Source organism: Anolis sagrei, chromosome 1, assembly GCF_037176765.1.
Source record: "Anolis sagrei isolate rAnoSag1 chromosome 1, rAnoSag1.mat, whole genome shotgun sequence".
In the NCBI taxonomy this organism is placed as follows: domain Eukaryota; kingdom Metazoa; phylum Chordata; class Lepidosauria; order Squamata; family Dactyloidae; genus Anolis; species Anolis sagrei.
In genome coordinates, this window is record NC_090021.1 from 50,846,415 (window position 1) to 50,981,981 (window position 135,567).

Below are 135,567 nucleotides of genomic sequence, written 5' to 3' on the forward strand. Positions count from 1 at the left end.
CAATGCCATCATCCATTATAAGGTATTGGAAAATTCATAGAATCACAGAGTTAGAAGGGACCACAAGGGCTATCCAGTCCAACCCCCTGCCATGTGCAAAAACACAATCAAAGCACTCCCAACAGATGGCCATGAAGCCTCTGTTTTAAAACTCTCAGAGAAGGTGGCCCTTACACCCTCTGAGGCCCCTTCCACACAGCTGAATAAAATCCCACATTATTTGCTTTGAACCGGGATATATGGCAGTGTGGACTCAGATAACCCAATTCAAAGCAGATATTGTGGGATTTTTTACCTTGATATTCTGGGTTATATGGCTGTGTGGAAGAGCCCTGGGGCAGCATATTCCATTGCTAAGCAGAGCTTACCATCAGGACGTTCTTCCTAAAGTTTAAGTGGAATCCCCTTTCCTGCAAATTGAATTCCTTTAAAAGTGTATGGATTTCAGACGCAAAGTATGTGCGTCTATTTGCCTACTTACCTACCTGTCTGCTCATCTGTCTCCCTTTTGTTAAAACTCTGAGGTCCAACAGTGAGAAAGACATAACACTTTCAACTCAAGAATTTGGAAACCACGATTTTGATTTGGGTGTCAGAAAGAAATAGAACTCGCACTCCTTCCACATGGAAATCACAGTCATGGTCACCACAACATGTCCTTGTTAAAAAGGAATTGGGGAGGTAGAGTCATTCTGTAGCAGGCATGGGTAAACTTGGGCCTTCCCTCCAGGTGTTTTGAACTCCAACTCCCACCATTCCTAACAGCCTCAGGTCCCTCCGTTTTCACTTTAGTGGCTGAGGGGGAAAAGGAAAGGGCCTGAGGCTGTTAGGAATGGTGGGAGTTGCAGTCCCAAACACTTGGAAGGCTCAAGTTTACCCATGCCTTGTTGTATGTCAGCCTGTTCAGCTTGTGACAGTGTCTCATGTTCATGCTGAGGTTCATGATGGGAATGATGCTTATGTTGATGTTCATGATGGGGATGATTTTCCCAGTGGTGGGCCTGGGGATGATGGTTTTCTTGGGCCTGAGTTAAGCTCAGGCAAAAGGCCCAAGCTGTCTCAAGAAGATTCACAAGGCCTCATTCTTGGGAGAGGCCTTCACAACTTTTCTCAGAACAACTGTCAGAAGATGGGAGGGGGGAGGGGGGGGAGGAAAGGGCCTGAGGCCAGGAATTGTGGGAGTTGAAGTCCAAAACACCTGGAGGGCCCAAGTTTGACCATGCCTATTCTATAGGTTCTTTGCTTTTTTTTAAAGTGCTGATATACTGAAGATCACACAAAGATGTACCATGAGATCCCAACACACCTTCTGCTCATGCTGCTCCACATTGTCAGCAAGATGATGGAAAGCAGGATCATCAATGTTGCCTAGTAATCGCTTAATGAAAACCATGCACACAGTCCAACCTCTGTGAGTCAGCTATAATTCATTTAGCTGCATATTCTATGAGTCTGTGTAGCACAACTGTCGCTTTGTTATTCTTCCAGTGGGATTGTTATACTTTCGATACTTTTCTAGTGGGATTGTTCATGTGATACACCAAGGGACTGCTTCCTATCTGGGTGATTTTCTGCTAAAAAGTAATCAAAATGCAAATTTCATTATAGATGTGCACAAGATGATGTACATGCTAAATACCAGCAAAGGCCCTTTCTAAATACACTTTAAATTAGCTTGATATCAGCTGGAAGTTTGTGCTTCAATCAGTGCTGTGTTTCCAGTAATCATCAACATCATGATTCATTGCTTACACAGAAACTATTTATTTGTTTATTTATGAATGTAACTTTTACTGCTTTAGCTATTGATCAATTTATGGATTCTAGTCTTAAGAAAATGCATTTTTAGAAATGTGGTCAACTGATACTGATATACATGTCTAGCTCATGTGCATATCCTTTATACTTCCCCTTCCTTTCTCTCGTTCTTTATTTTCCTTTCTACCTTCCTTTGCAATCCTGTTTGAAAAATTGAACAAGAAATTATTTTTGAAATAGTACCAACTTCTAATATAAAATAGTATGTGAAGACTTGTATTTAGTACTAACTGAACTTCAAGACATTGTTTTAATTGATTGTAAAATAATTTGACCGCAATCACATCTTGACATAGAAACGTATGAAATTTGGTACTTAATACAGTTCCCTGACATTAGAAACTCTGGACAATGCTGGTAATATCATAAGGAGGACTCATAGTAGTCCAGTAGTGAATTAAACATTACATTCAAAGAGATCCCAACTTCAGTGAAAAGGCCCTGTTCATGAATGTTATACAGTGCAGAACTAGAAGTATCTTCATTACTGTGTTCTTTCTTATTTTTCTTTTTACTATTTTTGTTTTATGTTAATAGGGAACAGGGGGCAGAATTGTGGGGTGGGTCACCATGATTTTTGTTTGTTTGGAATTTTATGATTTTTTTGTTTCAGCAATGGAGGAGGGAGGGAGGAGGAGGAACAACAGAAGAAGAAGAGGAGGAGAAGGTAGAGGAAGAGGAGGAGCAATGATTGGGGCCCAAACTCGTCATTCTGTTACTCTGCTTCCCATCTACTTCCCAGAAATGACCACAAGTTCTTTTCAATGCAATTGTTAGAGATGCTAAAATTTGCATTGGCTGCATTTATTTATTCATTTACAGTATTTATATTCCTCCCTTCTCACCTTGAAGGGGACTCAGAGTTGATCACAGAAAACATATACAGCAAACATTCAATGCTGTTATACAATGACAAGAAAGACAACTGTACATAGATGTATATATCGGCGTTTCCCATATTCACTATCTTGGAGGCTGTGCTTGGTTCTGGTCACGGCGGGTGGGGGGGGGGGGAGTGCTGTCACTCCATCTTCCCTGCTGAAGAGCTTTTTTTTGTTCATAAACTTCCTCCTTTGATTGAATTGCTGGCATTTTTCTGGCATTTCCTTATAGGTGTTTACCTCCCTGCTTTTAAAGCAATACCTATTTATCTACTCACAATTTCTGTTTTTGATCTGCTAAGTTGGCAGGAGCTGGACTGAAGGCTACAAGCTCACCCTAACCTGGGCTTTGAACTGACAACCTTCCGATCAGCAAGATTTACTGCAGCTGGCCGTTAACCTGCTGTGCTAAAGCCCGGCTCTTGGATATGGTTGCCTCCTGCGAAGGTCTGGAATTATGGTAGATACCTTACTCACAGGGGAGGGTTGAATTCAATGCATCAAGTTCATAAATTCAACTCCTGTAAAGCTGATTGGAATTTATTTATTTATTTATTTATTTATTTTACTGTATTTGTACACTGCCTTTCTCAGCCAATTGGCGACTCAAGGCGGTTTCCAACAAATCAGTACATATAAAAATTTAATACAGATTAAAACATTAAACAATATAAAACATCTCAAAACCACAAGCAATAAAAATTACATCATTAGCATCTCATTATTATCAAGCATTGTCCAGTTCCATTGTCAAATCGTTCGATTTCCTGTATTAGCTACTCTGCATTGGTAAACGCTTGCTCGAACAGCCATGTTTTAACTTGTCTCCAAAATGTTAAGAGGGAGGGAGCAGATCTAATCTCTCTAGGGAGGGTGTTCCATAGCAGAGGGGCCACCATATACCACCTTTCCTTTAATCAGGTGAAGGCAATACATATGACTCAATTGCTCCTCACTTTATCATCACAGCAACTGTTGTCATGTAGGTTGGCATGGCAGAATGACTGATCAAAGGTCACTCAGTGGATTTTGTGGCTGTGTAGGGATGAAAAATGGCATTTTGCAAAATCCCAGTTCAATGCTAAATAAAGGTAGTATTCTATTCTGGTTTCTGGATTTTGTTTTTTAATGGTTACTTTCTACTGATATTATTTGGTCATGTATATTAACATTTTGAAATATAAGGTTCAGTGGAATGTGTTGGAAATTTAGATTTGAACATCAAAAATGGTAAATTCTTTGCAACTAGACAAAAGGCACAATCTAATCAAACTGAAATACTTTTACATTCTCTTGAGTCCAAAAGGAGGTTCAAGAATGTTTTTCCTGAAACCACGAGTTCTCAATTCAGGCTGGATCATGCTCCATATTAGATGCCAGGGAGCTTTGAGAGAGCTATTTATATTAACTGCTAAGCTTTATCGGTCATTCTGTTTTCATCATCCCGTTTCAGAATAGCATTATCTGTGGCTAATTTCCCCTGGAGTAGTGTACTGCTGTGAAAGTGGCCAGGTTCTCATAAAGTCAGCATTCCCATTTGATGAGCTCAAGTAGAAGAGATTGCTCTTGAAACAAAAGCCGTTGCTATCCAGCAAAGTGGCAAGGGGAATAATCAAAGGATGCAAAACACAGAAGGATATTATCTTAATTGTAAGATTAGCTGATATATTTCCCTAGTGGGAGATCCCTTTCCAAAGAATAGCATTTTCTTAAAGGTAACATAAGAGACGGTTGAAGCTTTCGAACTTGGAAAGCTTTGACCAGCCAAAAATATCAGACTTCTGGTCAATGCAGGTCCTGGAAAACTGCACATTCCGATTCTTCTAAAGCTATGCTTCCTAAAGAGTGAGTAATCCTGCCAAAGACAAAACCATTCTCCCATAGCCCCCAACACCTTCCAAACATATATTTGCTGAATTGACAGAAAGGTGGAAAGTTCATGCTTATTAAATTCATCTGTGCTTATGGAATGCTGTCTCCTTGCTTTCTGCTCCGCTCAAATCAGACCTACTGCTGCCAAACAGCAAAGAAGGGAAAAGAAGAACATCTTCCCTCAACCTTGGGAATGCTTTCTCAGAAACAGGGACATTATCAATCATGTATCAGGCTGCAGTATGCTTTCTTCATGCTGGAAAAGATATATGTGTCAGCCCAACCTCAGTGTTTGTTCTGAGACAGAATGGGAAGGAAATGGCCATCTCAATGTTACCTAAGCAAACACCAAGAAGTCAAACAAAAGTTGATAGCTGAGATCCTGCTTTGGGAGATGCATGCCTGAGTGGAAGCTACAAATTCCATAGATACATCTCCTAGAGCCACCATCTGAAGGTCACTGTTTTTAACTTTTTATTTTGTGTTAAAAGCATTGCATAAATAAGTATAAAACTGATAAAAATAGAGGGGAAACAAGTGGTTAAATAATTTTTGAACAGAACCAGGCAACAGTGAGGATACTCTCTGTAGCTTTAAGCAATTCTTCCTCTGTGCATGAGGCAGGGCATTGTGGACAAGCACATGGGTGCAGAGTTGTTTGTTCTGCTCCACAGTCACATAAGGTGGAGGATTCTTCTAGGTGGTACCATTTTGCCAGATTGTCTTTTGATCTGCCCACTCCGCTTCTGAGTCTGTTCAGGGACTTCCAAGTTGCCCATTCTTGGTTTGGCTCTGGAGGAAGACCCTCATGGGAGGGGTCATCTATTTGGAATTGCCTGATTTTGCAGGACACGGGGATATTCTTGCTGGGTTGTTGTAGGTTTTTTGGGCTGTATGGCCATGTTCTAGAACAGGGGTCCCCAAACTAAGGCCAAGGGGCCGGATACGGCCCTCCAAGGTCATTTACCTGGCCTTCACTCAGGGTCGACCTTAGTCTGAAACGACTGGACACTACTACAACAACAATCCTATCTCATCAGCCAAAAGCAGACCCACACTTTCCATTGAAATACTAATAAGTTTATATTTGTTAAAATTGTTCTTCATTTTAATTATTGTATTGTTTTAAGTGGGTTTTTTTGCATTACAAATAAGATATGTGCAGTGTGCATAGGAATTCATTCATTTTTTTTTTCAAATTATTATCTGGCCCTCCAACAGCTTAAGGGACCCTGGCCCTCTGTTTAAAAAGTTTGAGAACCCCTATTCTAGAAGCATTCTCTCCTGATGTTTTGCCTGCAACTATGGCAGGCATCCTCAGAGGTTGTGATGACCTCACAACTTCTGAGGATGCCTGCCATAGATGCAGGTGAAACATTAGGAGAGAATGCTTCTAGAACATGGCCATACACCCTCAAAAACCTACAACAACCCAGTGATTTCGGCCATGAAAGCCTTCAATGATATTCTTGCTGTTGCTGGGAGAACATTAAAAGCAGTGGTGGTTCTCATGAAGCTCTTCCTTGATTTGAATCTATTGGAAGGAGGCTGATAGCCATGCAGAGGATGGCTTTCACAGTAAGTAAAGGTAAAGGTTTCTCCTGACATTAAGTCTAGTCATGCGCGACTGGGGGATGGTGCTCATCTCCATTTCTAAGCCGCACAACCGGCATTGTCCATAGACACCTCCAAGGTCATGTCACTGGCATGACTGCATGAAGTACTGTTACCTTCTCATAGAAGAAGTACTTATTGATCTATTCACATTTGCAAGTTTTCAAACTGCTAAGTTGGCAGAAGCTGGGTCTAACAGTGGGAGCTCACCCTGCTTTCCAGATTCGAACCACCAACTTTTCATTCAGCAAGTTCAGCAGCTCAGTGGTTTAACCTGCCATGCCACCAGCAGGCCAATAGTGTTCAACCTTATTTCTCTCAATTAGCAGCAACTTCCCGTTGCACACCAGGGGAGACAATGCCAGCTAGCTTGTAGAGTTTATCAACAGGTGTAGGTTTACGACATCCTGTGATCATTCTGCATGTTTTGTTCCGTGCTATGTTCACCTGCTTCGCATGGACACACTTGTGCCAAACAGGGCAGGCATACTCAGAAGTTGAGTAAGACAGGGCCAGGGCTGATGTTCTTATTAATTTTGGGTCTGCACCCAATGCACTGCCAGTAAGTTTCCGCAGGATGTTATTGCGTGAAGCTACTTTGTGCTTGGTGAGTTTTAAAACTTAAATACACACAGTACCGTTTATTTAATTTTTAAAAAATATATATTTGCTTTATTTTAAACGGTGACCAGTTTGTGTGGCTGTTAGCTGCCTTTGGTCCCCAAGAAGAGAAAGGCGGGGTATAAATAAAGTAAGTAAATAAATAATATTGTAACCCATTTTCAAATAATTGGATGCCAACCATTACCTTAACATTATTTTGTCATTGTACCCTTTGAAGTGAAAGTGGGAACAGCTCTCTAACTACAGGAGCTGCAAGTCTGACTTACAGCTCCTCTTCTCAAGTGTTTCACATCATTTGTTCCTCTTAGGCTCAAATCCTATTACAGTAGTTTGTTCTAACTAGCGTAAGACCTACTAAATCAATTGTTGATTGGTATGTGCAAGTACATTCTATTGATTTAGAGGGTGTAATTTAGTTAATAGTCTTCAGGCCTTAGTCAATAAACCAGGGCTAGAAAGCCTGTGCTTCTCCAGATATTGTTGAACCCCCCAATTCACATCTGCTCTTCCCAGCCTGACCAGTGTGAGGATTGATGGAAGTAGTTCATAAGCATCTCATAAATCAAAAGCTACTGAATTCTGCAATAAATTGATTGCTATAGGCTTTCTGTAAAGAAATGATCACTAGCATGTTATTTACCTTTATTGAAAAAGCAGTAGTATCCCATGCTATAATCCATTTCAGTTATATTTCTTTTAGTTTATCTTACTCCAGAAAAAAATACAATAGACACTCTTTCCCTATAAAGGCAGTAATGAAATCAGTACAGCCACTGCTTCATAAAGTAACAAGTGTGATTTTATGCCCCTATACATTCAGTTTGTTTTCAGAGGAATACTAGCAAAGTTCGGGATCTGCAATTTCTATTGACTGTGGCTCATCAGGGCCTATACATAAAATGTTGATAATGTAAATGTGGACTCACTTAGGCATACGCTCATATATTGATGTAATTCAGTATTACGGAACATGCTCATTCTCATTTTTTTGGCATCCACACAATTGCAGATCTGGAGGGACTACTGACAGCAAGGATCTGATCCATTCATGCTGCAGAGGAGCTGTATAGACAGATATATAGAAGGACTGAGCAGGTTCTCTCTTTTTTAATATCATGAAAGAATCTTACACCAATATGGTTTCATCAGACTATGTGTTTTAATGTCCAATGGGTGGCAGCCAGATTTCCCACTGGAGCGACATACAGGGAGCATACAACCCTGCTGTTACGTCAGCTCCACTGGCTGCCAGTCTGCTACCGAGCACAATTCAAAGTGCTGGCTTTAGCCTATTAAGCCCTAAACGGTTCCAGCCCAGCTTACCTATCCGAATGCATCTCCCTCTATGAACCATCTCGGGGCGGATCCAGACAGGTCTTTATCCCAGGAGAATCCGCATTTTAAAAACACGGGTCTTCCTGGGTGCCTGTTCACACACACCCAAAAGAGAGTGCACTTTCTGGGGTGGCTGTCCAGATGCTCTCGCGGTACTGGCCCGGGACAACATCTGGAGCCCCTCACCCCTCCCCCATAGCCCTCAGACCCCTTTGAAAAGTAAAGAAAAGTTACCTGGCCTCCAGTACACTCTTGAAGCAGCTCTCCCAGCATGGAGAAATGACACGCCAGGAGTGTGTGTGTGTGTGCGTGCAATTTTCCTCCCCCCCCCCCCACCGTTCTCCAAGTGCGTCATTTCTATGCTCCAAGTGTGTACTGGAGGCCTGGTAAGTTTTCTTCACTTTTCAAAGGGATTTGGGGGCTTTTGAGAGGGGGCCTGTATTCCCAGTCCAGAAAACTGTGGGAATGGTGTTTGGACTGCAGTCCAGATACTGGAAATAGTGGGTTTATCCCGCACCTTCCACTATCAAATTATTTTGCTACAAACCAGGGTTTTCCTGGTTTGTAGCAAATTAATTTGGGACTGCCCAGAAAATTGTCTAGACAGCCCCTTCTTTATTGCAGGAGTTACTGTAATAAAGGTACTGCCTGGACGGGCCCTCGGAGATTAAGACCTTGGGACCTTCAATCCCGCCTCCTTTGCAGGTGTGGTTGATGGGGATGAGAGACAGGCCTTCTTAGTGGTGGCCCCTCAGCTGTGGAACTATCTCCCTAGTGACATCAGATTAGCCCCCTCCCTCCTGATCTTTAGGGAGAAAAAAATGAAAACTTGGATATGGGACCAAGCGTTTGGATACAGTAATTGATTAGTGAAATTTGTGAACATGGAATGGTGCAATGATAACTGGATTTGTGAGTTTAATTTTAATGTTGATATTTTTTAGCTGATGTTTTAATGTATATGTTTTATTTTCTGGATATGTAATGTATGGCGTCGAACTGTGCCTGTATGTGCACCACTCTGAGTTTAAAAGGGTGGGATATGAATGTGGCAAATAAATAATAAATAAGATAATATGTAATAGAAATGCTATATTAATTTCATTAGATTTATATGTTTGTATGTATGGGTATGCAGGTCCTCTTACTCCGCTGATACAAACACTGGCAACCTACATTACAAGGGAACAGCCATCTCATGCAACCACCTAATGTTTTCATGGCAATGCATGTCAGACTCTGAATGAAGGAATTTTGCAGTCTGTTTTGTTTTAAGCACAACTCTAGTGTGTGCAGTTTGTGGCACTGAGCAATAATCTTAATTAAAGTGTGGTGGTTATATTCCTCTTGGCACCACTGAAGCATAAATGCAAGCAAAATGAAAAAGTATGCAGCCTTTAACTTTTTGAACTAGATATCACTTTACAAAGTGTAGCTCAAATCATCACATCAACACAATTTTCCACATTTCTTTCTTTATTGTATTGCACAAAGTATCTACGCAATGCGGGAACATCTTTCTGTTCCCTGGAATACCAACTGCAGCAGCACAACCTCCTAGGCGCATCCACAACGGCTGGTGCTTTCTCTTAAACCAAAAAGTAATCCATTGCAAAATGTTAAGCATTTGTGTGTCAATGTCTGAAGGAACAATGCTAAAAGAGCAAATACATATTTTCTGCAAACACGCACAAATATACAGTTTATACAAAGGCGTTGCAAGAAATTGTCAAACAATAGTTTTCTGGTAAAATCCTCTCTCTCACACTTTCTGTATTTAATGAGCATAAAAACAAATTCCATCCCATAGAATAAAGCAACAACTTTAAAGTTTGCCTTTTCATTTTTTTAGACTGGATTGTCCAAGAAAGAACACATGTAGAGAATAGGGCTTGAAATTTATTTATTTTTTAACTATGAGTCCCAGAATCCCACTGGTCAGGTTGACTGGAAGCATGCTGGGACATATAGTACAAGAAAGTAGTATTTCTAAACTTGAGGCAAAACTTCATACAGGAAAACAAAGTACTTCGGTGGCATCAGTTTATACCAGATATGTATATTTCCCATAGCAGACCCAAAAAAAAATCCCCGTTCCCATTGGAGCACTGAACTATGCATTAACACTCAACAATAACAGTGCAGCCCGAATGTAAAACGGCTTATATTAGAAGAAAAACCCATCCCACTACCACTCTGGGAAGAAGAGCATTTACAGATTAAGTAATATTGGACTAATTAACATTTAACCTTCACTTCATAAATCTTCTGTGTGGCACATACGAGGTCCTTGAGAACCAAAACGTTTTTTAAAAAATGACTAAATGATCCCGACTTGCAGAATCCACCCAAATATTACAGTGACGACATCGTCTTGGCTCTTAGAAAACATTTTAATGCAATTCAAAATCATGATGTTAAAACATGTTCCTATTATGAGACATTAGCCATGTTTAAAAGCCATGGAAATCGTGTAAAAAAATAGTTTTTAAGTTATTTGTTTTTAGAAAACCTGTCAACTGCAAAGAGAGTTGATTATACATATATATATATATACATATACATATACACATAAGGCCGAATTCACCCGAAGTTAAGCATACTTCAATTCCATTTGTTTTTAATGGGTGATAATTAAACATTTCCTAGCTCTCTCATTGAAATCACATTGGGTGTGCACAAATATATATTAAGAATAAGGCTTACTGAGTTTACTGAGCCTTAGGGTGTACCTACATTGTAGAATTAATGCAGTTTGATGCCACTTTATCTGCCTTGGCTCATTGCTATGGAATTATGGACAATGTTATTCTATAAGGTCCTCAATAGTGCTGGTGCCTCACCAAACTACAAATCCCACGGTTCCATAGGACTGAGACCTAGCAGTAAAAATTGCATCGACCTGCCTTAACCCTATAGTGAGGATGCATCCTTATTTTCTATGAAGTGTGTGCATAAGATTACAGCTGCAATTGTTGTGCCTCGGGATGGAGGATACCCATATATTTTTAAGTTGTGTCTATATTAATGACCAGGCTGAAAGGAGCAGCAGGTTCTATGATTTGTTTTTATCCATTACACTGAGCACTTCATCCAAAAGTGAAGGTCCAAGGTCAAGCTGCAAAGAAAGAAGCGGCTCTGCCAGATCCGAAAGGGCATCATCTGGCTTAGGCTGGGACCACTGAGTCTTGGTGAAATCACAGGAGAGATGACTGTGGTCAAAAAATTCCTCTGTTCCCCATTCAGTGTATTGTCCTGAAAGGCTGGATGAATGACTGTCTCTTCCGTTAGAATAATGAGATGACGGGGCCTTCCGCTCCCATGTGATGTCATCTTTGTACATTTTCCCATTCTCCAAGTGTTTGCTTTTCTCCTGTAACTTTTCTTCCATTACGGGCTCGCAGCTATGCCTGGGGTTTCTCAATGGCCCCAAGGAGTCCTGCTTTGAATTAAATGTCACCGGTGACAACAAGGGCAGAGTAAGGGCTTGAGAACCACCAATAGCAGGAAGGGATATGGCATTTTTGAGTACTGGAGAAGGCGTTTCGGTAAACACAGAGTCAGAGGTGCTGTTTGCCCGCAGAAATTCACTGTGGCCGTCACGTTGGCTGGCCGTTTCTCCCTCGTTCCCAGGTAAGAGCTCGTAATTTCCTTGCAAAAAGGAGATGTCTCCAAAGACATCGTGCTGTCCTTCCTTCCCGATATGGATCGTGTGGCGAAAATCCCCCAGAGGCGGGCTGATCATATCCGGAGACAAAATGTCCCTCAGCTTGAACTTCTTCCCTTTCTTATTGTTGTCGGCTTTCAGGTAGATGGGGGTTTTGGCTGGCATACTTTGGCAGAGTTTGTTGGAAAGAGACAAAGAATAAGAAAATACTAAAAAAAAATAGTTCAGAAGTCTGGGCCGTTCTTCTCTCACAAATTCTTAGGTGTTAGTCACGTCAGCGCTGCCGGCATCACTTACAAATTCAAACCACTGCAGATGCCTTCTGGGAAACCAAATTTTTCAAGGCGGCGAACTTTAATGTGCGTTTTCTCCTTGAGGTAAAGCAGCTGACACTGTGCCAAGGCTGTGAGAGTTGCTCACTTGCTTCCAAGACCTCAGAAACCTGCACGACAAATAAAAATGGGTTATTATTAACTGGCTCTTCATGGTTCATTCAATCTCATATTTGCAAAAACAATTAACGGTGCTCTTGACAGTTCCAGCATGGAGATTAGCTCTATGATGTTGCTTCCCTTCATTAAGCAGGATAAAAGGATCCGTCCAACAAGAGCTAACTAACCTTTTCCCTGACTTTGTACATTTTTGAAGCTAGAGCTCCTTAGACACGGTTGCCAAACACAACTCACTTAATAAGCTTCCTATCTTGGTTTCTTGCTTTCCTTAGCGAGCCAGTCATTTTCTATCTCAGTGCCAGGCAAGGCCCACACCTCTTGGACATTCCAGACGCAGTGCTAAACATCTGTACCAAAAAGTCCCTCCAATATTTAAAAGCAGAGGTTTATAAACATATCTTTTGTATCCCTTTGAAACCTAAAACTGTAATATCTTTGTATGTGTAGTTGGAAAGATCAAAGCTGGAATTGTTTTAACAGATGCCTACAAATTTGGGGGCTTATCTGGGCAATTGCTTCAAACAATGCCCTTACTTGCCCCTCCATCTTGGTTGCATAATTTGGCAAGCCCAGACAGGCTGGCTGAATAGCATGATATCCGGTCCATGTCGAAGGAACTAGGGTGAGAACTATTTCACTGCAAGATGAAAATAATCAAGCTACTGCCTCTTTATGTTAATTAATTACTCAGGTGGATTGTGTCTACCATACTGTCCCCATTCTGGTGCCCGCCATATGTGCTGGGAGTAAGGACCCATTCCCATTACAGATTTATAGCACTATGATTCCACTTTAACTGCCATGGTTGCATCCTACAGAATCCTGGAATAGCCAGATTTGGTAGCTGTGTTTAAAATCCTCAGCCAAAGAAAATAATGCATTCCTATATTCAAAAGGGTCGCCGCCTTGTTGTGGCGCTGGAGCTTGAGCACCTCAATGATGTCATGAGCGAAACCGTGAAGGGCCACCCAAGACGGGACGGTCGTGGCAGAGAGGTCAGACCAAGCGTGATCCCTGGGGAAGGCAACGGCAAACCACCCCAGTATCCTTGCCAAGAAAACTAAATGGACCAGTACAACCAGAGATATGTCGGTATGCCATTGGAAGATGGGACTCCCAGGTCGGAAGATGGCCAAAATGCTACTGGGGAGGAGCAGAGGATAAGTTCAACTAGCCCCAGATGTGATGACGCAGCTAGCTCAAAGCCGAAAGGAAGGCTAGCGGCCGACGGTACTGGAGGTGAACGACGAATCCGATGCTCTAAAGATCAACACACCATAGGAACCTGGAATGTAAGATCTATGAGCCAGGGCAAATTGGATGTTGTTATTGGTGAGATGTCAAGACTAAAGATAGACATTCTGGGGGTCAGTGAACTGAAATGGACTGGAATGGGCCACTTCACATCAGATGACCACCAGATCTACTACTGTGGACAAGAGGAACATAGAAGAAATGGAGTAGCCTTCATAATTAATAAGAAATTCGCTAAAGCAGTGCTTGGATACAACCCAAAAAATGACAGAATGATCTCAATTCGAGTGCGAGGAAAGCCTTTCAACATTACAGTGATCCAAATATACGCCCCAACCACAGCTGCTGAAGAAGCAGAAGTAGATCTGCTATGAGGATCTGCAGGACCTACTGGATAATACACCAAAAAGAGACATTATTTTCATTACAGGAGACTGGAATGCCAAGGTGGGAAGTCAAATGACAACTGGGATCACAGGCAAGCATGGTCTGGGAGAACAAAATGAAGCGGGACGCAGGCTGATAGAATTCTGCCAGGAAAACTCGCTGTGTATAACGAATACTCTCTTCCAACAACCTAAAAGACGGCTTTATACATGGACTTCACCAGATGGTCAGCACCGAAATCAGATTGACTACATTCTTTGCAGCCAAAGGTGGCGGACATCCATCCAGTTGGTGAAAACAAGACCTGGGGCTGACTGTAGCTCAGATCACGAACTTCTTATTGCCCAATTTAGAATAAAACTAAAGAGATCAGGAAAAATACACAGACCAGTTAGATATGATCTCACTAAGATTCCTAGCAAATACACAGTGGAAGTGAAGAACAGATTTGAAGGGCTAGATTTAGTAAACAGAGTCCCAGAAGAACTATGGACAGAAGTCCGCGACATTGTTCAGGAGGCGGCAACAAAGTACGTCCCAAAGAAAAAGAAAACCAAGAAGGCAAAATGGTTGTCTGCTGAGACACTGGAAGTAGCCCAAGAAAGGAGGAAAGCAAAAGGAAACAGGGATAAGGGGAGATATGCCCAGTTAAATGCGCAATTCCAGAGGTTAGCCAGAAGAGACAAGGAACTATTTTTAAACAAGCAATGCATGGAAGTGGAAGAAGACAACAGAATAGGAAGGACAAGAGACCTCTTCCAGAAAATTAGAAACATTGGAGGTAAATTTCAGGCAAAAATTGGTATGATAAGAAACAAAGATGGCAGGGACCTAACAGAAGCTGAAGAGATCAAGAGAAGGTGGCGAGATTATACAGAAGATCTGTATAGGAAGGATAACAATATCGAGGATAGCTTTGACGGTGCGGTGAATGAATTAGAACCAGACACCCTGAGGAGTGAGGTTGAATGGGCCTTAAGAAGCATTGCTAACAACAAGGCAGCAGGAGACGACGGGATCCCAGCTGAACTGTTTAAAATCTTAAAAGATGATGCTGTCAAGGTGATGCATGCCATATGCCAGCAAATATGGAAAACACAAGAATGGCCATCAGACTGGAAAAAATCAACTTACATCCCCATACCAAAAAAGGGAAATGCGAAAGACTGCTCCAACTTCCGTACAGTGGCCCTTATTTCTCATGCCAGTAAGGTAATGCTCAAGATCCTGCAAGGAAGACTCCAGCAATACATGGAGCAAGAGCTGCCAGACGTTCAAGCTGGGTTTAGAAAAGGCAGAGGAACGAGAGACCAGATTGCCAATATCCGCTGGATAATGGAGAAAGGCAGGGAGTTTCAGAAAAACATCTACTTCTGCTTCATTGACTATTCTAAAGCCTTTGACTGTGTGGATCATAATAAATTGTGGCAAGTTCTTGGTGGGATGGGCATCCCAAGCCACCTTGTCTCTCTCCTGAGGAATCTGTACAAGGACCAAGTAGCAACAGTAAGAACTGACCACGGAACAACAGACTGGTTCAAGATTGGGAAAGGCGTACGGCAAGGCTGCATACTCTCACCCAACCTTTTTAACTTGTATGCAGAACACATCATGCGATGTGCGGGGCTTGATGAATGCAAAGCTGGGATGAAAATTGCTGGAAGAAACATTAACAACCTCAGATATGCAGATGACACCACTCTGATGGCCGAAAGCGAGGAGGAGCTGAGGAGCCTTCTAATCAAGGTGAAAGAAGAAAGCGCAAAAGCCGGGTTGCAGCTGAACGTCAAAAAAACCAAGATTATGGCAACAAGAATGATTGACAACTGGAAAATAGAGGGAGAAAATGTGGAGGCCGTGACAGACTTTGTATTTCTAGGCGCAAAGATTACTGCAGATGCAGACTGTGGCCAGGAAATCAGAAGACGCTTACTTCTTGGGAGGAGAGCAATGTCCAGTCTCGATAAAATAGTAAAGAGTAGAGACATCAGACTGGCAAAAAAGATCCGCCTAGTCCAAGCCATGGTATTCCCTGTAGTAACCTACGGATGTGAGAGCTGGACCTTAGGGAAGGCTGAGCGAAGGAAGATCGATGCTTTTGAGCTGTGGTGCTGGAGGAAAGTGCTGAGAGTGCCTTGGACTGCGAGAAGATCCAACCAGTCCATCCTCCAGGAAATAAAGCCCGGCTGCTCACTGGAAGGAAGGATACTAGAGACAAAGTTGAAGTACTTTGGCCACATCATGAGGAGACAGGAAAGCCTAGAGAAGACAATTATGCTGGGGAAAGTGGAAGGCAAAAGGAAGAGGGGCCGACCTAGGGCAAGATGGATGGATGGCATCCTTGAAGTGACTGGACTGACCTTGAAGGAGCTGGGGGTGGTGACGGCCGACAGGGAGCTCTGGCGTGGGCTGGTCCATGAGGTCACGAAGAGTCGGAGACGACTGAACGAATGAACAACAACAACATATTCAAATATTAGGATTCTTTAGGATGCTGCCATGGCAGTTAAAGTGGGATCATAATACTGTAACTGTGTAGTGTGCAAAGGCACTTAAACTCCCTTCAGGCTAAGTGGAGTTGTTTTGGCTCATCCTAGGACTCATGCTAGGGTATTTTTATAGCCTAAATGGCACCACATCCAGAATTCACTTGAAAGTCATAGTCTCTCATAGTCTCTCAGAGCAAGGTGCAGGAATATAAGGACACACACATCACTTCCAAAATATAAATCTTCATTAAATTCCTAACTTCCTCATGGGGTAGATGTCCCAACTGTGGTCTTCACAGTTGTGTTTTTTGCCTCATTTGAAGCCTCATGGTGTATTTTTAAAAATGCCTGCCAGTAGCTAATTCCTTCTATCTATATACTCCCCTCTTGTTGTTGTATCTGAGTGATGCATTTTCTAATGGTTTTTGGATTCTTGCCCCCAAACAGGATTTTTTTTAAAAGATCAAAGCCATTGTTACTTTAGATTGTATAATGAAGGGTATGTGTGCCAAGTTTGGTCCAGATCCATCACAGTATGTAGGTGTCTATGTGGATCAGCCACCAAATATACAGTACTTTGGACCTCATTGCAATGAGGTCTTTAAGCCAGAGGACAATGGGGGGAGCCATTAAGCAGTGGGGCAGATCCTTCTGGCAGCAGGGGGAAACCAGTGTTAAGTACCCCACATCGCTCCCTTCCCATCACATGGGGGAAACTATAACTGCCCAGCTTCCTCCCCACACTGTTTCTGGCTTAGCTAATGTGAACACAGGTAGCCACTTGTGTTCTCAAGCTCTGTCCTAGGATGCTTCCAAAATGGAGCCCAAGCCCCATGTGATGAGGTCCTTTGACTTTTTTTTATATAAATAGTAAAATCAAGGTTTGTTTATGGGAATAAACAAAACAAAACAAACAACAGATGGTTGAATATAAACATGCAATAAACATGCACACAAAATTAAAATAAATCTAAAATAACATCATACAAATGCCCCAAATCAGTGGTTCTCAACCTGTGGGTCCCCAGATGTTTTGGCCTTCAACTCCCAGAAATCCCAACAGCTGGTAAACTGGCTGGGATTTCTGGGAGTTGTAGGTCAAAACTCCTGAGAAGAATCACTACCCTAAATGAAAATGGGAAAAGTTAGGTCTTTCTGATGTTGCTAAATTCCATCTTCCCTCAGCCTTAGCCAGTACAGTCAATGGTGAAGGATGATGAGAATGGCAGTTCAGCCAGATCAAAAAGGACACACACGACCCATTTCTACTTTGAGCCAATAAAATTGATAAAAATTTTCAATGTCAGTTTTTGCATCAATGTTTTACTAAGAACTTTGCTGGAAAATATTCAACAAACAACAAATTTTAAATTGTAATAATTTATAAAAACATTTAGAGAAAGTTTGCATATGCATTTTATATTAAATTTCAATATATAGGTCATACTATGCCTCCCTATATATTTTACTTGGACCCAAAGGGGCATAATAAACTCACTGTGGGTAAGATAAGCCAACCGGGGGTAAAAGAAACTTAAGCTAGTTGTGATTGCAAGGTCTCAAGGCAAAATTATTTTCATGCCAGCTTAGTGAAACATTTCATTTAAACTTTTTGAAAGATCATGAATTATCCAATATACTTTTAACAATTCAGACTTGTCTTTAGCTTGTCTTTTATGAAACAATTAAAACACAAATACGCAAACCTTTGAGCACATGGTCTAAATACCAGGATGATTTTTTTTAAGTTCCTGGATACAGTACTTTACAAATAGTACTGAAAACTGGAAAGAGTGTCTGTACTTTTAAAAAGCAGGCATAAGATTTTAGCAGATGATGCTTGTCACCCAAGATGGTAACAAACAACATCTGCTGAAACTCTTTCTGCCACAAAACCACTGAAGGTATATTAGCTGCTTCACATTTTCACTCTGGCAATCCTAAATACACAGGCCACCATCATAAAACATAATACAAGATTTATAGTGTCTCATAAGCCAACATTTCCTATTCCTTACTAAAATATATATACACATTGTAATTTACTAAATGTTAGAAGACTAATGTTTTTTTAAAAAAAATTAAAATAAACGATGTTGCAGGCATGATGTATGAAGTTTCATTTCTCAAGTAGCAAAGAAGAATTGAGGCAAAAACTTACCTTCTGTATGTTTGGGATCCAGTAGAAAATTCTGCAGCAAAGCACTGCTTTCTGGAAGAGACGAGAAGAGTTAGTGAAATATTACCTGAAAACCCTCTCTTTTATGCACTGCCTTTTCACCCATTGGATAATGTGAAATAATTCCATATTAATCCTCAAACAATGGTTCTGAAGACAAGCTACTGAATTTAATTTGACTTAAAAGACTTTTTCCTTTTTCAGTATCTTTTTTACTCTATTAATTTAATTTGTTGTTCTGTTGAGCATCATTGTTATTCTACCGAATGGATTTGGTACTCTTTTGACTGGATTATTGAAGAAAGACCAATTCATCATTTCACTATTCATACTTCACTTTAATTAATCCTGCTATTAGCCAAAATTCAACAGATATCACAAATTCTTGGCTTATCTAAAATCACATGATATGAATCCTAAAGCAATGAACTCAACAAAGCTGGTTTATCAATTGAACTAGATTTAAAAAGTTCCCCTGACTCCAAGTATCTTTGTTTCTGTAAGGTTGAAACTCTTGTAGAGATCATGAGTTGATATCTCAGTTCAAATGAATTTATATCAGAAAGTTGTTTGATATAGCCGATCATCCCGGGGAATATATCCCACTTGACTGGTTTAAGCCCGTGGTTGCCAACCTATAGTCTGTGGACCATCAGTGGTCCGCAAGGACTAAAATATGATCCGTAGCCTCACCCTTACTACACAATTGCAACAAGAGCAACTGGTCCCTCTTATAGTGCTGAGGCCTATTAAACATGGTTTTCTGTGAGTGAGCAGATAGGAACTACTGGATGGCCTATGTTCTGCATCAGAGACTAGAGCTGATGTGGTCTATCCAATGCAATTTTCTGAATCAGCACCCCAAATAAAACCAAAACTAAAGTTGACCAAAAACTGATTCGTAGCACTTTTGGTACTAAAGTTGGAGAATGGTCCCTGGTCAAAGTGGTCCCTGATCAAAAAAAAGTTGGGAACCACTGGTATAAGCCAAATTTGGTGTGGTGGGCCACTGATGTTTGTTTACTTGCACTGATCTGATGTATGCATTCCATCCAACTGGAGGCTTGTAATTATTATTACAATTTGTAAAAACTATTGTAAAATATTGGATTTTGCCAATTACAGACTAATCTGTCTTTTAAGCATTATCAGCGAGTTACACATTCCTCATCTGCCAGAGAATTTATCAAGTTGGACAAAGGAGAAAAACATTTTGGGAGGAGAAGCAAGCAGGTTTCAAGTGAGGGTCTTCTTCAGTTTGCCAGCATGATTTGAGAGCTGAGTTATACCAGGCATGGGCAAATTTTGGCCCTCCAGGTGTTTCGGACTTCAACTCCCACAATTCCTAACAGCCTCAGAACCTTTCCTTTTCCCCCTCTGCCACGGAAAGGGCCTGGGACTGTTAGGAATTGTGGGAGTTGAAGTCCAAAACACCTGGACAGTCAAAGTTTGTTCATGTCTCAGTTATACACTAAGAGAAATCCAGTGACAAACTTCTTCTGAACCAACCTTGCTAAGAAAACCCTGTGAAAGATTCCCATTAGGGTTGCCACAGCCTGAAAACAACTTGAAGACATACAACAACAACAATTCTACACTTTGGGCAAAAGCAAACCCCTCTGAACAAATCTTGACAAAACAGCAGCCCCATCATCATTTTGTCTTAGGTTGCTGTAAGGTGGAAACAACTAGAAGGTATGCAACAATAAACGCTTTAGCTGATCAAACATTAATATTACAATTACATCTAGTGGAAATACATGCTTCCTCTGCTTGGGTGGGGGAGGCTTTACACAACTTTTATAGACAAGACCAGTTTATGGCAAAAATGTGAAGCCATCAGCGGATTGATTCTTATTCTTATGACAGAGCCTACCTACTAGTGAGATGGAATCGTAAGGGAAATTGGACTAGATCGGGGTGGTCCAGTGGCTGCCATGTTGCTCTCAGTATCCCTAAACGAGACCAATGGGGTTTCCTTAAAAGCTGCTCAAAGGCACCATTGATTTTGTTTTCCAGGCTAGCTTTAGGATGATTTTTTGGCCCCTACCACCACATATTTCTCAAAAGTGCAGAAAAAGACAACACTTTGCTCCCCTAATTGCCTGCCCCTGCCCCAACTCCAAAACAGAGGGTTAAAGTTGGTTTAGAATACTGACTGGATGTGATATCTAGTTACTTGGGGATACTGAAAGGTGATGCTGCATCATGCTGTCTGGACCAAAAAAGAAAAATGGCCTGTTTGAAGTTGCCCACTTATGAACTAGATCTATACTTATCCATAACAGAATCAAACAAGGCTGAGTTCTTGTCCCAACATTGCTCAACATTTATATTGTCTTTGCTTAAAATGCTGTCAGATTTTTTTCATATCCCTGAACTAGCAGGTTGACCTTCTGCCTTTGTTATGTATTGGTCTGGGGCATCTATTAAGAGCTTGAATATTTATTGCAACACCCAATAGTTGGCGATTAACTATGCTAAATCCAAAGTTTAATTTTTTACCCAGAACTCATGCAAATATTGCTTGGACACCCAAGTGAACAGCTTATTTTTTTCTATTTTTTTTTTTAAAAAATAGGTTTTCTGTTTTTAGTGTCTTAGAAACTTCAGGTGTTTTATGCCTTTACAACTGCATGACTGAATGGAGGTCAGTATGTACCATCTTCAGGCCTTTAAATGGTTGGATTTTTGCACAAATAGAATTGCTGATTTACAGCTCAGATCAGTTTGGATAAACTGAAGTCAAAGCTTGTGGTTTGATTTGAAATCATCCCATGTGAATCCTGAAACAATGGCCCTAAGATGTCCATAAAAAAGTTTTTTTTTCTCTCTTTTCCTTTCAGTATCTTTGTGGATAGGACTGGGATTAAAGGTAAAGGTTTCCCTTGACATTAAGTCTAGTCGTGTCTGACTTTGGGGGGTGGTGCTCATCTCAATTTCTAAGCCAAAGAGCCAGCGCTGTCCATAGATGCCTCCAAGGTCATGTGGCCAGCATGAATACATGGAGTACTGTTACCTTCCTGCCAAAGTGGTACCTATTGATCTACTCACATTTGCCTGTTTTTGAACTGCTAGGTTGGCAGAAGCTGGGGCTAACAGCAGGAGCTTATCACCCGCTCCCCGGATTTGAATCACTGATCTTTTGGTCAGCAAGTTCACCAGCTCAGTGGTTTAACCTGCTGCACCACTGGGGGCTCCTGGACTGGGATAGAAACAATTAATTCACACCTCAGTTCAACTCAATCAGCCAATCTTCCTATTTAATCTCATAGTCAAAATGTTTAAAATGGAATGGCTAACTATAGGCTATGTTGAAAAAGAAAACATATTCACTTAATCCTCTGGTGCACTTTTGTCTTTTGGGGCCCTAACTAGAGACGGGATATTAAAATACTTAAAAGCACCCAATAAAACAAATGGGTTTAATGGAAGAATTTGGTACCAATAATAATGAAACTTCAGACAATCATAGAATCATAGTTGGAAGAGACCTCATGGGTCATCCAGTCCAACCCTCTGTCAAGAAGCAGGAAAATCGCATTTGAAACACCCCTGACAGATGACCATCCAACCTCTGTTTAAAATCCTCCAAATAAGGAGCCTCCACCACACTCCATCATGATCAAAGATGGACAAAATTTTACATGTTGAATATAAGGCAATGAGTATCCACTCTACTGGGTAAATTCCCTTCATCATCAAGAGACAGCTTCTCACATCTCTCACATTTTCTAACAATCAAACCCATTTCCTTTCTACCATTTCCTTTTGTCCTCCAAAAAGAACCTATAGTTTCTAGATATCTATACCCTTTGCTAGGAAGGATGTAATCTTTACTCTTCTAGTTACAATTATGATATTTTTTATCAGCTTTTTCTTTGGAATCATATGGTAACATTACTCTAAATACAGCATTAATGATACACCTGAACTTGACACTTCATGCACCTGAAGAAGGTAAAAGCTCATGGTGCCATGGAACTTTTTTTGATTTTGTTGCATGACTTTGGAAATTGCAACCATAAACTAATCTTCTAGCATATATTCATGGTACATGGTACAATTTTCCCTTCCCCCAGCCATTTTCCCGTGTGTCTTTTTAGATTATTACTTAGTTTTGACAAATTAATGATGTATAAGCCATTTTGGGAGATTTTCTTTCACTGAAGCAGAACTTCCTAAGAATTTCCACAGGAAGAACTTCCTAACTGTGAGAGCTGTTCAGCAGTGGAACTCTCTGGTGGAGGCTCCTTCTTTGGAGGCTTTTAAACAGAGGCTGGGTGGCCATCTGTCGGGGATGCTTTGAATGCGATTTTCCTGCTTCTTGGCAGGGGGTTGGACTGGATGGCCCATGAGGTCTCTTCCAACTCAATGATTCTATGATTCTATGAAGGGTGGGATATAAATCCTATATACAAACACACTTAGATGGGAAGGATTATAAATCCAGGAACTGAAACCTTTACTTGTGGTTACTTCAAGCTTTCCTAATGGAAAGTATTTTTTTAAACAAGTATGGATCAAAAAACCTTGACGATAACCTTCCCATAAGTATATGTTATTCCTTGCTATTTTAAATTCATTGTATTTGGGTGCTGTCCTTGTGACATATTTTGTGACACAGGGGAAGATACAAATATTGTAATTAAATACATACATACACAGCAAATCACACCAACACCTTTGTAGAATCAAGTCTAGCATCTGACTATCCCTGAGCTCAAACTAGTATCCTGTCTTGTAGAAGAAACACAGAAAGATTTGTTTGCAACTTATACCATGTGGAATATTTTAAAACTTAGTGAATGAAATTCAGTGTTGAAAGGGTTATTTATTTATTTTTGTTTTGTTTCACTTGGACACGTTTTGTTTTACTGGGGACAAGTGCCGGGTTCCAAGGAGAACTTACGTTTCATTCATTTATCCAAGCTCAAATCCCGTTTTAAGTCTGGAAAATATGGCTTTGTGGTAGCTATTGGACCAAAAGAAATATTTCTTTCACAACAAAATCCACTATAAATATTTGCATAATAGTTACTGGCAATGCATTTACTAAGATAGACAGGAGGTGAAGACTGTAGGAGTTATGTTTAATTTAGCTAAGATGTAATTTCCCAGAACCCTCATGTGGCTATGACCAATGACTGGACACCGGTGTAACATGAAATGAATCTTTGTGCTATTCTAAAACCATACCTGACAGTCTACATGTTGGACTACAACTTTCAGAATCCCCTCACCATTTTTACCCATAATCTGGCCAAAAATACAAAGAGAAAAAAATCTACTAGATCTGGGGCGCTGTTTATGGATGTAGCACTGGAGAAGCTTAACAGTTTTTTCATACATGCACATATCTTTGTATCAACAACAAAATGTATGTGCTGCCTCCCTTGAAAATAATTATCTGATTGTGATTCTTTCTGTAGGGTCTGATCTGTAATCATCATCATCATCATCATCATCGATTATCGCTTGTGGCCGAGTACGATTGTCTTCCAAGGGTAGATTCTTGGTGGTAGGTCCGTAACTGACTGTAGAGACCTACTTGTATCCACATGATCTTTCACAATGAGGACACAGATTTCCAGATTCCATATGATCAGTGATAGTCACTTGATGGATGCATGTATGACCCTGTCTTAATTCCAAGACATCAGAAGCAACCATGACAACATGGGACAGTGTTAAATATGTTTTCCTTGCTAATAAGGACACCACTGGGGTGTATAGGGCTTTCCTGAAGAATACAGCAAGAAACATAGCACATAGGGACTATTCTCCTGATCCACTGTCTTCTGTTACTCCTTTAAACTAGAGAGAAACACACACACAAATTTGGCTGTAAAATGAAATGTGGAGCTTCTCTGCATGCAATAATTCATGCTCCTGAACATGAGACAAATTTACAGAAGTTGTCTGGACTACATAGCACACAGAAAGAAATATCATATAAAAATCCCAAACAATATGCATTTTAATTGATTCCCATATTTAATGATACCCAAGTCAACTCTTTCCTGTCAAACTGTGAAAGAACTGGGAGTTTATTAGAATTTCCTGCATGTAGTGGACTAATTCCAATTATTTATTTGGTTGCATGCTGCAGAGCATTCTGAGATCTACAAAGATACCTGCAGGAACACCTCAGCAAGCGAGAGTCCAAAAGTGACAGGCTAAAACCCAGAACCTCAATCCATGGATGATACCAAATGAGAGACTCCCTCCTGGGCACACAGAATACTGGGCAACTTGGAAGGCACTGAACAGACTGAGCTCTGGCACCATGAGATGCAGAGCCAACCTTAAGAAATGGGGCCTCAAAGTGGAGTCCACGACATGGGAGTGTGGAGAAGAGCAAACCACAGACCACCTACTACAATGCAACCTGAGTCCTGCCACATGCACAATGAAAGATCTCTTATAGCAACACAAGAGGCACTCCAAGTGGCCAACTACTGGTCAAAGGACATTTAGCATAATGGCAAATTTTTAATTTTGTTTGTGTTTTTAAATACATTACAACTGTACCCTCAATTCACTTCTGACATGATAAATAAATAAATAAATATTCCAATTATTAATCATAATGGGAGTAGTCTCATTGACTAGATGAGAATTTGGGACATGAACACTGATTCTATCTATGGTTGGCTGAATGGGACTAAAATTGGATTTCGATCACAAAACGTGCACCCTGGGGATCAAGCAATTCCTTTCCCTTTCTTACCAAGGCATAGCTCTCTAAATCTATGAATACAGTTCTTCAAGCATTTTAAGCAAAGGCTGTTGGAAATGCATTTTGAGATAATGCAAGCTCATCAGGACTCTACTTGAACTCTCTTGCATGTTTCAATAGGCTCTTATGGCTAAACAACAATTTTCTGAACATGCAGGTTGAGAACAGCTCTTGAAAGAATCACTACATGGACTTTGAATGAAGGACTTTTAAAGCCCATTGTTATCTTTATCATATTATCTTACAGGTCAGAGTGCTCTCTCAATTCATTTAATTTAATTATTTGATTTATTATTTACTTCAATTATTAAATGTATGTATTATTGATAACATAAAATGTATTCCATGTGTTCCTTAAGTGGTCTTCTTGACTTTGAAAACACAAAAAACCTGCCCAGAAAAACTAAATCTATCAAAATTCAAATAGATTAACCCCAGTGCTAACAAAATAATTTGTTTGCATCAGAACCAATCCAGCAGACTTGAGAAGTGTTGTCATCATTATTATATTCTCTCAAATCAGCTTAAATGAAAGATTTCCAGCAGACCCTATTATTAGAAGCGTAGTTCAGGTCTTGCAACCAAGAGAGCTGTGGTTTCCTTGACTGAGTTCATCCACCTGTAATGTATTCTTTCTCTTTTCTTACCGCCTTCCAATTTACCCCAAATTATTGTCTTTCCCCAATGAGTCATGTTGTCTCGTGTTTAGTAATTTTGCCTTCCAGTGAGAGTTCAGACTTGCTTTGCCCTTTGACCTGTTCATTTATCTTTTTGACAGTCTACAGTATCCATCCATAAAACTCTCCTCTAGCATCACATTTCAAATGAGTTGATCTTTCCCTGTCATCTTTCTTCACCATCCTGCTTTTATATTGCTACACAGAAATCTAAAACAGTACAGTATGGCATTCAATGCTTTCTCTGCACATTTGAGGATCTTGTCTAGGGCCTTTTCAAGTCTTAGTCTTCTTCCAAATCTTAGTTTTCTTAAGTAACTTGGCATAGTTCAAATTGGAGCTGGCAAGAGGTGAATTGGACTACAGCACCCAAAATCTCTCAGCCAGCAATGACAGTTACTTAGTTATTTAGTAAAGGTTTGCCCTTGACATTAAGTCTAGTTGAGTCTGACTCCGAGGAGTGGTGCTGAAGAGCCGGCAATATCCGTAGACACCTTCTAGGTCATGTGACCGGCATGACTGCATGGAGCACCATTACTTTTCCGCCTGAGTGGTACCTATTGATCGACTCACATTTTCATGTTTTCGAACTGCTAGGTTGGCAGAAGCTGGGGTTAACGACGCGAGCTCACCCTGTCCCACATATTTGAACCACAAACTTTTTGGTTAGCAAGTTCCATAACTCAGTGGTTTAACCTGCTGCGCCACTGCAGCTTTCTAAGCCAAACAGCCAGCATTTTCTGTAGACACCTCCTAGGCCATGTGGCCGGCATGACTGCATGAAGCACCATTACCTTCCTGCCTGAGTGGTACCTATTGATCTACTCACATTTGCATGTTTTCAAACTGCTAGTTTGGCAGAAGCTGAGGTTAACAACGAAAGCTCACCCCGTCCCACGGATTCGAACTGCCAACCTTTTGGTCAGCAAGTTCCATAACTCAGTGGTTTAACCCGCTGCGTCACTGCAGCTTTTTAAGTCTAAGTCTTTCTACAGCATTGTCTGTAGACACCTTCTAGGCCATATGGCCAGCATGACTGCATGTGGCGCCGTTACCTTCCCACCTGAGTGGTACCTATTGATCTACTCACATTTGCATGTTTTTGAACTGTTAGGTTGGCAGAAGCTGGGGCTAATGGTGGGAGCTCACCCTGCTCCATGGATTCGAACTGCCGACCTTTCAGTCATCAAGTTCCACAACTCAGCAGTTTAACCTGCTGCGCCACTGCAGCTTAGCTATTTACCACCATCAAATTTCAGTATCCTCAAAGGATGTTCATAACAAAAGAATAAGAATAGTTTAGTTTTCTGCTGTGGCATTTTCTTATCAGGATGTCAAAAGCACGTTGTTAGGTGATAGGGACATTCTGCAGTCCTACATACAGCTTTCACCTTTGACTACAGTGAGTAGCTTGCTAAGAACTGCTTCAATCTAGAAGCCTCCTTTAGATTTAAACCTCTGAGGGCATCCATGGTATTCTTCTCATGGATTGTCAGCAATGTAAAATTGTACATGATTTTGGACAGAAAAAAAATATTCAGAAACATTTTAGTGTAATGGAAAGTTGCCATCACCATTCAAGAAAATGGAAGGCCAGTAATATTAAAAAAAAAATCCAAGCGTATGTTATTATTGTTCTTTGTGGGTTAGCATGGGGACCTCTGGCTTCTTTTCTAAAGCATCACTCTCAGTAATAGTCATGGTAACTCAATAGGATCATTTTGAAATAGTCTGAGTTGCATTGTGCCTTTTGTTATGTTTGAACATAAGGCATTCTCAGCAGCTGCAAGTCACTTGCTTGGAATAAATGCCATGTATTCATAAACAAACTGAAATAATAAAAATATCGGCCCACTTTTTACAAGCTTTGGTCATGTGCTCTTATGGGCACATGCTCCTGGAACATGGCCGTACAGCCCAGAAAACTCACAGCAGCCCAGTGATTCCGGCCAAGAAAGCCTTCGACAACACATGTAATAATTTCATTTGAACATACCTTCAAATACCTCTGGTCAGAAATCCTTGCAAATGAATACAGAAAGTAACTATCCTGCAAAAATAGGTTTAACCTTGCAGATCACAGAACCTTCTTTGTTTTTGTGGTGTAGTTGCTGGGGGAAAAACCATTTCTGTTCTACATTTACACAAGTTTCCCTTTGAAACCGACTGCCTGGGAATATTAGCTGTGTTATTTCCGAGGATGACAAGTGTGGGGTTATTTACAAGCACAGATTTATAGTCGTGACAAGTTAATAAGTACACTTTTATGGATACATAACTGTTTACATTAAAAATCTTGGGAATAGAATAAGAAAAGTACTGGGTTATACATTTATTAAATTTTGGAGCACTTTTCTAAACTTTTAGTAGTGTTTCAATTAGAAGTAGTGGTCTGTTCAACAGAACTGTGTGTTAAAACAGATGTCTCATCCTGTTTCATCTGGCTTGCTTGGCACCAACTCTTTGCAGCATTTCTATTCCAAGCAAAGGTATTTTTATTCGCCTCAATTCTTTATCTGTAAGATAGCAATGGATTTGGTTTTATCAATTTTGTAGGATTTTTTCGGTGGTTTTGCCATGTAACTTTCTGATTGTTCGTTCTGCTAAATCAGTCTGTGAGTTCAATGAAAGTTAACATGGTTTAGACATGTTATTGTATACAAGACGTCCCCTGCCACGTGTTGTTATATGTTTTTGTGTGTGTATATGTGTGTGTATATATCTGTGTTTGTGTATTTATGTGGTTTTGCGCTTGCGTTGTAATGCATTTTTTGGCTTTTTAAGCCTCTTCTGCTGTGTTTTTCGGTGTTTTTATGAGTGATGATCACTCATTGACCTGATAGGTGTCTTGTGTCCAAGTTTGGTGTCAATTCGTCCAGTGGTTTTTGAGTTATGTTAATCCCACAAACGAGCATTACATTTTTATTTATATAGATGTATGTATATGTGTGTGTGTGTGTGTGTGTGTGTGTGTGTATATATGCACACATATATACATACACACACACACACACACACACACATAAACAATAATCTCTCTCTCTCTCTCTCTCTCTCTCTCTCTCTCTCTGTATGTATGTATGTATAGCCTGGTACCTTCCAGCCATGCTGGCAGGAGTTGATGGGATTGTAGTGCAATAATTCTGGAGGGATACTTCAAACAGAGAAAGCTCAGTTTCCAGAATGCTTCCTTACACGAGTGTAAAATAACCCTTTTTCTGCTTTGCATCCCTAAAAAGATTGCATCAGTATCCAGAAAAATGACATGTGTTTTCCCTTTGAGGCATGTGTGAGTTAATCTCGCTTTTTTACTGTGGTCAGACTAACTTGTAACAAGAGCTGAGATGATATGAGTATGTTTCAAGAGGGTCTGATTTCATACATTCCTGAAGAGTTCATAGGAACTGGGAGGAAAAAGCTCTAGCAAACCTGGAAAGCTATTTCAAGTGGAATATGGTTCATATCATTGTTTGGGCTGGAGATACTATTTTCCCAGGGATCATGTAGGTAGAAGAAATTAGGCACTCAATCAGTTAGCAATGGGCTACCAATGTATACAATATAGTTTAAATATAGCCCAATCATACACCAAGGTATATACCCAAACAACATTAAAAATATATCCGATCATTAAAGTTATTGATGGTTTTGCTATATTTAAATTTTGGTTTGCTAGATCTTCTGTAGCAGAAGATTAAGAGTAATGTGGTATGAGATGATGAAGTTGACAAATTATCTGCAGAAGTAACCTGTTCAGTAGTGATTAAAACTGCAAGATCAAGAGATGAAGTGAATGTAATTTACTTGCTATCTTGCAATTTGTAAGCAATATCGGTACTCAGCATAACTGTATATTGTTCTCCATAAATCAAACCACAGAAAGGGAATAAATTGCAGTTGGTTTAAATCTATTACTTTTAAGTAAGACAAATCTACAGCTGGGGCTACGCTGCCCTATCACCCAGGAGCTAATCCATGATTATCTGCTTTGAACTGGATTATATGAGTCTACACTGCCAGATAATCTGGGATAAGCAGATATCTGGGTTGAGATCCTGGGATATAGGGTAGTGTAGACCCAGCCTAAAATAGACCTGGGGCGGGGCCAGGGACAAAACAAAAAAGCACAGATCAACAGCAATAAATTCAATTATTTTTATTCCATTTTTTAAATAGCTCAGAGTAGCATTACATATAGTAGTTCTTTTTCTCCATCTCACACTCAATATTTTATTCTCAAATTAACCTAGGCCAGTAAGCTAAGTGAATCTATTATGTGATTTTCTTGACAGGATTTGCTATTATTTCCCCCTTGCTTTGTTTTGAGACAGATGGAGTAACCTGTGCAAGTCCACCCATAGGTTTCTATGGCTAACCGAGGATTTTAACTCAGGTCTCCAGTGCCCTAGTCCAGTATTATTTATTTATTTTGAATATTTATATCCCATCCTTCTCAACCCCCGAGGGGAGACTCAGGGTGGCTTACAACTGGCAATCATTAGATGTCAACAAACGAACAATCACAGTAACGACAATTAACATTAAGTAAACATTAAGGACACGGGCTGTAGCACAGCTGTCTAGGAGCTGCATTAAATCACCACTCCAAAGTTGGAGTAAGCTCCTGACCATTTGTCTAGCTTGCTGTTGACATTTGCAGCTCGAAAGACAGTTGCATCTGTCAAGTAGGAAATTTAGGTACCGCTTATGAGGCGAGGCTAATTTAACTAATTTACGACGCCATAAAAATCTCCAGCAGCGGGTGAAAGAATGAGGAAGTACTCCATCAAGGACTCGGTGTCACAAGTGGACAGTGAAGTGATAGCTCCCCTGGTTGCCAGAATTCAAACATACCCTCATGAAGCTGGAATATTAAATTGCCTCTATGCTTGTCTATATATGATGTGTATCTATGGCATTGAATGTTTGCCATGTATATGTGCCATGTAATCCACCCTGAGTCCCCTGCAAGGTGAGAAGGGCGGAATATAAATACTGTAAATAAATAAATAAATAAATAAATAAATAAAACCAACAAGGTTATAAAAATACATTAAAATATTGACCATTAAAGTCTTAAAACATAACCAAGCCTAAGACCCCAAATCCAAATCATATTCCAGAGTTCCACTCCATGGTCTATTCATTGACAGTTCTCTCTTCATTACAGTTCCTGCTCGGTTTGCTGCTTGAATGCTTGGTCCCAAAGCCAACATTTAAGCTTTTTCCAAAAGGAGAGGAGAGAGGGAGTCCTCAAATCCTGACAATATACTAACTACAAAGTTAGTCTGCAAGATAATTCACTCATGATTATGAGCTTTGTGGCTGAATAATTGTATCCACACCAGATCTGGACAACATGCGGCCATGGACCACCTACAGTCCACAGAGGAATTTCTACTGGTCCATGGTTTGAAACTGATTAATGGTTGGTGGCTGAAACTGGTTCTTGGCTCGCCTGCAGAGTCCCCACCCACAACAACCCATTGGGCCAGGATGCTTTTAAATAGAGAGCCAAGAATCTGAAGGGGTCCCAGCCACAAAGGGCAGGGGGCAGTCTATAAAAAAGGAAATGGCTTTCTAACTCTCAAAAAGGAGAAATAATAAATACATAAATAAATAACTTAATTTTTTTCTCCGAAGGGACTCAGGGCGACTTACATGGGGACGAGCCTGATCAACATAGTTAAAATATAACACATTAAAATATATAAACAATAGCATAAAACAGAACAAAATCAACCTTATAACAAAATATAAAAGCAAACATCAACCAACAACCAATGAACCTTCAATATTTTATAATAGAAGAAAACTGCTCATAAGAACAAACCCTCCCATAAGGAACACCCTTTATATCAACACAATCATGGCAGTCCAGTGGAAGGGTCTGGAATCCAACAGAGACTCCCACTTGAAGAATCACTATTTCTTCTTAACTTCCCATCTCCTGCATTGTTTGGCGGTCCCACACTCTTTGGGGAAGCACATCAAGAGCATGTGGGGGGGGGGGGGGTGGAGGTACAGAAGGTGAAAGAAAATCAGCTCCGTATTTCCTCTGAATGGTTTGTACGAAAAATTCCACTCATGGGGTATTTTTAATGCTATTAGTTTGAAAGCTATCCTTCCCAACATTTGTTGTTAAAAACTGGAAAATGGCCATGCTGTACAATCAAAAATTCTGAGAAGTCTTCTCAGAAGCTTATGCCTAATAATTAATTACTGCAGAGATAACTGTTGGCTAATTTCCAGTAAATGCTTTTAGTGAAGCAATTACCAAGCAAGCCAGCTCCACCAGATACTTAAAATGAACTGATCATTAGATGGGTGTTGCTAATTCATTCAACTAAAGTTATTTTTTTTAAAACGTGCTTTCAACTTTCATGTGAGATATGCTATTTATTTCTTTACAACATTTATATACCATCCTTCACCCCAAAGGGGACTCAGAGCAGCTAACAAGTTATATGTAAATGCAATATATTATATTATTAGCACAACACAATATTAGTAACATACATTCCCATATAGTACTACACCACTATACTGTAATATTGTTAGTAATATTGCATGTAATATGAAATATATCATTATTATATTGTAATATTATTAGTATTATTATTTTATATTGTATTACATTATAATAGGCTACTATTATTCATTTTTCCCCACAATGAAAATTGTAGTAGAGAGATTCTTTCCTAAGGCCATACAGATAATATTCTCTTCTCCAGTGGTTTGCTGAGACGGAAGTCTGGCCCAGATTACATTTTGCCTCATTATACCCAGAGTGAAGATTACTGATGTTATCATGTGCCTTCGATATTTACTCCAGATTCCTGCAACTCTATCCTAAAGTTTTCTCAGCAAGATTTTGTCAGAAGAGATTTGTCCTTGCCTTAGGTTGAGACAACGTGACTTGCCTAAAAGCGCCCAGTGTGTCTCCATGGTTAAATGGGACTTTGGAGAAGCCTGTTCTCCCAGAATCCCAGCCCAACAATTACTACATCAGGAGGCCACTGATCAGCCCAAGGAGCAGGCTGGACATTTCCAGCAGGATTTGCAGACTTATTGCACGCTAGAACCCTGCACTTGCACCAAATGGAGACCAACGTGTCTTGCTTCTTAGACACAGGCCTTGTTTGAATAACAACATTGGCAGGTTGTTGGTTGTTGGTTTTTGTTTTGTTTTGTTTTTTTGCTTCAGCAACATTATACAAGATCTCAGTCATATGACCTTATCTCACGCGCCCGGGAGCAGAGAGAAGTGGGGAAAGTGTCATTAATAGTGGGAATGTAATCTCTTTGCGGATGGCCAGCCTTCCCATGACGTTTCCCCACTTTCCTCTGCTGCTATCTTCAATCAGGAGGACTCCTCTGACCATCTTTGCACACTGGCAAGACAGATTTCAGCGCACAGCCACCGAAAATGGCTGTAGGTCATAGGAATACCTCCATGGGACTCTGTTATGCCAGCATAAGAAGACAGTCAGAAAATGGGGGAAATTTAGGGTAGGATAAGGTCTTTGATGTTCTTTTAAAACACTAGTAAAATGGGGGAGGAGTGTTCAGTGTGTAATGTGGCCCTTTAATGGAAACCACAAATACTGTTACAGTCAGCCCTCCATATCCACAGGTTCTGCCCCCAAAGACTGAACCAATAATGGCTTGGAACTATTCACACACACACACAAATCTAAAAAGTTAACCTTGATTTTGCCACATGCCAAGCACTACTCCAATATGTAGGCATACCCTGCTGTAGAATCCTGTCATTGATGAACAGATTCTCAGGTTCTCTCCAAAAGTTCTTTAGTTGTTCACCATTATATATAACCGACACCATTTACCCTACCACTGTATATAATGGGACAAGTATCCATGGATTTTGGTATCCATGGGAGGTCCTGGAACAAAACTCAAGTGGATACCAAGTGCCCACTCTAGGTAATGTTACTTCACCCTACTGAGAGCTATAATCCTTGAAGTACAAGGGGATGTTTTTTTTTTATGATTCCTGTTTTTCAAAGGACAGCCTCTCTATTTGAAGTCATCTTCTCTTTGATAAGACTCTACTCTCTTAGTTTAGTTCAAAGGTCAACTGGGAAAAGCAAAGACTTTGAATTTGAACATCATCGATGATCAAGGTCTGGAGAGCAGGAGCATAGGTTGCAAAGCCAGTTGCTCTCACTATGCTGAAATACACTGTATTTATATTATAATAAATAAAACAGTGATAGATAGATTTGTTAAATGATTCGTCCACTGACTATATCAACAATAACAGAGAAAAGACAAGAATACACAGACAAATAAACACAAATCACTATCCTAAAGCTCCTGTAATAGTTAACTAAAATAAAATAAAATATAGTAAATATATAAATACAGTGCATTCCCGCATAGTGGAATGCAACCATATACCTGAGTTATACATAATATGCAAATGTAACTTAGTATTGTGGTGAGATGTAACTGTTCCACTTTTTGTCTGAACATTTGTCTCAGAAGCCTACAAGGCTGCTGAATCCTTTAGCATGCAGTGGACAGTTGTAGCCTATCAGAAGAAACAGCCTGGGGGATTTTTCTCTCTGAGCCATTAAAACCATATTTTCAGCTAAGCAAACTGCTCTACTTATTCTAGATGTGCTTTCCACCTCTCTATGACAGATGTAGTCTATTCAACAGGCTTCTCAGATTTTAAACAAACATTAAAAGGGTTGTTAAAACATTAAAAGGATTAAAAGGATCAAAGGATTGCTTTCCCTAATACCAAACAATCTGGGATTTAAGATTTGATGGCGAGGTTGTTTTTATAGTACTCTTTATGAGTGAGGCCTAAGGGCTAACCCTCTTTAACAGGGTCTTTTTGGTGGTGATATCCCAACTTCCAATTGTTGGAAGAACTACCATGTGCTATATTTATTAAGTTGCCAATCCTTCCAGATGGTGTTACTATACTATCTGTGGTCTGAGGAGAGGAGGGTAACAGAACTGGATCTCCCCTTCCTACTCCTAGTATCACAATATGTCATCCTGACATCTGTGTGTTCTGCCCAACTTTTGAAAAATTAGAATTAGGCAAGCGCTCTATTAAGCCATTGCTTTTGTTATTGTTTTCCTAACTTTCCACCTAAATGGGATTCAAAACAGCTTACAGATCATCAATAGATGGAAAAGAAAGGAAGAGAAATGGGGTAGCTCCACTCTTTCTAATATTATGTGTAGAGTGACTTTCTGGACTGGAAAGTCTCAATTATAGAGGGTTCAATGTCATATGAAGAGCACTCACAGATACAGGAGGCTCTCCTCGTCAGATCTCTTCATCCCACAACCAGCGACAGAAGTGGCAGAACTAGCATCCTGTTCCCCTTTGCATGATTATTCAACTTACTACTTAGGCAATCCCTCGGTGTCTGAGTAAGATTGTCCTCCAAGTGTGGTGTCCTGGGGGTGGGTGATATCCTTGACCTGCATGTTCTCCCACGGTGAGGGCATTGGTTTCAAGGCGGAAGGCGGTCCCAGAAGGGGTTGGCTTGATGTGCCTTCCTCTTTGGCATGTTTCTCTCTTCCACCCTCTGTTCGTGCCTCTTCAAATTCTACAGCACTGCTGGTCACAGCTGACCTCCAGCTAGAGTGCTCAAGGGCCAGGGCTTCCCAGTTCTCGGTGTCTATGCCACAGTTTTTAAGGTTGGCTGTGAGCCCATTATTCAACATATCCTATAACAAAGAACAGGGCTATGGTTAGGTGCCCTGTTCAAGTCAAAAGATGATCTTGTAAAAATGCATCAACTTATGAATAAATTCCACTAACTCACTAAGTCCAATGTCCAAATCAATATGCAAAATATTGGGCTCTCATATTAATATAATCTATAGAAGTCTTAAAAAATGTAGATTTTCCCACGTACAGGGAACTTCATTTAAGGTCTGACAATCAAAAATGTTTATGTTGTTAGGTGACAGTTAGGCGATCCCTCGTAGCCCGAGGATGATGATCCTCCAAGTGTTGTGTCTTGGCAGTGGGTCCATAGGTGGCTGCGGAGCCCTATTCTTGATCCGCATGTTCTTCCACAGTGAAGACATTGGTTTCCAGGTGGAAGGCAGTCCCGATCAGGGTTGGCTTGATGCGCCTTTCTCTTGGCACGTTTCTCCCTTTCGCCCTCCATTCATGCCTCTTCAAATTATTCGAAAATGTTTATACATTTCTCTGATTCTATCTTCAATCTATTTTCATTTAATTGCTCTGATGTACAGACCCTTCAAACAATGCAATGTGAACAGAAGAACATTTATTCTCTGATGCTGAAGATATAATTACTTTCAAGCAAGCAAGAAGGTGCTTTCACTCTAATAAATATTCAGTTTTGGGAATGTCAGGTCAGAGATTCCATTGCAAATAGATGTAACAGCCTAATTTCAGTATAATCCCCAATGCAAAAAGATCTTGCTTTTGTCTCAAGCCAAACTAAATAAGAGAACAAAAAGCACTGCAAGTTTTTTTTATGCTCAGACAGTATCAACTGACAAAATACCAAATTGATTTGGCATGTAATTCCCATAGCTAATGTCTCAAGACTGGATTTATGCTGGTTAACTGAGTCAATTTACCATGGTAAATTAAGAAAAAGTTCCTCCCAAATTTTTGTCTGCTGTCTATATGCAAAGGCTGTTGCAAAAAAAAAAAAAAAAGCCTGAGTGAAAGCATATGATTTAAACATTTTTAATGTATTTTAAATTAGCTGAGGTTAAATGAGTTGAATTTAAAGTTCTCCCAGTGCCCTATGGACCTGTTATTAATTTTCATGCCAACGTTATCATACATTTAATGCTAGAAATGTCATTTTATTTAAAAAAAGAAAGCACTTGAGACATTAATTTCATCACATGTTTAAGAATTAAGCCTTGAGAAAGTATCAACTGACGGACCTAACCATGGGGCACAATTCATCAAGACATTCTTGCATGAGGGTTCCACTAAAAAGAATCAGAGCATTTCAAAAATATGACTGTCTCAGAAATTGACCTTAACATCTGGACAGATTTTTGGGAATGTATGTGCCTTCAACTTGCCTTTCAACATATTGTGCATTTCATCTGTCCAACAAGAACAGTGGTTCCCAACCTTTGGGTCTCCAGTTGTTTTGGACTTTGAGTCCCAGAAATCCCAGCCAGCTTGCCAGTTGTTAGAAATTGTGGGAGCTGAAGTCCAAAACATCTGGAGAACCAAAGGTTGTGAAACCCTGAGCTAGAAAATAGCTAGCACATGAACTGCTAGACCGTCCCTGTCTAGGAGTCCATGGTGGACCAACTGAGGTTGATGCCACACATTGTGTCTTCTTTGTTTTCCAGTGACAGTAGTGGTTCAATGGATATATCCAAGTTAAACATCTGCTCCACCCAGCACAGTTTACTTACCCAAATCCCAGACTCAAGAACCATCAGCCTCTATCTTATCAAGACTCAACTCCAGCTTATTGAACCTCATCCATCCCATTACAGCATCCAGTCACTGATGCAGACCTGCATGGCCTCAGCTGACCCTAACAATAACCGTCAGCATGCTGACGGCAACAATTTGGTCCTTCCTCCTGTATGGAGTGTCCTCTTTGGCATAGAAACAGCTCTGCCATTTCACTGTATTTTGAGGCCTAAATCCAATTGCCCGTTCCAATTAGAACAGATCAAGCTGAATGATAAGTCAACATTTATATAAATCTTGCTGATTTAATGGGTCCACTTTTACCTGGGACCAGCAATTGGATTTAGGTCTTATAGAAGGAAAAAGTGGTTGGCCCAATTTTGCTGGTGCTGCTCTTTAAATTGCATTTCCCACTCCAAAAGGGTTGAAATAGGATTATCTCTAATTCCATAAATTATTCAAATATAACAAAAGCCGAAGGGCTTCAATGAATTCATTTTTTCACAGCACCAAAAAAAACTGTCATTGTTAGATTTCAAATCTGACACTGGAGAATTTATTCTCTCGGGTTTTTTTACCTAATTCATACCTTAGCTATTATGTTACAATGTCAACGTAAACATTATTAACATCTGCAATTGAAGAACTCCCAAGGAAGTCTAAGGAGTTATAGAAGTATAGAAAATAAAGCAAGGTATTTTTCTTCTCTATAAAATTGGAAAACATGGATCCCTTCTGAAATAACATGTGTTCTTAATCCACTTTCCTGCTTGTATTATTAATAATCTATATATCACATCTCAGTATCCAGAGTATTATGAAAGTGTTCAGTTCTAAAACAAACTTGGGAGGTAGGGCCTGTTTACAGCTGAGCACTAAATTAAATGTTATGCGAGAGATTTCTGACTGAATCTCCCACAACTTGGAAAACTGCTCCTAGAATTACCCAAGATAGCTGCCAGCCATATTGTCTGGGGGCTTTTCAAGGCTGTAGCCCTCCAGAAGTAACTTTCTGATCTTGGGAAGCTCCAAGTGTAATTTTATTCTATGTGAAGCTGTGGGAAGGCATAATGTGGATTGTGGTCATAGTCCTTGGGAAGGGAATATAAACCATATTCTTGAACCAGTTCCCTGATTGAATTTCTCATTTGAGTTGCTATTAGCCATGGAGAGGGAAAGAGGGGAATGTATATGTACCTTTTAGCTAAGTGCTATTTTGCTGAACAGGATTTGTGAACAAATACTTTGGGAAGCAAAACTGTACCCCTGCCAACATATACTCTAGTATCAGCTTATTAAACTGTGGCAGCACAGTGAATGGCATTCAGTGGTAAATAGCATTCAGTAGAATGAATTCAATGTCAAAGTCAATGTCAAAGAATTCAAAGTCAAGTTCTACAGTGGATCTAGAAATATTCCCTTGAAACACATGGAGAATGAACAATTTAATACCTTGCCTAGATGTTTTAAAAATAAATTCCTTGCCTTTATATTGAAACAGCTCTAGCTGTGATATCAATACCTAAACATTTTAAATTCTGCTTTTTTAATATCCTCTACGGCTATGTCTTTGCAAGGTCAACTGATTTTTGCAACTTATTAGAACTACAGAGTTCTGGATAATGTCCATTATTATCATGAAGATTATAAAGCAAATGCTAAAAGCATCCCAGTATATTTTGGGATTTTTTTTCCTATGACATATAACACAAACATTTACATTGTTATTGCTCTCGCAAAGCTTCCTCAGAATGTCCATAAAACTACATCAGAGCCATATCTTTATGCCAGGAGTGGGCAAATCTGCAGGAGGTGGGAATCATTTCAGACACACCACACAGTCACACCATTGTTCCTCACATGACCAGAAATGACATTATGACACTTCCAGATCTGGAATTCAGCCAAAGACTCTAACCACCAAGTTTTTGTAGTTTCTGGAGGCTTTATGGCTGAAAATATTACTGGACAAATGAAATTGAGGAGTTTGAAGCCTCCACAGGCTGCAAATTGCCACCTGGGAAGTCCAGCTTTCACACTTTTGCTTTAGGTAGCCTTATGTAACACATGCTGTGGACATTAGAAATAATGTCACGCCATCTACCTTGGCCCTTCTATGATTGTCTTCTGATCTTCTACAAGTTGCTCCCTCTTCGTTAATTCTGAGGGCAGCTCCATACAGGACTTTAATGTGGGCCCAATCGAGTTTTAAAAACCTGTTTGGTCCCGCATTACAGTCCACACATGTCCCAGAAAACTCATGCTTCTCTGGGATGGTCACCCGGATACAAAACAACCCCCCTCCCCAGAAAAGCTTTAAAAAATAACTTAAAAAAATTACTGTGCTTCCGGAGCTCTCCTGACGCATAGAAATGACGTACCAGGAGAAGGGGGAGGAGCAATTTTCCTCCTTCCCACCTTCTCCTGGTACGCCATTTCTATGTGCCAGGAGAGCTCAGGAAAGGTTGTACTGAGGGGTTTGGGGAGGTCATTAGAGCCCTCTCTGATATTCCAAGTCTGGAAAACATGAGAGAGCTGTGCAGACTGGATTTCTAAGGGGGCAATGCAGACAGCACCCATAGCTGGAAAGACTCAGGTCTTCTGAAAGACCCTGGTCTTTCCAGCTGTCAAATTACTTTGGGACAAAGCAGGGTTTTCCCGCTTTGCCCCGAAGGAATTCATTTTTACCTGAAGCATCATTTGGATACCCCACATGAATGGTTGCGCATTTTGGGCACTGTCTAGATGCACCCTGATACTTGTATAAGATTCAGCATTTACATTGTGGCCAACATTAGGTAGCATATCCATCTCAAATTGGCATTCCCAAACAATGTTTAGTTTCAGATTTATATTGTAAGTATCTCTATTTATACAAGCCTTTGCTGGGTAGTCCAATCTTGGAACTTTTCATAACAGTACAATGGCTGCTTATTTACAAATGCTGCCCCAACCTGTAAGCTTACTTTTATAGCCAAGAGGTGCCTCAAGATATGTTAAAATAGGCCCTTCCACAGAGCCATACAACCCAAAATATCAAGGCAGATTTTTTTGTTGTGTCAGGAGCGACTTGAGAAACTGCAAGTCGCTTCTGGTGTGAGAGAATTGGCCGCCTGCAAGGACATTGCCCAGGGGATGCCTGGATGATTTGATGTTTTTATCATCCTTGTGGGAGGCTTCTCTCATGTCCCCGCATGAGGAGCTGGAGCTGATAGAGGGAGCTCATCCGCCTCTCCCCGGATTCGAACCTGCAACCTTCAGTCCTGCCAGCACAGGGGTTTAACCCACTGCGCCACTGGGGGCTTCTTCAAGGCAGATAACCCACAGTATCTGCTTTGAACTGGATTATCTGTATCCACACTGCCACATAATCCAGTTCAATGTGGATTTTATATAGCTGTGTGGAAAGGGCCATACTGAGCACAAGGAGAATTATGTTTATTGCTTTTTTTCATGAGAGAGAGAGTCTATAATGAGAAACATGGTGACAAGTGTCCTGCTTTTGTCTGTTGTGCTGGCTAGATAATATTTATTTCCTGATCAACAGTTGAACCCATCTTTTTCACACAATGTGGCTGATGGCTGTCAGGGTGGGCAATAGTGCCATGATTGTAACTACATTAGAGTCTCACTTATCTAACCTTCGCTGATCAAACATTCTGTATTATCCAACGTAGTCTGTCTCCTGCCCAGATTCACAGCTGTTTCAATACATTGCAATGTTTTGGTGCTAAATTCGTAAATAAAGTAATTACTAAATAACATTATTGTGTATTGAACTGCTTTTTCTGACAATTTGTTGTAAAACATGATATTTTTGTGCTTAATTTGTAAAATCATACGGTAATTTGACCTTTAATAGGCTTTTCCTTAATCTCTTCTCATTATCCAATATTTTTGCTGATCTGTTCTGCTGGCCTGTTCATGTTGGAGAAGTGAGACTCTACTGTACATACTCTTACTGAATATAGAGCAATGGCAGATTTATGACTCTAGGTTATGAACTCGTAACTGCAATAGTAAATGCTATTTACTGTGTTTTAATTCTGTGCAGTATGTTATTATTATCTTTTTATTTTTTTCTAGAACAGTTTGAGGTTTTCAAATCTAGATATTCATAAATAGATACATAAAGAGATTATCTTTCAGGGAGAGGATGGTAGAGAGGGTGCCATTTTGAATGATGTTCCAGGTGGCAAGGTCAGTCCTGAATCACAGTCATTACCTGTGAAGACATTACATTGGAACTACTTTTAGAGTGAACACTACAGTGCACACCAATGTCTAGTTGACAGTTTCAAGCATGGTGCATATCATTAGATCTGTGAGCAGAATAGAGTCGGGTGTGGGTTTCTGCAAGCCAATTTGGGTGCTCAAAACACCACACTTCTGGCATCAACATCAGAGAAGATGAAATGTGCAATTTGCTTTCAAGCAAATCAAGACAGCATGTGAAAGTAAGCTTCTGTATTTGACATGGTGGTAGGAACACACAAGATGGCAATGGATCGTTCACTAATTCCAATTTTAGAATTAAGCAGATCTTTATTAGAGAGGAATATTCATAGAGTGTCACACTCCATATTGTAGTGTAGCTTCCTACCAGAACTTGAAGACACAGACTCAAACCCCATTGATACTCCCAACTGGAGAAGACCCACTGGCTAAGTATGATTTACATAAATGTTGATTTACCATTCAGCAATTGGGTTAATGGTTTCCCTCTAGATAGAACTAGCAGTTGGATTGAGGCCATAAATGGTAAACTGACAGCAAAGACAACTCCCTCCTGGGAATGTATCATTAGTAACACTGGCTGCACATTTTCTAGTCATCCTAAAGTTACTCAATTCCTGCTATCTCTAATGAAAAACAGACGCTTCACGGTGAATATGGAATGCGTATCCTAAAAAACATTGATAAATAACAGTATGTGTCTCTGTCTTCCACAATGTCCCACCTCTAGCTTGTTGACCCCAGGGAATAAACTAAATTAAAGAAAGTTTAGGGATCTAAGTTAAACCATATTATCTGTGGTAGTTAATTAGCTTTTATGGCAAAGCTGGGGGTTGCATCGAAGGCAAAATGATCGTTAACAACTAATTGTGGCAAGCAATTTAAAGTGATTTTACTTGAAATTAACTTTGTCCTAGATGAGATCTAGTTACTCCCATATGAAGAATATGCAAAGCATGCATGAAGGGAGAGGTTTTGCCTCTCCCGCAGAACATAATATAGTTTACAAAATGCATGTAAAATGCCAGTTTTGCTATGGAGTGGTAATAGAGAGTGACATTTGAGAATTCCTTTTGAGAGCCAAAAACCCAGATGTGTCTGGATATGTGTATCAGATATATATCAGACCCTGTTCCAACATCAGAATTTTAGCGCTGGTTTATATCTAAAATTCAGACAGCATAACCCCCTAAAATTAGGTGTATTCTTCCTTGCCTACTGGGAATGGGGTGGAAGGGAGCATGGGACTGCCTGTAGAACAAAGGACATATTTAGGAAAATAAACCTCATCAAGTCGTTTGCTCCAAGCAGGAATCCCACAGGACTCAATGCAGGAATAGCTTTCCAGTGCTAGGTGGAGAATGTACGAAATATTTAAAATGTCTTTCAGCATGTATGGGTCTCTTTTTCTCACCAAGGAACCTAGGATCACCTGCACATTCTTAGGATTAAGAAGCAGGGATGCCATGGCATGCAGGAAAGTTTAATTTCAGCTAGACTCTTTAAAATTGAACCCTGGACATATGGCACAGAAACAGAGACAGGAAATTTTACTTTCTGGAAGAACAATACCAAGAATACACCATGCTGTTTGCAAGTCGACAGCCAATATGAAGGGACCAATGCATTGACATCTCTGGCCCATCCTCTGTTCAGATATCAGCCAGCATCCAGTGCCTTAAATAAAAAAACAGCTTTCTAAGATGGACAGAGATACTCGCAGGAACACCTCAGCAAGTGAGAATCCAAAAGTGGCAGGCTAAAACCCAGAACCTCAACCCATGGCTGATACCAAATGAGAGACTGCCTTCTGGGCACACAGAAGACTGGGCAACTTGGAAGGCACTGAACAGACTGTGCTCTGGCACCACGAGATGCAGAACCAACCTTAAGAAATGGGGCTACAAAGTGGAATCCACGACATGTGAGTGTGGAGAAGAGCAAACCACAGACCACCTACTACAATATAGTCTGAGCCCTGCCACATGCACAATGGAGGACCTTCTCACAGTGACACCAGGGGCTCCAAGTGGCCAGCTTCTGGAAAAGGAAATTTAGCATAATGCCAAGCTTTTAACTTTGTGTTTTAAATACATTTTAACTGTACCCTCAATTTGCTTCTGACATGATAAATAAATAAAGAACCATGCTAAGGATTCTGGGCATTGTAACCTGAAAAGTAGCTTTCTCAAGATTTGGAGAGAAGTGTGAAATCCCTTACAGGGAAACATTTTTTATTTGTGTAATTTAGCTGGAGTTCTTATTTATTATTTATTTACTCTATTTGTATCCCACTTTTCTCTACCCCAAAGGTGACTCAAGGCCGCTTTACATATGGCAACTATTCAATGCCTTTGGACAATGCCTTTGACATTCCAAACGTATCAATCTCCCAGCAATTCTATCTTGTATTCCTTGTTGGATCGTGATGTAACTTTAGAGAAACACAACGCTACCACTGTACAGCAGCCGCAAGCAAGAACTCTCAATACGGTCCGGCTAATTGATGTTTATACATGGATGGGAGAGTCAAGAAAGTGGTGTTACTTGGGACAAAAACCATGATGGAAGAAAAGAACAAATGATGCATTAAGAGCTGGATCCATTACGGATTTATAGGTCAAAACCACTATATTATGCTCAGAAGACAAAATGAATCAATGTAGATGCTGTTGCTTCCTATTTCTAGACAAGTTGGCTGATAGCCTTAATCTGAAATGCAACTATGCAGGTTATATCAACAAGGGAATTCAATGCTAATCAATATGGCCAATTGCAACATTCACACTTGCCTCAAGCAGATAAGAGTTCTTTCTCCCACATTTCAAATATATAAACTCCACTTGCCTTGTTTCCAACAGATCTCATAACATCTGAGGATGCCTGTCATAGATGTGGGCAAAACGTCAGGAGAGAATGTTTCTGGAACATGGCCATACAGCCCGGAAAATTCACAGCAACCCAGTGATTCTGGCCATGAAACCCTTTGACAACACATATATCAACAGTGCTTATTTCCCTTGCGTTGCCATCGCTTTCTCTAAGGCAGCATTTCTCAACTTGGAGGTCGGGACCTCTGGTCTTAGGACCCCATTTGGCAGAGAAGGCTGAAGATCTCTCTGCCTGTGCTTCTCTTCCTTTTTGGAAGCAGATGGCAAATCCTCCCATCAAAAGCCCTCCTCTGCTGTGATTAGCCACCCCTCAGCCAAGGGGAGGACAACATTACAGTTATGAAGTAGCAACAAAAATAATTTTATGTTTGGGGGTCACCACAACACGAGGAACTGTATTAAGGGGTCACGGCATTAGGAAGGTTGAGAAACACTGCTCAAAGGAAAATGAAGCTATTCAAGCCTGCTTGTGGTTTTCTGCACAATATCTCCAGACAATTCCAATCATTCCAACAGTAGAAAGTGTGACAATTGAATCTGTTTGTTTTTCACATAGATTAGACACTCATTCTAAATAATGGATAATATGTAATACTTTATAATATTGCATTTGTTTCAATTTTGATATAGCATTAGGATTGACAAAAGGACTACAGGACTTTAAACTGTTACAAACTCAAAAGTATTATTTTATTCAGAATTATAATATATAATTCATGAACTCAGCCTTAACAGGAACTGGAACAAACCAATAAATCCATCCAAGAGAAACCTCCTTTTTAGTGCTTTGATGTATCTGCTTACATTTCATCCCTCTTTTCCAGTGGCTGGTTTATCTCCTCTCCTCCCATATAGGCAACTAAACTATCCTTCACGTCACATTTCTCATCAAAGAATAGTTTCATTATCCGCATTATTCTGCTGTGAGGGAAGTAGATATTTACTAACACTTGACTGAAGATGAGAGGGAAAAGAATAACCGCCCTACCTTTCTGAAATCTGCAAGGGGAATTTGAAAGGGAACTGCTTTAGTTTTCATCATCTACAATTCATATCTATCTATTTTCACTAGAGGGGAAAAGACAAAAACAACACTTAAACATCATAAAATAAGTGAGAAATCACCCTTAACATCAATGAGATGTAGATATTCCACTTACAATTGGAGCTGAAAATAATCTTGCTTTATTCCAAGGCAGTTCTCTTACTAACTACTGTTTAAGGACATGTGGATACTGGCATTAAGCATTTTCAACATTAACTAAGTTACCCTGATTAACCAGGATTTGGAAAAGAGGGAACCTGGTTAATCTCAACTATGACTCACCTTGATATTAGTTAGGCTTCACATTTGCCATTTTTCAACCTTTCACCATGGTTGAGAGAGTGCTAATATTGCATTTGGCCCATCCCAAAGACAAGGGATTTCAATTCACAGTCCAAATGCTTTCCATCCAAGCAAGATGTTTCACCCCAAATGAGCACATGGCATGTTTTAAAAAGCAGGTAAACTTGGAATAAGAAAATTACGCCAGAAATGAAGCATGAAATGATCAAAGGCTGCCTTCCCAAGCACACTTATTTTGAAAAGAAGTTCCATTTAAATGACCACGGCCAGCTTCCAAGTTAATGTTTTTAGGCTGCATTAATTACATTGACTTCATCACTTCTGCATTCAGCTACTCCCAAGCTTTAAAATAATTATAAACTCGTTCACCCTTTCATCTCTTATTTCATCTGCCATAGACCGTGTCATATGAAAATGATGAAATTGTAGGAGCCACCTAGCACTGAGTAAGCAGCTTAGCTGGAATAAGGAAAACATTTTCATCCATAAAGCTTTAAAACCCCACTTGTCTTGGCTGCATTGAAGATTTTCAGCCCACCCACCACTTCTGACTTTCCCATCATTAATGCTGAAAACCACTATTGCTATAAAAGGATCTTGCAGTTTGCTGCATTTGAGGCAGTATGCAGCACACCCAACCTAAAATAAAATCATGGTGTGTTGGCTTTTAGGCCTGTTCCTGGGGTTATTTAGGGAGCTGATTCAAAAAATTGTATTGGATAGACCACATCAGCTCTAGTTCTTAGATATGATTATTCAAATTTCTTATGGGTGAGTATATGGCATATGTTATGTATCACAAAAACTAGAGCTGAAAGGGGGAGAACTGGTGTAGTTTTTAGAACCAGCAGGTCAAAGATACCCAGAAACAGGTCTACTATTTGAGGTATCAAAATATGTGGTGGCCAGTGTTATGGTGAGTTGTTCAGATACTGCTTCTGCCACTTTTATTAGTTTTGAGTATGGTGTAATATGGCCCAGCTTACCTGTCTGAACGTATCTCTCCTTATGAACTACCTAAGACTTTAAGATCTTTTGAGGAGGCCCTGCTCTTGGTCCCTCCTTCTTCACAGATTCGGTTGGTGGGAACGAGGGACAGGGCCTTCTCAGCGGTGGCCCCTCGGCTATGGAACACCCTTCCTAAGGATATCAGATCGGCCCCCACCCTCCTAACATTCCTCAAAAAAGTTAAAACCTGGCTTTTTGAGCAAGCTTTCCCAAATGCAGTGTAGCAGACAAACTCTGACCTTCGGAACAACTGGACAATGCAATTGGGTAACGATTTTAGTAATGAAACGCTGAGGACTTATACTTTTATCGGTTTTATTGTATTTTATCAAATGTTACTTATGCTAAATGTTTTATTGTTATGTTATTGCAAGCATCAAATTGTGCTTTTTGTAAACCGCCCTGAGTCATCCTCGGGCTGAGAATGCTGGTATATAAATATGGATAATAATAATAATAATAATAAATATAGGTAAAGATTTCCCCTGACATTAAGTCTAGTCGTTTCCGACTCTGGGGTGTGGTGCTCATCTCCATTTCTAAGCCAAAGAGCTGCCATTGTCCGTAGACACCTCCAAGGTCATGTGGCCAGCATGACTGCATGGAGCGCTATTACCTTCCTGCCAAGGCGGTACCTATTGATCTACTCACATTTGCATGTTTTGAACTGCTAGGTTGAAAGGAGTTGGGCTAACAGCCGGAGTTCACCCTGTTTCCCGGATTCAAACCACCAACCTTTCAGTCAGTAAGTTCAGCAGATCAGCGATTTAATGCGCTGTGCCACCAGGGGGGCCTTATGTTGTAATATACAGAACCAGTAATGGCAAGAGGCTTGTAAATCAGTGGAGCAGTTCCTGCATGTTCCTCCTGAGCTTAGTTCAAACATCACTATGGCTAAATCCACACAGTAGAATGATAGGAGTGTGATACTAATTGCCATGGCTCAATTCTATGGGATTTCTGGGATTTGTAGCCTTGTGAGATATTTGTCTGATGCCACAACAAGTCCCTGGATTCCTTAGGATGAAACCATGGCAGTAAATGTCAAACTGCTATACTTCTGCAATGTATATGGTCTCTGTGCTTGAATGAAGTACAGACTTTAGTTGGAAGAAAGATGATGCAGCAGGGAAGGTGATGCAAGAGGCAAGGATATTTACTGGTACAAAAATAATGGCTCTTGAAAGATTCCTGGATTCCTGCATGAAAAGGCTGGGCTAACCTTGAGATTTCTAGCAAAAAGGATCTGCAGCATGAATCAGAGCCTGACCTTTGTGCGGGTACGTTATGTATGAATGCCTTACCTCTCTGCCTTGCTCAGCACAGTACTGAAATGCACACTGTCTATTCAGGATATAGTCATGCACAATGTGCAGAGCTTGGAAAAGTTACTTCATTCTTCCTATTCAGTAGCCATGTCAATTGGGAAGGTCTAGGAACTGTAATAAAAAAGCAACGTTTCCAAGCTGTGATAGCTGGGCATATTTTAATAAGCAGTCTCCTGATGGATGTTTTTTTTTTAAAAAAAAAGATGAATACTGATGATCAAAGTTATTGTTATGTTATTAACATTTTCTTTGGGTATATCTATGCTAAAGTCTGTGGTTTCAGACAATCACTCTCTTTTCAAAGGTAACCAGGGGGACAGCAGTTCTGTGAGCTCAACTGCTATCTGCATAAACTACAAATATCCTACCACTACTAGAATTTTTAGATTGGAATGAATTGTGAGAATAAAGAATGAAACAAAAATGGTGAAAGGGTGTATTGCTCAAGGGTGCTGATTTTCCTGAACCTGGCAGGGTGATTATTTGTTGATATGGTGCCTTTCCCCCAATACTGAGACTCAAGGAAACTTACAAACTATTGTAGTCAGTACAGATTACAAACATACAAAATCATTATTCTCTATCACTCTTGCTCTCTGCTGTGTGTGTATCTCTATATATACCGTATTTACTCAAATCTAATGTGCCAACAAATCTAATATACACTTCAATTTTCAAAACCCTGAAACTGACAGCAGATTAGCATTTGCAAGGCTTGCTAAACAGGCTATTTTTTTTTCCTTTTTATGAAGTACAGTTGAAGTATTTTCTGCAGAGTCCATTGTAAACACTTCACATTGTTGCTAACAGATTAATGCAATGCCTAAAACACCCACTAGGTGGCATTCAGAAACCTTTTACTGTTGCCAAATTTTTCATGACCCCAACACTGAACTAAGGGGATCCCGGGACCCAGAGAAGCAGTGATCTACAAAGTTGAAACCATCTAAAAGTCAGTGACACAATATTTTTTGAAATTGCTAAAAAGTCATCACAGTCATTTCCTAAAATTATGTCGAAAATTAGGAAGTTTTCACTTGCTGGTGGAAGGAAAGCATGGAGAGAGCCACTATAGTCTCCTTGGGAAGCAAGTCCAACGTTAGGAAGCAGCCATTGAGAAGGCCCTTTCCCTTGTTCTCAAGAAACAAGTCTAGAAAGGAAGTGGGATCAAGACCCCCCCCCCCCAAAGCCAAAGAAAGCTCTAATAGAAAAAATATGGTCTTTGATATGGCTTCACAAAGCAAATGTCCTATCTTTGTACTTCCCACTTCTCTCCTATGTTTGCATCTACTGTGTAAAAAGATATGTGGATAGTTGTTTAGGATTATTACTGCAACATGTCTTGACAAATGCATAATATTTATTAGTCCCTTAATATTTATTGGTTGCTTAACAGGAGGGAACTATATTCAATATTACAACACGAGCATATGCATAGAATCTGATGGAGGATTGGTAAACTCCATCTGAAGCAATTTGTTTTAGATCAAAGTATAAATTAATTTCAATGAATGTGAGTCAATAAAAATTCAAATGATCTCAGTGTGAACTGCTCTACAGCCCAGGGAAAATAACATGGACAAGGGAATCTTCTTTTGCTGAAGCATAATGACATTCTTTATCCAAAAGGCACTTTTGAAAAACTCCTCATTGTTCTTGCTGAACAACACCCTAAATTTCATTACTCCCCTTACCTTTCTCAGGGACACCGATGAGTAATGGCGGAGTAGGTTCAGTTAATTACTCCAATCTTACTAGATACACACCCCATCAAAAGACTCTTCAAATCTCAGAGCCCATCCATCTACCAAATCTATTATTACTTCCAAGATCTTCTTTCAGTTGGCTGCCTCCAACTAAACACCACTCCCTTATCACACTGCATATATTTTCCACCTCTCTATAAATGGAAGCCCTACTGCTAAATTGTCAAGAATAGAGAATGGATGCAAGGAAACTGCCAGAGGGAAAGAAATGAATGAAATTAACATACTCTCTTGACAAGATGACACCCTGACAACTTAATTGCTGTATCCCAACTATAATTAACATAGTAAGGCTCATAGCATCTGGAAGCAGGCATGCATTTGTCAAGAGGATGGGGTGAAACATGGTTGCAAGGGGGCATCCTATGATCTGAAGGACATGGACACGTAAAAAGACAGGCTGAACGAAGCACTATACCCCATCACTTCACTTATGCTATATATGGTATTGAGGTCTCTACACTGAGGTGGAAAATCTGTGCTACTCCTTATGTTGCTTAATTCTAACTTGTATCAGTCCTAGGCAAATTGGCAAATGTTCAGGGATGATGCAAATGAAATGCAAAGATACAGAATGGGGGACGCCTGACTTGACAGCAGTACGTGTGAAAACGATCTTGGAGTCCTCATGGACAACAAGTTAAACACGTGCCAACAATTACATGAAGTGGCAAAAAAGCCAATGAGATTTTGGTCTACATAAATAGGAGTATAGTATCTAGATCCAGGGAAGTCATGGTGCGTCTCTATGTTGCCTTGGTCAGACCACATCTGGAATACTGTGCCCAATTCTGGGCACCACAATCTAAGGGAGATGTTGACAAGCTGGAATGTGTCCGGGGGGGGGGAAGGGGTCTTTAATCAAGGGTCTGGAGAACAAGCCCTATGAGGAGCAGCTTAAAGAGTTTGTCATGTTTAGTTTGCAGAAGAGAAGGCTGAGAGGAGACATGATGGCCATGTATAAATATGTGAGGGGAAGTCTTAGGGAGGAGGGAGCAGGCTTATTTTCTGCTGCCCTGGAGACTAGGACACGGAACAGTGCCTTAAAACTACAGGAAAGAAGATTCCACCTGAACATGAGGAAGAACTTCCTAACTGTGAGAGCTGTTCAGCAGTGGAACTCTTTGCCCCAGAGTGTGGTGGAGGCTCCTTCTTTGGAGGCTTTTAAATGGAGGCTGGATGGCCATCTGTTGGGGGTGCTTTGAATGTGATTTTCCTGCTTCTTGCAGGGAGTTAGACTGGATGGCCCATGAAGTCTCTTCCAACTCTATGATTTTATGATTTGATGGCTGATGCCATAAAACAGCAACAGCATATCTGAAAGCAGCATACCTGAAGGGCTTAATAATTCCATCTTATTATCAAAGACAAATCAGGACATCCCTCTCTAGTGCACTATTTTAAGGTCAAATCAGATCCATATTCAGAGGGTCAAAGCAGATGTTAAAGAGAATGTGTATTCCCTGTGATTTTCCTCCTACAATGGAATTTCTCAGAGATGTGTGCCTTAGCAATCACAACTGCAAATTCAGATGATGTTTACCTTCAAATGACACATGAAAAAAGACACTGAAAGCAAAATACATAGATAGAGAAAGTCACCTCCTATAACAGAAGTCATTCCCCATTTTAACAGACACCTCTTTACAAAATGTGCTACATCTGTTCTCCAGTTTGGCTTTCAGTGCCTTCCTTTCTGCAAGAAACTGCAAGAAACTCATCAAAGCCTCAGTCAAAATATTTGTATTTGGATTGATTTTTAAAGCAAATATTAAGGGGAAAAGGTAGAATAAGCATTATAATAAGCCACCCTGAATCACTGGCATTGCACGGGCTATAGTCCAACAAACAAAGAAATAAGAAAGATGTAATGGCAGCAGAATACTTCCAGATGATAGATGCACAAATTCATATGGGGCAAATTTATTAATTACTATTAGTCAGAACTTGGCCCATCCACCCCTGTTCACTGTCATGATCCAGAATGAGAACCAGAGCTTTAAGAAACCAGGATTTTGGATTAAATATATTTTTGATCTACAGCTTTCAAAATCCCAGCCAAGATGTCTAGTGACCGTGCTGTTTGGGGAGTCTAGGAAGTGCTATCCAAATTTATTTTTCCCAAACACATGATTACTCAATGAAACCTCTGTGTTCAGAAGCAAGGAAGTCCTAATGGGATGAAAGCTGAGGTGAAAAGACAGAAAATGTTTGTCTCACTTTGTCCTTGAGCCATCCCAGATCACCAAATGAATTAACAGCCTCATCACAGTAGAGCAGCAATTTTCAACCTGGGGGTGGGGACTCCGGGGGAGGGGGTCGTGAGGGGTGTCAGAGGGGTCACCAAAGACCAAAGAAAACACAGTATTTTCTGCTGGTCATGGGGGTTCTGTGTGGAAAGTTTGGCCCAATTCTATAATTCGTCGGATGCAGAATGTTCTTTGATTGTAGGTGAAATATAAATCCCAGGAACCACCACTTCCAAATGTCAATGTCTATTTTCCCCCAAACTCCACCAGAGTTCACATTTGTGCATATTGAGTATCCATGCCAAGTTTAATCCAGATCCATCATTGTTTGAGTCCACAGTGCTCTCTGGATGGAGGTGAACTACAATTCCAAAGCTCAAGGTCAATGCCCCATCAAGGCCTTCCAGTATTTTCTGTTGGTCTTGGGAGTTCTGTGTGCCAAATCTGGCTCAATTCCATCATTGGTGGAGTTCAGAATGCTCTTTGATTGTAGATAAACTATAAATCCCAACAACGACAACTCCCAAATGACAAAATCAAACCCACCTTCAACCCCACCAGTATTCAAATTTGGGTGTATTGGGTATTTGTGCCAAATTTGGTCGGTCCAGTGAATGAAAATACATCAGATATTTACATTACGATTCATAACAGTAGCAAAATTGCAGTTGTAAAGTAGCAACAAAAATAATTTTTTGGTTGGGGGTCACCACAACAAGAGGAACTGTATTAAAGGGTCACAGAATTAGGAAGGTTGAGAAACACTGATCTAGAGATTCCTGGAGAGGTGTTAAAATAGCCAGGTTTTGTTTTTGTTATTTGTGGTTTTTCTGAGAACCGATTGTAGTAGATGTAATTTTATGGTTGGTGGTCATGAGGAACTGTATTAAGGGGTCACGGCATTAGGAAGGTTGAGAACCACTGTACTAGAGCATGGATTGACTTTAAATCCAGTGTCTGTCTCCTGAAGAATTCTGGGGTTTGTAGTTCAGTGAGGGCCAGGACCTCTCTGGCTGAGCAGTTTAAAAGTTCCTCCCTAAACTAGAAGGCCCAGAATTCTGCAAGACACAGAAACTGGATTTAAAGTGAATCCATGCTCTAGTGTGATGAGATCCTAAAACAGAAGTGTCTCGTCTCTTCCAGAAAGACTTTTCTTATGTTTGACAAGTTCCCTCTAGTACTATTCATACCATATGTTGTCCACACATTTTATGTGGGGCTGCCACTGAAGACTGCCAGGAAGCTCCAACTAGTCCAACGCTCGGCAGCCAGGTAGCTCACGGGAGCGGGGTACAGGGAGTGCACAACTCTCCTGTTACACCAGCTCCACTGGCTGCCGATTAGGTTCTGGGCACAATTCAAAGTGCTGGTTTTAACCTATAAAACCCTACCCAGTTCTGGCCCAGTTTACCTGTCCGAACGTATCTTCACCTATAAACCATCAAAGACTTTAAGATCTTCTGGAGAGGCCCTGCTCTCAGTCCCACCTCCTTATTTATTTAATTACAGTATTTATATACCGTCCTTTTCACCCCACAGGAAACTCAGGGCGGATTACAATGCACATATACATGGAAAACATTCAATGCCAATTAGGCATACAACATATATAGACATACGCAGAGGCATTTTAACATTCCAGCTTTTCCTGCTTCTTGAGGATATGCTCAATTCCGGCCACAGGGGGAGCTGCCACTTCACTGCCCATTTGTGACACCGAGTCCTTTGATGGAGTACTTCCTCATTCTTAGGCACACTGCTGGAAGGTTTTATGGCATTGTAAATTAGTTAAATTAGCCTCCCCACATAAAGTGGTACCTACATTTCCTACTTGACAGATGCAAATGACTTTCATGCGGCATAGGTCGACAGCAAGCTACACTAATGGCTGGATGCTCATGCTGACCTGGGCTGTCTTCAAACTCATGACCTCTTGGACAGTAGTGATTTAATGCAGCTGGCCAACCATGCCACAACCCGGTCCTTCGCAGTTGCGCTTGGTGGGGATGAGAGACAGGGTCTTCTCTGTGGTGGCACCCTGGGTATGGAACTCTCTCCCCAATGAGGTTAGGTCTGTCCCCTCCCTCCTGACCTTCAGGAAAAAACTGAAATCCTGGCTTTGGAATCAGGCATTCACAGATTGATGGATTGAACCGGTAAAGACTAAGAGTTCCCCTGACATGTTTGAGTTGGATGATGTTTTTAACTCAGCAGTCTTTTATATGTATTTTATAACTTATTTATTATGTATGTTATTTTTAAAATGTTATTTATTGTGTAGCATTGAATTTTTGCTGTTGGTAGCCGTTCTGAGTCCCTCCACGGAGGTAGACAAGAACAGGATATAAAGGTTCTAAATAAATAAATAGAATCCAAAAAAATAAATAACTCAAGTTCAATGCATAACTCACATGGATACTGAAGACCATTTAAGAATATAAAGTAAGCATCACATGTGCAACACCCATAAGCTACGGCTGAAAGAACAGCAAACAGAGAACCAAGCGACAGAACTAATTAAAGAGGCTGTGGAAAGCGGCGAGGGAGCCAGGCGAGGAAAGGTAACACCCCTTTCCACAGCACATGTCTTTTCAGATTAATCTCCATCTCCACAGCACGGCTGGGAAAATAAGTGTCAGTGAATGAAACCAAACAGATATGGCCATATGTTTCGACAACCCCGAATCTATCCTACAGCGTGTGGACCTTTCCAGTGTTCAGTCTTGGTTTTCTGTTCAGCCTTCTCTCCTTCAAGGCGGTTAAGGTCACAGCTGCTTGACTAGACAGTAATTCAGTGTTTAAGCAGACTTGAAAAAAGAGAGAAAGAAATGGCCAGTCCAGAAATATATTGTTTAAAAAGACAAGAGGGGACACAAAAGGGCCTTAATGCACTCAAGGCTTTTAGAAATAAATATGTTTAGGAACCCCCGGTGGCACAGTGGATTAAACCGCTGAGCTACTAAACTTGTTGATGGAAAGGTTGCAGGTTCAAATCCAGGGAGCGGCGTGAGCTTCCGCTGTCAGTCCCAGCTTCTGCCAACCTAGCAGTTCGAAAACATGCAAATGTGATAATATCAATAGGTACCACTCTGGCAGGAAGGTAACGGCGCTCCGTGCAGTCATGCTGGCCATGTGACCTTGGAGGCATCTACGGACAATGCCGGCTCTTTGGCTTAGAAATGGAGATGAGCACCAACCCCCAGAGTCGGACACAACTGGACTTAATGTCAGGGGAAAACTTTTACCTATGTTTTATTTGCTTGGAAAACCAAACTGGCACTGAGATCACGAGAACACAACAGATCTCATGTTTTCTGGAGGGACAAATTTACTTTGGATGCTGCAATTTACTTTGGATGCTGTGAGTTTTCAGGGCTGTATGGCCATGTTCCAGAAGCATCTTCTCCTAACCTAATGCTCTTAATTTTTCCTCCCTTTAGTGTGTTTTGAAAAATGTCAATACTGATGCGTACAATGAGCACATGCTTGCTATGTGCGAAAAGGAGATCCGCACATGGGAAGTATATTACTGTCATTCTTAGAAGGGGGAATCTTGTACCTTTGCCTTCATCTAAAATTGTCATCTAGCATTTTGTCTCAACACTAGAACAGATATGATACAGTGATCACATCAGTCCAATGGAGAATGTGGCTCAGTGTAAAGATTTTACCCCCCCCCTTTTTTTTTTTACCAGTGGTGGTGCAGTGGGTCAAACCCTTGTGCCAGCTGAACTGCTCAACTTGGGGAGTGGGGTGAGCTCCCAACTGTCAGCTCCAGCTTCCCATGCTGGCAAATGAGAGAAGTCTCCCACAGGATGGTAACACATCCAAGTGGCCCCTGGGCAATGTCTCTGCAGATGGCCAATTCTCTCACACCAGAAGCGACTTGCAGTTTCTTATGTCACTTTTGGTGTAAGTTACATGGGTTGGGCTCTAAGAGTGAGATACAAATATAATATATAGATAACCACAGACTGGGAATACATCTACACTGTAGAATTAATACAGTGGCTTAAGTGCCTGAGGGGGGAAAGGAAGGGGCCTGAGGCTGTTAGGAATTGTGGGAGTTGGAGTCCACAACACCTGGAAGGGCCAAGTTTGCCCAGGCCTGGTTTAACCTCTGGTTTGCGAATAAGACTGAATGACTGTCGCGAAAAGATGCCTGTCCACAAAGTGTGTCACCAACAAGAAATGTTTGGAAAGCTCTGTTCTGCAGTGTTGAATGAATGCCATCTGATGCCTCCTCCACCATCTTATTTTGCGTTTGCTTATTGTCTATTTTGTTACTGTTTGTATTTTACTTTGATGTTAGTATCTGTTTGCTATATTTTACTTAGCTGTATTGTAACTCTTAGGCTTGGCCTCATGTTAGCCACCCCGAGTCCCCTTTGGGGAGATGGTGGCGAGGTATAAATAAAGTTGTTTATTATTATTTCAAACACAACAAGATGAGTCCACAGGAGACACTCTGCTGACTGTTGAACTGGATCACACGTCGGACACTTCCCAAGTGTCTAGGACTGTGTGATGTATCAGCAAATAAGGTGTGCAGATCCCAGTAAGGTGGCCTTCTGCTGCTGGCAGATGGTAATTTTGTCAGCACCGATTGTGTTTAAGTGCAGGCCAAGGTCTTTAGGCAGTGCACCCAGTGTGCCAATCACTACTGGGACCACCTTGTCTGGTTTGTGCCAGAGTCTTTGCAGTTCGATCTCATCATCATCATCATCATCATCATCATCATCATCATCTGGAATGGCCACAGATGAATTCTATGGAATTGGTGGCAGCTTTTGTTTGATCAGGACTTTACAAGAGCACTGGCAGAGGAGGCAAAAACCCTTGTGAAACTACAACTCCCATAGAAAAGCCACTCCTTCACCAAACTCTTAGTTGGCCATGCTGGATACCTTGCCAAGTTTTTTCCAGATCCATCCTTGGTTGGGTTCAGTGTTCTCTGATTGTGAGAGAACTACGATTCCCAGAATCATGCTCCAATCCTCCCCAAACCAAACTGCAGGGGGATTGGTGGCTGCTTTTGTTTCAGCTGAGTTTTGGAAGAGCACTGGCAGAGGAGGCAAAAACCCTTGTGAAACTACAACTCCCATAGAAGAGCCACTCCTTCACCAAACTCTTAGTTGGCCATGTTGGATACCTTGCCAAGTTTTTTTCCAGATCCATCCTTGGTTGGGTTCAGTGTTCTGTGATTGTGGGAGAACTACAATTCCCAGAATCATGCTCCAATCCTCCCCAAACCAAACTGCAGGGTTGATCCACTTCTTCCCGACCTTTCAAGAGGAGGCAGACATGCGATGCTGGCTTCCCTTCCCTTCCTTCCCTCCCTCCCTCCCTCCCTCCCTGTCAGTAGAGAGATCTGCCTCGCATTACAATTCTGAACAGATTTTCCTAGTTTCCAACAGACCTCACAACCTCTGGGGATGCCTGCCATAGATGCAGGCGAAACGTCAGGAGAGAATGCTTCTGGAACATGGCCAGACAGCCCGGAAAACTCACAGCAACCCAGTGATGAAAGCCTTCGACAAGACATATGAACAGATTGCATGCAATCTGCAAGAAAACGGGGGCATTTTTCAAAGGGTGGGTGCGTTTTCCATCTCGATCTCACCCTCCCGAATCATGAAACCCGGATCCACACACAAAGCAGGGAAGTGTGGGGCGTCTCCATCCACACCGATGCCTCATTGCAAAGCCCCCTTTAGACTCCTGACAGCAAAGCCACTCCGGGTGTAATAGTGACCCGGCTGCAGCCACGCAGAGACACTGGATGCAAACAACACCAACGCACCCAAATGGGGAAATAAGAAGCATAACAATCCAGAGGCAAAGGCGCTTACCAGGTCAGCTCGCTCCTCCGCCGCGCGCTCGCTCGCTCGCTCTCTCTCTCTGCTCGTCTCGCGCGCCTGCCTCTCGCAGCCACGCGCCGCCGCCGCCGCCGCAGCAGCAGCAGGGGGAGGGGGCGGAGGGACGGGAACAGCCGCTGGTTCGGGGCGCGGCGGGAGGCGCCTGTCCTGGCTCGGACTGCGGGGCGGCCAAGGCGGCACCTGCGAGCGCCTGTCACCCGCCTCGGGCCACGCCCACTCCCCCTTAGCCACGCCCACTCCCCGGAGGAGAAGGCGGGGCCAGGAGGGAGGGGGCCCAGAGGAGGACTCCACAGTTGCTAGGCTTCTATCCAGGGATTCCTGGGATTTGGAGTCTAGGGAAAGGCGCTGGAAATAGGTCTACATTTCCTGGTGTACCTTGGCTCCATCATCTAGGACAGGCCTGGGCCAACTTGGGCCCTCCCTCCAGGGGTTTTGGACTTCCAACTCCCACCATTGCTAACAGCCTCAAGCCTTTTCCTTTTTGCTTAAGAAAAGGAAAGGGGCTGAGGCTGGGTGGGAGTTGTAGGCACCGGGATTGTGGCTGAGTGTTAGCTGCATTAAGATCACTCTGACCAAAAGGTCATGAGTTGGAAGCCAACCCGGGTTGGAGTGGGTTTCCAACCAATTGTGTAGCCTCTTGTCGACCTTTGCAACCCGAAAGACAGTTCCATCTGTCAAGTAGGAAAATTAGGTACCCCCTTGTGTGGGGAGCAGGGGCGGCTCGTCCATTACGCGAAGTAAGCAGTCCTAGAACAGGTTTTTTTGCCAGGGCCGCAGAGGCGCCTCTGCGCCACTTGAGGAGCGCTCCCTCAGCTCACAACAGCCCTAGCAGTCCGGGGGGAGCCTCGGCTTTCTTGCCTCACTGCCGGGTGAGCCTCTTCCCAAAGGGGCCGGGCCCTTGAGCCTCGCCTAGCCCCTCTCGTTCCTGCTCCACCCGGCCACCGGGTGCACGAGCAGAGCTGGTGCTCAATCGTTCTCCACGTTCGATCCCTTCCCCATGACCGGCTCCCTTTCCCGATCCCCCAGTGCTCCACCCACCTCCTTTCCTCTCCCTAATCCGCAGGTGGGCCAAGGGGCGGAGCCGCCATGCCTGGCCCACTTCGGGTCCGGAGGCGTGCACACCAAAAGTCGCCTCTTCTCCTGACTTTCTCTTCAACCATTGGGACAAAGAGAGAGAGAGAGAGAGAGAGCCCCTCAGGCTGGAGGTATCTCCGTCCTCCGCTCCCTCCTTTGTTTTTCCGCATACCTTCAGGAAAGGTGGGCATCTCCACCTCTCTCTCTCTCTCTCTCTCTTGGTCCCAATGGCTGAGGAGAAAGTCAGGAGAAGAGGTGACTTTTGGTGCACACGTCAAAAGTGCACACGTCTTCAGGCACGCCTCCGGACCCAAAGCGGGCCAGGCAAGGGAGCAAGTGCGGCAAGTGTAGTTACTGGGATGTATAGTTCACCTACAATCAAAGAGCATTCTGAACTCCACCAATGATAGAACTGAACCAAATATGGCACACAGAACTCCCACGACAAACAGAAAATATATATCAATGATTGGTTGGGGGGCGGGGGCGCCAAAATACTGTTTGCTTACAGTTGAAAATTACCTAGGGCCGCCTCTGGTGGGGAGGCTAAAGTAACTAATTTATGAGGCCATAAAAAAGACTCTAGCAAAGCACTCCAGCTAAAAGCATGCGGGGAATGCGGAATTACTTCATCAGTGTCGCAGATGGACGATGAAAGCGACAGCTCCCCTGGCGGCCAGAAAAAGTTAAATAGCCTCTGTGTATGTCTGTATACGTTGTATGTCAAATTGGCATTGAATGTTTGCCATATAGGTGTACACTGTAATCCGCCCTGAGTCCCCTGCGGGGAGAGAAGGGCGGAATATAAAAGCTGTAAATAAATAAATAAATAAATAGGAATGGTGGGAGCTGAAGTCCAAAATACCTGGAGGGACCAAATTTGCCCAGGCCTGTCGTACATGATTGTTGTTTTTTTCGTGTCAGGAGCGACTTGAGAAACAGCAAGTCGCATCTGGTATGAGAGAATTGGCCGTCTACAAGGATGTTGCCCAGGGGACACCCGGATGTTTTGATGTTTTATCATCCTTGGGGGAGGCGTATCTCATGTCCCCACATGGGGAGCTGGAGCTGACAGAGGGAGCTCACCCACACTCTCCCTGGATTCGAACCACTGTGCTACCGGGGGCTCTGTCCTACAAGATAGAGCCAAGGTACAGAAATCAGGGGTAACACGACTTCCCTCGCCCAACAAAGATTTTTCTGTCCTAGATGATGGAGCCAAGGTACAGAAAAATCTTTGTTGGGCAAGGGAAGTCATGTTACCCCTGTATTTTTATCAGGATAGGAATGCATTATGCATCATGCAATGTGTGGGGCTTGACTAATGCAAGGCTGGGGTTAAAATTGCTCGAAGAAACATTAACAACCTCAGATATGCAGATGATACCACTTTAATGGCCAAAAGCGAGGAGGAGCCTTCTAACCAAGGTGAAAGAAGAAAAAGCTGGGTTGCAGTTAAGCATAAAAAAACCAAGATTCTGGCAACCAGACTGATTGATAACTGGCAAATAGAGGGAGAAAACGTGGAGGCCATGACAGACTTTGTATTTCTAGGTGCAAAGATCACTGCAGACACAGACTGCAGCCAGGAAATCAGAAGATGTTTACTTCTTGGGAAGGAGAGCAATGGCCAATCTCCATCAAATAGTGAAGAGTAGAGACATCACACTGGCAACACAAATTGCACTGGAGGGTCTAGATCAGTGGTTCTCAACCTTTGGGTCCCCAGGTCTTTTGGCCTACAACTCCCAGAAATCCCAGCCGGTTTACCAGCTGTTAGGACTTCTGGGAGTTGAAGGCCAAAACATCTGGAGACCCACAGGTTGAGAGCCACTGCTCTCCAGCACAATTCTGTGTTCAGTTTCCCTCAAAAGGTGACCAGAGTCATACTGGAAGATTTAGAGATTCATATTGAAACACACATTACATGCAAAGCTTTACTTCTCCCAATGTTGACACGTAAGATGCATACCCCAATGATGTCCTCCCACCTCTGGATGTCCTCCCAACCATAGTATCCAAAACATGAAGTTGAAGGGCAAACCATGTGGAGACCCACAGGTTGAGAGCCACTGGTTTAGAGATACCTAGAAAGGTGCTCTAGACCATCCAGCATAGCTGGGGGAAGTTGAGCATAAATTCACACTGGAAGACCTAGATTTCTAAAGGGAACATTTTAATGAAACCACAAAAGTTAATACAGTAGAGTCTCGCTTATCCAACCTTTGCTCATCCAGTGTTCTGTGTTATCCAACGCCGTCTGCCTCCTGCACAGATCCATAGATGGTTCAATACATTGCGATGTTTTGGTGCTAAATTCGCAAATACAGTAATTACTACATAACACTACCATGTATTGAACTGCTTTTTTTGTTGAGTTGTTGTAAAACATTATGTTTTAGGTGTTAATTTGTAAAATCGTAACATAATTCAATGTTTAATAAGTTTTTCCTTAATCCCTCTTTATTATCCAACATTTTTGCGTATCCAACGTTTTCCTGGCCCGTTTATGTTGGATAAGCCAGACTCTATCACAAATGTGAAGGGATGGCTGTATATGGAAGCTGTCATAAAACGCTGAAATTTAAAGTTTTCAATAAAATATGAGTAGCAAATGTGAAAATACTAGCACAATTTGAATATTTGCAACTATTATTTCTCTTCTAGATAGTGTCTACTCAAAATACCTGTAAAATTCAGCGACTGCCTTCTTCATCTTTTTCTGTTCTACAGAAGATCAAAGTAAATGATTTTAATTAATTATATAGAGATTATTATTATTATCATCATCATCATCATCATTATTTCCCTGGATTGAGATGGAGAACAGCAACATATTAAAATACAACACATGGTTTGCAAAATAAAACAAAGTACAAGAAACATTGTTAATAACGTTGTTCTTGCATAATATTGTCCTACTAAAGAGTCCAGACCAGGCATGGGCAAACTTCAGCCCTCCAGGTGTTTTGGACTTCAACTCCCACAATTCCTCCCGGCTGTTAGGAATTGTGGGAGTTGAAGTCCAAGACACCTGGAGGACCAAAGTTTGCCCATGCCTGGTCTGGACTCATGCAAACCCGCACATGTATTCATCAAGCAGATATAATTGGGAATTGTAATGTTTGAAGGCACGTCCTTGCTCTTCTGATGTGTTTTTTCTATGCAGCGTTCTGAATCTTTTCCATTAACACTATAGAAGTCCCTCAGATAATAAATAAATAACGACATGACCCCAGACATCATTTCTTATTCATAGGCCTGGCTTGTATGGTGCTATTTTTAGATACTGAAGGGAAAAACCTCAAGCACAAGGTGATTTTATGAATTAGATTTTTCCTACGATCAAGAATGCAGGACTACTTTCATATCCACTTTAGGAACTCACAGCAAATACTCCAGGAACATGGTATAAATTAATGACACAAAAGATTTTATCACAGGATAAGAGCTGCATTTTTTAAATAAAAGAAATCCTTCTTCAGCCTTCATGCTCAGACCTGCTGTCAACACCCCGTCATACCTGTCAGGACCCCAGCAACTTAGATGAGCCGACTACAGATGTCTCTTAAACCCTCCTTCATAATATGTTTTTCTTGCCTAGGGGTCCCACGCAGCAGAGTCTGCCTGCCATTTTCATTTCCCACAATGCACAAAAATAATACTTTAATTAAGACATGGGGGGGAACCAAAGTGGCAAATAGACCCAGCCATCTGGTGTTCCCTCTAGTTAAAACCTCTGGGATCCATGTATCATAGAAAGCAACCATAGAAAACACTCTGCCCAGTCCTCATTTGAATACACTTGTGAAGTATGACCCTAGTCATGCCCATTTACTTTTACAGGACAAGACATAAGCTGGTACTTAGTCAACGTTGCTTTCTATGCAAAGCAGCAGCGGAGCACAATCTACAATGGTGCTTCTGTCTTTGTTGTTATTGCTGTTGTATTTAAGACAAATGTACTGGAGAATTCGTCATTTCAAAAACAAGTTTGAAAAGAGTAGAGAAAAAAGTTGGGAATTCTATAAAATTCAGACAAATGGATCTATATGAGAGAGTCAATGAATTTTCTGTTTTCAGTGGCTGAAAAAACTTCTTTAGTGATAGAACATTATGCTGCAGCAGATTTAAAGCTCAGATCAATAAACGTTTAATTAAGTTCAGAAAATGCTAGGATGGCATGGCATGTTAATAATGTGATAGATAAGTTATGCTAACTAATAATACAAACTGAATATATTTTTGGAAAAACAAAAAAAAACTATTGGGAACGTAGGGGTGGTAGAACTGCATTGCTCCAGTACCAACTTATTACACTATGTCATACAACTTTTGTTCCTGGATTATGAATGCCATTTCCTAGTTAGTTCTATCATTAAAAACATGGGGAAAGCTTATTAAATTGTAAAAACTTTGTTTTTATGGGAATCTTGCAGCATATTTTGCTATAGCTTTTCAATGAATATCTTAAGAGTCTTCAACATAGTTTGTGGCAGCCACTAAAACATTTTTTCTGGAGTTTAATGACTACTTTCAAAGTAAGTACCACATTATTAAACAGGAAATAACACTTTCAAACCAGGATCATATTCCTTTTTTCCTTTTTTTTTCCTTTGAAAATTTTGTTACATAGTGTTATCTTTTGGATCTTGAAAATGATGCCTCTCTTGTCTGTAGAACAGAAATGCCTTTTTGGGAGAAGACATTATCACAGTAGCTGTGCCATCATGAGGACAGATGTTGAGTATTTTCTACCACTGAGTAATGGCTGTACATTTTTGGTGTTAAAACAGTCACATAGAAAAGCCCAAGGAATCCCTTTGATCTGAAATATGTCATTTGTAACTTTTGTTTTATGTGGTATAGAAAGTGGAGGGAGAAAGCCAATGTTTAATTTCATAAAATTTCTGTGCCATTCAATAACTGAAGACTTCTTACTGACTCACAGAACAGCGTTCTTCCGCCCTGGTTGGGATTCATGTGGTTGTCCCCTGGGCTTGTTGTTTTTAATGTTCTTTCTGGAGATCTGGGAGCAACTCATCAGCCCTGACAATCCACTATTATGTTTTGATTGGTTGCGTATGAGACAAATCTTTTATCTTACATTAGTTTTGCTTTGGCAAGAAGACCACCTCCCCCTGGCCCATTCTCTAAGGAAGAGCCAGACTTGTATTGTCTTTTCACCTCACTGGTGAATTGGCACAATTGGTGAAGTGGCACCTTCTTACAGTGACACCAGAGGCACTCCAAGTGGCCAGCTTCTGGTCAAAGGACATTTAGTATAATGCCAAGTTTTTAATTGTGTGTTTTGAAATACATTATAACTGTACCCTCAACTCACTTCTGACATGATAAATAAACCTCATTGGTTTATTGGATGGATCTTAGCTGACTAAAAGTAGACACACAGTACATGTTGCAGCCAGAATAATCAGAGCTTAAACCATCAAATAAATACATATAGCACAAAATCCTAAACACACTTCAAAGAGAAGACAGCACCTTACTCCAAACTGGTAGCATCTAAGATGATGGTGCTGAGAATTTTAGTTCAACACATCTGGAAAGTGGTCTGACTGGGGAAGGTTGTGCTACAGGATAAAACCAACAGTGCTAAGATAGTATCTCTAAAACTGAAGGATGTGGTAGAATAAGCATCAGCATCAGCATCAGCATTCTTTGACAGAGAAGGCTAAAGACCTTATAAAATTACAACTATGATTTTATAACATTGGGCCGTGGCAATGAAAGTGGTGCCAAAGTGCATTAATTCTAAAATGCGTATGCACCCTTAGTCTGGACTAAATTTACATCACATGATCACATACCCTCCAACTGTCCATGGTTGCCAGAGGCAGTTCATATTAATTATCTGTCCCATCTTCTCAAATGCACTCTCCTCACTTTATCTCTTTGCACTTAGCTTATTCTGATTGCTATAAACTGAATTAAAAGTGCAAAAGTAGCTTGGACCCAACTCAGAAGAGTCCCGTCCCCCCTGGAAATCCATAAAGGACCAGCAGCAGATGGATGAGCCAGTACTGGTATATAGGCCACCACTTTGAGTAGCACTGACCTAGCACTCTCCCTCTTCCTTGGACACTGAAGACATCTTCATAGACACCTATTAAACTGCCATTTTATTTTTATGTTTCCATGACTTCATTTTCTAAGACCACATCGCTGCTGTTCCTCAAGTATTTCTGTTGCTCCCCCAAGGCACTCTGTTACTCTGCCTAAATTATAATCTGCCCCTGACTGCTTCAGTAATGTCCTCGTTTATGGGCCAACTCTGCTGGACAGATAGCTGCCTGTTCGCCAGCAGAACAAGGACAGGCTGCAGTGGGAAATGGTTTAACTAGTATATCTAACAGGAAATTTGCCATTGCCTGAGTAATTTGCATTCTAAATTCTCTAAATAAGGAAATAGTATACAGGCTCTTGAATGGAGACACACATCCCAACTATATGTGTGCATTACTTGTGAAAACAGCAATGCTGCACACTCATTTTCCACAAGGGAAGTAAAAGGATTCTCTCATATAGATCCTTTCTATATGTTCTCTTTCAAACATAACATGTTTTGAACTTGGCCATTGCACAGTCTTATCTCCGCAAAGTGATGTAAGATAGCACCCACTGGGATTCTTCTTTTAAAAATTTAATTTATTATAAGTGTATTTAATGAAGATGCATATGTGGTAGAATACAGTTAATGTTGAGTCGACCTTTCTTACTACTAGGATTCTGTAAACATTGAGACCATATGGATATATTGCAGAAAAGTCCAATAATTTTTAAAATGCCAAATAAAGGAAACAGCATGTGGGTTTAAACAGGGGGAAAGAAGAGCTTTCACAGAATGTAAAAGAACAATTGGAACAGTTGTTGGCTATCTAGCAAGTTACTGAATAGGAAATCCATAAATACAGCTAGAAATTTTTACAAGTACCATGAAGGCTTCTAAAACCCCACTCTGATTCATTATTTCCAATGACATCCTCTCCGACATTTCTGTTGGCAGTCGCCAGGACCTAAAGCTATGCTTTTGACAGTTTTATTAAAAACTCTTTTTTTTTTCAAAATATGTTACATTTGGCACCCACAGGCCAGCACCAAATGTGAATGGATTGAGAATACGAAACATGTTATGAGGCTTTGCTTAGCCTAAGACTTCTTTTGTGAGAAATATTTTAACATTATGCGCCTACATGAAATACAAGCAATTGGTATAAGCATATATATACAATTTGCCCATAGAATTATATAAAATGTTGCTCCATTGTGATTTTATTTATATTTTGCACTAATAGCTCATTTCAACTGCCCTACCTATTGACAATTCCCATGAAAGTACTAGGTAGTAAAAATAAATAAACTGAAGTATTTATTAAAAATCCCTTCAAACATTTAAAAACAGAGCAGGGGCTAAAAGAGCTGAATATTAGGCACTAGCCACAAAACAGAAAAGGAAACAGCACACTCTTCAGAAAGTGAAGGTAGCGGTTTCAGCCAGCCAAATTATTTTGGCACAAGAGGCATAAAGTTGCACAAGTTATCCTTTCTCGGCAGCAGAAATAGAACAGCCCATCAATCAAATAAGTAATAATTTTCTGCCCTTTTCTGGTGCCCCAAATGTGCCCGGTGTTACTTCTCATTCTAATTTAGGGACGAGCAACTGTTGCGATGTACTCTGGGATATTTTTTAAAAGCATCTTCAAAAATGGGATTTCAGAGGAATAAGATTGTTCTTGCTAAATCAAAACAATCAGAAAACATGAGGATGTTTCATATTACAGCAGAAACAGGATTGAAATAGGCATCTCATAGGAACTTTTAATACTGGTATATAGAAACTGGGGATTCTAACGTGATGATGAAGATAATGAGTGCTCCATCTTTTTCACAGTACATGATTTTCCTTTAAAGGCCTTCAAAAAGCTGCCTGATATTTGGTGCCAACTGAACATTTTCTTGCTCCCCCCCCCCCCCCGCCCCAAGATATTTGTGTGTTTAGTGTAGATGTTACACAGCTTATTGCAGCCATCTTGCCTTAAAGTAACACAAACAATGGGGCAGGACTCTGTCTGATAGAAAGGGTTTCAGGCTGCAGCCTGTTTGGTCTGGCAGATCTTCAAAAACTATCTGCTCTGATTGCCTTCCATAAGACCTGGATCTTCGGTCCAAATCCCAGAAAGAGAGCCGTGCTCTGAAATTGTTCATGCAGGATATAGGAAATGACTATAGCTGCTGATGAAGAGTTATACAAAATGTATGACACATTTCCAGAATATTTTGCTTTTACAGTATGTTACAAGTTCAATCCATACCGTCCAATGTTTCATGGATGAAAATGGGACCCAAGCGGCTGAGCCATGTTAGAGTGTGATCGAAAGGGTGAGGTCAGGCAACAAGAGGGCTAAAGTTATTAATGAAGAAGAACACACACAACTACTGTTTCAGGAAGAGAGGGCTTTTCATTTGAGTAAAAGAGACCTGGGAGAAAAAAGAATAAGAAAGAAAATAATCCCAAATAAGCCTACAGGGAAAGCTTGGGACCCATCTATACTGCCATATACTTGTAATGCTGTTTGAAATTGCATTATATGGTCAGTGTAGACTCATATAATGCAGTTAAAATCCAAGATATGGCAGGATAGATGGGACCTATACTCTGCCTGCTCCTCTCTTCTCCACTCTGCTGAGTTGAGTGGAAATTACTTTTCATTTTGAACTCATTTTCAGTAAAGCCAAGAGAAAGGGGGAAAGTGATGAAAGGAGAGAAAACCAGGACATGTTAAAATTGGGCAGGAATAACTGGCACCTCCCAGCCTAACTGGAATGGTTGGAGGAGATGCCCTTCCCACCTTTCCCTTTAAAGAAAGAAGGCAAAATTATGTTGGGTGAAGTTCCACAATGGTTATTTTTGTCAGGATCCTTGATTTTTTCAGTCTATGGACTTTTCTGGCCAAAGAGGTGGCAGTTTACTTTTTAAATTCAATGCAGGGACCTCATGCAATAATAAACTTTATTTATACCCCGCCACCATCTCCCCAAAGGGATTCGGGGCAGCTTACAAATGCATTCCAAAATACCGCACACATAAAATATACAGTACAAAAGCATGGAAAATGATCACAACATAAATTTACACAGCAATTACATATAAAATGTCACTTAATAAAATTTAACATTCATAAAATACAGCAGTACCTATGGATAAAATGGCTGTCTTCAAGTATCAATTCAAAGTGAGTGAATTAATTAATGAAATACACACACACTACATTATCATCAGCATATTGGAGTTCTATAACAGAAGTTGTTGTGACCTTACATTTGGCTTTCAGCCTGCTGAGATTAAAGAGCTTGCCATCTGCTCAATAAGTGATTTCCACACTGGTGGGAAACCTCCTGTCATCAAGGTGTAGAATCATAGCTATGAAGATGGAAAATAAGGTTGGGACAATAACACATCCCTGTTTGAACCTCTTCCTATTACTGTCCAAGACTGTTGCCATCATGTCATCATGAAGGAGCCGCACGATGTTCACAAATTTATCAGGGCATCTGATTTTCAAGAGGGTGATCCTCCACCAACAACTTTGCTGGACCAGCCATATTGTCCGAATGCCTGATCACTGTCTCCCAAAGCAGTTATTTTACTCTCAGCTCATTAACTGAAAACCGATTGTTGGTGGATAACAAAACAGATTTAAAGATGGTCTTTCACAATGAGGACATAGATTTCCAGGTGGAAGTTAACCTTAAAAGTTTGAAGTTAACCTTAAAAGATGTGGCATAAACACAGAGAACTGGGAAGCCCTGGCACTTGAGGGTTCTAACTGGGAGTCAGCTGTTACCAACAATGCTATAGATTTTGAAGAGGCATGAATAGAAGGTGAAAGGGAAAAACATGTTGAGAGGAAGAAGGCGCATCAAGCAAATCCTTGATGTGATTGCCTTCCACCTGGAAACCTATGTCCTCATTGTGAAAGTCCATGTGGGTCCAGAATGGATCTCTACAGTCAGTTATGGATCCATATCCAAGACTTGGAAGGCAATCATACCCAGCCACAAGTGATCACCCATAAGACACACACAAACTGATTTATGGCAACCCTTAAATAAACTTGTCATGGAGTTTTCTTGGAAATATTTATGCTAAAGGGGTTTGCCTTTTCCTTTGAGCCAGTGTGACCTGCCCAAGTTTTCATGCCCAAGCAAGGATTTGAATCCTGCCTTCCAAAGTCATAGTCCAATGCTCATCACGATAGGGTACTAGTTCTCAAAATGTTTTATTAGTTCCATGAAATGTTGCTCTTTCAAACTAATCCTGGTATGTGGGAATTTAAAATCTGTTTAAAACCTCTCTTTGAGAATCACGAGTTTGCATGCCAGAAGGCATCGATACCAAAAATTCCATTCAGGCTATCTGTCCTGCTGAAAATTTCCTTCCTGCCCCCAGTTATGACAACTCAGATTGTGTATGCATATGTTAGTGCACATACATGCTTCCTATAGGAAACTGTATTAGGATATGACTGATAGTTAAAAACAGCTGAATTGCATTTGGGGGGGGGGATATTACGCTTTACGAAATGTTGTTGTACAGCCAGAATGTTGAGGTTGTGCGTAAAAAATGATAATTCATCTGAGAGTTATTCTCAACTGTCTTTTAAAAGCAGTACAGTTTTAATCTGGATTTCATCAACATTCTTTTAATATTTGAAATCATTAAAATTGTCTCCAAATATTTGTGTGGTTAGTTTTGACCTTAAAAAAATAAAAATAAAATAAAACACCTCTCAGTGGATATTAAATGGAATACCTAGAGCACAGCTTGAAAACTACTTGGAAGAATATAAACCCATTTTTAGAATCTCGTTACATTGCCACTGAACTCATGAGATATTGAGCAGGGGCAGGGGGTAATATGTGATCTGCTTTTCTGTTATTACAGGAATAGAGGAAAGAGAAAACTTGTAGCTTGTCAAAAAAGAAGGCTTTTTCATGTCCAGAATGTACTTGAAAAAAAGGTTAGTCGCTATGGAAACATTTTTGGCATAGTAAGGTTGAGGTCAGCATGTGTTGTGTTGTTGCACTTTTGCTGCCATGCTTATTATTACTCCATCGCCAAATAGGTGTTGGGCAATCTAGCTTCAGCTTCAAATGCTGAATTTGGTTACATGCTCCTGAAAAACACCGTTCCACAGTTTGGGCATACTTCTGATTCAATTCTGAGTCTGAAAGGTCAGGTTTCTATGGGAAGGAGTGCATTTGCAAAGGCAAGGCTTGAATATAAGCTTTTCCTATTCTAGAAATGACAGATTTGGGTACAGGCATGTGCCTTGCAGTGGCATCACAAGTATGTGCTATGGGTGCAGACTACTCCATGTGACACTATGAGATCTGGCTGACACCTAATAGGGAGGTTGCTCACTGCCTGCCTCAATATACCCGGGTGCCCCCCTCCACTGGCCAGGTGTCTCTCTTGTCTAGCTGCTGCAGCCAATGTGGGGGCGCCACTGGTGTCTGGTGACCCCTCCTAGACCTGGCAGGGCTATTGCCTGGGCCAGGAAAGGGAGCTGAAGGCAGAGGTGGCCACAGGCAGTTAAAGTGTTGTCACAGCACATGAATGCTACAGTGTTGATTAGAGACCTCTTCACACAGGGCTAAAACAGCCCCGTTTTGCCACTTTTGGCCGGGCCTGGATGGGGGCAGCTGAGCATCATGTGACTATTATGTGATGATGCTCAACAGGCCCCGCATACATTCTTCCCAAAGTGGAGCAGAAGTACCAAAAGGCACTTCCTCCACCACCACGGCAAGAAAAGTGTGTTTGGGGTAGCTCCAATGCATCTACCCACACTTTCCTCCTTTTTCTCCCCATATGATGGGGGAAAGTATGGTGGGGCACCCTTCTCCCATATGGTGGGGACAGGGTGCAACCCAACTGTCACCGGCAACTGCTAGCAAAATGGCACAACCCAAAATGGCCATGTGAAGAGGTCCTAGGAGTGTCAAATTCATTTTCATTGAAGGCCACTTCAACCTGATGGTTGCCTTCAAAGTGCTGTTGAATCCATGGACAGAGAATGTGTGGATACAGCGGGCCAACTGTAATTTTTCTACATCGGGTTTGGTGCTCTCTAGTTTTTACCCAGTTTGGGTCCCCAGATGTAACTGAATGATAACTCCCATCACTATCGATTATCCAACATACAGATTGGGGATAATGAAAATAGCAACCCAAAAGCACATGTGTCTCTGAGGTTGGGGAACGATTAAAGGACATTTTAAAGTCAGCCATCATATCCACAAGCCTTGTATCTAAATTCAAACCTCACTATCCTGACTAAACAAACTGAAGCCTTCCAGATGGTACTGTATCACAACTTCCATCAGCTATAGTCATGATGTCTAATAATGAGGAATACAGGAGTTGTAGTCCAGCATCTGGGGAGACATAAAATGACATGGCAGGCTGGATATGGCCCACCAGCCTTGAGCCTGAAACATGTGGTGTAGATGCACTTTCATTAGGTCCCATGCTCTGGAATACCCTTTCAAGAAAGGCTACACTGCTGTCTTTCTTACAGGAGGAAAATGCTTTTCTTTTCTATAGGCATTTGGCAACTGACTACACAGGGAAGGGTTTTTGGCAATGTGCTGCATCATCAATATTTGTTGTCATTTTTAAACTGGTGGAGGGGTATAAATAAAGTTTATTTAAACTCTTGTATGTTTTAATGATGTGAACCTTTACATGTAACCTGCAGGACATAAGCAGGACACAAGCAAATAAAATAATAACATCAAATGTGATTTATAGAAACTGGTTCTGTAATAGAGATGATCACCAATTAGTTGCATGCAGTGGCCATCTGGAATGCATGGTTTTCTGGGGGCAAGAAAGCAATAAGATGCAACTGTGTCAAGAGACCAAAGCCATTCCTCCTCCTGCTTTACTTTCAGTGTCTCTTGTGTGCATAATAAGTACCAAACTCTGCATTGTATTTAGTCAAAAACCAAACATTACCTTGCAGCGACATTTATCACTCAGCTCCTCCTGCTCTAAGAGTTGCTTCATGTGCATTTTTTGCTGCATGGAGACTATCTCCATGCAAGAGAAAAGACTATGTACACTCTTTTCCTGGGAAAGAAGCAGTGGGTTTCACTTTCCCACAAACACATAGACCAGAGGCCAGTGTGCATCGGACTTTGTAGGAGATGCGATGAAAGCATGTGTTAAATCGGTTTCTTAGGGGAAATATCACAAGTTTGTTTTACTTTGAATGTGTGGGTCAGTTTATTGTATTTGGGATTAGAAATAATTTTCCATAAAGATGATTGAATAATTATAGTAAATTTCAGGAGGCCAGGGTGGCTGTAGCTCTTTCCTTTCCAACCGACAAGATCCGTGTTACTATTTTTGGTCCTACACGAATTTTCAACATTTTACTTACTATTGGAGAGCTCGCTTGATTGTGTAAGCATTTCAAGTTGATAGAAGGATGAGGCTGACATCTCGCTCTTACTTCCCTCACTTCAGTGGGTCCAGGAACTACAAATCTGATCTTACAGGGGAAGTGAGTTCCATCCCAAATTGGTCATAATTTCAGACTAGCCTACCTACTGCTCAAGCAAGTGCCCATATTTCATTGCAGAATAGTTGTCATCATGTAATAGTCGCACCCTCATTTTCGGGGTAGCAAAAACAGTATAATTCATATTCCTCACATAATAGTCACATACTTAGTTCATGGGTGTGACTATTATGCGAAGGGGGCAGGCGTGCGGGTGGATGAGGCTTCACCCACCTGTGTACCTTGACACACCAAGCCTTCATAGCTCGAGGTGGACAGGCAGACGGGATGCATGAACTTGCTTACCTGTCTGCTACACTTTGAGGGCATAGCCATGTGGGTGAGTGAGACTTCACCCATTTGCACATCTGCACCCTCAAAGGAACTATTACCTGGTGGCAAGACCCCCTAATAGTCATCACTGCATAATAGCTACACCCCCTTTTCCCCTCAAAATGTAAAAAGTGTGACTATTATGTGATGAAATATGGTATGCTACTTTTCTGGGTGATTCACCTCCAAACTACATTCAAGCAATTCAGGACTTCCACAGCTACCTAAGACAGATAAAACTGAGGGTGCATCTACACTGAATGCAGAATTAATGCAGTTTGACACCACTTTTACTGCCATGGCTACATGCTATGGAGTCATGGGAGCTGCAATCTTACTAGGGATGAGATCACATTAGCATTAAAGAATGGAGCCTTTCATCTCCCAATTGCCAAATTTGTTCCTGCAGAATTCTGAGAAATGTAGTTTAGGGAAGCCAGGACTTCTCTAGCAGGGAATTCCAAAAGGCCCATCCTAAACTATATTTCCCAAATTCTGCAGAAGCAAACAGGGTGATTAGAAGACAAACACCTCCATTTTATAATGCTAATGTGATCTCCTCATAGGACTGTTGCCTCCTCTGCCAAAGAGCTCCAGTGCCTCACCAAATTATAAATGCCATGACTCCATAGCATGGAACCATGATGCCAAACTGCTTTCATTCTACAGTGTAGATGCAGCTTGAATCAGCATACTAATGATACTTGAACCAACTCCAAAGTAAGAAGCGTGACCATTCTATACCACAAGAGCTTTCCTGAAATAGATTGACTTCTCAGAGTTATTGTTTCCTTTGTCTAGATTTCCCCATGTGATTGTATCTGTAGTTAGCACTAATCTGAGAGTGATGACAACTAAATAGTCATAAAGAACCAACCACATTCCTCATAAAATATGCATAACTGCATATCCTCACCCCAAGAATGCTTGATATCAGGGGTCTATCAGCTGACCCACTATAATAATCTTTTCTCCAACATAACTTAAAGGAACAAATCCCTTTCCTATGGCCTTTCCAAACTTGGTGCACTTCAGATGTGTTCACAGAATCATAGAATCATAGAGTTGGAAGAGACCACATGGGCCATCTAGTCCAAGCCCCTGTCATACAGGAAAAGCACAATCAAAGTACCCCAGACAGATGGCCAACCAGCCTCTGCTTAAAACCCTCCAAGGAAGGAGCTTCCACCACAATCTGACGTTGAGAGTTTCACTGCTGAACAGCTCCTACGGTCAGGAAGTTCTTCTTAATGTTCAGGTGGAATCTCCTTTCCTGTAATTTGAACCCATTGCTCCGAATCCTAGTCTCCAGGGCAGTAGAAAACAACACTGCTCCCTCTTCCTTATGTTGAACTACACCTCCCTGTTGAACTACACCTTCCATAATCCCAAAAACTGTGGGATTACAAGAGCTGCAATCCAACATGCATGGAGAGCATGAAGATGAGGAGGGCTACGTCATAGAAAACAAGGCTGTGATTAGGTCAGATCACAAAAGATCTTTGCAAATAATAACAATAAATGGTTTGTTTAGCTGAGTTAAGATTGTAAAGCATAATTAAAATGCGCTCATCTTTAAGAAGCCGTGATCTCCAAACCTATGAGGTGTTGAAGGGAAGTTTCAGTATCAAACATTTTCATTCCATTGGCAATCAAAAGCACTCTGTATCTGGAATGAATAATGGGTCCCTTTGCTGTCTTTAATTTGGAATGAAAATATGCTCGGGGTATAAACCACAATTATTTGTCTTAGCTCATTTTTGCTTTTGTTATCAAAATGTAAGAGGAAACCATTCATAATTTCTGACTCTTTGCTACAGCAGGCAATTCCTGTTGTTCTCTGCCAGAGAACATAATCAACCAACTTTTGAAGAACTTTTCAAATATTTGCACTGTCACAATTTCAAAATAGTGTAGAGATAGTAAAGAAGAGCATGATGGAAAGGGTGTGGGGTGGAACATATCTGCCAGCATCCCCCATAAGTATCATGGGAGCTGTAGTACAAAACGAAGCTTTTCCAAGCTCTAGTTATTCCTGCCTGATTGTAAAGCCTCCCAGAGCAAACAATGAAATTGCTGCAGCCCAGAGAATATAAGGCAGCCGCATTATTGCTCAGCGTTTCTCTCTCTTTCCATTGTTCTCAAGTCTGAGGCTGCAGAGCAGCTCTTGGCCTACATTCCTGGGAAGTGAATAATATCAACGGAGATTACCCTCTGGTACCACATCTATTACTAACAGGCCATTACAAAGATTGAGTATAACCTAATTAGGAAATGCTGTAGTCAGCTGGGTGTGGATGTGGGCCAGGGAAGAATCATTTTACATGAGCCTTGCTTGTTATAAAAGGGTGTTCAAAAGGAAAGGATTCTGGAAAGGTACCTCATGCGGTTCTCAGTGCTGAGCTCAGATTTCACAGTCACGTTTCACATTCCTCATACAAACTAGGAGTGAGGATCAGGCCCTGCATTTCTGCTGCCCAGAGTTGTGTGAACTGCACAAACCCAGGGCTCCTCGGGACCAGATCTGGCCATCTGCTTATTTATTTTTAATTAAGATATATTAACAGATAGATCCCAAAGTTTAGAGCAAGAGGCTCCATAGGGACACTCCATAGGGCTGTCCCAGGGAATCCAGGCTGAAGCAAATGTTTGTTATCCTTGCAAAAGGTTAAAGGTTAGCCGATTTCCCACCCTTTATGCTATATGAGTACAATGGCTTGTTGCCTAACCTTTTGACAGGCTATATTGGCCATGTTGTGATGACATTTGTAAAACAGCCAAGCATCAACTAGGAAGTGGTTTAAGACGTGAATTTCCTAGCTGAGAAATACCACCAATGTAGGTTTTGTAATATCCATCTAAAGAGATGCCTAATGTCACTTAGGAAAAACGGCAGGAACAACAGATTATCATATTGCGAGATGGGAGCTTGGCAAATCTGCTATTGTTTTAGTTCAAACATTAAAGAACTCTCCAAGTTTCCAATCTTATTTAAGAAAAGAGAACTTCAATCGTTCCTTCAAAATTCTGACTTACTTGGTGCAGAAGCAGCATGACTCTGATGATAGGGGTCACCAGTTGCCATGGATGTATTCCCCAGTGTGAGCCCCATCAGAGATGATTAGATTGCAGGTCCTTGCAGTCCTAGCCAGGATAGCCAATGGTATGGTATTTTGGGAGTTGCAATCCAATAACATTTGATGGGCTGCAAGTTTCCCAGTACTGGTCCAGCTCATATTGTTTCTGCTTTGCATACTACACTTTTTAAAGAGTTGACATCCCATTTGAAATCTTGTGGGCTGCCTTTTGCAGATGTTTGGAGTTTATAGTTTAGTGAGGCCCAGGACTTTTCTGGTTGAGAATCCCAAGCCTCATCCCACTGGAGCATTGCAGCACACCAAAATAACTGGGAGTCAGTCAGGACCGTGCTCTGACTTACAAGAAGCACTGCTTGACTATCAAGCAAAAAGTGAACACTAGAAACAATAACATACAAAAGTTGACTGGCACAACCTGGGGATCACAATCAGATACAATGAAGACATCTACTCTTGAGTTTTGCTACTCTGCTGCTAAGTACGCATGCCCGGTATGAATTACATCTCACCATGTTAAAACAGTGGATGTGGCTCTTAATGAGACATGTTGCATTATCACAGGATGTCTATGCCCAATGCCACTGGACAAAATATACTGTTTAGCCAACATTGCACCACCTGGTATCCACTGGGAAGTAGTAGCCAACAATGAAAGGACCAAAGCATTGACATCTTTGGCCCATGCTCTGTTCGGATATCCGCCAGCAAGCCAACACCTTAAATCAAGAAACAGCTTTCTAAAATCTACAGAGATGCTTGCAGGAACACCTCAGCAAGTGAGAGTCCAAAAGTGCCTGAGATCAAATGAGATACTTCTTCCTGGGCACACAGAAGACTGGGGGACTTGGAAAGAATTTAAGAGACTGTGCTCTGGCACCACAAGATGCAGAGCCACCCTTAAGAAATGGGGCTACAAAGTGGAGTCCATGACATGTGAGTGTGGAGAAGAGCAAACCACAGACCACCTACTACAATGCAGTCTGAGCCCTGCCACATGCACAATGGAGGGCCTTCTTACAGACATTTAGCACAATACCAAGGTTTTAACTTTGTTTGTGGTTTTTTATACATTATACCTGTATTCTCAGTTTGCATCTGACACAATAAATAAATAAATAATCCCAAAACTGCAACTCCCAGCATTCAACAGGAGGCAGCCACATGATTTGAAGTGGATGCCAATTCTTTAGCTGTGTAGTGTAATAGTCTACTAAGTCTCTTGCACAAATAGGTATCAAAAGAATACACAAAATATTGTTTAATTAATGTCTCTCAAGTGTTGGGAAATTTTAATTAGGAGAATTATGGATCAATATGAATATTTATTGTTCAACACATTTTCTGCACAAAGTTTGCATGGAGAAAAGATTTTTGCACATATTAAATCCACATGTATAAATTTGGCACAGATTAAATCCTAAATCCAAATAGTCTACCAGCTACTGGGTTTTTGTAATTAGGCTACCCTAAAAGGCTTGAATATACCCTTTGCCAACCATATGTTAGCCCCACCTTTCCTCTTGTTTCTTTGCAACTGCTTTCCTCAATCTCTCCCACTTCAGAAGTGTTGGACTACAATATCGCTCAACCCCAACAAAGATATTTAGCTTCTTTGTTTCTGCTGAGCTAAGCAAAAGATACCAATAGACACCCAGAAATTCATATGCTGAAAGAATCCTAGCTAAGGTATTCTTAGCTGACTGGAACAGGCTAAATAACCTGGCACCGATTCTGGTGCAGATGTCTGGATTAATTGAAGTATAAATAGAAGACAAAGAAGCAGTGCCGAACACACACCTGTTGACTGGCCCGTGTAGGCTGAACTACAGGCAGGACTACAAGAAATCAGTTGGGTATTTCCCTGATAACAACACAAAGTGAAGGAAGTGCAATGTATATTGTAAAGGCTTGATCTAGGTCTTGGGAGTAACTATGCTCACATAGTGCTGTACTACGTAGGATCAGCTCTATCATTAGATACAGTAATGTTGTCTCCTTAGATGACAGGTGCTAAAGACTATATGTTAATTTCGTGCATTTGTCTAACCTTTTCCTGAGAAGAAAAGGAGATTATTAAAGCCTATGATTCTTATCCCATCTTTGGGAGCAAATGGATGCACCCATGGTTGACTGCATGAACATACAAATAAATGGTTCAATTTATTTATTATAAATAATATTCATAAATATTTATAAATAAATAAAATACATATTTATTGTAAATAACAGGCCGTGACACAACTCTCTGACAAGGTTGATATGCCTGTGTTACCTGTTCAAGGCACTGAAATATCAGGAAGCCTTCCAATGAGTTGAAAAGTGATCTCATGAATAGTAGAACGTGCTATCTAGAGAGAGAGATGTGTAAGATTACGGCATAGTTAGTTCCTGACAATTTAGGCAGTATTCCATTCAAAGCTTGGGAAAGTTATATTCTTCTGGGAGATACTCAGAAGAAGCTATTTTTCTGAGTCTGATTCCAAGTGGCAAAGAGAAAGTGTGTGAGAGAGAGATGCTGAAGAAAGACACAAATCACCTGCTCCTTCCTCATTCTGATCATATACGTTCTGATAATTGATGAAACCCATCTGGAAAATGAGTCAAAAACAGATGTGCCTGTCTGTGGCCAAGAAACGTTCTTTGTCTCTCACTCCCCAGTGTTCAGCTGCTGATCAGAGCAGTGATATATCAGTTCAGTAAGCCATGCTTTGATCATGGTGTGGAAAGCTTCCAGCCCAGGTGTCTGATGGATGGACTCTGAACACTTTCAGTCACTTCCCATTGCCCAGAGCAAATGTAAGGAGTTTATCATGCGAAGCAGGCAAGTTGCAATTACATCCAGACAACAGTGTCTTTGGCTTGAACTTATCATATGACACGGCTCCTTTTCTGCCTCTGGAGAACATTGGCAGGCTCTTCTTTTATAAAAGATTTCATTGACGCATTATTTGGTTTTGGACAAAAAAGACTTCCCAGGCTATTTCCTGCTGGGATAGCGACAGGAAAGAAGCAATGCCATGTGATAAGTCCAAGGGAAAATACTGTTGTCGTGCTGTAACTGTGATTTTCCTGGCTCATGTGATAAACTCATGTGAGTCCCATTTGGGGCGATAAAGTGGGGCATAAATATAACAACAACAACAACAACAACAACTGGTAGGTGTCTTTTTACACTGCACAGTCATAACATTTTGATAACACTCTAACTGCATGGTTCCATCTTGATTTTTTAGTTTTACAGAGTATTACGAACTCTTGGGACCTCAGGAGTGCTCAGTTATGTGGCCATCTACACTACCATATAATCCTGTTTCAGAATGCAGATTACAGAAATATATTTTTACAGTATTTTTGTGTTTTTATTATTCTGTAACCAACCTTGAGGAGAGGTGGGTAAGAAATATTATTATTATTATTATTATTATTATTATTAAGGCCCCCATGGCGCAGTGGGTTAAACCCTTGTGCCAGCAGGACTGAAGACCGACAGGTCGCAGGTTCGAATCCGGGAAGAGCGCGGATGAGCTCCCTCTATCAGCTCCAGCTCCTCATGCGGAGACATGAGAGAAGCCTCCCACAAGGATGGTAACACATCAAAACATCTAGGCATCCCCTGGGCAACATCCTTGTAGACGGCCAATTCTCTCACACCAGAAGCGACTTGCAGTTTCTCAAGTCGCTCCTGAAATGACAAAAAAATATTATTAACAGCTTTGAACTGGATTATATACATTTATGCTGCTATATAATCCAGTTCAATGCAGTTAATCTGCATTCAGAAATTGGATTACATGGCCTGAGTCAATCTCAGTGCTGAACCCAGGGCCCTTCCACACAGCCATATAACTCAGAATATTAAGGCAGATAATTCACAATATCTGCTTTGAACTTATCTGAGTCCACACGGCCATATAATTCGGTTCAATGTGGATTTTATACAGCTGTGTGGAAGGGGCCCCAGGCATATGTCGGCAGGCATTCAGACCTCCATGGTCACCCACACACATACACACAAGGTTGCTAGGCGAAGATAATTCCTAGGCCTTGGATTTCTCAAAAAAAAAAAAAAAAACAGAAGAAGAAGAAGAAGAAGAAGAAGAAGAAGAAGAAGGCATGTGGTGATGTCCCAGAGGGTGATCTCTGGTGACATCAGAAAGATAAAGGAGAAGCCCCTCAAATGACATTAAACATGATAGAATATGCATCAGCTACATTTGAAAGGGTATGTCGTTCAAGTCAAAGTCTACTCAGTCTAGTGAACTGAGTTCTTTCAAGAGTCAGGGAAAGCCAATTATTACAGTATTGCCTGTTTTTCTGCATGCTTTTCTTAATAGTAAAGAAGAACCAAAATCCATATCTCAGCAGAAAGGTAATGAATGAAAGGGATTTGTGTTCATCCTTCAAGCATTAGTCATGCCTCTGAATGATATAATGTGTGTTTCTTAATTGACCACAAAGCATCTCATGCTTGGTCCTTGCAACTGTGAACGCCAGGCATTCTCTTAAATGTGGTTTACTCTTGAGCTATTAGCCTTAAAAGTGACATCTCGAAAATAAGGGTCCCAGACAGGAGAAAGAGTATGTTAATTAATGCTATTTGCTCAGACTCAACAATGCTGATTATATAGAAGTTTCAGATTCCACGACTGTTGTTCACTGTAGCTACACTGACAATTTCACACCTCCCAAATGTAACAGTCAGAGATTTGTAAATTTAAGTGGACCTGACTTTATTGAAACAGGGACCCTTGGGATGCTTTTCTCTTTCACCCACCAGCCTCAGGCAGAGAGATGGCAGTCCTCCTCTGAATAAATCTTGCCAAGAAAACACTATGATAGCGTAGCTATAAAATGGAGTCACGTTGAAAACGTGCAGTACCCATCCAGATTTAAATTATGGGCAGCCTTCTAACATACTAATATGCTAACAGTGCCTTTTCAGAAGCATCGCCCTGGTTATGGAACTCCCTGAAGAGGGAGGTGGAATTTTTTTCGTACTTTTTAAATACATTTTACTCGCTTTCAAAGTTTTGCAATGTTAAAGTTTCTGGAGGTACTGGAAAGACCTAGCAGCAACTGTACCCCAAACTCTATCAAAGCCAAATCCTTTAATAAATGTATAAAATTGATATTTCTTGTGTACCTTGCATTGCTTGTGTGTTGTATCAATTTCTAAATGTATAAATTTGTATCAAATATATCCTGAAGGCATCTGCTTCTCCCTTGCCCCCTATTTACATAAGCTCCTGGGAACAGAGATTACTTAATTACAATTAAAGAATGATCCCTCCAGCAATCTTCCAAGCCAGATAATGTAAGATCCTTTTGTGTATGTATGTGGATCTTAGGATGTTCACCTGTTTGGCTAAGGCTGGAGGCTTGTAATTTTGATGGAAGAGAAGGGTAAACAAATATGAAAACATTAGTCTTCTGAATAGGCAGTCAAGCTTCTGGTTATTTGTCTTTTGGATCTTCCACCTTTGTTTCTACAGAACTGGACATTTAAGTCAATCAAGGAATCATCTGCATAACCATGTCACCATTTCCCCCAGTCTCATGCCCTCCCAGGGACCTTTAAACCGAGGAATGATCAGCTGTTCTTCTTGCAGCTATGGGGATCTCCTCCTCCTGTCAGTTACATCAGGGAAAACCCCCAGCCAATTCCTGTGTGGATCCTAGCTGGCACGGTTTCTCAACCAAAAAGGAGAAGGTGCAGGAAGTCTGAATAGCTGTCAGGACTGCATAAAGTGTCTTGTATTTTTCTATGTGATTATGCTTGTACATTTTGAGCATTGGCTGTCACTTGTATCCCTTTTTGCCAAGCTGTAACAAACCTCTGTAGTTTGCCTTCAACCTGGAGTGCTTGTTCTCTGTCCTGGCTGATGTGGTTTAGCAGAAGCTCACTGGGCATGGACCTCTTTATCCATGATCCTAGCTGAAATCTCATCACCATCACTATGGCACCATCTATCCTGCAATATAATGTAGTTCCATAATGCAGTTTAACCACAGCGAACTGCAGTATATGGCAGTGTAGACTCATGTAATGCAGTTTAATACAGTTAAACTGCATTATGAAACCGCATTATATGGCAGTGTAGGTGGGTCCTATGAAGTTCTGGGATATGTAGCTTGGTGAGATACTAGTATTCACTCTATGCAGCCGCACAGCTGTATAAAATCCACATTGAACTGAATTATATGGCAGTGTGGACTCGGATAATCCCGTTCAAAGACGATATTGTAGATCATCTGGGTGGTTGGCTGTGTGGAAGGGCCCTGAGAATGCCAAGTACCTATCCCTTAGGTAGAATAGAAGAAGTTCAGAGAAAGAAGAGGTGGAATTGATGGATTACCTCTCCTGAGGATGGTGTAGCCCTCCTTCCTTCTGCTAAAGAATGATGACATGTCCATTCCTAGGTGACAGCTGATGGAGGGACAATTACAATTGATTTTCCTAAAGCAGGGCAGTGGGTTAGACTGAAAGGCCTTTGTGTTCTCTTCCAGCGCTACAATTCTATGATTTGAGATTGAACTATCAATGCCCAGTATTACTGTGCACATATGAAGCTACATGGAAGTGACTGACTTTATCATCAAAGCATCTGGTAAACTTGCATCCAAAAGTCCATAGTAGCTAAATTAAAGAAATCTGTGGTTCAGAGTCTAGTGAGATACTTGACTTTTTCTGTCCTACTGGTCTTTGGACTGCAGACCTCTCTGATGTAACAAACCGCTTGGGAAAGTTCCTTCAAAAAATAGGTGACCTCATGTTTGGCTGGCAGCAAAGCCCCTTCATCCAGGTTTTCTTAATGAGGGCATTCTCTGTTCAAAAACAACAATTATTTCTAGTTGCCATGGAAGCTTAGCTTCATCTTTTTTTTTCTTTTAAAGAAAAAAATATTTACATTCCAAAGGCATCTTCATTACATAAAATAACATTCCAGGGTTTTCAAAACAGGAATAAAAATGCAAGATAACTACATTAGTCTAATGTTTCTATAAAAGCTGAACAAATCTAACTCCATTTGGAATTTTTGTCTATGCACCTTTCTTTCAAATGTTGCAAAAGTTGTTAGCTCGCCTAGCCATTATAGCACAGGTGGAGAAAGGAATTATTGCTAATGCTGAAGTGAAAAAACTTAATTTCTGTTGGGCATTTGGAGATTTCAAAGATAATTTTTAAAATGCACATCCCTGAATATTAATTTGTCCAAAACCAAATTTGCTCATATGATTACTTCATGTCGCTACTATAGGATAACTTCAAAACATAAGCCTTAAGGAAGCATTAACTATATTACATCTCCCACAATTTGCTAATTTACAAAAACTTTTTTCTTTTATATGTACACATGGCATTGTTGGACAAAGTTATTATTTCATTTGCATCAGGAAGCAGTATTTACCTGCAGCATTTAGCTGATCCAAAATAATCTTACCTTAAAATACAGTATTCTTTTCTATCCAGAAGAGCGAAACTCATAAAAGTAGCAGGAAATTCCATGAATTCCAGGTGGTAGAATTTCCAATAAATTTCACTGTCAGGGATGGGCCCAAGCATTTGGTAGAGAAGGCGGATCAACATGCCTCAGTATGGCATGATCATTCAGAACTACCTTCTTCAACCTGGTCACCTTCAATCATGCATTAGCCAGCATGAACAAACAGAGAGAGTGTGGGGAGGGAGGGAGAGGGGAGCATAGGGGAAGCTTACCTTCCTATGGTCTTAACTTTAACCGGTAAAGGTTCATTCATAAAAGTAGATATTTTATGAAAGTATCCCACATTTTAACTGGATTTATGTAAGATTTTCCCCTTTCCATAAACCAGAATGAAAGAACTGAAAGGGACTTGGAGATCTTCAAGGTCCACCTGTTATAGAATCATGGAATCATAGAATCAAAGAGTTGGAAGAGACCTCATGGGCCATCCAGTCCAACCCCCTGCCAAGAAGCAGGAATATTGCATTCAAATCACCCCTGACAAATGGCCATCCAGCCTCTGCTTAAAAGCTTCCAAAGAAGGAGCCTCCACCACACTCCGGGGCAGAGAGTTCCACTGCTGAACGGCTCTCAGTCAGGAAGTTCTTCCTAATGTTCAGATGGAATCTCCTCTCTTGTAGTTTGAAGCCATTGTTCCGCGTCCTAGTCTCCAAGGAATCAGAAAACAAGCTTGCTCCCTCCTCCCTGTGGCTTCCTCTCACATATTTATACATGGCTATCATATCTCCTCTCAGCCTTCTCTTCTTCAGGCTAAACATGCCCAGCTCCCTAAGCCGTTCCTCATAGGGCTTGTTCTCCAGACCCTTGATCATTTTAGTCGCCCTCCTCTGGACACATTCCAGTTTGTCAATATCTCTCTTGAATTGTGGTGCCCAGAATTGGACACAATATTCCAGATGTGGTCTAACCAAAGCAGAATAGAGAGGTAGCATTACTTCCTTAGATCTAGACACTATGCTCCTATTGATGCAGGCCAAAATCCCATTGGCTTTTTTTGCCGCCACATCACATTGTTGGCTCATGTTTAACTTGTTGTCCATGAGGACTCCAAGATCTTTTTCACACGTACTGCTCTCGAGCCAGGCGTCCCCCATTCTGTATCTTTGCATTTCATTTTTTCTGCCAAAGTGGAGTATCTTGCATTTGTCACTGTTGAACTTCATTTTGTTAGTTTTGGCCCATCTCTCTAATCTGTCAAGATCGTTTTGAATTCTGCTCCTGTCCTCTGGACTATTGGCTATCCCTCCCAATTTGGTGTCATCTGCAAACTTGATGATCATGCCTTCTAACCCTTCATCTAAGTCATTAATAAAGATGTTGAACAGGACCGGGCCCAGGACGGAACCCTGCGGCACTCCACTTGTCACTTCTTTCCAAGATGAAGAGGAAGCATTAGTGAGCACTCTCTGTGTTCGTCCACTTAACCAATTACAGATCCACCTCACCGTAGTTTTGCCTAGCCCACATTGGACTAGTTTCCTTGCCAGAAGGTCATGGGGGACCTTGTCGAAGGCCTTACTGAAATCCAGGTACGCTACATCCACGGCATTCCCCGCATCTACCCAGCTTGTAGCTCTATCGAAGAAAGAGATCAGATTAGTCTGGCATGACTTGTTTTTGATAAATCCATGTTGACTATTAGCGATGACTGCATTTGTTTCTAAGTGTTTGCAGACCGCTTCCTTAACAATCTTTTCCAGAATCTTGCCCGGTATCGAGGTGAGGCTGACCGGACGGTAGTTGTTTGGGTCATCCTTTTTTCCCTTCTTGAAGATTGGGACCACATTGGCCCTCCTCCAATCTGCTGGAACTTCTGTTGTCAAATGACAGCTCTGCAGCACAGCAAGGCAGCTACACTGTACCAAAAACATGGTTGCCTATATAGGGTCATCAGATTGAAAACAAGATGCTTGTGTCCTTTAATGGGTGTGTTGAAGAGAGAATTTCAGAGATTGCTGCTTATCTTACAACCAGGGACCCATTCACACTATACAGTTATGACAGTATTAGTCCTCTTTAACTGCCATGACTGGAAATTGTGGAATCTTGCATTTTTAGTTGGTGTGATGTTAAACCTCTCCAACTAAGATTCTGAAATATCCACTCCTAAATTGTCAAGCTCAGGGTGCCACAGGACAGAACCATGACAATTAAAGTCCTCGCTGTTATTGCCGGGTCTGTTGGGAGCCTGTTATTGCCCCCTCCTTGGTGAGCTGCTTCATCCACAATGACCTTTGCTAGGCTCAAGGCCTGCCATTGCCTCACCAATGTCGCCGGGCTGTTAAAGGGCCCACTATCACCCCCACCCTTTAGAGGACCTTACTTTACTTACTGCAGAGACCACTAGGCTTGAGACCTACCATCACCCCACTTCTTGTGAAGTGTTGTAGCAGCTGCCGCTAGGCTTAAAGTCTATCATTGCCTCTCCACCAGTGTCACGCCACGGTTGTTGATCCATCTGGAGGGGCCTATTATTGCCCTTCCGAAGACCGACTAAACAGCCGGAATATCAGGACCAGGCAGACCAACTTGAGGGGAGGGAGGGAAAAGGGCAAGAGTAGATTTTTCCACCAAAGCCATTGATGCTGCTACTACCATTGAGCTAACTGAATTTCTCTGTTAAGATTGGTCTCCCTGCTGGCACTTTACCTACATCATTGTTTAAAATCCTTTGCACAACCTGCCTTGCACTCAACAGACCCTGATAAGTCCAGTGTACCCATGCTGCTCCTTAACCTCTGCACTTAGCACTTGTGTTGGCACTTTGTGAATTTGGAGGGGGTTCGGGGAGGCTGGAAGAGACTGGAGACTTTGGGGCAGGGGAGGGGAATGAGTGGGGAGGAAAGCTAGTTATTAATGGAGAGCCACCAAATCCAAATTAAAACAAAGACAATGATAGTGCATGGGTGTTAACTGTAAAAAGATGGTTACACATTTCAATATGGATATGCTTGTACATTTTGGGATCCTTTTCTGTACATTGTATACCTTCTGCAGATTGTAATCAAAGCCTCTGTCATTTGTCTTCACTCTGGTGTGTCTCTCTTTTTAGAAATCATTGCTGTAAGTGTAGCTCACCAGGCTGGGCCCTTCCTAAATGAGGTCCATGGCTTTTAAATTCGACTTCCTCTAGATTGAAAAAATTACACAAGTATCTTCAGCATGAAGCACTTTAAACTATTTGAAGATACTGTTCTTATACTGTGCTCAGCAACAGAAGGGTTTTGGGCACATTCCAGCCGCCTTGCTACCCACCTCAGAGATAGAAAAAGTGTGTGGAGGGAAGGATTGATAACATTTGTATTGATGAACTGGTCAGCAAAGTAGTTGGGGTAAAAGAATTTGGGAACTGACACTTTTCCTGTCCTTTAGAAAGAGTAAAATGAGAGCATGGAAGATTACTACAATATATAATTACTCTAGTGAGAACTGTCTATGTGCAGAAATGGGAAGCACCAGTCATGCCAACACAAGAAGAATGGCTGACAAATATTAATGAACTAGCTGAGATGGACAAACTGACAATACTGATTAAGGAGAAACTCTTTACCAATTTCAAGAAAGATTGAGACACATTTATTTATTTTAAACATTTATATTCTGCCTTCTCACCCCAAAGAGGACTCCGGGCAGAGCACAACATACAAATGGAAAACACTCAATGCCAGGACATAAATAGATTATACTTTTTTATAGAAACAATGGGCACAAATTTCAAATATTAAATTTATGAATTAGAGGAATGTTGTTAAAAGGAGAAATATGGATCTATACTGTTATCTATAAGGAATCGGAAAATAAAGAGTAAAATAAACAGACCATGTTTGTGAGGTTCACAGACTAGTTCTAGTAGCAGCATGTTTAATATATGTTTATGAGTGTGTGTTTTTGGTTAGGATGATTGACTTTAGTTGTACTAAATGTAGTAGTTTTAGTTTTATATATTATGAAAAATCATTTTTTGTATTGTTTTTGGTTTCTCCGTTTTCTCCTTTTTATTTCTGATTAAAATTAATTTACAAAAACACAAAATGGTCCAAGAGCACATCAATCTTGAACTCTTCCCAGAAGCCAAAAGGACAAAACTGACCTTTTTGCATTTTGGACACATCATGAGGTGACATAATTTACTGGAAAAGATGATAATACGTTGTGAAGGGGAAGAATGTAGGAAAAGAAGATGACCGCACTGAGATGGCTTCACTTAATTAAGGAAACCACTGCACTGAATTTGCAATATCTGATCAGGGCTGTCGGTGACCAGGACCCAGGAAGGTCTCGCATTCAAAGAGTCACCATAAGTTGAAGCGAACTTGATGACAAATAAGAATAACTTCCAGTGAAAGGAGTCATGGACTAGAGGATAAGAATTTTCAAGTATTTCTTAGAAGAGATTTTCATTCCATAGTAGTGATCATGTTAGACTTGGAAAAGTACACATATTTCCTTTCACTTTGGAGAAGATAAGAAGCAGAATTGATTATTCATTGCTAATGTGTTGACCAGCTGCCCTCAGAAGGCTGGGATTCCATATTAGATTTTGAGTTATGTGCATTTCAGCTGTGATGTGCTAAAGTAAAACTGGGGCTCAAAACATTTGAAGAATTCCAACAAGATTTTAGACTAAACCAGAATGTTCCACTGAAAGAGTAATAATAATGATAATGTAACAACAACCCTCAGTTAACAGTTAGCTTTTATTGTTTACTTAGCCTTTCTTCTGTTTCCTCCTCCATTCCATAGTAATCTAAAGCTGCTACAAAGAGTTCCCCCTTATTTGCATTCTGTTGTAAATCTCTTTGCATTTCCCACTTTAAATCTAGTCAGACACTTTTAAGCCTCCTCTATTAATTTCCATCTTACAGGCTTTTTCTCATTAGTATTTCAGCTGTGAGAAACTAGATAGTTTTTGACAGTTCATCTGTCTTTGGTTCACGTGTTGCAGGACAAATGTGTCTGGAGATTGCAGTAGTTGTTCAGTTGTTCTAACATTTCCCAAAGATGTTTCTGTTAGCCCTCACATTTTCTGACAGCTCCAAGTACCATCAGAAGACAACTTTGGTTCTTCTGAAGGGCATTTTTGCAAGCTAAATTCATTTCCCAGACCTGGAACTTGCCAGGACCATACAAATACAATCAGAATGCTGGCTGTGCAGGACAGAATTTGTGTTACACAACATATCTGGAAACTGCCATGTCACGGGAGGCAGTTCATTTGTTATTTACATTAATTTGTGCGCGCTCTCTCTCTCTACCCTTCTGTCAATTACCATCTATTCCTGGGAACAGAGAATGCTGTTCATTCACTCTTCAAACAAATGTTTTTGATACGGCCAATGGAATAATCAATAAAACATACTCTTCAAACACTATGGGTTGTTTAAGAGGGAGCACCTACTATACATCTTGAATAAAATTCTCTCCAAATGCCTCCAAAACGTTCTTCAAAAAATTTGGCTGAGTAACTAGAAATACCTTGTTTATTATAACACAACTTTTAAATGACATGTTCACATCACATGGTTTTAAAAGTATTACCCCAATATACCTCCAAATAGTATGTTACAGGGATTTGTTATTTCCAGTAATTGTATAGGATGTGGTATAAAAGCTCTTCCAGATTGGTCCTCCTTAAACTTTTTCCATTCATGACCCTGTTCCAGCCCAGAAATTGTATTGGCAACCTCAGGTGTATAAGTATATAAAATAGGTACAAAAATTAAATTTTTTTACTGATAACAAATCAGCTTTTACAAGGCTTGCTGAACAAGCTGATTTTCCTTTTTGTGGAATCTTGTGGAATACATTTTCTGCAGAACTCACTGTAAACATTGCATGTTGTTGCTAACAGATTTATTTATTTATTTATTTATTTGCTACATTTATATACTGCTTTTCTCACCCTGGGGGGGGGGGGGGGTTCAAGGCCGCTTACAACATACTAATGGCAAAAATTCAATGCCAACATACAGTATACCAAGAAATCATAATAACTAATTACTGCAAATAACTATAAACTTAATATTAATTGAAACCATTAAACATAAGACATACAAAAATGTAAATGTTCAGACAAAGTATAAAATCATCCTAGTATAAACGTTAAAACCCCATGATCCAGAAATTGTATACCAATTTGTATTCCAAATTGTCATTGCACATGTTCCTTAATTATTCTTTGTACTGCATTATTTATTAGCCAAAGGCTTGATCCCACAACCACATCTATCTTCTCTTTCAAAAGTTCAGGAGGGAGGCCCTGATCTAATCTCGCTGGGGAGGGAGTTCCAGAGCTGAGGAGCCACCACTAAGAAGGGCTGTCTTTCGTCCCCACCAACCAAGACCAAGAGCCGGGCCTCCCCAGATGATTTTAACCTCCATGGTAGTTCATAGAGGGAGATATGTTCAGACAGGTAAGCTGGGCTGGAACCATTTGTGTTGTTCAGAAACCTTACACTGTTACTAATTGATTATGAACCCCAACATGGAGCTAAGGGGACTCCATTTTGAATTTCAACTCATAATTTAAGTAGCAGTTATCTAAAGAATTGTGAGTTCTTGCAGTATAACCTCTTGCTGGGTTTGCCAATGTCGTTGCTTCTATTGCGTGGTTGTCTGTAGCACTGTGCCCTTTCAGGAGGAGTGTTTGGAATGATTTCTTGGAGTTGTACTAAAAATCACCCAAGAGTTTGATTTGAAAAAAATGGAGATTTGGCTCAAAACCATTTCTACTGATTTTTTAAAAAAAGTAGAAATATACTATCAATGTGCCATTTCACTTATGCACTGACATAGCACTATCTACAAATGCACTCTATGCGCTGAGTCTTTGGTATCCATTAGGGTTTGGTTCCAGGATCCCCGTGGATACCAACATCTGTGGATGCTCAAGTCATTATTCTGTACAGTGCTGTAGTAAAGTGGTGTACTTATATAAAATTGCAAAACAAAGGTTTGCTTTTTGGATTTGGGGAGCGGGGGTACTTTCAAGCCATGGATGGGTGAATCTGTGAATTTAGAATTGGAGATATGGAGGGCCAACACATTTTTTGTTGTCAGAATTAAGATATACTTGAGATTGGTAATAAATATTGTCTAGTTGCATCAGGAATTCCCAGAAATTAATCCAGAACAACATAATTGCCTTTTCAGTGGTGGCCCCTCAGCTGTGGAACTCCCTTCCTAGTGAGATTAGATTGCCCCCTCCCTCCTAGCATTCAGGAAACAACTTAAGACCTGGCTATTCAAGCAGGATTCAGTGAATGATAGAAATATGGAAATATGGAAGTATTAAAGGCAACTGTTCCACTTTGGAATTGATGCAAGGTCTAAATGTTTTACGTTGTGTCTGTGATTGTTGTTTTATAGTTTTAATTGGGTTTAATTTATTGTCATATGCTAATTTGATATGTGATGTTTTTATATATGTGAGGCATTGAATTTTGCCATTGATTATGTTGTAAACCACTTTGAGTCCCCCCAGGGGTGAGAAAAATTGCATATAAATGCAATAAATAAATATACTGGTGTTTTTAAAAAACAGCAACCAATGCTCCCGCTTACAGCCACTTCCCATCACATTTGTCAGACATGAAAAAGGTCCAACCAAGCTCCTTTTCATCACACACACAAGATAGACAATAGACAACCCCTACATGGAGTCTGACTGCCTGTAGAAGTCTTGAGGACAAATGGCAACAGAGACATTGCTGTCAGTATTAATGGCCCTGATGAGGTTCTGTGACATTGTTGTATATATTTCAATGAGAGATAGTTGCTAGAGGTCTGTCATTAATCCATTGCCTTTCTCCATGGCATGATTATATGTGGTCAATGACCGCTGCACCATCTCCGATTGGCAAAATCACCTGGGGTCTTGTGGGACACTTACTGTTGTAAGGTCATTTTTGTATTTTTTGTTTGTGAGTTTTTTCCAAACCCCTCTTGGACTGACCACATACTGAGTTGACAGCTGTTCCACATATGTAGTAAGGACATGTTCCTTGCATAAACATAGTACAAATCTGCAAGTGTTTTCCCCATTTTGAAATGGACGTGGCTGTTTTCTGCCTAGCTCTGAGATCAAAACATGTATTTTTCTCATCTAGCTCAAGAAGTCTGGTATTCAAACATTTTTAATTTTCTAAAAAGCCCCTCACCCTATCAACCCCATAAAGAAATAAAAATCTGTCATCAGGCTCATCATATTTTTTTGTAATTTATTCTGCTCTGTTTTTCTAAGAACGTGAAATCTTTTGGCATGGTATAGTAGAAGAAGGGAGCTTGAGAGAACTACAGACAGATGGGTAAAGTGTCAGGCAAAGACGCTAAATCTCCATGCAGTCTTTATTGGTATTTCTGGTTTTAAATTGAGTTGATTGCCATAGCATTGTGATTTTTAGGGCTAGCCACAGATGGCTTTCAGCACAGTGATTGGAGCCAGAGGATAGAACATGACTACGCAGCATCTACCAAAAATCATGGTTCATTTTCTTCATCCACAGTCAGGCTGCACATGAATGTAATCCTTTCTTATCTCTCTAATTTCAGGCAAAGGGGAACAAAGCTGACAACACTTCTCCATGCTCGGGAGCAGGAGCTCTTCCTTTTAGTAAAGATGAAATCTCTGAAAGACTACAAGAACAGGAACTGACTAAGCAAGGGATAATACATCAGTAGGACTGTAACCACAATGAACAGAAAGTAATTAGATATACGTAGAACAGGCCAACAGACCCAAACTTTGTAACCTTTACTCACAGGGAAGTTGTTCCAACTCTTCTCTGCAATTTTCTTAGCTTGCCAGTGACTTTTTAAAGGTGTGGGAGCAAGAAGAACTTGCCAGTAGTTGCACCATAGATGAATAGAAAGGTAGTCTGACAGCACTGCCATTCATATCCTGTTCCTTTCCTTGTGACTCACAAAGGATCATCTTTTTTCACAGAAGCTGCTAATTATGGACAATATTCAAAGAGTCCAGTATTCTGTAATTCCTGCTGAAAGCAACATGGAATTTGATCCCATCCTTAATGAATTTTCTGCTTTTTCCAATAGTCAATTCAGTCTGGAATAAAAACAGCTAAGTCTTCTATCATATTTTCTACATATTGGGGGGGGGGGGGAGGTGTTTGTGAGGATGAAAGTTGGAGTAAACAAAAAGTCAAAGAATCTATTCTTATATGAGCTTTTAAAAAGTAGTAACATTTTTCTCTCTCTGAAGGATCTTGCACATAAAGACCTAAAATGAACAGAGATATTTCAAAAGCTTTGAAGCAAGAGCTTATGGGTTTCATTTTCTCATCCCTAAGTTTTCAGATCTGTTTTTATAATGATGATACAGATTGCAAGAACAGATTAGAAATCAAGTTGGGGAATAACATCTAATCACATATCTGATAACACAAGAATATTAACATTACTGGCTGAAGATCTCTTTCTGTGCCTGAATATTGAAGATTAGATTTGTCCTTTAATTTAAAGCATATGATACATCCCTAGGCAAGAAGAGTACAATATGTATCTTATACTGTACTTTTGAAATTAAGGTCTTTCTAGAGAATGGATGATGTAAAACTTTAGTCTTTCAGTTCCCGATTTTCTTCTGATTGCTTGATCTTTTGTCTCTTTGGATAGCTTTGACATGGAGGACAAGGTCATGCAGGTATCCACCCCTGGGAAACACTCTCCAAAAGCAAACTGACCAGGAGGTTTTCTCACTGAGTGGCAGCCTGGGAGAGAACAAAGACCTCAGCAGGGAAGAAAAACAAATCATGGAGCTTTGATGAGTTGGCTAATCTTCACTGATTTGATGAACTATGTGGAATCAGAGGCTTCATGGGGCAAAACACACCCCCTAGTCTCCACTATTACATCCTTCTCTCTGCCACTTCCTATTGTACAATTTCCTAGGGATTATATTTTGGCAATTTACCTACATTTTGGGACCACCTGATCTCCTACAGACCAGTCCTAGGTACAATTAATCAGAGGTGGTTCATGATGAATTTGGTGGTGCTAATTTTGTCATTGAGATCTGTGAGAGGAAAGTGCATTTTCCTATTAAGCTCAGTAAAATTCTAATGGCTCAGTGGCTCGAGACTTATAGAGTGCAATACGGTTTGAATGTTTTTGGCCACTTGTTTATTCCATTGGGCATTCATCCCTTATAATGTGTTATCTCAGGCAAAGTCACCATCTTTGAATAACTGTGCTGCCGTCTTATTTGGAGTGAGAATGACAATGAGACTTTTATATGTTTTGTACAGGTACATCCACATCTATTCTCCTGAAATCTTCCTATTGTCAACCCATGAAAGATATATGAAAGAAGTGTTGTTGCCCTAATACTTAAGCGATCCCTCATTATCTGAGTATGGTGGCCTGCCAAGTGTAGTGTCTTGGTGGTGGATACGTAGGTGACTGTGGATCCACATGTTCTTCCACAGTGAGGACATCAGTTTCCAAGTGAAAGGTGGTCCCAGTCAGGGTTGGCTTGACCTGCCTTCCTCTTGGCATGTTTCTCGCTTTCGCCCTCCATTCATGCCTCTTCAGATTCCGCATTCGAATTCGCATTGCCCTAATAAAAGCATTGCCACAATGCAGAAGATGAACGAATCATTTCCTTCTGCTTATAACTGCACCAAGTCCACTGCAAGGGTAAACAAATGACTCCTCATTCAAGTATACATAGAACTGGAAATCGCTTCATGTCAGAGGAAAAAGGAAGGCAGTTACTACTCAAATAAGCTACTCTACAGCTGTCATTTGTATTTAGAATAATAATCCCAGTCATTGGATTTTCAATCAATTTAATAAAACGAAGCAAATTGGCAATTGGTTATGAAGATATCTTTCCTTCATTTTGCATATTGGCTGAAGCGCAGCAGGGTGGGGGTGCATCTGATGCAATGGGCAAGTGAAGACCATAAATGTTTGTGCCATGATGCACTTGACAGCTCTCATTGTGCCAAAGGTCCATTGGTTGTTTTTGGTGCAATTACATTGCCATTTGACCCCATTTATTAAAATTCCTTTGTTTCCTTTAAATAACAATTTAAGACAAGTTAAGTTTGACCTGCACCAGTTAAGAGCTGTTCTTCTTTCTTTCTTCCAACTCATACTGCTGACTTTCATCCACATAACTAGAAGGACCTTAATTTAAAAAGTACAGTATGACATGCATTTTTGTTTTACAAACATACTTCATTTACAGTCTTCTCCTATTGAATGAAATACAGGGGTTGGCATTTCCATTTGACAACCCAGTAAATGTTTCCAGATTGCATTCCAACTTGTCTGCTCAAGTGTGCCAGACAGAATACACTATATCTTTGTGCAGTGTTAAAGTGCTGAGCTCCTTGGTTAGTGAACATTTTCTAACAAACAAGTCTTTTCAGCAGAATCCGTTTGCAGTGAGATGGAGGGAAACCAAATATAACCACAACTGGATAGTGACCTGATTATTGCAGATACTAGTAGATACTATCGCCATTTTTACCAATCAAGGACTAATGTGTAATTCTGAAAACTGAACTCTAACAAAGTTGGCACCATCAATAATGGTAAAGGTAAAGGTTTCTCCTTGGCATTAAGTCTAGTCACGTATGACTCTGAGGGATGGTGCTTATCTCAATTTCTAAGCCAGAGCCAGCATTGTCCATAGATGCCTCCAAGGTCATGTGGTGGCATGATTGCATGGAGCGCCATTACATTACCACCAAAGCGGTACCTATTGATCTACTCACATTTGTGTGTTTTCAAACTGTTAGGTTGGCAAAAGCTGAAGCTAACAGCAGTAGCTTATGCTGCTCCCCAGATTCAAACCACTGACCTTTCGGTCAGCAAGTTCAGCAACTCAGCAGTTTAACCTGCTGCACCACCAGGGGTGCCAATAGTTTTACTTTAACTTGCTCACTTGTTACTAATGAAGAGAAGGACAACAAGTACTTGCTCTCCTCTGGGGAATGGTGGCCTTAGCTCTCACAAATCTTTCCTATTTGTTACCTAAAATAGTTTAATTGGAGGCCATGAAGATTAGGCAAGGAATAAGGTTACAGCCAGGGAATATGATATAGCAGTATTTGTGAACCTGAACCTAAGAAAATCTGGATCTGATCAATACCTAGACAGAAGAAAATCAAAATGTAAAATGTAGGGACTTCTGGTGCATGAGAATGATGGAGAGACGGGCACATTAGATCTCTTCGGAGAGTGCCAGCTTTGACTAGGCGATTGGGTAAAGCAATAACTCCCTTCTCCTCATGGATCAAAGTGAGGGGAACAGCGAAACCAGGGACACCATCCAATGGTCCGAAAATAGATCCTCTCCTCCAGAGAGGACCTCTGTAGTATCTGGCATTGACCCATGGATAAGTCGAAGATCATTCCAAACAACAGTGCTGCCTCAGCACACCAGCTGCCCCTAGCTGCAGCCACATTTTCCTCACCCAGGCAGTTCAAAAAAGCCAGAAGTAGCAATATACAAGAAAGAGTACAAGCAGTTGATGATTCTTCTAAATTATCCCAGGAAAGATTAATGCCAGAGAGAGATGATATTGGTGCTTCTTTCAGCTTTTTCCATAACAGACTAAGGTCTCACTTTTGCAACTTTATTCAGAGGAGAATTTCTAGTCTTAGACCTCATCACATGGGGCTATTTTTGGTGGCATATGTTGGTTTAGCTGTAGTTTAGCTACAGGGCTTGCCAGCTCCCATCCCATGATGTACAGTTACTTCCAGTGGGTCTCCATGGCTAAAGTACAGTTGAACCAGCAAATGCCGCCACCATGGCAACATGGGAGACTTCTTGTGTTGTGTTGGCAACAATGGGAGGAAGCCGAACAGCAGAAGCCTCTCACCATGAAATGGGGTGTCCAGTAAATCAGGTGATGTGGGGTGTGGGGCAATGGGTTCCACACACACCCCAAGGGGCATAATCAGATTCACCATGATCCATGGCAATTCCGGCAGCCAGTATGATGAGGATGTTATACAAATACATATGTTTTTATGTTGTGTAATATTATATGCAGGATTTCTTAACTGGAGCTGTTGGCCACAGCAGGCTGGCCGGGTGTAAATCTGGTCCAGAGCAACTCCAGATTAAGCATTTACATGCTGAATCTGGGGCTGCTGTCCAAATGCCCTGGTACTGCATCTGTCTGACTGGGCTGTCACTTTCTCCATATTGATGCTGCTCCTAGCCAGACAGGAAGCTCTATCCAAGTGTCCAGCTGCCATGGTTATCACTGCTGGTGTCAGAACTGGGGACCAGCACAATCAGCAAGCAGGTCAGTCTCTTTTCTTTCATGATGGTCAAGTGGTCAATGCATTCTGACATCAGCAAAGGCAATAGCCATGCACTTGGATGGACCTCCATGGCAGGCTAAGAGTAGCAGCAGCAACAACACAGGCAAAATCCATCTGATTTGCCTGCACTGATCAGCATAGGCTCAACCCAGCTGTCCAGATTGCTCAGAAGCCTGAAGACAATTCAGAGTTTCACTATTACTTCAGATTGCCTCCCAACTTTCCAAAAAGTGCGGCAAAGGCAGTTTAAAGCAAACAAAACAAAACAAAACAAAACAAAGAAACAGGATACTCACCAGAAACCACTCTATGGACCTTATCACATTAAGTGAGAGATTTGCCACAAATCGTGGTGGATCTGTGGGATCCCGGTGAGGACTGTGGAGAACCCAGCCAGAAGTAGATGTGCCTCATGTAATGGACTTCATGGTGAAAGAGCAAGCAGTGTACTATGGGCAAATTCCCCATCTGATGAGGTTGTATCTCATTAAGACTGGTCCATTTGTGTTAAGGACAGGTTTTAGGGCCAATGTAGAGAAAGCCTAGCTTCAAGTGCCATGAAAGTTTGGCTAACAACAAGAAAACAAGCAACAAAACAACCCTCACCCCCAATTAACTGGGGATTTTATGAAGTCCCAGTATGTGCTTTACAATTGTTACAGTCTTCCCAGTAGAGCTGGAATTTTATGCATTCTGGGGGTGGATACTCAGGCTGAGTTAGCAGTTTGCCTAAGGCAGTCAGTGAAGCATTGGCTGAAATGATATTTGAAAAGGGGACTTTCTTTCATACTTAGTTCAGCATAACAGTCTCTTGTCGGCCTACATAACCTAAAGGTACCACATCCTATCTGATCTAGGATGCTAAGCAGAGCAGCTTTGGGATCTGGGGTGAGAGACCACCACCAAATACCACATGCTGTGGGCTATATTTCAGAGGAAGGAACTGGCAAAACCACACTTGCATAATTCCTTGCCTAAGAAATCCCTCTGAGGTTCATTGGGTTGCTACGAGCTGACAAGCAATTAGAAAGCACATTGGGTTAATTGTGCAAATCCCACAACATCCCTAACACCTTTTCTAAGTTACTCATATATTCGTATTGGGAATGTCTAAATAACATATTTGTTTCATTGAAGAATGTCAAATGACATTGAAGCAACATTTCCTATTTCCAGATGAAACCCATTGGCCATAGAACAGATTCAGTAATGTTTCCTTTCAAGGGCACCGCTGTTTAGGGATGATTAGCTGGCTATTGCCTATTTGTCTTTAAGAAAATTACTCCAGCAATAGAGCAAAGAGAAAAGACAGTCTTTAACATCCTTTCAGCTTCTCTCGCATGCGGGAAACAGCTCTCAAAGGTAAGGACTCATACTTAGAATAGCCGCAGGCAATACCCTCTTCTCATTCTTGGAGCAGTTTTTATTTCATATTTTATTAACTGAAAAGTTCACTTGTAGGAAATAATGATTTCAACCCATAGGAAGGAGGAAAAGCCACAATACACATTTTACGTGTATGAACAATGCAACTGAGCACCAATAATTTGTAAATCCACCCAAACTACAGTGTCAGTCACACCACATAGTGCTTCTGTCAAACCTTTTTCAAGTTGCACAGAACTTGAATATCAACCTAGATGGCACAGTTTTGCTGTATTCATCCTAGACAAGATTGGTTCATTGCTATATTACAGTTAGCAATCTTTGCATGTTACTCGATGCCAGCTTAGAAGCAGCACATATTTATAGGTCACCTTTTGTCTCTTAGAGTCCCCTTCCCTTATCCACTCTCTTCCGCTACCTTGGCAGCCACCTCTCCACAAAAGTCAACATTGACACAGAAATACAACATCTCTTGAGCTCTGCAAGTACAGCATTTTTTCAAATGAAGCAGAGAGTATTCGAGGATCAGGACATTCATAGGGAGACCAAATTGCTTGTTTATAAAACCATTGTCCTCCCAACCCTGTTATATGCCTGTGAAACATGAACCATCTACAGACATCACGCTCAACTTCTGGAACAATTTCCTCAGCGTTGCCTCTGAAAAATCCTGCAAATCTCTTGGGAAGACAAACAAAGGTCAGCATTCTGGAAGAAGCAAAGACCACCAGCATTGAAGCGATGGTCCTCTGCCAGCAACTTCCCTTGACTGGCCACATTGTCTGAATGCCTGATCCCTTCCTCCCAAAGCAGTTACTATACTCCAAACTCAAGAATGGAAAATAGAATGTTGGTTAACAGGAATAGAGATTTAAAGATGGGCTTAAAGCCAACCTTAATAACTGTGGCCTAGACACCAATAACTGGGAAGCCCTGGCCCTCGAGTATTCTAACTGGAGGTCAGCTGTTACCAATATTACTGTGGAATTCGAAGAGGCACAAATGGAGGGCAAAAGGGAGAAACATGTCCAGAGGAAGGCACGTCAAGCCAACCCTGACCGGGACCACTTTCCACCTAGAAATCAATATCCTTACTGTGGAACAGCATGTGGATAAAGAATAGGTCTCTACAGTCACCTGCGGACCCACCACCAAGACACTACACTTGGAAGACAATCATTCTTAGAAGAGCTACAGATAAAACCCTCTTCTCATTCTTGGAGCACCTTCCATACCCAGAAGGTGGTGCTGGGGGGACTCCTGTTCGAGTCCATGACTGTTGACCTGTGGGATTACTTGGGGTTGTATTTGGTTCCCCATGCTGTTTAACATATACATAAAGAGAACAACATTTAGTATGTATTTTGAAATGGTGACTGATTTTGATATTATTCTACTTGTGTTTACAAAAAAAACATTCATTAAAAAATTATAAATGAAACTGCTGGGAGAGGTCACCTGGAGTTTTGGAGTACGGTGCCACATGTATGTGGATAGCACCCAGCTCTACTACTTCTTTCCACCTAATTCCAAGGAAGCTGTCCTGACCCTAAACCAGTGCCTGTCATCAGTAATGGGCTGAATCAGGGCTAACAAATTTAAACTTAATCAAGATAGAGGTACTCCTGGTCAGTCAGAAGGCAGATCAGGAAATAGGGATCCTGTCTGTGCTGGATGGGGTTACACACAGGTCTGCAGTTTGAGGGTCCTCCTGGACTCAGCGTTGAACTTGGAGTCCCAGGTATCTGTGATGTCCAGGAGGGCCTCTGCACAATTAAAACTTGTGCCAACTACATTGATTCCTTGAGAAGCCAGATCTGGCCACAGTGGTACATGCCTTAATTACATCCCATCTGGATTACTGTAATGCACTCTATATGGGGCTGCCTCTGAAGAATGCTTGGAGATTTCAGCTGGTCCAAAGAGCGGCAGCCAAATTGCTAACTGGGGCTGGCTACAGGGAGTGGACAACCCCCCTGTTGAAGCAGTTCCAGCTGTTATTGGGCACAATTAAAAGTGCTGGTTATGACCTTTAAAGCCCTAAGTGGTTCAGGTCCAGGCTATTTGGCCAAGCTCAGTTGGTGAGAATGAGAGAGAGGGCCTTCCTTCTCGGTAGCTATCAAGTAAAGGAACTTGATGACTGCTCTGTATTCCACTGGGTCTATTATCAAACCTTACACCACTTTAGCACCTGTAAAATCAAGACTGTTATCAGATCTGAGTATAGCACGTAACCTATAGAGACTTATATCATTACACATGTGCAGTTTCAGCATCCTGTGATAAATAGAAGTGGGTCAAGGGAAATCTTTAATGTATGCTCCTCATATCATGCAATTCTAGTACGATTATTTCACTTTAACTGCCATCGTTTTATTTTGTGGTCTCTCAAACAACATATGACAAATCCCTGGATCCCATAGGATGGAAACATGATAGGTAAAAGAGGAATAATCCTGCTGTATGTAGTGTCAATAGATATCTGGTTTCTTTCCATTCCTGAATGCAAATGTCCAGCCTCATTCACAAGAGAATTTATGCATGTATAAAACACCAGTTACTACATTTTCACACTACCCGAATATACCATTATTCCACCTTAACTGTCATGGCTGCATCCTATGGAATCTTGGGCTTTATAGTCTGATCAGGCACTAGAACTCTCTGGCTGGGAGTGTTAAATGTTCCTTCCTAAATGCAGATCTCAAGATCTCAGAGAGCTGAACCATGTCACTTAAGAGATTCATAGTATTGTAATCATGAAGTATGAAAGGACCCCAAATTCTATTACACTCTAAATCAGTGTGATGTACTGAACACTAAAAGCACTAAACAGACAGATACAAAAGACACACAAATATATTAAAAGACCTGCAAGTACCAACAGTTTCATTCATTCCCATGCACACATATTTCTTCATCTGTGAAACAGCTAAAATAAAAGCTACAACTATAAACCTTGAAAAAATCCTTTAAAAGAAACATCAGAGAAACAGATTCCACAGAAGACAAAGGAGTGATTATAAATACATTTGTATATCTTGGATTTCACAGCAAACCCTGTGAAAATTGCCTTTGAACTGAAGGAGATTAAGTGATAAACTGTTTTCTCAAAAGAGACAGTTTAAAAGAGATATTGGTCAAACATAATAGTTGAACGCTGACTGCCAAAATATAGAGACTTCGGTTTGTTTACAGTATGGAATTTGAATTTGTTTCAGCTCTTTGAATCTTACTAAATCTGTATTTGGATTATCATGCTTTTTACTCTGTGGTGGGTGGTGGAGGCCTACAGATGGCTGAAGAAACCATTTCAAAAATGAGCTTTTTTTCTGAAGCAAAGCCTTGACTGACCAGTGGCAGTTGATGACACTGTGGTTACCAGTTGCGGAGAACAATTGTTCCACATTAAATACACAAAGAATTTTAACTCTCTTAGACAAACATCTGTTTGTCTCCTGATTTAGACTCAAGTGGGGATCTTAAAACTGGAGTTGTGTTTTCTTTTGAGATTTTACACAAGCCCTAATTCTTTTTTCAATTGTAGCTAGGAAGTGCTTTCCCAACTTGCCCGATACTGCAAAGGAAATGCAAAGAAGAGAGAAATGGCAGTCTGATTCTTACATATTAGTAGTAAATCTGACTTAGGGGAATGGGAGGGGACCCCTATACACACACACACACACACACACACACAGTAGAATCCTTGAAACAACAAAACTTAGCCAGTGTGTCAGCAAACTTTGGCTCGCTTGTAAATAATCTTTATAAACAGGAACTGTTTCCAAAAATCTCAAAGAACCTTTCCATCCAAAGATTTTATATTTACAACAACTTGAATTTATAGAACGTGCATTGCTCGTTGCATGCTCCAGTAGAAAAGAGGGTGGAGATAACCATATGGCATGATGTTTAAATCAACATTTGGACATTTCATTTTCTGGGGAATGTTTTCGTACCTACCCACAGGACTAAACAGTTTTTGAATGGATCTACTATGGTAGCCTCCTCCACCACCAATATCTTCCCCGTTTTGTCCTTTCCTGATTAAAAGGCTACAAATGTAGAGATCTAATGTATATCTGATGAGCTAGAAATTGTCCTCATTAATGCTGATGGGTGTTTCAAACAGGTGCTTCCCCAGGTCATTTCTGATAGCAAAGCCGACTCCATGTAGTCTTCGTTCTTCTTCAAGCAGTCCCTTCCAGAAGAAAGTGTAGTCTCCTTTTTCTTTCTTCAGCTGTCTTTCTCCTGCTCTCCGGGTCTCCTGAAGTGCTGCTATATCGATGTTAAAGCATCCCAGCTCCCTTGCAATAATAGCAGCCCTGCCTTTTTGGTGTTCACTATCTGAATTGTCCAACAGTGTCCATACATTCCATGTTCCAAAGTTTGCTTTTCTTTTTTGGCCACAGGGTGGTGACCCCTCTGGACGTGGCAATCCAGTCAGAGATAAGAGAGGCAGACTATGTCTAGGGCACCTCTGCAATGCCAGAAATACAGCTTAATGGTGTAATGTTAGAAAATGTTGACCATTTCTACTTCCTTGGCAGCCACGTCTCAACAAAAATCAACATTGAAACTGAAATACAACACCACGTGAGCTCTGTGAGTGCAGCATTTTTCAAATGAAGCAGAGGGCGTTTGATGATCAGGACAACCATAGGGAGACCAAGGTATTTATAAAGCCATTGTCCTCTCAACCCTGTTATATTCCTCTGAAATGTGGACTGTCTACAGACATCACACTCAATTCCTGGAACGATTTCATCAGAGATGCCTCCGAAAAATCCTGCAAATGTCTTTGGAAGACAGGCGGACAAATGTCAGCGTGCTGGAAGAAGCAAAGACCACCAGCACTGAAGTGATGCTCCTACGCCATCAATGCTGGAGTGGCCACATTGTCTGAATGCTCGATGACTGTCTCCCCAAGCAGTTACTATACTCCCAACTCAAGAACGGAAAATGGAATGTTAGTGGACAGGAAATGAGATTTAAGGTAAAGGTAAAGGCTTCCCCCTGACATTAAGTCCAGTCGTGTCCGACTCTGGGGGTTGGTACTCATCTCTATTCCTAAGCTGAACCATCGAGGTCTTTAAGTTCTTCCGGGGGGGGGGGGGGCTGCTCTCGATCCCACCACTGTCACAATTGCGGTTGGTGGGGATGAGAGACAGCTTTGGAACTCCTTCCCACAGGAGATTAGAACTGCCCCCTCCCTCCTGACATTCAGGAAGCTAACAAAGACTTGGCTATGGAATGTGACCTTTGACAACTGAGTCAACTTTGGTCCATATGGAAGGAGAATGAATAACTGTGAATTATGACCAGGAATGTTTTGACAAGGTGGCTATGTGATTGTGATGATGACGATGTTGTATTGTAATATGTTTTTAATTGTGTAATAATGATGCATTGTGTGGTTTGTATTTTTGTATATGAACACATGTTGTGAACCGAATCTGAGTCCCTCTTGTAGGTGAGAAGATCGGTATAGAAAATTTTAAAATAAATAATAAATAAATAATAATAATGAAGAGCCAGCATTGTCCATGGACACCAAGAAAGTCATGTGGTCAACATGACTGCATGGAGCATCATTACCTTTCTGGTGGAGTGGTACCTATTGATCTACTCACATTTGCATGTTTTCATACTGCTAAGTTGGCAGAAGCTGGGGCTAACAGCAGGTGCTCACCCCATTCCCCGGATTCAAACCTGCAACCTTTTGGTAAGCAAATTCAGCAGCTCAGTGTTTTAACCCACTGCGCCACCGAGATTTAAAGATGTACTTAAAGCTAACCTCAAAAACTGTGGCATAAACACCAAGAACTGGTAAGCCCTGGTCCTTGAGCGCTCTGACTGGAGGTCAGCTGTGACCAGCAGTGTTGTTGAAGAGACATTAATGGAGGGCGACTGGGAGAAACGTGCCAAGAGGAAGGCATGTCAAGCCAACCCTGACCAGGACCGCCTTCCACCTGGAAACTGATGTCCTCACTGTGGAAGAACATGACCTAGATATCCACTACCAAGAGACTACACTTGGAAGGCCATCATGCTCGGACAACGAGGGATCGCCTAAAGTAAGTGTCCTCATTATCACCCAGGGCGACACAGAGGCTCAACAATGCTTCCAATGCTTGGTCTTTTATGTTGAGCCTCGTGTCTAGGAGGTGCTCAGCATCTGGTCACAAACTTCAAGCACTGGAAGATACAAACTGTGTGTGTGTGTGTTTTTTTAAAGTCTTCTAGTGAACCAAGCTCTCTTGCCACTAGCACTTGGGTCTAAGTTTAAGGACTTTCATTTAGCTGCACCAAAAAAAAAAAAAAAAACCTGGGCTCTTGTGGGTTTTTTCGGGCTATAGAGCCATGTTCTAGAGGCATTTCTCCTGACGTTTCACCTGCATCTATGGCAAGCATCCTCAGAGGTAGTGAGGTCTGTTGGAATTAGGACAATGGGTTTATATATCTGTGGAATGGCTGGGGTGGGGCAAGGAGCTCTTCCCTGCTGCAGCTAGGTGTGAATGTTTCAACTGATTGCCTTCATTAGCATTTGAAGGCCTGCCTGAGCCTGGGAAAATCTCTTGCTGGGAGGTGTTAATCTGTGCCTGGTTGTTTCCTCTCTGTTGTTTTGCTGTTGTAATTTTAGAGTTTTTTAATACTGGTAGCCAGATTTTGTTCATTTTCATGGTCTCTTCCTTTCTGTTGAAATTGTCCACATGCTTGGCGAAACGTCAGGAGAACATAGCTCTATAGCCTGAAAAAACCCACAAGAACCTAGTGATTCCAGCCATGAAAGCCTTCGACAATACAAAAAAAAAAAACTGGTTTGGAGGCTTGGCACAGTTCATGCCCATATGCGAATCTTATCTCATAACTCTTTGTCTGAAATACAGCAGCCAAAAGAGCTTGCGGAAGTGACTTCTGTGAACCAGAATTCCCCAAATAACCCTTACCAGCATCAATAATGGCCACGCTGCTTGGAAGATTCTGAAAGTTGTAGTCTGCAAAAGTAACTCTTTCTTACCTTTGATGGCAGCTACCTTTCAGACAGAGGTTTGGAGGATAAATTCATAACCCTCTAGTTTACCTTGGTGTTTTGGGGAAAAATTGTGTTTTTAAAATGCTATGCCCTTCCTTCATATGAAATGTATCCCTTATCCAAGATCTTTGGGACCAGAAGTGTTCTATACATTGAATGTTTGGGGCAGGGTTTTTAAAATACCTGCATATGCATGTTTGGTGATGGGACTCAAGTCTAAATATGATATTCTTTTATACTTCATATACCCTTAGCTGGAAGGTAATTTTATACATAAAGTTTGAAATAATTTTGTCGATGAAATAACTTTGTAAATATTGAACCATCAGAAAGCAAAGGCTTCATGTTTTTAACTACCCATGTGAACAGGTATGGATTTACAAGTATTTCGGATTTTGGAATTTCAGGTGCAAGATGCTCAAGTAGACTAATGCGTTACTATCCTGATAAGAATACTGCCAATTGTTTTTGTATTTGTAGCTGGGAAATATTTTCATCAGTTGCCCCATATTAAAAAAAAGGAATGAGAAGAGTAATTAAAAGAGTTGCCAAAAATCAACTGCCCTCTAGATCAATTACTTCTGATATTCAGTTCAGTCTTTCAGTCACAACAGTAAGAGAAGAAATTGAGGAGGTATTATTTCTCAAGGAAGCATGCTTGTTCCATCAATGTTTAACATTTACACAAATGACCAGCCACTGCCAGAATGAACAGGGAGTTTCATCTATGCTGACGATCATGCAATCACCACCCAAGGAGGGAGCTTTGAGATGGTTGAACAGAAGCTCTCTGGAGCTTTAGGTGCTTTTACTGCCTATTACAGGAAAAATGAGCTGATTCCTAATCCATCTAAAATGCAGATGTGTGCTTTTCACCTTAAGAATAGACAAGCATCCCGAGCTCTGGGGATTCTCCAGGAAAGAATCCCACTGGAGCTTTGCCGCACTCCAAAATACCTGGGAGTTAGCTTCAACTATGCTCTGACCTACAAGAAGCAGTGCTTGAATATCAAGCAAAAAGTGGGTGCTAAAAATGATATTATACGAAAGTTGACTGGCACAACCTGGGGATCACAACCAGACACAATGAAGACATCAGCCTTTGCTCTTTGCTACTCTGCTGCTGAATACGCATGCCCAGTGTGGAACACATCTCACTACATTAAAACAGTAGATGTGGCTCTTAATGAGGCATGTTGCATTATCACAGGATGTCTACGCCCCACACCATTGGAGAAATTATACCGTTTAGCTGACATCTGCCAGGAAGTAGCAGCCAATAATGAAAGAATCAAGGCAGTGACATGTCTGGCCCATTCCCTGTTTGGAGATCAGCAGCATGCCAATGCTTTAAATTGAGAAATAGTTTTCTAAGATCTACAGAGATACTCACAGGAGCACCTTAGCAAGCGAGAGTCTAAAAATGGCAGGCTAAAACCCAGAATCTCAATCCATAGCAGATACCGAATGAGATACTCCCTCCTGGGCACACAGAAAACTGGGTGACTTGGAAGTTGCTGAACAGACTGCACTCTGGCATCACGAGATGCAGAGCCAACCTTAAGAAATTGGGCTACAAAGTAGAGTCCACGACATGCAAGTGTGGAGAAGAGTAAACCACAGACCACCTATTCAAATGCGGTCTGAGCCCTGCTACATCCACAATGGAGGACTACCTTATAGCTAAGCCAGAGGCACTCCAAATGGCAGCTATTGGTCAAAGGTATAATGCCAAGTCTTTAACTCTGTGTTCTTAAATACATTACAACTGTACCCTCAATTCGCTTCTGACATGATAAATAAAATAAAAATAATCCATGCACCTCCAACAGCATCTTTTTGCACAGTCCAAAATTCATCCTTTTCTCTAATTTAATTGATTGATATGTTGAAAGACTTGGCTGGCTAAATAGACAGTATCAGGAAAACTATCCCCCCTTTGTTGTTGCTGTAGTTGTTGTTGTTTGAAAAGGGCTCCAGGCTACTGGCATCAACCACCATAGATTTCAGCTGATCATATGAATCACTCCACCTCCTATAGGCAGCTTATTTATTAATGCAAGATTTAGACTAATATTCTTATCTGATCCCCATTATAATGATAAAACATCAATATTTTCACATTGGCAGGAGAGGGAAATTGTGTGATCGAACAGTACTGGGATCGAAATAAAGACACATTATTTAGCCTGTGCAGATTCACCATCAGTCTTATGACTGTGGTTTGAATAAAAAGAGACTTCAGTCTAGTTTTATAGTCTTAAGTTGTTTGATTGCACAATACTGACCAGAGATGAACCAAATTGCTCTTGTTTTTATGTATACAGATGAACCACAATTGCATCACCGTCCAACTTTGTTTGTACAACAACTATCATGGATTAGCGAACACCACTCTTAGCTTTTTAAATTCACTTTCAATGCCTTATTTTTAATGTTAATCTCATGTTCAAAGAGATGCTTAAATATGCAAGCATGCTGGCACAGCATTTGTTTATATAGCCTTAGTAGTTTTAAAAAATATCTTGACAGCAAGACCATGATTTTTAAAAAGCATTTTCAAGATCACTTATCATAGATTAGTTAGTACTTAAAACTCCATATGTTCTCATAAAGTAGGGAATAAGGAGGGAAGTATTGCTTTGAAAGTGTGCCTCTCCGCATGTAGCCAGAGCTTGGAAAGTTACTTTCACAATGAGGATTCATTATTGTTATGGTTCCAAAAAATAACTATGGTATTGTGCTTCCAATATTGTGTGAGAACACTTGGAGAACTAGAGTTCAAAACCGTATTTTGCCATGCAACCTGACTTGGGGAAATCACATATTTCTGGCCCAAGATTATGGCAGTGGCAAACATACTTGGAATATAGCTTGCCAGGACAACACTATGATAGGACAGTGCAAAGTCAAGACACAACTGAAAACCAATGGAGATGAAATGTTATCACCTATCTTTTACTGACCCTTTCCCCTGATCTCCACAGGGCCAAGAAGAGTAGTGGCGTATATGGATATCCTGCTTATTGTGTGCCTTCAAGTCATTTCTGACTTATGGAGACTCTAAAGCAGTGGATCCCAACCTGTGGTCCATGGACCACCACTGGTCCGCAAGAACTAAAATATGGTCTGTGACCTCACTTTTACTACGAGAGCAACTGATCTCGCAAAACCCTCTTATAGTGCCGAGGCTTATTAAATATGGGTTCCTATAGTTGAGCAGATGGTGATTGCTGGATGGCTTATGTTGTGTATCAGAAACTAGAGCTGATGTGGTCTATCCAATGCAATTTTCTGAATCATCACCCCAAATTACAAAATCAAATCTAAAGTTGACTAAAAACTGATTCGTAACCCTTTTGATACTAATGTCCCTGGTCAAAGTGGTCCCTGGTCAAAAAAAGGGTTAAAGCGATCTTATCATAGGACTTTGTTGGCAAAATTTACTCAGAAGGGGGTTTCCCTTTGTCTCTCTCTCTAAGAATGACTTGCCCAAGGCCACCCAGACTTTCTATGACTAAGGGGTGATTTGAATGCTATATTCGTGCTTCTTGGCAGGGGATTGGACTGGATGGCCCATGAGATCTCTTCCAACTCTTTGATTCTATGATTCTATGATTCTAAGCAGGGGTTTGAACCCTTGTCTTCAGAGACTTGTCTAATAAACTGACCACAGAAATAACATCTGAGGCAACTGTATGCATGTAACGTCAAGAATGCAACGTTAACACATCATTCCTTTTCTTCTCTTGTATGACTTTAACATCTTTGCCTGATGGTGAGGCCTGTGAAACTTTGGAAGCTTGAATGATGTGCTTTCTGCATTTGGCTGGCCAATAAAAATATCAGCCTTTTGTGGATTTTGCTGCATGGCCAACACATCTATGCCTGAATAGGTTTCTGTAAGTTCACCTGAAAACACACAACAACAACAATACTGGTTTTTAAGAGTACCTGCCCAGTACAGGTTGAGCAACCCTTGTTCAGAAATTTGAAATACTCCAAAATCTAGAGTTGTCCACAGATCGTGATACCCTTGATTTTTGATGGTTGAATGTATACAAATTTGCTTTCTGCACAAAACTATTAAAATCTTGAGACTATGTGTATAAGCCGAGTGTATATGAAATATAAATGAGTGTTATGTTCAGACTTGGTTCCTATCTCCAAGATATCACAGTATATACATATTTTAAAAATTTGGATATTTCAGTTCTGGGGGAAAGAATCTAAAATCCAAAATACTTTTTGTCCCAAGCATTTCAGCAAAGGATATTCAACCTATAATTAGTCACTTGGATTTCTTAAAGTTAATTAAAAATGGTTTGATTTTACTGATTATAAAAAAATCTAAATGACGCAAACTGCTGACCTGTGGTAGAAAACACAATCTCTTCCTGTCCAAACATCATTTGTACAACACTCACAATAGATCATGTGGCATACCACAAACCAGCCAGTGAACCCTGTGACATTCTTTCCTTAAGGACATATTCCCATAACTATGAAGGTAATTTTATATACACAACAAAAGGGGTGAAAGTATTCCTTACTAATTTACAACTTTAATGCACTTACACATTAGTTATTTGGACAATAATCAAATTATTTGTGACTAGTTACTCCCCCAGTGGTGCAATGGGTTAAACCCTTGTGCCAGCAGGATGGAAGATCAACAGGTTGGAGGTTCGAATCCGGGGAGAGCACGGATGAGCTCCCTCTGTCAGCTCCAACTCCCCATGCAGGGATATGAGAGAATCCTCCCACAAAGATAGTAAAAAATAAAATAAAATCAGGGTATCCCCTGGGCAACGCCCTTACAGATGGCCAATTCTCTCCCACCAGAAGCGACTTGACATTAAAAAAAACCTCCCAAGCTGCATACCTAATAGAAGTGACCTTCAATCCTGCCATAGAGGCAGAATTGAAGGCCCGATAAACCTAGACTGTCTCATGTACACAGGTTCAACTCAGCTCATGAAAATGCACTCATCTGAACAAACCAGACACATCTCTAAATAGCACCAAAATATGTCTGCTTACAATTCTCGTTACAGACAAAAAAAAAAAGGTTTTCAAAATGCTCACTCAACAACTTCATGTTAAAAGTGAGACCTATAAGATTAAAGTTTGCCTAGTCCTGCACTAGAACCTGCCAAAACTCCCAGACTTATAACAGGAAAGAGAATTATCTTGAAAGGTGCCCCAGAAAAAAAAAAGAGAAGGGAGCGCAAGTTTAAATAAAGTACAAGGCTGGGCAGACCCACAAGACATTTCTAGCATTCCTTCCTCCCCACAAAGGGCAGGTCAAGGAAAAGGGAATGAGTGGTTAGGATATAGCACATGCCACAGATATTTTGAAAGCAGCGCTCAGTACAGTCGGTCTGCTCACGTAAACAGCCACAAGAAATGAGATGAGATTGGTTTAGAATGTGGCAAACTGTTTGGATAACTGCATGTTGGCAAGATTGGATCAAACAGTAGACGCTGCGGAAGTTGAAATAACAGATGTTGGTCAAAGCTGTGTGTGTCCTCCTGGACTCCAGATGTTCCCCAAAAGAGTAGCATAGCGTTCAAGGTGAAAGTCAGTCAAACAATATAAATCATCTTAACATAATGTATATGTGAACTCAGGCAGCAGCTGGTTTTAAAGTCTGGATGAAATACCATTACGCTTTGTTCACTATTGATTATAGACAACTGTGTGGATATAGAATTTATGAAAATGGAAGGCCAACTGGACAGAAATGGAAATAAACATGCAAGAAAGAACACAAGAAAATGGTTTAGGGGACAATACATGATACATACAATTTCTGCAAGGCAGCTCTGAAGGGCTAGAGGCATTCCATTTGTCTCTGGTGATGGTATAACCCAGTGGTTCCTAACCTTTTTTTGACCAGGGACCACTTTGACCACTCTCCAACATTAGTACTAAAAGGGTTACAAATCAGTTTTTGGTCAACTTTAGATTCGGTTTGAGGTGCTAATTCAGAAAATTGCATTGGATAGACCACATCAGCTCTAGTTTCCAATACAGAACATATGCCATGGTAAGCGGGCAAGGGAAGGAGTGGCAGACAGTGCGAAAAGAGCGGAAATAAAATAAATAAATAAAGAGGAAGAAGGCTCGTGGACCAGATTTTCATCCTCACAGCCCACTGGTGGTCCACGGCCCACAGATTAAGAACCATTAGTATAAGCAAAGGCCACCAGCAATGAAACAATGCTCCTACGCCATCAACTACGCTGGATTGGCCACATTGTCTCAATGCCCGATCACCATCTCCCAAAGCAGTTACTATTTCCCAACTCAAGAATGGAAAATTGAATGTTGGTGGACATGGAAAGAGATTTAAAGATGGGATTAATGCTAACATTAAAAACTATGGCATAGGCACTGAGAACTGGGAAGCCCTGGCCCTTGAGCACTCTAACTGGAGGTCAGCTGTGACCAGCAGTGCTGCAGAATTCAAAGAGGGTGAAAGGGAGCAATGTGCCAAGACTGCCTTCCACCTGGAAACCTATGCCCTCACTGTGGAAGAACATGCGGATCATGAATAGGGCTCCACAGTCACCTACGTATCCACCACCAAGATACTTCACTTGGAAGGCCATCATACTCAGACAACCAGGGATCCCCTAAGTAAGTAAAAGGTGATGGTATTATCTGTTTCTTTGTCTGCAGGACAAGAATTCCAAAATTTTAAATACTCCAAAATCCCAAACTTTCCAAATATTAGCTGAAATAGTGAGAGCTTTGTTTTCTGATGGTTCAATATTCACATACTTTGTTTCATGCAAGCAATTATTTAAAATATCATATATAAAATTTCCTTTAGCCTATGTATGAAAGGTACATAAGAAATATAAATGAATGTTATATTTAGATTTGGACAATATCTTCAAGATATCTCATGATGTACAAATACAGGTATTCCAAAATTTACAGAGACCCATCCTAAACACAAAACACTTCTGGTCCCAAGAATTTTGTATAAGAGATACTCAACCTGTATTACTGCTCTTGATTATTGCTATTTTTTTAAAAAAAATCTCTTAGGATTTATTAGAAATGAATATCATATCTGTGGGAAAAATGCCTTGAAAATGCCTTGAAAATATTTAAGCATGTCTTTTTGAGGGACACTTTGAAGTGAGAAGTAATGCATTACACTAATAAAATAGCTTCATCCTCATGAACACATTTTCTACCAAGGGAAGTAACTCATTAAGGCAACTATATTCCTTGTAACCCATCATTCTGAAGCTCTGTGAAATGTCTACCTATATACCTACTTGTGTATCTATAGAGGTAATCACTTCTCAGGAATGATAAATCACTAATACATGTTAGGACCTTGGACAGAAAAAAGGATGACAGCTGGTTACAGAGGAGGCGCCTTTGATGCTTTTGGAGGTGGTTATTAACTCAAAGGGTCAGCTGCCAGACATCTCTGGGTGGTGGTACCCATTTAGCCACCCACATAATAAATGGCCATAAAGCCACTTTGCTTACTAACTGCTTTGTAAGGTGTGCCTTTAAAAATATATATAAGTTCAAAGAACCTTTCTTTCCCCTCAAGTCACTGACAAGCTTCTTCAGGTTAATGGAGGGCAGAAATGCTGGTTTTGAACCAGTTCAGCACCTCCACTTTGTCTGTACAGCAAGATGAAAGATGTCGAGTAGTGTCTTTGTCCCATTTAGGTTGCTTAAAATATGCAGTGCTTTTTGTTTAAGCCAACATAATAAAAGAGAATGAAAACTCTCTTGGTTATTAAGGGGCCTCCAGTCTTTTAATATTCAAGCACAAAACCAATGCAGAACAATTATCTTCTAACAAAACTGTCACATTCAAACTGGATTCACACAGCCATACAATGCAGTTGGAACTGGTCAGTGTAGACCAGTGGTTCTTAACCTGTGGGCCGCGGACCACAAGTGGGCCACAAGGATGAAAATCTGGTCCACAAGCCTCCTTCCTCTTTATGTATTTATGTATTTATGTATTTATTTCTGCTTCTTTTGTGCCACCTGCCACTCCTTCCCTGTTGCTGACCAGCCCAGCCCCTTGGATAGCCACATCAGCTCTGTATGATTAAATATGGTTTTCTGTGGGCAAGCAAATGGCAACTACTGGATGGCATATGTTCTGTATAAGAAACTACAAGTGATATGGTCTATCCAATGCAATTTTCTGAATCGGCATCCCAAATAACCAAACCAAATCTAAAGTTGACCAAAAAACTGATTTGTAACCCTTTTGGTACTAATGTTGGAGAGTAGTCCCTGGTCTAAGTGGTCCCTGGTCAAGTGGTCCCTGGTCGAAGTGGCCCATGGTCAAGTGGTCCCTGGTCAAAGTGGTCCCCTGGTAAAAAAAAAAGGTTTGGAAACACTAGCAAAGACCCATATAATGAAGTTCAATACAGTTAAATTGCACTCTATGGGTCCACACTGACCATATAATGCAGTTCCAAACTGCAGTGTATATGCACCCCAGACCCCATCTACACTGCCATATACAATATACAACTGGGCTGCTAAATTGATTGTTATTGATTTTACATGTTAATGTATTCTATGTTATGTGTCGTATGGTACCATTATGTGCTATTTTGTAAGCCACCCTGGGTCCCTATGGAAGATGGTGGTGGGATATAAATAAAGATTATTATTATTATTATTATTATTATTATTATTATTATTCCCATGGGAATGCAAATGATCTCCACCTTCTCAATTAGTGGTTATATTTATTAAAGGCCATAAACTTTCCCTATAAAAAGTATTCAGGTCCTGGCAAGATTTGTTTGAGACTTCCCCTGAAGCTGGAAGTATGACTTGTACAAGGCCACTGGGTGGGTTTCCATAGTTGAGCAGGAATTTAAACGCTGTTCCCCAGAGTCAAGGGGACTATCTGTACTGCCAGGTAATGCAGTTTAACTGCACCAAACCGAATTTTATGAGTCTGCACTGACTATCTAATGTAGTTTCAAAGTGCATTATATGGCAGTGTAGATGAGCCCATAGTCCACCACTCAAACTACTCGATCACATTGGCTCTCAACAGGGCTGGATTAACCAATAAGCAAAATAAGCACGTGCTTCTGGCATCAAGGGAAAGAAGACTCCACAGAAATTATTATATTGCTGGATTTACCATGGAACACATGGTACAAAACTGCAAACGGTGTAGCTGAACCATGTTCCACAAAAGGAGCTCTCACAATAAAAGAATTTGCAATTAGAAAATATAGAAGAAAACTGTTCAAATATAAACAAAGAGGAAATATAAGAAAACAAACATTATGGATTATTATTTATGGCTATATCATGGCTTCCTTGCTCTTATAAATAACTGCAGTACTAGGAATGGTATCTCAAATTATTTGCATGCAGACATCTGCAGCCCGAGGCTACTTAACTGCCTCTGAAGAGAAGCAGGTTGCTTGTTATCTGCCTTCTCAGATCCTAGCCAGCCATTGTTAAACATGGCTCTTGAAACCATTTACATAAAATAGGCTGATAAATATTCTGTCATTCTGAAAAAGGGCTATGGTTTCTAAAGCATTTTGGCCCTATATGTCACAAGAGCCTGCAGAGTCAGAGGAAACTATTTTTAAATACTGCTGTTTTATCTCTTTATTCAGCAGGGTAAGCACACATGAATCCAGAAGGAATATAGTCAGGGTAACTCAAGCAGTCACTTCAGCCAATGTTTCTTCAAACTGAATGTACTTTTACCTGAGGCCTGGCATACTGTCAGTACTGTCCATTTTTACTATCTGCAGTCTCTTCTGTTCTAAAATTGCACAAACACACACATGCATATTTTTGTGTGCATCACAGCTGTGCCATCTACACTGCAATATAATGCTGTTTCATAATGCAATTAAACTGCATTATGTTCATGTGCTGATATGTTCATAATTATGCATTATGAAACAGCATTATATGGCAGTGTAGATGAGGCCAAAGAGGCCAGGCATGGTTTTATAGGCTGAATAGATTGACCTCAACTTTCAATGCAAATAGCAGATACATCCATAATTAATATCTTCCTTAGGTATATCATATGTAGGCAAAGTAAGGTTGAATGTGGCCAAGACAATTTTACACACCAGTAAGTGCTCGAGCTGGGATGCAAGCTACATAGGCCTGGTAAACATCTCAGCAGGCTTTGTATATCAGCCAATTTGTAAGACCTGTACAAATGGTTTACTAGCAGCGAAATCACATGCATCCTTTCCAACTGTAGGTATCCCTCTTTTTCATTCTATCCAGGGCTTTCTTCCATCCCACCTCACCTGTTTAACTTGTGCCCAATGTCCCCTCTTCCCTTCCTTATTTGTTGAGATGAAGCAGTGAGAGCAATCTGAACAATAGTTGCAGGACAGTAATGTGATGGTCACAGAGTGGAAAAGCTACTACAAAACTGGGATCATAAGGGATGGGTAGAAAACCTCGTGGAAAGTAAAAAAAAATCATGCTATGACAACATGGGGAAAAATTCTTCTTGGCCCCAAAAGGTAACCAAACTCAGAGAGTATGCCACTTGTCATCTTAAGCAGGGCTTTAAGGGAGCAGCCAGAAAAGCTCTTTGCTCTTGTCCTTGCTGTTATTTCTGCAATCCCAGGGCTTTGGGATTGTAGGAAAGCTGAGACATTTTGATACATGCATTTGATACAGTTTATACTCTTCCTAAGAATTGACACAGTATATAAAGGATACAAGTTATACAGAAATCATCAAATCGACAGACCTCACAACCTCTGAGGATGCCTGCCATAGATGTGAGCGAAACGTCAGGAGAGAACACTTCTGGAACATGACCATACAGCCAGAAAACTCACAGTAACCCAATGATTCCAGCCATGAAAAACTTCAACAACATATCAAATTGATACATTTTATTAAAGGGTTAGATCTGATCGTTTGTAGGGTACCGCTGCTGCTAGGTCCATTCCAGAACCTCTAACACTTTGGCATTTCACAACTCTGGGTCCATGGAAAATGTTTTAATACAAAGAAAACATCATATGATCTGCTTAAAGTCTCTTTGGGGAGGCAGGTGCTGTGGCTTGATAACAACACCACATCTGGGTCCAAGCCTTACTAAGGCAATGAGAGCCAGCCCTGATGGTAGTTGGCTGTGAAGGCTTGGCACAAGAATGTTACTGTGGCAAACATCAAGGTAAGCTTTCTTTATCTTGAGGATCCTTATGGACACTTCCACAAACTCTCATAAAGAGTAGATAACTGAAGTGAAGACATCTGTGTTTTGTCCGTGTTCAACATTCACAAGGGACACCCCTCATATATATTAGGGCCTGATCTGCACGGAGATAGACAATTCTGTGTTCTGACACATTATATACTGACCCTCTGAGACAAACCATGACCCTGAGGCACCAAATTTTCTCTGATTTTGAAGGCTGAATATCTTTCATCAGGAACCATGTTTGCCTTCTAGATTAGAACCCATATCAATACTGAAAAATTCAACCTGAATCAGACACATTCCTACTGGGTAAAAGGCCTGGAGGCCAAGCCAGACCCCAGCAGCATTATGCCAGGCAGACAAATTAAGTAAATAAAGCAGAAAAAAAGGATCAGATAAGACCTCAGTGTTAAAGATTGCACTAAATATATACATTTTAAAAGCTTCAAATTCCAGTGTTTTAGGCAGCTGTCCAAAAAAACTCGCTGGTCATCTGGATATATTAAAACGAGACTGTATATGATATCAAAAATTATCTGAGAAGGAAATATGTGTTGGCCAAAAAGAAGCCAAATGTGTCCACTGGAAAGAATAACAGCAGTTGCTTTAAAAGCAGAGCTGACATGTGTCTTCTAAAAGTACCTTTCCAGATTCATAGTTATAGCGTTCCCAGACTATAGCTGCTGCCATTGTAATTGCATTTTTTAAGTTGCTTTACATTCCTATTTCTCAAAAGTAATTTTCGTATTTGAGTAGATCAATAGGTACCGCTTCAGTGGGAAGGTAAAAGGCGTCCATGCAACCATGCCAGCAACATGACCAGGAGAGTCTACGGACAACAGGCTCCTCAGCATGGAAAAATGGATCAAGAGCATCTCCCCATGGCCAGTTGAGCATCACCTCCAGACGCTGGAGATGGAAAGGGAAACCTTTGCCTTTGTTTGTGTATTGTATGTCATTGTTCACTATATAAAAGGCATTGAATGCTTGCCTATATATGGGTATACTGTAATCCATTCTGAATCCCCTCAAGGAGATAGAGCAGAATATTAATAAAATGTATTATTATTATTATTATTATTATTATTATTATTATTTTCACCAAATCTTAAGGAAGCATCAAGTGCCAGGAACACAGAAGTAAGCCAATTATTATTTTCTTTTTAAAAGTGCCTGCAAATTAAGGTGTCAATTGTTACGTGCACTCCATTTTTGGAGTCCCTTAAATGGAAAAAAGTATGCTTTAGTTTCAATGAAATATGATAGTTACTTCTCATTACCATGAAAAGGCCATCTGCATACTACAAAATACATTACAAAATACATTTCCCCAATATCCACCACCTAATTGCCTCAACACATACAACAAACCATGAGGAATTATTCAAAATATGTGATATTCCTCCTTTAACATTTATTTGGGATATAACTTTGTTAACTGTACAAGTAACCCACATTTTATATGGCACAAAAGGATTTGGTGTATCCCATGTCAAGATAACGTTGTGCAACTTAGTGTTGCTTTGGTTATTGCAAAAAAACTAATTAAGTACATGTAATAAGTGCCAAGAATTAATGTGTACCATGAATATATATTAATATATATATATATATACTAAAAACATAACATGTATCATATGTAATTAATTAACATGTGTTAATTCAAAGTTCTACAAGGAATCATCAGCAAGTGCTTTGCATCTTTTTAAATGTCAATATTGGGAAAATTTGGAGAGGAAGATGTGTGTTTGGATAAGTATGCAATCTCTAGAACTTTGTGATTTATGTATATTTTATATCAGATAATTTAATCAAATTGCACTTGTAAATGGTATTTTGTTCTAATTGTGTCTAGCTGGGTCCTTATTGATGCTCTTTAGTCTTCTTAAGATACAGAAATATGAAGTTTTACCTGAACTGCTTTAGGCTCCCAAACTCTCCTGAGTGGAACTGGATTTCTTTAATCCATATTCTGATCCAGATTATATGGCTGTGTAGAAGCAGCCAATAATCTCTTTGGGTGCATCTACACTGTAGACGTAAGGCAGTTTGACACCACTTTATCTACCTTGGTTCAATGTTATGGAATTGTGGGAGTTATAGTTTGAATTAGGCACCAGCTCCCTTTGGTAGAAAAGGTTAAAGATCTCGTAAAATTACAGCTTCCATGATTCTTTAGCATTCAGCCAAGGCAGTTATTAGGGTATCAAACCACCTTACTTCTACACCGTAGATCAATGTTTCTAACCTTCCTAATGCCTCGGCCCCTTAATACAGTTTCTCATATTGTGGTGACTCCCAACCATAAAATTATTTTTGTTGCTACTTCATAACTGTCATTTTGCTACTGTTATGAATCATAATGTAAATATCTGATATGCAGGATGTATTTTCACTGGACCAAATTTGGCACAAATACCCAATATGCCCAAATTTGAATACTGGTGGGGTTGGCGAGGGGGATTGATTTTGTCATGTGGGAGTTGTAGTTGCTGGGATTTATAGTTCACCTGCCATTAAAGAGCATTCTGAACTCCACCAACGATGGAATTGAACCAAACTTGGCACAAAGAACTCTCATGACCACTATCCAGAGGGTATTGTGGACTCGAACAATGATAGATCTGAACCAAACTTGGCACGAATATTCAATACGCCCAAATGTGAACACTGGTGGAGTTTGGAGAAAATAAAGCTTGACATTTGGGAGTTGTAGTTTCTGGGATTTATAGTTTACCTACAATCAAAGAGCATTCTGAACCCCACCAATGATAGAATTGGGCCAAACTTCCCACACAGAACGCCCATGAACAGAAAATACCGTGTTTTCTGATGGTCTTTGGTGACCCCTCTGACACCCCCTCGCGACCCCCCCCCCCCAGGGGTCCTGACCCCCAAGTTGAGAAATGCTACTGTAGATGCACACTAAGTACCAGAAATATTAAGCTATTCCAAGAATTCAGAAAAGATCCTACATGACATCCACAATGTCTTTTGTTGTCTGAAGTCTAAAAAAACAATAAGGATGCACAGACATATGAAACAAAACTCAAATTTGGGTAGGTCGGGATATTTTTCTTCTGTTTTGTGCCAAATTCTGAGCATCACTTTTATTGCCACATTTGTGACGAAATGTGGCTTCTTGTGGGTTTTGTGTGTGTGTGCACTGAGAGTTATAAAGCACCACCCTGAACTATTTTAGCTTCTGGAATGCTAACCTGTTATTATCTGGTGTCTGCGCATAACAAGAACAAAAGAACACAATTTAAAATACAGTGATAGAATAATGAAACAATATATCCATATATTCTTGAAAAGCTTAAGTGATACTTGCAATTACATAGAACTTAGTGCTATAAAAATTGATTGCCAGTAAGTGGACAAAATGGATGTATTTTTTAAATCAGAGAAATAAGAATGTATATAAATGTCCATAAAAAAAGTTTTCAACTGTAGTTTCCTGCGCAGGAATCTCATTCATTTTCCATGCAGTAAGAAAGATTTAAATGGTGGAATTTTTTTACCTGCTTTTAAGCACAGTTTTCAAATTTGCTTAGAATCAAATGATTTAATCATTTATATGAAGTGATCAAATAATCATGCAATCATATAATCATATAAATTGCAGAGGATCACAAAATCAAAGAGTTCAAAAGGTTGACTATCAACCTCCCTGAACAGGAAATCCAGTTTCTATGCCCCCAATGTCTGGGGACATTATCATAAAAAGCTCAAAAAATGGGTCTGACAAAGGAGATTCCACCTGAACATTAGGAAGAACTTCTTGATTGTAAGAGCTGTTCAGCAGTGGAACTCTCTGTCTTGGAGTGTGATGGAAGCTTCTTCCTTGGAAGCTTTTAAATAAAGGCTAGATGGCCATTTGTTGGGAGTACTTTGAGCTTTTCCTGCATGGCAGAGGATTGGACTAGATAGCCCATGTGGTCTCTTCCAACTCTATTGTAAACCCATCTAGGTTTGAGCTGGAATGCACCAGCAAGGACACTCTTTTTATTACACCAACGTGTTCCTCAAGAGAGCTGTTAGCATGACATGACTTCTGGGACTTGTCTCCTCCTATTCAACAACAACAACAACAACATTTTATTATTGTCCAAAGACCCTTATTGCATGATAGGCATACAAGGTAAGCAGGTAATGAGATTAAGAGCATCCAGTTGATTGAATACAGTGCCAGCGTGTTTCCTCCCAATCCATGCATTGCCCCTCTTCACCCATTTCTCTCCTTTGTGTGTGTATATCTCTCTCTGTGTGTGTGTAAGAACTGACTATTAACTCTGTGGGTTCAAAACCTCATGAGACTGGGGCAAAGGAAAGTTAGCAAATGCTTAACCAAGAAGAGAAATCCTTATCACTGCCTAGAATTAGCAACAAAACTGCAGTTTTGTGAATTATTTTTTAAAGGAAACAAATAGGTCAAAAGATGACATTTACAGCCTTGGTCTGATGGTCAGAAGTAAAATGAATAGCACCATGGTCATTGGAATGTGAAACAGTTCAAAGTGACGGCCCAACACTCCCACAATGACATATCACAGACCCCAAAACCACAGATGAAGCACTTTTTGGATTACCATCTGAAAACACTTTCAACAGAGATTCAAAGCATGTTCTTCTGCCTAAAAATGGCAATTCCCAATTTTTTGAAAAGTATTCCTCTGACATGAGTTGAAGGTGGGTTTGAGGTGGGTGAGAACAATGTTGTGCAATGATAAAACTTCCATTTGTGGTTGGGGACTTATGCTACCGGATGCCTAAGGCCCCTTCCACACAACTGTATAAAAATCCATATGCAAGTGGATTATGTGGCAGTGTGGACTCAGATAATCCAGTTCAAAGCAGATATTGTAAATCATCTGCCTTGATATTCTGGGTTATATGGCTGTGTGGAAGATCCTAAGACTCTTTTTGAAGATATTCTGGAGAAACAGATCCCATCATCTAAGTATTTCGTTCATTATCGAACTATTTTTACTGCCAATACCTATAATGTTCAATTGAAACCTAACATCCTGTACCTTAAAACCATTAGATCTGGTCCTACCTTCTGAGGGCCCTTCCACATAGCCATACAACCTAGAATATCAAAGCAGATAATCCACACAATATCTGCTTTGAACTGGAATATCTGAGTCCACACGGCCATATAATCCTGTTCAATGGGATTTTATACATCTGAAATGTAGAGCCAGGACAGTAAATAAAGAACAACACTCAGAAAAGAGGGGAATTCCAGACAGGAAACAATCAGGGCCAGCTAATCACCTCCCAACAAAGGATCCCCCAGGCAGGAAGCAACCAGGCTTTAAAGCTGCAAGGCTATTCAATGCTATTCAAGGTGACCAATTGCAACATTCACAATTGCCTCAGACAAAGAGTTCTTTTACCCACCCTGGGCATTCCACAAATATATAAACCTCACTTGCCTAGTTTCCAACAGACTTCACAACCTCTGAGGATGCCTGCCATAGATGTGGGTGAAACATCCAGAGAGAATGCTTGTGGAACATGGCCATACAGCCTGGAAAACTCACAGCAACCCTCTTATATACCCTTTGTACAAATCATGGAAAACATGCTGTACATTTCAGCCACAAATCCTTCAAAAGACAGAATATATTCCAAGTCTAAATGTTGTTTCTGTTTTTAATCATTTGGAATCTTGTGGACAGCTGATTCTGTAAAATCTATTGAGGACACAACAGCTATTTTCCTGGAATACATTAGTCATGGTGTTTATTAAGCTGAAGACCTGTTTAACAATTTTGTTTACTGTGATTTCATCTACAGGGTGAAGTGGATCTTAATGAAGAATTATCTAAACTGACTTTAAAATTACCTACTCTGTTTAAATGTCTCATTGTAATTAAAAAAAAGCTCATGCAAGTTTAGGCTAGCTTGACTGTTGCTCTACATAAACTGGTAGTTTAAAATCCTTAGCTTTGGCAGATTTACAGGTTTCAACATGGGGGAAAAATTAACTGTGCATTTTTTAAACCTGTGCTTCTCTGCACATTTTTCTGTTAATCAAAAATGGCAAAGGTTAAAAAAAGAAAGAAAGAAATACTGGACACAGACAGCCTAGTATGTTTTAGTGCTTGAGGCTGGAGGTCCAAATAGGAAACCTCAGCTTACAGTTTAAAAAGTAAATTGCAATAAACTCAATAATTAAGAATATGTGGCCTTTTCATGCATCAAAAATTGGCTAACTCTGCTTACAGATAACCCCGTATCTGCTTGTTGGATGACCACACTCTAACATGGAATCCTGAGAAGATACTGCTCCTCCTGAAAAGGTTGCCTTTTGTTAAGGAAAAGAAGATGAAATGTCATAAGAGGCAGTGAAAAAAATGACTACAGGTCTATGAAGCCTGATGATGCACCAGTGGGAACCCAGGGTGCATCTATACTGTAGAATTAATGCAGCTTGACACCACTTCAGTTGCCACAGCTCAATGCTAAGAAATCCTTGAAAATGAAGGTTGATGGGGCATCAGTGTTGCACAATTTCAGCTACCACAAAGTTGCAGGTTCAGGAGCCCACCATGCCTTGCTATTCCAGAAGATCAAATCAGTACTTGGACAGGTAGAAGGCAAAAGCAGAGGTTTTACTCTTCTTGGCCAGAAAGGATGTCAGTGGAGAAAAGCACTCCAAAGTACTGACACAATGCAATGGAAAATACAGAGCATTGGATTTCATTTGACAGCTATTCAGAAGACACACACCTGCCCCTTATTGGTTGAAAACAGTCCGGCTAGGATCTGTACTCTGATTGGGCTGAGGGCTTAGTGGAGCAGATCCAGTAATTGGCTCCTGGCAATGGTGGAACATTCAATAAATTGACATTCATTGATTTGAAGTGTCAGTTTGTTTAATGTTCTGTTCCCAAGAGGGGCACTAAGGAAAGGAATGTGATGTGGTAATATGGAAAAGAGTTCATGATGAGCTTAGTTCTTGTGGGCACAATAGGATGAGTCCAGTGTACACAATGGATACTTGTGGGTGCTAGCTGCTTTGGGTCTCATTTAGGGAGAAAAGCGGGATATAAATATTTATTTATTTATTGTTATTTATTATAACTATTTCAGAAAGTGAAGCTGGCTTGAGGCATGGGTGCCAGATCCTTCACATATATAGCCTTGATCTTGTCAATGAGAGCAGGAAACACACTGACGTACATTCATTAAGTAGTTTCCTCTCTATCTCCAAGTCCATTGAAAGGGGATTACATAAATCAAGGCAGAAGTTTTGGGTCTGACAGGACAGTTTTCCAGAAGTGATTTTTAAACAAAATTGAAGAAGAAACAAAAGGTGGAGTTCTCTGGCTTTCGCTGAGCTGTAGTTACCATTTGGAATGAGTTTATATAATTCATAAAGGGGGGGGGGGAGTTCTGATTTCTTGATATCACCAGTATTCTTGGATGCATAAGGATAAAGGTCTTATAAAACTACAGCTCCCAGTATTCCATAGAATTGAGCCAAAGTAGTTATTGTATAGTCAAATTGAATTATATATAGTTTAGATGTACCCTTAGAGGTAAGCATAAGGACTTTATCTCACAAAGCCACTGTCCAATGGCATTTACATTATCACTAATAGCCCAACATAGCAGCATGAGCACCTCTCTGCATTCATGCAGCTGTGCTGAATTGCTGACCCATGATGTCATGATTATATCTCCACATAACCTTGCAACTTTGTCCTCCTGGACTTCCACTGCTCTCTCTATATATTAAAAAGAACAATTTCACAATTTCAGTTAAGATTATTTTAAAAGATTTAAATAAAAGTTAAAAGTTAAAATGAAAGAATAGGAATAGAGAAGGGGAGAATCTCACCACCTGTTGGCACTTCAGCACTGGCTGGTTGGCACAGAAGCAGGATGGCCTCACTGCACTATTGGTAGCTATTGGTGGATTTTCCCATCATAGCAGGAAATAAGTTTATCGTAGGAAGGAGGTGGACCAGCAACAGGATGCACCTAATGTCATGTGATAGGGACCATCATGCTTCAATCTGGTTTGCCTCCCATGTGCAATAAAGTCATATTTTTGACGAGTACAGACCAAAATCTAAAGTTGATTGGAAAACCAAGGACAAGAAGATCTAGCATACTGTTGTAACTATGTAGGCCTTCTGCTGAATAGGCAAAATAGATTACTAAACTGTTCCACTTTGTATCCAATTTTTTTCATTGTGTCACATCCTAAAGTGGCTGGAAACCTTCCCTCTCATCACTTATCCAATTAAACCACCTGTTATGTTTAATAATATGTCTGTGTAATCACTGGAACTCATAAGGATTAGTACAGACTAGGTTGCTAATACTAAAATGCTTTCAGCACTTGCCTTCAATCCCGATTTAATAGATATGCTACCGATTTAAATATTAGTTATAGTAGCTAATAGCAGAAACTGCCCTGGAGCCTGATGTTAACAAGAAGGTACGCACCCAATGGAACCAAAAGGAAGAGTCAGGTGAGTAACCATGGTGAACGTGTTGTAAAAGAGCAAACAGCATTGTTTGTACATGGGAGCCAAGAAAACTAAGTAGGGTTACCAGAGTGAAAACTGGAGAGAGCTACTGTACATTAATGGTTAGGTAAAATAAGGAATTTCAACAAAATTTGCTTCTTGTGCAGCTAGTTATCAAACAACACTTGCTGAAATTCTTCACAATTTTACTACATGGATGCCAAACACAGTTCACCACCCCCCCCCCCATATTTGTGGGTTTGACTGTGGATTTGATTAAAATGTTCACTCTAAGAATCTCTCCCCCCCTCCCCCCGACTCTGTAGTCAGTGTCTACCAGGCTTTGATGGTGGAGTCATGATGGAAGACTTAGAGATAACCTCTGGAGCAGCAGTTCCCAAACTGAGTTCCACGGAATACTAGAGTTCAATGAAAGCATCACAGGGGCTCCATTAAAAAATCTTTAAAATACATGTCAGAGTATGATGGTTCAATCACTAAGAAGGCCTTCTCTCTTGTCCCAGCCAAATGCGCCTGTGATGGCGGCGGTACCGAAAGCAGGGTCTCCCCAGAGGATCCTAGTCTTCATGGAAATCTCTTCTTCAGGAATCCCTTGGGTCTTTCCAGACAGGCCGTTATCCCAGGAGCATCCGCGTTTAAAAATTGCAGATTTTCCTGGGGGCCAGTCCACACCCACCGCAGAAAGTGCCTGCTTTCTGGGGTGGGTGTCCAGATGTTCTTCAGGGACTGGCCCAGCAGAACATCTACAGACCCTACCCTCCTCCTCGAAAGCCCCCAAACTCCTTTTAAAAGTAAGGAAAGCTTACCTGGCCTCCATTACAGTGTTGCCAGAGCTCTTCCAATGCGTAGAAATGATGCACCGGGAGAGCGGGAGAAGCACCAATCCCCCCCCCCCCCCGGGCTCTCCTGGTGTGCAATTTCTACATGCTGGGAGAGCTCCAGAAACACTGTAGTGGAGGCCAGGTAAGTTTTTTTCACTTTTAAAAGGGGTTTGGAGGTTTTCAGGGAGGGGGTGGGATTCCCACAGTTTTCTGGACTAACGTAGTCTGGAAAACTGTAAGAATGGTGTCTGGATTGCAGTCCAGACACCAAAAGTGGTGGATTTATCCCGTGCCTTCCAAGAAGGAGCAGAATAACTCCACTATTGAATTAATTCACCAAAAATCAGTGTTCTCCTGGATTGTGGCAAATTAATTGCAGGTTGGCCAGAACATCATCTGGACAACCCCCCTTTTATTGTGGACGTTTCCGCAATAAAGGGGCTATCTGGATGGGCCCTATGTCCTCCACTACAATTCGGTGGTCAACTTCCAGCATATGCTGGCCATAGAGTTGTGCTGAAGGATCTAGAGATTCCTGGAGAGGTGTTAAAAATAGCCAGGTTTTGTTTTTGTTTTGTTTTGTTTTGTTTTGTTATTTGTGATTTTTCTCATTTGTTGGGGTCAGTCCCCAGCAAATGTGGAAAGCTGAGTGTAGTAGATGTAATTATGCATAGCAGTTATGCTTTGGCAGAAGCAAAATGCCATTTTTCACTGACAAAGGTCAGGTTCATCTAGAGCTGCCAGAATAAAAATGGGAGACTGTTCTAATGAATGGGTAGAAGGGGGAATTTCAACAGATGTTGCTTGCTAAACAACGAGATTAGATGCAATATCTGCTGAAAGACTTCTACGCGGTAATTGTAAAAAATCTTTCAGCAGGTATTGCATTTTTCACACTGACAACCCTATTATGATTTCTTCAGTTTGTAACTAAGTCTTCCTCAAAGCATCATGGAACATGAACAGAGCCTATATGTTTTGCATGGACAAATTAATTATTGTAGATTGTTTCATATTGTTTCCCCAACCTAGAAGGTAAGGTGTTTAGCCCATTCTGAGTAGTCCTAGCACACCACTATTTCTGCTATGTTTTGGAAAGACACTAGGAAGTATATTTTAGACACATTTCCAAGTATTGTACACTCGTGACACTCATCTTGAAATCCACATAGTGAAATACTAGCTAAAACCTAAAAGGGAAGATTGATTCACAGAAAAGTTAGCTTTGCAAAAGTAGAAGAGAACAAAATATGACAAAATGCAGATGTGTTGATCTGTGACTCGGGAATCGTAGAAGAATTTTCCTCTTCAGTGAGGGTTATCCGGAAAGTAAGATTTTTTTAATACAAAGAACGAATATATTTTAATAAAGTTTACATGGATAGTAGCATAGGTATTACATTATTTTTCCACATAATCAATATTTAGTTCAATACTTTTTGTCATCTGTGGGACAGGTTTCAGATGCTTGTGTCATCAAAGTTTCCCTCTGCCTTTTTCAACCAGTTGGTCACTTCAATTTTCACCGCATCGTCGTCAGAAAAGTGTTTTCCACCCAGGTGTTCCTTCAATTTAGTGAAGAGATTATAGTCACTGGGTGTGGGATCAGGGCTGTGAGAGGGGTGGTTTAAAACATCCCAACCAAATGAAGTAAACAACTCTTGTGTTGCATGAGCAGTGTGCAGACATGCATTGTCATGAAGGAGACTTACTCCTGCCGTCAGCATCCCACAAAGTTTGTTTTGGATGGCTGTCATGGTCTCACGATATATTCCGTTCCCATTTTGTCACATTTGGTCCTCTTCATAAACTGAAACGATTTCGCAATGAATTGCAGCGGCATTCATGCCCTTAGCATTTAGGTAGCGTATTACAACATGAACTTCACACTTGGAGAGAAACAGAATGAGGATGCTCATCTCTAACCTTCACCCCAACGCAAGACGATGAGCTACTAACTACTGGCACTGCTCGTTCACTTCCGCTGGCTTCTCAATACACGGCAGTAGCAAGAAAATTCCCCATGAGAGCTACGTGCCTTGTCACCTTACTTTCCAGATAACCCTCATAGGATGATTTTTGTTTAAATGTTATGAACCATCAATAAAATGCAATGGCTAGGAATTTTAATGAATATCTGTGATGTAACTGCAGATATTGGGAGTAATGAAAATAGCTATGACTCCACATATACTCACATATACTGAATGGGGCATTAGGTAGTCAACTGATATAAACCTTAGAAAATGTTCCAAAATTTACAGGCAGTGACCTTCTAAACTAGAGATAAGATTCCAACTATGATTGATGTGAAAACAAATTTAGCTACCATTGTACTTCAATACCTTGAATATAAACAAGCCTAATCTGTAGGTAAATTAAATTTGATTGAATATTTTAGTACTGCTGTCTGTTATTTAAATACTATATAGAAAAAGGACAAAGAAATGGACAAAAAAAGCGATATCCTTAAACCACTGTATTTATTTGTAATTTTGGGAAATGCGAAAGTTCAAGACACTTATGAAAAGGCATGGAATTTAAAGAAAGAAGGAGATCCTACTAACAATCAGAAGCCAGGAGACTATTATAAAAACAGTCCATGCTCCCATCTCCATTCCTGGCAGTAATTATTTTATTATATGTGGGGTGTCCTTTATATGAAATGCTGTGAATCAGAAGTGTTTTGCATTTTGGAATATTTGCATATACATATAGACACATCTTAGAGATGGGACCCAAACCCAAACATGAAATTTGATTATATTTCAATTACTCACAGCCTGAAGACAATAGTATGCACAATACTGTAATAATTTTGTGCATGAAACAAACATTAGACTATCAGAAAGTAAAGATGCCATTATTTTGGTCACCCATGTAGACAATTTTGGGTTTTGGAATACTGTGGATTTCAGGATGCTCAACTCTTAAATGAACTTCCCCCCTATCCACTGAAAAAAGTGCTCAGTGCAACTAGCACTAAAATACATGTAAAACATTGCAATTATATTTAAAAATTCATTTCATAGTTATGGATGGGTGCCTTCAGGTCACTGCTGGTTTATGGCAATCCTAAAGCAAACCTATCACAAGGTATGTATGTATGTATGTATGTATGTATGTATGTATGTATTTAACAGTATTTATATACTACTTTTCTCACCCCTGGGGGGACTCAAAGCGGTTTACATATAAATAATGGCAAAATTCAATGCCTTACATTGGGCACCGATACGATGCCAATACAAACAATTACAATAGTAAAACCACAATTAAACATAAATAATAATTAAAATGCATCAACGAGCATTAAAACAATAAAACAGTCTCTTCAGTCAAATCGCCGTTCCAGTCAATGTCCCTCTAAAATGCTACATACATCTACTGTCCGAAGGCCTGGTTCCAGAACCATAATTTTAAATTTTTTCTAAAAGCCAGGAAGGAGGGAGCAGATCTTACCACATTTGGGAGTGTGTTCCATAGGCGGAGGGCCACAGCCGAGTAGGCTCTGTCTCTCATCCCCACCAGACGCATTTGTGCTGCTGACGGGAGAGAGAGCAGGGCCTCTCCAAATGATCTTAGATTACAAGGTGGGACGTAGGGGTGGATGCCTTCAGACAGGTAAGTTGGGCCAGAACTGTATAGGGCTTTATAGGCTAATGCCATCACTTTGAATTGTGCCTGGTAGCACACCAGCAGCCAGTGGAGCTGGCACAACAGAGGCGTTGTATGCTCCCTGAGCATTGCTCCTGTTAGTGTTAGTGTGTCTTTTACAGTGCAGTCCCCTACATGTGTTGCATTGGGCTTTTGCCATCCAGACCTTTCTCATTATCATTAGCTGGGCAACCAGGAGTTTTATATTATCAACTTTACTTCTCAGAAAGAAGGCTTCAAAATGCATATATCATGTTCTGTCTCAAAGTTCAGGAATGGGGGAAAATTGAAAGGGTATCATAGACACACAAAAGATATAAAATGTGGAAAATATTTAAACATTTTAAAATATTGTTTTTTCATTCTAACAGAATATTTGCATGGGTTATTTTATACTTAGGCAGATCAACACCTTAAACCACTAAATGCCACTCAAATGTAGTGGTATTAAATATGGATGATTTTCTGGGTATCTGAACCTTTTTGGCACAGAAATATATTGCTTTTGTGTGTTTAAACACTCAGAAATGGGGAAACTCCCTCTAACTATGCACACCATGCATATTTTCACAGGATGTGAAGCAGCACTATCCAATGACCCAGCATAGCCCAGTGAGACTGCAGAGATGGATCTGGCATTCATGCTGGCGGAGGTTGCTATGCCAGCTTCAAATTATAATTTATAGGCACATTTTTCTACCTCGGTCAGCAATGCTCTTGAGTGATGCTGGTTTTCTCTCTCCTCTTTCACAAACAGTGCATGTAAAAACGAGTATTTATTTTACCACAGATGTCTGTGTGTTTGCATAGGCATACTGGTTCTGTGCCAATTACTGAACAGGTGTTATGGAAGAAGTCAGTTGGATAAAACTAATCAGTATCCCTAGTTAGTGCAACTGGTAGTTATGCTGGGACAATGTGCTCCTGTTTCATTGAAGCTAACTTTTATTAATTGATACTAATGCCTTGCTTTAATGAGTTAGTTAGCACAGGACAGAATTATCTGCATCTACTTGGAATGTTACATTTATTTATTTATTTATCCCCCCCCTTTTTTTTTTTCACTCCACAGGGGACTCAGGGCAGATCACGATGCACATATACATGGCAAACATTCAATGCCATAGGCACACAGCATATATAGACAGACACACAGAGGCTATTTAACATTCCAGCTTCATGAGGGTATGCTTTTGAATTCCGCCCATTGGGGGAGCTGTTGCTCCACCGTCCACTTGTGACAGCATTGAATAACTGCCTATATGCCGCCTTAAGTCTTCTTCAGGGTAGAGAAAGGTTGGGTATAAATAGGGTAAATAAATAAATAAATAAATAAAGTTAATGAAAAATAAAACGAACTGCAAGCAAAGTATAACAACCAGAATTGCACATGCAATGTATCCTTGTTATCTTAATCTTTATTTTTGTTGTTAAAAAAATCTTAATGGAAGAAATTGATAATTTCAGAAATGACAATGTTATACAGTGTTATACAATTTTTAACAACTTTATGCTGTTTTTGGATATTTTGTCTGCCATGTATTTTTCTTGCAAATTATAGATTAGTTGTGCAGAATTTTTCAGTTAGAGTTCTGTAAGGCAACAGATCCTGTATGATCTTGGAAGCTAAGCAGGAGCAGCTCTGGTTAGTACTTGGATGGGGGACTACTAATGAATAACAATGAATAAGGTAAAGTAAAAGTAAACGTTTCCCCTTGACATTAAATCTAATCGAGTCTGACTCTGAGGGGTGGTGCTCATCCCCATTCCTAAGCTGAAGAGCAAACGTTGTCCATAGGCACCTCCAAGGTCATGTGGCCAGCATAATTGCATGGAATGCCATTACCTTCCTGCTGAAACAGTACTTAATGATCTACTCATATTTGCATGTTTTTTAATTGCTAGGTTGGCAGAAGCTAAGGCTAACAGTGGGAACTCACCCTGTTCCTTGAATTCGACATATTTTCAAATATTCAAGCATAACTGCCATGTGTCCTCTTACCCTTCTCTTCTCCGAACTCAACATACCCAGCTCTCTAAGCCACTCCTCATAAGCATAGTTTCTAGGAGTTTTACCAACTTGTCAATATCTTTCTTGAACTGTAATGTTGAGGTCACATCTGACCAAGGTAGAATAGCATGCTACGATTATTTCCCTTGAGCTAGACCAGTAGTTCCCAACCTTTTTTTGACCAGAGACCACTTTGACCAAGGACCACTTGACCAGGGACCACTCTCCAACATTAGTACCAAAAGGGTTACAAATCAGTTTTTGGTCAACTTTAGATTCAGTTTGGGGTGCTGATTCAGAAAATTGCATTGGATAGATCACATCAGCTCTAGTTTTTGATACAGAACATATGCCATGGTCAGTGACAGGGAAGGAGTAACAGGTGACAAGAAAGGAGCAGATGTAAAATAAATAAAATAAAATAAAGAGGAAGGAGGCTCGCAAACTAGATTTTTGTCCTCGTGGCCCACTGGTGGTCCGTGACCCACCGCCTAAGAACCGCTGAGCTAGACACTATTGGACTATTTGTGCAGCCTAGAATCACTGCTGTGTTGTAGCATTAACTCATCTTGAGCTTGTGATCTACTAACATGCCTACATCTCTTTTGCTTGTATTGTTGTCAAGCCAGGTGTCACAGATTTTATATCTGTGTATTTCTTCTTTTTTTTTTTTTTTGCCTAAGTGTAGTAGCTTACATTTTTCCCTGTTAAAATTAATTTTGTCCCTTTTCTCCAACATCTTAAGGTCATTTTGAGTTCTGATCCTTTCCATGCGGGGATTACCAATCCCTCCTAATTTGGTGTCATCTACAGATTTGAAAAACAATACACTCTATCCCATCATCAAAGTCATTTCTATAAATAGAGCACATGCTTATGTTCAATATCAGTGAGCCCAGGGCAAAGCCCTGTGGCACCCTTTTAATCACTTCTCTCTCTCTGATAGAGGAACTATTTGTAATCACCTTTTTAATTCAGCCAATTAACCAATTACTCATACACCTAACAGCAGCATTGTCTAGCTCACATTTTACTATCTTGTTTCCAAGAATATCATAGGCAACCTTGCTGAAAGCCTTACAGAAATCAAATTATGCTTACGCCCACACCATTCCATTCATCTACCAGGCTTGCAACTCTTTGGCATGACTTGTTTTGAGAAACCCACTTTTAGTTATCTTGAAATTCTTTTCTGGGTGCTCACACCTGTTAAATGATATGTTCTAGAATCCTTCCTGCTATTTATTTCAGTTGACTTGGTGAGAATTGTTGGTGTTCTCTCTTTCCCCTTTTTGAAAATGGTAAATGGGGACAACATTTGCCTTCTTCCAGTCTGCTTTGATTTTCTCTGTTCTCTAGGAATTCTCAAAGAATGCCAGTGGGAGGAGATTACTTCTGCCAGTTCTTTTAATACCCATGGATGTTGTTTATCATCCCCTGGAGAGGTGGATTCATGTTGAGCAGCATTTCTCAACCTGGGAGTTGAGACTCCTGAGGGGGTGTGTGTGAGAGGGGGTGTCAGAGAGGTCGCCAAAGACCATCAGAAAGCACAGAATTTTCTATTGTTCATGGGGGTACTGTGTAGGAGGTTTTGCCCAATTCTATCATTGGTGGGGTTCAGAATGCTCCTTGATTGTAGGTGAACTAAAAATCCCAGCAACTACAACTCCCAAATGTCAAGGTCTACTTTCCCCAAACTCCACCAGTGTTCATATTAGGGCATATTGAGGATTTGTGCCAAGTTTGGTCCAGATCCACCATTGTTTCAGTCCACAGTGCTCTCTGGGAGTAGACAAACTACAACTCCAAAACTCAAGGTCAATGTCCACCAAACCCCTCTAGTATTTTCTGTTGGTCATGGGAGTTCTGTGTGCCAAATTTGGTTCAATTCCATCATTGGTGGAGTTCCGAATGCTCTTTGATTGTCAGTTAACTATAAATCCCTGAAACTACAACTCCCAAATGACAAAATCATTCCCCTACAACCCCACCAGTATTAAAATGTGGGCACATCGGGTATTTGTGCCAAATTTTGTCCACTGAATGAAAATATATCCTGCATATCAGATATTTACATTACAATTCATAAGAGTAGCAAAATTATAGTATAAAGTAGCAATGAAAATAATTTTATGGTGGGGAGTCACCAGAACATGAGGAACTATATTAAGGGTCATGGCATTCGGAAGGTTGAGAACCACTGAAGTAGAGCATCCAGTACTTCATCCATTCCTGTACTGCCTCATTCACCTCTCTGTGCTGCATTTCCACTACTGCATCATCTGCTCAAATAGGGGCCTATTGTGAATGCTAAGAAAACCCTGTGAAGTTCATGGGACTGCTACAGGTTGACAGGTGGATTGATAGCACCTGCACACTGCCCTTGGCAAACCAAGGAGAAGAAATGCCCTTTGAAGCCATTCACAATAAGGTCATATCCTTTATGTTTTTTAAAATCTGTTTCAGGCCTGAGCCAAAAGCAGAAACCAAAGTAAAGAAAATATAAGGGTTCTGAACAGCCCCTTTACCCAAAGAAACAAGTGGGGCACTCCTACTGATTGTTTTCCAGAAGATGGTACAAATAATTGTAAGTCAAGCTGGCATAGAAATAGTAACTATGATTTATATTTTATATTATTTAAGTAGGATACTACAATAAAATAAAAAGTATGCCTGCCAGTACCCAGCAGGACAATAGTGAGCTTCTATTCCATTTCCTTTAGCCAAATACCACAAGAAATCTGTGCTTTGTAATTTTAGTTTATTGCTCGCTTCTGTCCTATCCTGGCCTTCCTTTAATTAGACAGCACTGGTACAGTGCTCTGAACACTGGCATTAGTTTGGTTTTTTTTAAAGGTTTGCTAGTCTTAGTCTCATGGAGAGTCTCCACTCACAATGAGAGATTTGTTCAGACTTGTTGCTCTGCACTTGAAGAGAAAAACAGAACTAGAGGCAGGGACTGGCTAGCAGGTTCCTCTCTTTCTGTGTTAGTTCAGTATGCTTTCCAAACAACTGAACAGGGGAACAGTGTTTGTATGTGGAGAATTTGTTGACAAGATTGACAGATTTCCACTTTATGAGCAGAACTAGCCAAAAGCCAATATATGTGAGCTCACTTCTCACCTGCCATGCCAAGCTTTTAAGAGGAACCAGCCATGTGAGTGAAGCTTCACCTCTATAAAAACTCAAACATATTGCAACTACAGGTATACCTCACTTTACATAGTAAATGAATCTCTGGATATGACTTCTTTAACAGAAAATTTGGTACCAGAGACAGAAATAAAAGGAAAGAGCAGAGATAATTTCCCACACCACACCACAAAAGCCCTATAAATAAGCATCAAAAGATAACAATATAGTTTGAGATGCATTTATTTATTTATTATTTTTCACATCTCCTCCATTTATATTGGGTTTTTATTCTCTAGGACCGTGGTTCTTAACCTGTGGGCCACGGACCACCAGTGGGCCACAAGGACAATCTGGTCTGTGAGCATCCTTCCTCTTTATTTTATTTTATTTTATTTTCACTCCTTTCATGCCGCCTGCCACTTCTTCCCTGTTGCTGACCAGCCGCGACCCCTTGGATAGATCACTTCAGCTCTAGATTATTAAATGTGGTTTTCTGTGGGTGAGCAGTTGACGACTATTGGATGGCATATGTTATGTATTAGAAACCAGAGCTGATTGTTTCCATTCTATCCATTGCAATTTTCTGAATCAGAACCCCAAATAACAAAACCAAATCTGAAGTTGACCAAAAACTGATTCTTAACCCTTTGGTACTAATGTTGGAGAGTGGTCCCTGGTCAATTGGTCCCTGATCAAAGTGGTCCCTGGGCAAAATGGTCCCTGGTCAAGTGGTCCCTGATCAAAAAAAGATTGGG

General features: G+C 40.7%; 1 protein-coding gene across 1 annotated transcript; it reads right to left on the reverse strand.

Moving 5' to 3' along the window:
• Nucleotides 1-9,602: 9,602 nt before the first annotated feature.
• CDC42EP3 (CDC42 effector protein 3) lies at nucleotides 9,603-58,305 on the reverse strand. The gene is made up of 3 exons (XM_060753990.2): nucleotides 58,092-58,305; nucleotides 18,555-18,605; nucleotides 9,603-12,253 (listed from the first exon to the last, which is right to left on the reverse strand). The coding sequence occupies exon 3, from the start codon at nucleotides 11,974-11,976 to the stop codon at nucleotides 11,200-11,202; it is 777 nt and encodes a 258-aa protein (XP_060609973.2). The 5' UTR covers nucleotides 11,977-12,253; nucleotides 18,555-18,605; nucleotides 58,092-58,305; the 3' UTR covers nucleotides 9,603-11,199.
• Between the last annotated feature and the right edge of the window lie 77,262 nt (nucleotides 58,306-135,567).

Coding starts and splice junctions, on each gene's coding strand:
- CDC42EP3 (XM_060753990.2), bottom strand. CDS start 11,976: ATGCCAGCCAAAACCCCCATCTACCTGAAAGCCGACAACAATAAGAAA.